Genomic DNA, 144,179 nt, shown 5'->3' on the forward strand with positions numbered 1-144,179 from the left:
TCCCAACTGAGGATTTAGCCTTCCATTGTAAGGAAGCTCCTTTTTCAAGTTTAAAGAAGAGAAGAAGAGAAATTGAAAAAGTACAAAGTGGTGGAGATGTCTCCTCCACCTCTATAAACCTCACAATCTCTCAAAAACTCCTTCAAAGCTCTTCAAGATTCCTCCTTTGGTCTGCTCAGTCGCCTCTGGGTCCACACACACTAAAGCTCCCTTCCAATTATGTGATTTCAGGCTTTATATGGAAATCCTGTCGGTGGCCTCTTGCTGAACGCCAATCTTGTGCTTAGCACGCATTAGTGAACTGTGGCTCAGCGCCAATCTCGTGCTTAGCCTGGAAGATGACGGATGACTCGCTTAGCGAGCGACAACGCACTGAGCGTGTGCTTGCAAGGCAGATTCTCTTCCAGATTCTTGAGTCTTGCTGAGAACGCTGGTGCCTCGCTTAGCGGGACACACTCATTAAGCGCACAAACTAGGCTTAGCGAGACACCAGATTCAGCATTCCTTTACAACTTCTGAACCACCTAGGGATACCTTTCCCTCGTGTTCAAAAAAACTTACAAATCAAGAGACCCACTGCCTCTTGATTACAACAACAGTTTGCTTTTGGAGTACAACAGATTTTTTTCTCTCTTTAAGAGAAGAATAATACAACTTGAAGATTAGGGAAGTTGAACCCTTACTAAGAGAACCTCTCCAAGTCCAAATACTTGGGTATTCTCACATTCTTCATGACATAAATCATCTTGTAGTCATTCTTCTTACTTTCATCAATAAACAATGTATCCAACCTGTTGAGAGCATATTAAGAGCATTCACCATGCTTCCTCTTGGAAGACTTGCCTTTCTTCTGAGCTCTGGAGGGGTTGCTTTCCATTTTCATAAGATAAACATAGGGTTTGGAAGTAGAAAAAAAGGTTGGATTTAGAGAAGGGTTTTGAGAAGAGGTGTTGGTGTGATTTGTGGATGGGTTAGGGTTGCCTTTTATAGAGAGGTTGGGACATTCTGGTTGGCTGAGGTTGGTGGCAGAAGTAAATGTAGAAATAATGGTGGTTGATGAGGTGAAGACAAAGAAATGTACGGATTGCATGCACCAGACATGCAAGTAATCAATTAAAATAACATAGTAACCGATTAAATTGGTCCTCGTTTTCACTCAAAACCAAAAGCTTCTATAAGTAATCGATTAAAACATGGTTGTAATCGATTAAATATCCAGAACCCCCCCCCCTGAGGCCATGGAAATCGATTAAAACATTGAGTAATTGATTAAAATGGAATGAAATCCAAACAAAACTTTTACTTACATGAAAGTAATTGATTAAACACACAGGTAATCATTTAAAACCAACAGTTTTAAACCAAAACACTATAAACACATAAATGGTAATCGATTAAAACGCGGGGTAATCGATTAAAACATAAGATTTTCAAAACTGATAACACATACCAAGCAATGGTAATCAATTAGATCAAGGTGTAATTGATTAAAGCAAAAAGTTTTGAAAATTGATCATACATTTAACACACAGTAATTGATTAAAACAAAGAGTAATCAATTAAAACAATAAAGAAAAATGAAATAATCAGGGTTATCATGTATTTTCAGAGAATAAAACAATTGACTAATCAAGCATATCAACAAACTAAGACACTTCAAGAGAAATCAAGAGATATATATTGCAATATGCAACATATTACATGCAATAAACACAACATCATTCAATGCTAGATCCATCTAAAATGCCTAGTTCATTTTTGATGAAGAAGAACCTATCTCTAGCAAGTGGCTTGGTGAATATGTCTGCTAGTTGATGCTCACTATCAATGAACTCAATGTAGCAATCTCCTTTTAAAACATTGTCTTTAAAAAAATATGTCTTATCCTTATGTGTTTGGTTCTAGAATGCATGATGTTCGCGTCCAGCAAGTGCACCGGATCGCGCAACTAGTATAAAACGGTAAAAACCGAGTATCGAACTCTCGGGGAACTTGTGTTACTTGGTAAAGCTACTTCAGTGAATAGGTGTCTAATATTAAAAGAGATATGTTGATTATGAACAAGTATGTAAACTCACTATTAAAAGGAAAATCACGTGAGTAATGATGTGTAAAGACAAGTAGACAACACATTGGTCTTCCCATTAGGTGCCTGATGTTAGAAGGATATTCTCTACTTAACAATGCTCATGTGTTCTATGTTGTCTCCTGAAAGGCTAAACCCCGATTCCTCATGATAGTTTAGCCTAATCCTGATCAAGCATCGTCCGCAGATTCCTCTTGTTGGACTAAACTCGACCAAGACCGCATTAAGACAAACATACAACAATTAGGTTACCGTATCCTAATTCCTCATGATAATACGATAAACTAGCCCTGTCCTATCAAGTTCTAAGAACCAAACTAGTTTCCACTTTTGAATGACCCTAAAAATACATGCATCTACGTGATCAAAGTAAAAACATGGTAGAATGAAGTTCTGATAGCACAATGAACACACAAAACACCATCAAATAGATATATAGGTATTTACATCAAGTACCTAAAAGGAAGAACCAACAGAGGATTTAGCTCTCCATAACTGGGAAGCTTCCTTTACAACAAAGAGAAGAGAAAGATGAAGGATTGAAGAAATACAAGTAGTGGGGATGTCTCCTCCACCTCTAAGACCTCACAATCACTCACAAACTTATCTCAAGCTCTTAGGACGACTTCCTCTTCAAGCTCCGGTCTCTGTGGATCTTCATACAGCAAAATCTCTCAAACTCTCTGGAACTTGGACCTTTCTCTCTCTAGAACTCTCTAGACATGCACAAGCTTCAAGAAAAAGGCCAAACTCCCTTCCAAAATCTGATTTCAGGCTTAAATAGGTGGCTTTGTTCGTGCTTGCGCGCTTAGCGTAACTCTGAACCGCTTAGCGCGCATTAGTGAATTTCGGCTTAGCGCGTGCTTTTCTCGCTCAGCAGATGGACTGAAGCGGTGTGCTTAGCGGGATGACCCTTCGCTCAACGATCATGCACAGTTCATCCTTTTTCTAGATTCTTCCTCGCGCTCAGTCGAGGAGTGTTGCGCTCAGCGGATGGCTCGCTATGCCAATCTTCTGGCTTAGCGAGAGGGTGAAAATTAGCACTTCACAAACTTGCCTAATTAACCTGAAATTGAGAGAAAATGATTATTAAACACACAAAATGAAAGTACTAAGTATTTATTACCTATCTTTAACAAAAAGTAATTGCAACACTACAAAATAACCATAAATTGGAGGAGTTTGATACAATTTACACAAGTTTTATACACAAAAGTTAGTCGTATTCATCGACTAACACATGACCGGACCATCTTTGTCAAGGTAGCAACTAGTGCTCATAGGAGTAGCCATATGTTTTGAGTTTTCCATTCCGAATCTCTTGATGAGTTCCTTGTAATATTTTTCTTGGTTGACAAAGATCCCATCATTTGTTTGTTTGATTTGTAGTCCAAGAAAGTAATTTAACTCACTCATTTTTCAGAATCAAAAGATACTTTATATCCTCTATCACATAATTGGCTAACACTTAATAGGCTATGCTTTAAACCTTCTACAAGTAACGCATTTTTGATGGAAGTAGAGGAACTCGTATGTAACATGTCCACTTTTCTTGGGGGAAATGATTGTAAATTTGGATACATCTCCCATCATATGCTTGGAACATCCACTGTCGATGTACCACTTCTTCCTTACATATTCTTCCTCGTTGTTCTTAAGAGATTTTGTCATGAGACATAAGTTGGCTTGGTCTTCATCATGATCTTGAAATGATTTCAAATTTGATCTATACACGAAATTATTTTCGGAAAACAGAGAATTTAAAGAGGCCATTTATCTTGAAGTTGTGAAACTTTTCTCAAGATAACCTGCTCTGATACCACTTGTTGGAACAAGTGGCCTCAGAATAATTAAGAATGAGTGGTTGAATTAATTATGAATGTGTTTTGACTAATTAAAATTTTTCCTTCTTAAAGTTACTAGATTCAATTAGGCTTTACTACTAAGTTATGAGAAAATAAAAAACGGAAACAATAACTTAGACAAAAGTAAAGCAAAAATAAAAATAGCACAATGGAAAAGTAAAGAGTGTAGGGAAGAAGAAAGCAAACACAAGTTTTATACTGGTTCGGCAACGACTCGTGCCTACATCCAGTCCGAAAGCAATCCACGGTTCCAATAACCTTGTAAAATCCTTTACAAGCAAAGAGCCACAAAGGATGTACCCTCCCTTGTTCTCTTTGAACAACCAAGTAGATGTACCCTCTACTTGAAGCGAACCACAAAGGATGTACCCTCCCTTGTGCTCACTATTACAACCAAGAAGCTACCCGCTTCTTACACAGAATTCTCAGACGGGAATGAAGGAGAAGAAAATAGAATAACACAAGTTTTTTCACAATGAACTTTTCTTGACAAAGAAAGTATTGAACAAAAACTCTTAGAAAGATGTTTAGAATGAATCAGAAAATCCTCTTTTTAAATTCGTGCCATGGTCACATATTTATAGCCATTTGATGGCTCAAGTTAAAAGTTGTGACCCTTGGCAATTTCTTCAAAACTAGTCACTTTAAAATTTGTGACTCTTTTGAAAATTTGTCACTTTAAAAGTTGTGACTCTTGACAAAATCTTCAGAAACTAGTCACTTTAAGAATTGTGACTTTTGGTAATTTATTTTTCAAGATCAGTTACTGGTAATCGATTACCATTATAGTGTAATAGATTACACATCAACAAATGTGATTCTTCATGTTTAAATTTGAAAACCAACGTCTAGAAACACTGGTAATCGATTACATATGTTGTGTAATCAATTACATAAGTTTGAAAATGTTTTATCACAAGTTGTGACTCTTGAAATTTGAAATCCAACATTTAAAAAACATTGGTAATCAATTACATGCCCATGGTAATTGATTACAACTTTGTAAAATAGTTATAAAACTGTTTGGGCTTCTGGTAATCGATTGCTGCCTTATGGTAATCGATTACCAGAGAGTAAAAAACTCTGGTAAAAGATTTTTCTTTGAAAAATTCTTTTGGACAAATTATGTTATTCAATCTTTTCTTTTGAAAAAATCTTTTTATACTTATCTTGATGCTTTTCTTGAAGTTCTTGCATATCTTGAGTCTTCTCTTAAATCTTCACTTGAATCTTGATTCTTGATTGAATGATTCTTGAAACTTGCTTGATTCTTGATTCTTTACTTGAGACTTTGGCATCATTAAAATAAACTTTGAAAGTTTTGCTTCCACAAAGACGACCAAACTGAGGTTTATGAGAATGTTGAAAGATTTCTTTGACATAATTATATATTTTAGTTCCAAAAGAACTCTCAAGTACCTGAAATGAGTGAAAATAAAGAGATCTTATGATAGGACCGAAATAAAGTTAATGTTGACAATGTATTTGCATATAATGCAACACTAAATATAATAAATGATAATGATAATGATAATGAAGATCAAGAATAAGTTTATAAAGGATTATAGACAAAAAATGATTAACCAAAATAGAAATACTCAATTAAGGCAAAATTAGACTTGCTTCCCAAAGTGAATGATTTTTGGACCTGTAGTCTATACATCTAAAGATGTGAAGCATAATTATTTTTTTGGACATGTAGTCCACATACTTGAAAACGTAAAACTAGTTAGGTTTTTGGACTTGCAACCCATATACTTGAAGATGTAAAATCCAATACATTTTTTGACTCATTGGTTATGCACTTGAAAATGTTAAACCAATTGAATTTTAAAATAGATTTTTGTGCAAAAAAAAATGAGAACGATGAAATTGAGAGAGAAAACATAACTTGACATTAATTTTAAAGACACCTATTCACCAATAGTGGATGTGAGTACTTTTGATACTTAGTCACTCTATTAGAACATGAAGGGTTTATTTTGCATCTAATGGATGTTGTTATAGTTTACTTGTATGACTATCTTGATATTGACATTTGCATAAAACTCCTTGAAGGATATAATTTGCCAATAATCCATATTCGCGAGAGGAATACTCTCGATGGACTAAAGAAATCAAGTCACATTTGGTATAATTGACTTAGTGAGTACTTGCGAAAGACAAAATATAAAAATGATCCTATTTGTCCATGTATTTTCACTAAAATCTAAAAATAGATTTTTCATAATTTGTTTATATAGATGACATAAATATTATTGGAACTCTTGAAGAGCTTCCAAAAGCTATAGATTGATTAAATAAATAATTTGAGATGAAGGACCCAGGAAGCACAAAGTTTTGTTTTGAAAATTGAATATTTAGATGATAGAATTTGTGTGCATCAATAAGCTTATATTGTAGAGGTGCTTATAGGTTTTATATGGAAAATCACACTCATTGTACATTCCAATGATTAAAGGTCTCTAGATGTGAACTAAGATCCTTCTAGATCTTGAGAAAATGATGAAAAAGTACTTGATCCTGAAGTGCCGTGTCTTAATGTTATTGAAACACTAATGTATCTTACTATGCATACACGATCTGAAGTATCATTTCTCACTAATTCACTACCAAAATATAATTCTTCACCAATGCAAATATATTTAAGCATGTACTTCGTTACTTTAGAGGTTATTTGTTAGATACTCATAATGATATATCATGAGTTTACATTAGGTGATGCAACAATTTCATGACAACATATGAAATAAGCCAAAATAGGCACATTGTAACGATCTGCCTCAAGACTACAATATCACTAACTTTAAAATGCATAATTTCAATTTTTAAATGAAATCTCCATTAGTTTGATTATGAAAATGAGAGTAAATTTTTTGCAATATACACTCACCAAACAACGTAAAAACACTTAAATACACACATACACACACATATATGTATATGTATAACTTTTATCATTATACACCATTCACATGATAGAAAATACTTTAGTTTTTACATGTACCTAAATTCGAGATTTACATGCTCAAATCAAAAACAATTATGGAACCACTACGAAGGAGTTGATAACAAAATACAACTCTTTTCCAAAATAATTTCAACGTCATCATGTCGACTTGGCGACTCCCACAAAAAGAATCTCTCTCCATGTCATCAATTGTTGTACATCTGCTCCCACAAACGAAGGTTAGCGATCATCACAGGTACCAAACACACAGAACAAAATTGCAATGGTGAGTTTATTATAAAAGAAATCAACAAACATCAAATGACCATGATTATTAAGAAACAATAACAAATACCATAATTATACACAAATATTCATCAGTCCAACATACACTTAACAACTAGTCATCAACCTTTCCACAATTCCAATCAATCCTGCTCAGTATGATGCATGCACCTGACCTTAACTCTCAAATGCAATATGGTACCATTCATCAGGAAATAGCCTGTTCACGTGACACTCACACTTAGGAAAACTAGGCAGCAAGTGTCTAGGTCACCCTATCGTGCACAAGAAACTCGCCCCATGGTGATTAGCCTGAGTCACAAGGGAGTTCCAAACCGAGTGACATGCCTCCAAGTACAAGTATTTTCCCTCATGAAAAACAGTAAGTACTTACAACGTCTCATCTTCAAAGGAAGTGTAAAAACATCCTACTATGGTTCCCGAATCACAAGATATACTAATAAAGGCTCAAACTAACTAGGAGAAAGACATAGAAGTAAAGGTTATCTCAAAGGAACCACAAAAGAAAAGGTTAGGAGCTTCATTATCTACTGAATCCTTGAGATGGATTCTAAAGATTCCGCTCTGATTAAAATGTTCCTATTCGTGCGGTGGTCCAACGGTAAGCAACAATGGCTTGTGGTGGCCATTGGTGGACGTGGGTGGTGGAAAAAGAGTTTCTTGGGTTTTTGGATGGAGTTTAGAGGGGGGGTAAAAATTGTGTTTTTCATGCTGAAAAAAGTATTTATAATCTACAGATCTTGTTTAGCAAGCTCATCTCACTAAGAATAATTCAACTTTTGGCACTGAGCATGACATTTTGCATTGAGCGCAATTTTTCTAATGGCTGGAATTATACTTGGCATGTTGATCTCGCTCAACGAATTATCTCCTCGAGTTTGAATTGTGCTTAGCATGCTTGTTTTGCTAAGCGAGATGTCCAAAATTATTATTTTGCAAATCCTAACAGTTAAAGTGTGAAGACGTGGGTTAAGAACATATAGTTCAAATTTGAAGGTGATCCAACGGTTAACGAGTCTGGGATCACTGTTTTACCGGAACGGGTATGGGTAAAACTTGAAATCTCACAATTTCAACATAGGTCAATCAAACTCCACATAACCTAACATCCACATCAAGCAATTACACATAACTAATTCACACAACATCTCAACTCAACCAAATCAATCAAATAATCAAATAACACAAGAAATACATTAAACATCAATTTTCAGTTAGCGAAATTTCAGGGTGTTACACACATAAGCTAATCATGCAAAAATTTAAGCTCACCATAAGGAAAAATGACATTGATGTTCACATATGAAGACAATGATACATGTATTTCTTGGTAGAAAAAAGAATACATCAAAGGAGATAAAACAAAAGAATGGTGATATAGATGTTCAACAAGTTCGTTCACGTAAGAATCTAGAAGATTTCTTTACAAAATCATTACCAAGGAAGACTTTTGAGTAACTGACTCACAAGATTGATTTTTTTCATCTTAAGGATGATTGTCTACATGAGGGGGAGATATAAATATGTTCTGCACTTTTTTCCCCTTAGCCATAGTTTTGTCCCATTGGATTTTCTTGACAAGGTTTTTAATGAAGCATGTGATTGCATATGGAAGAATGATGTACTCTTTTTCCTTCACTAGACTTTTATCCCATAGAACTTTTCCTAGTAAGGTTTTAATGAGACACATTTTTATATAATGGACATTCAAGGAGGAGTGTTATGAATAATTTATTTGTGGTTCTCCATATTTTTCATTATCTTTTATAATCTTTCCCTATTTATATGTATATTTTGTAACTTCTCCAATAATCTTTTGTACCTATGAATAGGCTACTCCTATTGGAAAGATTATACACAATTTTTATTCTCTCTAAACTCTTGTATTCTCTTCTTTACTTTTCTGCTTGGAGTTATATTTTATTTAACAAAATACAACTTTTAAGCACAAGGTCATTATGATAAATTACAACTTTCAATTCAATTTATAAATTATGTTTAAAAAACTCATCAATGGGTTAATAGTCATACATCTTTAAACTTCCAAATTATTCATTATATATCCAAAGACTATCATGACAATTAAGACTGTAAATGAGTCTAGCCAAACATTATAAGTTTAGGCTTGACTTGTGAAAAAAATGGTGACTCCTTTATTTAAAAGACCCTAATTAAAAGCTTAAACTTGGTTTTTTTTATAAAAAAAAGCAAAGCTTGAGCTTGGCTTGTTTAGCTCATTTATAACATTATTTTTAATTTGTGAAAAAATTTCTTAAATTGTTTTTTAACTTACCAGTTTAGTATTTAATAAAATATTTCAATAATAAACAATAATCTATAAATATAATTTTATGCTGAACATGCGATGTGATATTGTAGAATCTATATAATTTTTTTTAACTTGTAATTTTAATTTTTCAATGATATATCCACCTTAGTTTGTACCCTATTTTATGTGTATTAGCATTTAACACAAAATTTTAGACTAAAAATTCATTTGTTCTTTTGTTTTCCAAAATTTAATTAAAAATATTATCGTATCTTATCATTTAATTTTAAAAAATGAAATATATTTTCTAGGTTTCTCTACTATAAATATGGATTTTTTTTTTGTTTTTTTAAGTTAAATGAAAAAGTATGATATTGTCCTTAAATTAAAATTTAAAAACAAAAGAATTTAAGATTTTTAAGTCTAAATTTTTTATATTAAATGCTAATACACACCAATTAAAATGAATATTAACATTTCATTCACGAGCTTATAAAACTTGAGTTTAATTTATTTAAATAATTAAACTCAATCTCAATCTCAAACTTAAATATCTTTATTTAATTAAATAAGAGTTTGATTGAATATTTGACATCAATAAATTCACGATGTTGCTAGGTGCACCCAGCATTATTGCTAGTGCACCCAGCACCCTCGTGAAAAGACAAAAAATACCCCCCGTGTATTTTTAAAAAAATATTTTTTGCACCAGGTCATTAAGGTTGATCCGCGCATTGATGTTGGTTGATCTGCAGAAGAAAAATTTGATCCGCAAGTAGCTCGCGGATCAAGTTTATCCGCGGTAAGATCACGGATCAAGTTGATCCGCGAGTAGCAGGCGGATCAAGTTGATCTGCGATTTTGCTGCGGATCAAGGTGATCCGCGAAGATTTTATTTTATTTTAGATGGAGATTTTATTTTATTTTTGAATACGAATAACATAAAATTTGCACGAATTGAAACGTAAAATCATTTCAAACATAAAATAACATTACATTAGCTTCAAACATTACATTAACTTAAAGAGAGTGGAAAAAAAATATAATTTGCATCAAATACGACAATTAAGCCATGCTAATTTTGCAACAAGGACATAGACATATTATTTTTTTCAAATAAGCAACAAATTTATATGTGTCATACCCTAATTTCGTCCGGGGACCTTTGCTCGATGACGTGCGACCATTCTTTGGTCCTCGTGAGGTGCTTGGCACCCATCATTAGGCAATTTGTGAAATTCCAGGACATGCCGAAAAACCAAAAAAATATTGATGCACAATCCGTAAGTTTCCGTGACACACCGGAAATCAAATGGAAGCATCGTTGCAAAATTAAGTGAGGTTCCGTAACATTCCGTAAGTCAAAAAGGGGATGATTATGTAATCCGCAAGGTTCCGTAACATTACGGAAAGAAAACAAGTATCGTTACGAAATTCGTAAGTTTCCGTAACTTTACGAAAAAAGAATCACCAAAAAACAGCAGAGGGGGGTGTACTTAGTAAAAATGGGGGTGCAAATAGCACCCAAGCCCACTTGGGCCCTCCGGAATATTCCTCCAGAAGGCGGTTGCTTCTGGAGGAAGTAACCCTGCTCGCCTGGGCGAGCTGGGCGGCAACCACCTCCCCTATTTTGCTATAAATAGGGGAGGAAGTGAAGAAGGAAGGGGTTCAGCCCCAGAGGCACTTTTCTCTCTTTCGAATTTGTTTGGAAAAATTGTTTCCGTGAAGAAAATCTAAGCCGAGGCGCTTCCGAAACGTTTCCGTAACGTTTTCCGTGAAGAATTTCGCAAAGGTTTCAACCGTTCTTCGACGTTCTTCATTCGTTCTTCATCGTTCTTCGATCTTCAACGGGTAAGAACCTCGAACCAAGCTTTTTCGATTCATTCTATGTACCCGTAGTGGTCCGCATTGTGTTTCGTGCATTTTTATTCTCGTTTTGTTTACTTTTTATACCCCCTGTTGACGTGCTTAAGCCATTTTACTTAAGTCATTTCTCGCTTAACTTAAAAATAAAATAAATTTCCACCGAACGTTTGAATTGTATTATCCATTAACTTCGGTTAAAATAAATTCCGACCGTTCGGTCGTGCCGTAACCACGTTGGAAATCAAAAAGAGGTAAAAAAATAATATAATAATCAAAAAGACGTCTTTTAGTAAAATAAAGCGGAAAATCAATCGGACGTTTTCTCTTTGGGATTTCTCATTCTTAATTGAATTGATTAATAACTAAAGTGAAACTAAAGGCTAAAATCAATTCGCCTAGTCAAGCTCGTCCACAAAAATAGGCTTTTGAAGTTTGTCATCTCAATTTCTCACTAAGTAAAATGGATCATTTTTTAAGGTCCAACGCCTTAAAATGATCACCACTTAAGTAAAAAAGAATCACTTGTTCCAAAAGAACTACGTAGGTCTGATTTCCTCATCGCAATTGAGGATACGTAGGAGCAAAAGCCCCGCTTTTGTCGACCACCCCAAGAGATCGTTAATGGTCCAAATGCCTTAACGTTTCTCTCCTTTCAAAAACAAGAGATCGTTAATGGTCCAACGCCTTAACGTTTCTCCCCTTTCAAAATCAAAAGACCGTTTAATGGTTCAACACCTTAAATGACCTTTTGTTCAATAAAAACATATTTTGCAAAAAAGACAAAAACAACTTAACCAAACACTTTGTTCCGAAAGAACTACGTAGGTCTGATTTTCTCATCTCAAATTGAGGAATACGTAGGAGCAAAGGGAAACACCCTTGTCGACCGCAAAAAAGGAAAAATATATAAAGGATATAGAGACATAAAAAGGGAACATAAAAAATCAAAGTCATGTTTGCACATTCGATTAAAGGCTGCCGTCCCTTGGGGCGGACGTGTGGGGTGCTAATACCTTCTCCGTGCGTAAATACAACTCCCGAACCTTTCACTTAAAAGTTCGTAGATCGCGTCTTTTCCGGTTTTTCCGACGTTTTCCTCAAATAAACGTTGGTGGCGACTCCGCGCGTATTCCTTTCGTGGAACACGCATCCCGCGAGTCTCGCGTCGCCCTCCCGCCGAAGGGTAGGTTGCGACAGTTGGCGACTCCACTGGGGACTGTTTTTAGAGAGTTAGGCCATTTAATTTTGTGCAATATTTTACCGTGACTTACCCCTTTGTTGGTTTCCTTTCATTATGTTCTTGTGTATATAAACTCTTTGTTGCTTTTAGTGCGTTTTAAATGTATGCATAAAGTAAATATTTATTCATTTGATGCACACAAACACCAACACTATTTGCACACACTGTGAGTGAAAAAGGGCCCTATACCCGAGTTCATGGGAGCATAAGGAGTGGAGGTGAATCTGTGATCATGCTAGGTCTCCGACTTGCTTGATTACAGTGAACCCTCATCTAGAGCTTTTCTCTTTGAAAACATATTGTTGCTAGTAGTCCCTACTGCTGCAGTATGTTCTTCGAAGGGGATGATACCTCTAGAAACCATCAAGAGAGATATGACTACCTTGGGGGTTATCACTAAAAGCCTAGTTAGCTCTCTCCCTTATAGGTCCCTTAAATAGGGGCACGGAGCAAACACGCTGCGTGCCATTTTTCACACTGCCATGAATAAGTATCATATACCCTTTTGCTTATATTTGTTTGTGAATATTGTCGTACTATGTACATCCCCGTATTGTGCATTTCGCATATGCATCATGCGTGGGTTTCGTCTTTGATCCCCTCACTTTAGCAAACTGACGGAGGGTCCGTGTCGCCTTCTTAAAAAACATACGTTGGGTGCCATGCTGCCCAAACGTTGTATCCAAGAAGGAAACAATTTCTCGGGCTCCCGTATTCGTAAATTGCATCTGTGTCATATGCATTTCTTCATGCATTCATCCATTCCACCCATGATAGATGTAGGAGTTTTGTTTCGCACTAGATTTTATTTCACTTTAGTAAAACATGGGATCAAGTCAAAAGCCTTCGCTTAAAAAGAGGTTCTATCAAGTCAAAATCAAGAGCTTAGAGGTCACCAGTTTACGAAAGTTGGGGCAATTAATGGGTCAACTTCAACGGCAAGCCTTCCGCAAAGCCTATGGTAAGATTTGGGACCTAGCTAGGATAGAAGTCTCCATGGAACCGATTGCATCCCTTTCCTAGTATTATGACCAGCCCCTAAGGTGCTTCACATTCGAGGACTTCCAGCTAGTGCCGACTGTGAAAGAGTTTGAAGAAATCCTGGGATGCCTACTGGGAGGAAGGAAGCCATATCTTTTCTCTGGGTTCTATCCCTCCTCGACAAGAGTTGCCAAGGTAGTGAAAATCTCAGCACAAGAGTTGGACCGGGTAAAGCAAAACAGGAATGGGGTAGTCGGAGTACCACGGAAGTGTTTGGAGGAAAGGGCAAAGGCCTTGGAAAATCAAGGCGAATGGGCTTTCTTTTATTGACATCTTGGCGCTTTTGATCTTTGGAGTTGTCCTCTTTCCGAATATGGAAGGGTTAGTGGACCTAGTAGTGATTGACGCTTTCCTCGCCTTTCAGCATGGCAAGGAAAGCCCGGTCGTCGCCATTTTGGCCATGTATGACACGTTCGACCGAGGATGTGAAAAGAGCGGCACAAGAATTGTTTGTTGTGCACTGGCTCTCTATGTGTGGCTGGTTTCACACCCTTTTCTCCAAGAAGGTAGGCCCGTCTATCCGCTACAAGGTCACCGCTCGTGCGTCGAAAAAGGAAAGGCGAATTGGGACCAACTCTTGGCTAACATGGAGGGGCGTCTGTTAATTGGTTCCCTCGCTAGAAGGAAGGAAGAATCAGGATTCTATCTTCATGCGAAGGATGTCCAAATGTTCCCTTGATGGGAACAAGGGGTTGTATTAATTATAATCCCGTTCTCGCCATAAGACAGCTTGGCTGTCCCATGAGAGGAGTACCATCAGACGAAAGCATCACGCCTTTCATCGCACGAGGTTTCAGTGACCACAACGCGAGGGTACTCCAAGGAGTTCGCAAGGCATGGGATGCGGCGTGAAGAAAGGACAGAGAGCTTAGGGGAAGCAGTAATGGGATCATCGGCGGCTATCATAAGTGGCTGAGAGTCCGAACACAAGGATTGGATTGGCTCCCAAATCTAAAGACTGTGAGAGACGATGAGGTTAAAGCTTCGGAAGAAAGTGATGAGGTACAAGCCCTAAAGGTAGAGCTTGAAAGAGCCTGGGTAGTCGAAGAGAAGTTCAAGTCCATAGCCATCAAAGTCTGAAAAGAGTATGATGAACTAAGGGATGTCAATATGGCCACCGATGAAGCCTTGGAATGAGAAACCAAGAAGGCCCGAAAGGAAGAACACGACCAAAGCAAAGTTTTGAGGGGCTTTATAGGGCAGCAATAGTGAGCTCAAGCTCCGAAGAGGTGAAAGGAATCATCACGGGTCAAAGGCATGATCTTGAAGGACGAGCTAAAGGTCTGCCTTAGGTCGAAAAGAAATTTGTCCCAACAGTTAAGCGAGACTGAAGGGAATATGTGGGCCATCATCGATAAGTGCAAAGAGAAGCTAAATCTAGCGGCGACTCACGAGCAAAGGCTAGAGGATGAGTACGCCAAGATATCAGCAGAAAGGGAAGCAAGGGAAAGGGTAATTGATTCATTGCACCAAGAGGCAACAATGTGGACGGACCGATTTGCTCTTACTTTGAACAGGAGTCAAGAACTTCCCCCATTGCTAGCCAAGGCCAAAGCAGTGGCGGACACCTACTCCGCCCCCGAGGAGATCCACGGACTTCTCAGCTATTGTCAGCATATGATAGACTTAATGGACCATATGATTAGAAACCGCTAGGAAGTTTGTATTGTCGCTCAGATCTTGATTAGTTATAACTTTTTAAAAAAAATGAGTTTATCCCACGTTTTTACTCCAAAAATCAGTGCGAATCAAGTCACTCCCACATTTTATCTCTAGCATGCATTGTATGTTGGTCTCGTCCTTTGTCACGGGAAGCCGGAAGGTCCATATCACCTTCTTAATTGTACACATGGGGCACTGCGCCCCCAAATACGCAAGTAAGAAGAGATAATTTTCCGGGCTCTCGTGTCCGTAAAACGCATTCATATCATGCATCGCATAAACATCTCTTCATGGCATCATAATGAACATATCGTTCCTGCATTTGTCTGTTATCATATTACAGCCTCACATTTTGCATGAGTCATGGCATCATCATGCATATGCGTTCAACAAACTTTTTGATCTGCAAAATTGGATACCATTTGTTTTCATGTTTGCTCATCCTTGCGTTTTCCTCTACAAAACAAAACAAAAAAGGGGAAGCGTGAAACTTCACACTACATTCTTAGTTGCATGTGTTAGGCACCATGAGCCAACCATGTTGGGATCATAAACCCATTTCTAAAAAAAAAAACACACAACAACAAAACAAAATAATTGAACATGGTACCTAATGCATGGTTAACTAGGAAACGGTGTTTCTTCGGGCATCTCAATTTCATAATTACATTTTCCATGCATAGCTTAAAGTATGCCCGAGTCATTCATCCCTAGGAGATGTTGTTGAAGTATTGGCGATCAGAATTGCCATTCCTTGGATTACGGGGTTGAACCAAGCTCATGCTTTTACAAAAAGGTTCATCAAGTCAAGTTGAAATATGGAAGTAACCGTCTTGCAAAATTGGGGCAAAAGATGAATCGAGTCACATCACTGCTTCGTCTACTGCCAAACATATTTAGGATTGTTTATGTCCTTGTTACTTCCAGTTTCACCTTGACAAAGATGTCATGGACCATGTTGAAAATCTAAATTGATTCAACCCCATATCCTGCGTAAAAATTCGCAATACTTCAACTGTACATCATTCGCATACATCCATGCTTTTCATGGACCATGCATTCTTTCCTTGAAAAATAAAATAAAATAAAATAAAATGAACTTAATCATTGTTATCAAAAAGAAAAGGACACGCTTTACGGTGCCCTTACCGAACTCGTGCTAGAGCTAGAGTAATGGGTGAAGCAGAGGAGGTGCAAGAGAAGATGAAGGCCGACATGGAGGCCATGAAAGAGCAAATGGCCACAATGATGGAGGCCATGATGAGCATGAAGAAGATAATGGAAGCCAATGCGGTTATAGTTGCCGCTACTAGCGCTGTCGCTAAGGTGAACCCGATGCTCCCATCTGGCCTCAAGCAAATGAATCATCCAACCTCAAATATGGTAGGCAAAGATTTGGGAAGTACGGATGACCCCATGATGTGCAAATTCAAAACAAGCACGCCTTCCCGCCATATGGTTTGCCTCCCAAACTATACACCACCCAATGTGGTGTACATTCCCAATGAGGATGTCAATAACTCCACTCCCATACTCATTAAGAGCCAACAACCTCAATCTGATCATGCACATGTCTCTCGACCCATGGAGGAGACACATGAAATTCCCCACCACGATCTAGCCAACTTCAAGCCTTGCCTCGGATATGCTGCTGAAGGGCAAGCAGTTGGTGGTATACCCCTGCAAAACACTTTGGAGGGCCCTCAGTATCACCCACAATTGCACCTCTTGCATTCCACAGCGGTTAAAAACCCTCATGACTATGGCAGGAATGAGAAAGTTGGATCATCTAGAGGAAAGGCTCAGGGCCATTGAAGGAGGTGAAGATTATGCCTTTGCTAACCTAGAAGAGTTGTTCCTAATACCCAAACATGGTCATTCCCAAGTTCAAGGTGCTGGACTTTGACAAGTACAAGGGGACTACTTGTCTCAAGAACCATCTAAAGATGTATTGTCAGAAGATGGGGGAATACGCAAAAGATGAGGAATTGCTGATACATTCCTTCCAAGAAAGTCTTACTGGGGTAGCTGTTACCTGGTACACTAACTTGGAACCTTCCCGAGTCCATTCTTGGAAGGACCTAATGGTTGCCTTTGTTAGGCAGTATCAGTACAATTTTGATATGGTTCCGGATATGATGCAACTACAGAACATGTGCAAAAAGGGGGACGGATCATTCAAAGAACACGCCCAAAAGGTGGAGGGATCTGGCGGCCCAGGTGGTACCCCCAATAATGGAAAGGGAGACGATAATCGTGATGGTAGATACATTATCGGTACTCTACTATGAAAAGATGGTGGGCTGCGCACCCTCAAAGCTTTGCAGATTTGGTCTTCACCAGTGAAAGGATCAATGTGGGTCCGAAAAGAGGCAAATTTGGTCATCCTACTAGGACGACTGAGAAAAACTGGGGCAAATAAAGAGGGTGAGGATGAGGGAGAAACCCATGCTGTGACTGCCATTCCTGTACGGCCAAGTTTCCCACCAACCCAACAATATCTTTACTCAGCCAATAACAAACTTTCTCCTTACCCACCACCCAGTTATCTACAAAGGCCATCCCTAAATCTACCACAAAGTCTGTCTACCGCACTTCCAATGACGAACACCACCTTTAGCACAAACCAAAAACACCAACCAAGAAGTGAATTTTGCAGCGAGAAAGCCTATAGAATTCACCCCAATTCCAGTGTCCTATGCTGACTTGCTTGATAATTCAATGGTAGCCATAACCCTAGCCAAGGTTCATCAACCTCCATTTCTCCGAGAATACGACTTGAACGCAACGTGTGCTTGTCACGGAGAAGCCCCGGGGCGTTCCATTGAGCATTGTAGGGCTCTGAAGCGTAAGGTGCAAGGTCTAATTGATGCGGGCTGGCTGAAATTTGAGGAGAATTGCGTGTAAATCCTGACATTGACAAGAGATGCCACACATGGGGCAATTTTGAAAGCTGTTGTTAGATGTCTCTAATAACTCACCAGGATTTTCAACTTTCATCGGAATTGGGTGCAAGCCATTGGTCTATTTGCTCAAGCGACCTGTGACCATTCAATCAGAGGTTACTCGTCTTGCACGTTGGCGGGGCTGCCGTAAAACAACAAATAAAGCTCAAAACAAATAAGTTTCAAAATAAAAATAAAAAAAGGGAGTTCAAAAAGAAAAAAAATCATCATTTGATTGACTGTGTTTTCAAGACATTCATGTGACCTCATTATATCATTCCGGAAAGTTTGTCTTTTTAAAGTTTGAAGTGAGTTTATCAAGAATAGGATGTTGGATAAATGGCCTTAGTTACCTTAAGAAAAGGGGGGGTTGAATTAAGATACGAAGATTATTCCCCAATTAAACTTTCACTCTCTCTTTTCGGATTAACAATGCACACAGGGATAACCCTTCCCTTGTGTTCAGGAATCCTCTACAACAAGAGACCCACGGTCTCTTAATCCCTTTTCAGAAATAAGAAGAAGAGAAGAAGAGGTCTCTCATAAAAGAGGTAGATTGTAAAATGAAGATCAATCAAAAATTCCTTATTGAATAAGCAAGTGGTTGACCAAGGAATCTTTTTGAGAGGATAAGACATTTCAGTTAAGAAAAACTCTTGATCTTTCGAGAGGGTAAAACTGTTTGGGCAATGAAAACTCTCTTTAAAACATTTGAATGACCATTCATAAAACATTTGAATAGATATGTCTCTTGGAAATTATTTTCTGAAAATCCCCTCTGGTAATCAATTACAAGACTTATGTAATCGATTACAGGTTTTAAAAATTTGAATTAAAACATTTTCAAACTGTTGGTAATCAATTACCAGAGAGCAAATCTCAATTTGAAAGGATAGAATTCCTTGGTCAGACCTTTTGCTTTTTCAATTTGGAAACTTCTTCCTAAAGATTCTAAAGAGATCAAACTTGATCATATATCTTGATTTTCTTGGATAAGACTTAGAAGCACTTGATCCTTTAGCATCATCAAGACATCAAAACATCTTGCTTCTACATAGGAGTCATTTGACTTAATCCATCAACTGAAAGATCCTTCAATTATTTCTCGTCCTTGGAAAATTCTTTTTGCAAGAATCAACTGCTTCTTTCATTCTTCCTCACTACGAGGTCGTGAAAACAAGACAATACTTGGTACCTCTAAGCCCTACACTGGGGTAACGAAAGGCACCATGCAAAAACCTCAAGCGAACCTAGGGGCAGATTAGAAGTTCTCACCCAATAGGTTCCCTCCTACAAGGTCATGACGAAAGGCAACGATTGGTACCTCAAAGCCTTACACTGGGGCAATGAGGGGCACCGTGCATGAGCCTCAAGTTAACATAGGGGCCGATCAAAAGTTCTCACCCATCGATGTTTTCAACAAAAAAAAAAGGGGACAAACCCTAGGATTTCAATGGATTGATCAAACATCAAATGACTCCATTGCCGTCACTCCAAAATGGTCAAGTGACTAAATCAAAAAGAACATACACTCTGAGGGAGTTCCCGGAGAGATTTGCAAAAAAAGATAGGATGAGGTTGCATGAATTATCACCTCTTTCAAAAGGACAGTCAATCTGTGTTTTCCAAAAAAATTAAATCAAAATCAAAATCACAAAATAGGGAAAGAATGTCATGAACATTGTACAACTTTCCATTACATTGCATTGTTTCATATGAAGTCCGCATTTACCAAATTTCACGACAAAGGTTGCATGCATCTGCATCCCTAAAAATCATGTTAACTGCATAGATTTCTTACATCTAATGTCCAAATCTTGTGGATTTGGGATGACCGGTCCTCTCGATGAGTCGATCTCTTGCTTTCTCATAAGGGTGGACCCTTGGGTACTAGTTACCCTCACCGTTGAGAGGACTACACGTCCTCACCATCAGAGGGCTGCACGCCCTTACCTCCAGAGGACTACATGTCCTCGCCTTGAGAGGGCTACACGCCCTCACCTTGGGTACTAGTTACCCTCACCGTCAGAGGACTACACGTCCTCGCCTTGAGAGGACTACACGTCCTCAGCACCAGAGGGCTGCACGCCCTCACCTCCAGAGGACTATAAGTCCTCGCCTTGAGAGGGCTACACGCCCTCACTTTGGGTACTAGTTACCCTCACCGTTGAGAGGACTACACGTCCTCGCCTTGAGAGGACTACACGTCCTCACCTCCAGAGGACTACACGTCCTCACCTCCAGAGGACTACATGTCCTCGCCTTGAGAGGGCTGCACGCCCTCACCTTGGGTACTAGTTACCCTCACCGTCAGAGGACTACACGTCCTCGCCTTGAGAGGACTACACGTCCTCGCCTTGAGAGGACTACACGTCCTCACCATCAGAGGGCTGCACGCCCTTACCTCCAGAGGACTACATGTCCTCGCCTTGAGAGGGCTACACGCCCTCACCTTGGGTACTACTTACCCTCACCGTCAGAGGACTACACGTCCTCGCCTTGAGAGGACTACACGTCCTCACCACCAGAGGGCTGCACGCCCTCACCTCCAGAGGACTATAAGTCCTCGCCTTGAGAGGGCTACACGCCCTCACCTTGGGTACTAGTTACCTTCACCTTCAGAGGACTACACGTCCTCGCCTTCAAAGGGTCATGTACCTTCAACTTCAGAGGACTACACGTCCTCGCCGTCAAAGGGTCATGTGCCTTCACCTTTGTAGGGCTACACGCCCTCACCTTCAGAGGACTACACGTCCTCACCTTTAGAGGACTACACGTCCTCGCCATCAGAGGACTACATGTTCCCCATTTTCAAAGGGGGGCATGCCCTCACCTTTAGAGGACTACACGTCCTCGCCATCAGAGGACTACATGTTCCCCATTTTCAAAGGGGGGCATGCCCTCACCTTTAGAGGACTGCACGTCCTTGCCATCATAGGACTACACTCCCTCGCCTTCGAAAGGCGACACGTCCTGAACTTCAGAGGGCTACACGCCCTCGCCTTTAGAGGACTACGCGTCCTCACTTTCAGTGGGCTCCATATCCACACCTTAAGATAATTTAAGGTCCTCTGTCCTTAAATGCTTAACCGAGACTTGCACTCTCGGTTAAGGGACCAGTAGTTTCCTTTTAACGGTTCCTGGGCCACCCCCTGATATTGGAGGAGGGCCAACTGTGCGAGCACAACTAGAAAGGGAGGCTATCACACTGCTACTATGCATACTGGGGCAAGATTTCACCCGTGCCGCTGCAAAGAGACGAGTGCGGATCATGCGCACCAACATGACCACTCTTACATAGATGACATTGCTACTTAGCAATATTCTGCCCAGCGACCGCAATGTCAATCTCCCCCTGCAAAAGTATCAGTTGGTCTGTGTCGTCCTGACATGGGTAAGTATGCATATGGTTCAACTGATTTCTGATACCTTCTATTGTTTGCAGGGATCGCACCCACAAAGACACCCAGTGGACCTGAAGAAGTCCAACAGGGCCCTGGGGTTTCCAGCTCTGGTTACGGGCCTCTATCGGCCCTATAGGGCGCTCGTCCCCCCAGCAAGCTCATGCCATCATGACATAGGTAAGTATGCACCTCCCCCAACTGATTTCTGATGTCATTTATTGTTTGCAGGGATTGTGCCCGCAAGACACCTAGTGGACCCGAAGAAGGCCAACAGTGTCTTGGAGTTGCCAGCTCTAAATACGGGTCTCTATCAGTTCAAGGGAGTGCCTGTTGCCCCCAGCAGGGTCATCAGGCCCCCTACCAATCGAGTTTTCATCTAGAAGTGTTGCGCCCCCAGGCAGGCGCAGGGCGAGACACCACAGCTGCATTGGGATGGACGGTAGCGGGCAATAGACACACCGCCATCACCACTAAAGTTCACCTCAGCTCATCCATAAAAAGGTTAGAGCGTTGCCTACGACACATGGCCGACCAATAGGCAACCAAGTCCAAAGCCAAAGGTAAGCAAAGTACTAGGTCAGTGACCGACAAGTCATAAGGCGTCCAGCTAAAGACGTTAAAGAAGCGCTACTAGGAGGCAACCTAGTACCTTTTGAATCTGTGCTTGTTATTTGATCACTTTTCATAGTAAGACACACCTAGTTGCTCATGATCCTAGGAATTTAAATAAAACGAGCACAAGCTTGGAAGGTAGTCATACCTCACAAAATATATATATGTATGTTTAGGTAGAAAGATACCTTAGATATGCATGTATGTAAACAAAAACACACTTCACAAAATATATATATGTATGTTTAGGTAGCAAGATACCTTAGATATGCATGTATGTAGCAAAAAGATACCTCACAAAATATATATATGTATGTTTAGGTAGCAAGATACCTTGGATATGCATGTATACAGCAAAAATACCTTACAAAACATATATATGTATGTTTAGGTAGCAAGATACCTTGGATATGCATGTATATAGCAAAAATACCTCGCAAAAATATACACATGTTTAGGTAGCAAAATACCTCATGAAAAAAAAAAAGGGAAAAAAGAAAACAAACAAGAAAAAGAAATAAACAAATGATAATAACAAAAAAAAAAAAGAAGAAGGAGAAAAAAGAAAATAAGTTGTCTAGCTGAAAAACCAACATGCTTTTGAAAAGAGATGACTTCCAACTTTTCTTTGAAAAAAAATTCACTGATCATAACTAGTTTTTGGAAAAAATGTGTACACCTGAAGGGTGAATGCTATGAAATTTCCCCGGACGCCCGAAATGGACTCGGATGAATGCACAAATTGATAAAAGAACATATTTTGGAAACATTGGGTTGATTTAAAATAGAGGAAATGAATCCTGAGCCCTAGCATCACATGACCATAAAAATTTGACATTTGAGTGTCCACATAGGTGCATGCATAACCAGTTTTGCATAAAATTTCCAAATCATCATTTTTGCATTTGTGTCATGGAAATAATGTGGGGCATCCCTTTTTATCCTTGAACCAAACCAAACCCTGACATGTATCATGTCTAGCCATTCTACAAGCCTTGAGCCAAAATCCTGACTCACCATAAACCTTACCCTCGGAAGCAAAAAAAAAAAAGGGAAGAAGGAAAGGAAATTTCCAATCAAAGAGAAAGCAAAAAAAGGAAGGAAAGGAAATTCCCAATCAAAGAGAAAGCAAAAAAGGAAGGAAAGGAAATTCCCAATCAAAGAGTGGGAGAAAGCAAAAAGGAAAGAAAGGAAGTTCCCAATCAAAGAGTGGGAGAAAGCAAAAAGGAAAGAAAGGAAATTCCTAATCAAAGAGTGGGAGAAAGCAAAAAGAAAAGAAAGAAAATTCCCAACCAAAGAATGGGAGAAAGTAAAAAAGGAAGGAAAGAAAGTTCTTGATCAAAGAAACTAGAAGAAATATGCAGAAAGGTATTTTGACCAGACAATATCTGAACAATACAGAATTGTCACCAAATGAACGAAAAAAGAAGGAAAGGGAACCACGACCTAAAATAGTCTTCTCCCTTTGATTACCAACCAAAATCCCGTGCGCTAGCGACTTTTTTTCTCGCCCCGCACTAAACAAAAACAGAAAAAGAAAAAAGCCAGAAAAATCAAAAGCCAAAAACACACAAAAGCCGAAAGAAGAAACCACCAAAAGAACCCATTCCCAAGGGAAGCCCTATTGATCCATGATCACGCATGTAATTTTTGATTTGATAGGAAATAATTTGCAAAGTCAAGTCATGACATATCTATGGTTCGGAATTAGGATGAAACACTTACCTGTGCGAGATTGATACACTTTGAGTGGATTTCTTCTATTTTTGTCGAACCCAGTGTTTCCTCTAAATGGTCATTTAGAAACGAAATGCTAACATCCAAAATCTCATTTATGGTTATGGGAGATTTCATCAGCAGACTCTCCTTCCCCGGTAGACGCATTGTTTTTCACTCAAAAAAGCATATGCTGCTCTAAATCAGTTGGAATATTTGTCTCTTTGCTAAAGCATGTTTGCATTTTAGTGGAGAAAACACCGAGACTTTTTCAAGTCTCACAAGTTATCCAGAACTACGTAGGTCTGAGTTCCTCATTGGAGGATACGTAGGAGCAAAAGCCTCGCTTTTGTCGACCGCGCCGCTTTCTGTTACAATGACCCAAGAGCTGGTAGCCCGCGGAGACACCTTACGGTTATCCGCACCTCGTCATTTAGTGACCCCAAGTGTGATTGATGAGCAGAGGCCAATGTGGTCATCTGCGCCTTTTCCGGAGATGTCAGCATTTTCCGATGGAGACTTTTCAAGTCTCACAAGTTATCCAGAACTACGTAGGTCTGAGTTCCTCATTGGAGGATACGTAGGAGCAAGAGCTTTGCTTTTGTCGGCCGCCCCATAATCTTTGTCATACTGACCCTGAGGTCATGTGACGTGCACCCTTGTATCATCCAGAGGCGGCGGGCCCGATGATACGCGGAGATACCTTACGGTTATCCGCACCCTTTTGTCATCCAGAGGCGGCGGGCCCGATGACAAGCAGAGACCAAGTTTGGTCATTCTGCACCCTTGTATCATCCAGAGGCGGCGGGCCCGATGATACGCAGAGATACCTTACGGTTATCCGCACCCTTTTGTCATCCAGAGGCGGCGGGCCCGATGACAAGCAGAGACCAAGTTTGGTCATTCTGCACCCTTGTATCATCCAGAGGCGGCGGGCCCGATGATACGCGGAGATACCTTACGGTTATCCGCACCTTTTTGTCATCCAGAGGCGGCGGGCCCGATGACAAGCAGAGACCAAGTTTGGTCATTCTGCACCCTTGTATCATCCAGAGGCGGCGGGCCCGATGATACGCGGAGATACCTTACGGTTATCCGCACCCTTTTGTCATCCAGAGGCGGCGGGCCCGATGACAAGCAGAGACCAAGTTTGGTCATTCTGCACCCTTGTATCATCCAGAGGCGGCGGGCCCGATGATACGCGGAGATACCTTACGGTTATCCGCACCTTTTTGTCATCCAGAGGCGGCGGGCCCGATGACAAGCAGAGACCAAGTTTGGTCATTCTGCACCCTTGTATCATCCAGAGGCGGCGGGCCCGATGATACGCGGAGATACCTTACGGTTATTCGCACCCTTTTGTCATCCAGAGGCGGCGGGCCCGATGACAAGCAGAGACCAAGTTTGGTCATTCTGCACCCTTGTATCATCCAGAGGCGGCGGGCCCGATGATACGCGGAGATACCTTACGGTTATTCGCACCCTTTTGTCATCCAGAGGCGACGGGCCCGATGACAAGCAGAGACCAAGTTTGGTCATTCTGCACCCTTGTATCATCCAGAGGCGGCGGGCCCGATGATACGCGGAGATACCTTACGGTTATTCGCACCCTTTTGTCATCCAGAGGCGGCGGGCCCGATGACAAGCAGAGACCAAGTTTGGTCATTCTGCATCCTTGTATCATCCAGAGGCGGCGGGCCCGATGATACGCGGAAATACCCGAGTGGTTATCCGTATAAACATTCTTTTGCTATCTGTAAGACAGAACGCTTGATAGCATGCAGAGACTGACATAGTCTTCTGCACCTTTTGTTCCTCCGGGAACAACAAGTCATTTACATGCGGAAATTTCATGGTCGCCCGCGACTCTCGTCAACCGAGAGGAGCCAAATTAGTGTCATACACTAATTTTCGGGGACCTTTGCTTGATGACATGCGACCATTCTTTGGTCCTTGTGAGATGCTTGGCATCCATCATTAGGCAATTTGTGAAATTTTAGGAACGACAAGTCATGGTCACCCGCGACTCTCGTCAACCGAGAGGAGCCAAATTAGTGTCATACACTAATTTTCGGGGACCTTTGCTTGATGACATGCGACCATTCTTTGGTCCTTGTGAGATGCTTGGCATCCATCATTAGACAATTTGTGAAATTCTAGGAACGACAAGTCATGGTCACCCGCGACTCTCGTCAACCGAGAGGAGCGAAATTAGTGTCATACACTGATTTTCGGGGACCTTTGCTTGATGACATGCGACCATTCTTTGGTCCTTGTGAGGTGCTTGGCACCCATCATTAGGCAATTTGTGAAATTTTGGGAACAACAAGTCATTTGCATGTGGAGATTTTATGGTCACCCGCGACTCTCGCCAAGTCGAGAGGAACGAAATTAGTGTCTTATCTTTACTTTCCTTTTATCTCCAATAAAAGACAAGTAAAGAGGGGCAACTGTCATACCCTAATTTCGTCCGGGGACCTTTGCTCGATGACGTGCGACCATTCTTTGGTCCTCGTGAGGTGCTTGGCACCCATCATTAGGCAATTTGTGAAATTCCAGGACATGCCGAAAAACCAAAAAAATATTGATGCACAATCCGTAAGTTTCCGTGACACACCGGAAATCAAATGGAAGCATCGTTGCATAATTAAGTGAGGTTCCGTAACATTCCGTAAGTCAAAAAGGGGATGATTATGTAATCCGCAAGGTTCCGTAACATTACGGAAAGAAAACAAGTATCGTTACGAAATTCGTAAGTTTCCGTAACTTTATGAAAAAAGAATCACCAAAAAACAGCAGAGGGGGGTGTACTTAGTAAAAATGGGGGTGCAAATAGCACCCAGGCCCACTTGGGCCCTCCGGAATATTCCTCCAGAAGGCGGTTGCTTCTGGAGGAAGTAACCCTGCTCGCCTGGGCGAGCTGGGCGGCAACCACCTCCCCTATTTTGCTATAAATAGGGGAGGAAGTGAAGAAGGAAGGGGTTCAGCCCCTGAGGCACTTTTCGCTCTTTCGAATTTGCTTGGAAAAATTGTTTCCGTGAAGAAAATCTAAGCCGAGGCGCTTCCGAAACGTTTCCGTAACATTTTCCGTGAAGAATTTCGCAAAGGTTTCAACCGTTCTTCGACGTTCTTCATTCGTTCTTCATCGTTCTTCGATCTTCAACGGGTAAGTACCTCGAACCAAGCTTTTTCGATTCATTCTATGTACCCGTAGTGGTCCGCATTGTGTTTCGTGCATTTTTATTCTCGTTTTGTTTACTTTTTATACCCCCTGTTGATGTGCTTAAGCCATTTTACTTAAGTCATTTCTCGCTTAACTTAAAAATAAAATAAATTTCCACCGAACGTTTGAATTGTATTATCCATTAACTTCGGTTAAAATAAATTCCGACCGTTCGGTCGTGCCGTAACCACGTTGGAAATCAAAAAGAGGTAAAAAAATAATATAATAATCAAAAAGACGTCTTTTAGTAAAATAAAGCGGAAAATCAATCAGACGTTTTCTCTTTGGGATTTCTCATTCTTAATCGAATTGATTAATAACTAAAGTGAAACTAAAGGCTAAAATCAATTCGCCTAGTCAAGCTCGTCCACAAAAATAGGCTTTTGAAGTTTGTCATCTCAATTTCTCACTAAGTAAAATGGATCATTTTTTAAGGTCCAACGCCTTAAAATGATCACCACTTAAGTAAAAAAGAATCACTTGTTCCAAAAGAACTACGTAGGTCTGATTTCCTCATCGCAATTGAGGATACGTAGGAGCAAAAGCCCCGCTTTTGTCGACCACCCCAAGAGATCGTTAATGGTCCAAATGCCTTAACGTTTCTCTCCTTTCAAAAACAAGAGATCGTTAATGGTCCAACGCCTTAACGTTTCTCCCCTTTCAAAATCAAAAGACCGTTTAATGGTTCAACACCTTAAATGACCTTTTGTTCAATAAAAACATATTTTGCAAAAAAGACAAAAACAACTTAACCAAACACTTTGTTCCGAAAGAACTACGTAGGTCTGATTTTCTCATCTCAAATTGAGGAATACGTAGGAGCAAAGGGAAACACCCTTGTCGACCGCAAAAAAGGAAAAATATATAAAGGATATAGAGACATAAAAAGGGAACATAAAAAATCAAAGTCATGTTTGCACATTCGATTAAAGGCTGCCGTCCCTTGGGGCGGACGTGTGGGGTGCTAATACCTTCCCCGTGCGTAAATACAACTCCCGAACCTTTCACTTAAAAGTTCGTAGATCGCGTCTTTTCCGGTTTTTCCGACGTTTTCCTCAAATAAACGTTGGTGGCGACTCCGCGCGTATTCCTTTCGTGGAACACGCATCCCGCGAGTCTCGCGTCGCCCTCCCGCCGAAGGGTAGGTTGCGACAATATGTTAACATAAAAAATAAACAAATGTACATTTTCAATCATCATTTAAGTCAACATAGTCTCTTTTGCACAACGTGAAGCTTCTATAATGTTGCATTCTACTAATATATGGAGTTGGCCACTGCTTCGCCTGAGTATGACAATTGGTAGACCATAACAATGCTATCGACGGTAAAGGACAACGATTTTTCAAATAAATCTGTCGTACATGCAAAAATAAATAAGTATTAACTCAATCGTACACAACTGATTGCATAAATATAAAAAAATTTATATCTACAATGTACCTGAACAAAATGATTTCCATAGACGTGACCGATACAAATTATGCGATGCATCGAAGGATCTCCCGGTGGTTGACTTCTAAGAGGAAAGAACGTCATGCTTTGTTAGTGAGACAAGGATATAATGATTACATTATACCATGATGCAATCACATATCCCCATGTCGGTTATATCCATCCACTTATCCATAGTGACCTGAACGAAACAAATATAGACGTCAAAGTTTATTTTAAAGTTAAGTCTTAAAAATCAAAAACACAAATTAAATATTGTGGTTAACCCATCAACATGTAGTGACATCCTTAAATCCTCAAATCTGTCTGTGCCACCAAAGAGCTTGATATAGTCTTCTGCGAATTTGGCAAGTTCTATAAGCAGATGGGTGCAGACCATAACTCCAGGGAGAACATCACGTCTTAAAATTATACCTCGGAAGCATTCTAAAGCCCAAACCACATTATTAAGATGTTCACCCTCCAGATATGCAAAACCGGCAGAGAATGTGATCCCAGTTGGTGTCACCCAACAAAATCGAGCAGTGGGAGTCTGTACCTGTTCGTTTTATAGGTACTGTCTATCAAAAACACCAAATTACATGCGTTGGCTAACTTCACTGCATCAGGGTGACACCAAAAAATATCACGTACCACGTCTTCATCCTTTAATTTATGCCAATGAATATACTGATCCTGTTCAAGAAGCTTCATTAGGTGTTGCATTTTAGTATCACTTCCTCTTATGGAAGAATGATATGCACTTCTTGCATTGTATATTTGTTTAATGGTCGTACAACTATTGACATTGTGCTCCTTCAGAGTCAGCAGAATGTTTCTTGGTTTGACCATTGACTTTGTCATATCACCAATAAGTGTCTTTTCAGCTTTACTCAATCGCCAGACATATGGATGTCCAACTAATGACTTGGCCAATTCATGATTATGAATCCCACAAATCAACTTCACCCAGCCTTGTCCCTCAACCACTGGCTTGCCACGAAGCTTGAAGGGACACCTACATTTCCTAGTCCTAGTGTCTCTTATAACGAATTCTTTGTTCCTACACCTATACTCGCCACTCCTTTCACACCCAATTAACACAAACGAAGTCCTTCCTCTACTACATGTGTTTGTGTCAGACCTTACAATCACCACCACAAATCCATTTTCATAAGCAACAGATCAAGCCCATCGCAAAACATCCTTTTGGCTGTCAAACACCTACAAACCAATCCACATAATTTCAGCTTCCTACGACATATTCATTTTATTAAATCACTCACAGTCATGAACATTATTACCTGAGAAGTATTGAACACATCTGAACAATCAACATGTGGTTCATTTACACCACATTCTTCTTCATTTTCATAATCCATATCCACTTTTTCATGCATTATACCTTCATATATCCACTGATCCTGGTCTATCTTAAAAATAAATAAAAAATTTAAACACAAACATACAAAATGACAATACAAATAAAGTAATAAATTAAAAACAAAATTAAACTTTACAATTTCAAAAAACAGAGTCTGTTGCAGATCAGGTTGATACGTGCGTCTTTTGCGGATCAAGTTGATTCATGAAAGACCCATTGATTAACTTGATTCGCGACTATCAACTTGATCCACAGCAATGAAACACAGATCAACTTGATCCTCGAGTCTTTTGCAGATCAAGTTGATTCGTGGGTCTTTCACGGATGAACTTGATCTGCAAAAGACGCACGAATCAACCTGATCCGCAACTATCAACTTGATCCGCAACAATGAAGTTTAACTGCGGATCAAGTTGATCCGTGAGAAGCTAGATTTGATGTACATCAGAACAGAATGCACCCAACACTACGTACCTCGCATGTCGCCGCCGACCACCGCAACGCCTTCACCTTCACCTTCACGGAACCTAACCGTTCACCGAACCAAACCGATCGCAACGAAACGAAAGAACTACGGCAAAGAAGCACTGTGCATGGAGGAGAGAAAACAATGAAAGAATGCACAAATGAAGCATTGTGCCGTTTAAAAGAGGAATGCACACTGTTCATGGCAGCACTATTTATTGACAAGACGAAATGCAAGAGCAGCAGGGGAAGGGATAGTTTAGTCATTTACAAAATTTGTTGGGTGCACCAGCAATAATGCTGGGTGCACCTTGCAAGTCCCTAAATTCACAAGTAATCTAACTTATTTACACCGGTAAGCACAGCCGCACGCCCACACCTAAACTAGTTGCTCCGAAGATAAAATAACTACTTATTGCTTTTTCCACATGTGAACCATTAACCTAGAATTCACCGTTTCCTTTGTACTAAATGAAAATGATAAGGGAGTTGCTACGTGCACCCAACATTATTGCTGGGGCACCCAGCAAACAGTGAAGTGGCAAAAATGCCCTTCTAGGAAAACCATTTCCGGAAGAACCTTTTTTCGGAATCATTCCGGAAGATTCTTTTTCCAGAAACTTTCCGGAAGAAGCTTCTTCCGGAAGAAGAATTCGTGATTCCGGAAGTACTCAGAAACTCTTTCCGGAAGAAGCTTCTTCCGAAAGATATCCTTTTACTTCCGGAAGAATGGTCTTCCAGAAATTTGTTTTATTTAAATAATTTAATTTTAATGAATAAACTAAATTATAAAATAATTAATATTATTATACATAAATAATTAAATAATTAGTGAACGTAATCATTACTAATATTTATAATTTCTTTTTTATGTGCATGTAATTGTAAATATTAATTTGTGTGACAATTTAGTATAATTTAAACCATAAAAATTAATTAATTCGTATATTTTATTAAAAATATAAAATATTTATTATGATAACATTTAATTTCTATTACAAAAGTTAATTTATAATAAAAAAATGATTATTATTTTATAACAATGTCAAGAAAAAATAATTTTCATTTTATAATAATAAGTAAAAATAAAATAATATTTAATGCATATGTAATGACGATTTTGCCCCTGTGTAATTTTCTTTAAATTTACTGCGCTACACGCTTCCATTTCACGCTTCCATTTCTTACTGCGTCTTCTTCCTTCTTTGCTTTCTTTCGTTTTCTTGCTGTTGCTTTCCATTGGTGGTCCCGTGAAGTATTTGAAGATTTGGTGGTCCCCGTGAAGCAGGTGTTCCGTATTTGAAGTTTTGTTAGTCGCTGTTCTTCCTATTTCGTCGGAGGTACGCATTTATGGGTATTTTTTGCGTTTTCCAGCTAGTTTTTAGAGAAGAAAAACAGTAAAAAGCTGTATCCGGAAGAAATTTTAGGCACAACAGGAAGAAGTTCCGGAATGAAAATGTTAGTAACTTTCGGAAGAACTTCTTCCGGAATGTTACATTATTAACAAAAAATTTTATTTCTGTTTTAAAATTTATATATATATATATATATATTGTGGATTATTTGTTTAATTAGGTATAATGGTATAATATTAAATGATTTAGGTAACTTAATTGTATTTTGTTGTAGTAGAAAAATATTTTGTTAGTTGTTTATTATAGTGATAAGTTTATTTTAAGTAAATAATGTAGTTATAAATTTAGAATATATTTGTATTAGTTGTTAGTATGTTTGTTAGTTAATAAGTAGTCAATTTATGGATGTGGTTATATGATAATTTGAATATACTTGTGTATGATGCATATGTGTTGTTAATATGTTTGTTATTTAATGTGTAGTAAATTTTTGGATGTGGTTATATGATAATTTGAATGTACTTGTGTATGATGCATATGTCCTTAAGATGGACAAAGATCAATGGAGGTATGACTATGCGATGTCACAAGAAGTTCATATGGATTATGATTATGATAATCAAGAAGAGTGTGGGGTGAATGAACCACATGTGGATTGTTCAAATGCTTTTAATACGTCTCAGGCAATCATAGATAATTTGACTCATTTGGTTGAATTGATGTTTTGTATGAAAATTAATATGTTAGGGTTGCGTTGTAGGTATTCGCTACTCGAGATGATGTTTTGCAATGGGCTCGAACAGTTGCCTATGAAAATGGATTTGTTGCAGTGATTATGAGGTCTGACACAGAGACCGGTAGCAGAGGAAGAAGTTCATTTGTCTTAATTGGGTGTGAAAGGAGTGGTACGTACAAGTGTAGGAATAAAGAATTCGTTAGAAAAGACACTAGGAGTAGGAAATGTGATTGTCCCTTCAGGCTTCGTGGGAAGCCAGTGCATGGAGGGGAAAGTTGGATGGTGAAGTTGATTTATGGGATTCACAATCATGAATTGGCCAAGTCCTTAGTTGGACATCTATACGTTGGGCGATTGACTAAGGAAGAAAAGAAAATTATTGCTGATATGACAAAGTCGATGGTGAAACCGAAAAACATCTTGCTAACGTTGAAGGAACACAATGCCAACAGTTGCACCACGATAAAGCAAATTTACAATGCAAGAAGTGCATATCGTTCTTCAATAAGAGGAGCTGATACCGAAATGCAGCATCTGATGAAGTTTCTCGAACGTGATCAATACATTCATTGGCATAGATTGAAGGATGAAGTTGTGGTGCATGATCTGTTTTGGTGTCACCCAGATGCAGTAAAGTTATGCAATGCATGTCATCTGGTGTTTTTTATAGACAATACCTACAAAACAAACAGGTACAGACTCCCACTACTTGACTTTGTTGGAGTGACACCAACGGCGATGACATTCTCTGCTGGGTTTGCATATCTGGAGGCTGAGCGTATTAATAATATTGTATGGGCTTTGGAATGATTTTGAGGCCTATTTTTAAGAAACGATCGCCTCCCTCTTGTTATTGTCACTAACAAAGACCTAGCATTGATGAATGCAGTGAAAACTGTGTTCCCCGAGTCTACTAATTTGTTGTGCAGGTTTCATATCGATAAGAATGTGAAGGCGAAGTGCAAATCTTTAATCAGTGAAAAAATGTGTGGGACTATGTAATGAATAACTGGGGTACTTTGGTTGATTGTCCGTCCGAACACCAGTTCCATGAGTCACATCAGAAGTTTCAAGTTGCTTGTTCGCCTTGGCCGATGTTCATTGACTATGTTAGCGACACATGGATTATCCCCTACAAGGAAAAATTTATTACAGCATGGACGAATAAGGTCATGCACCTAAGCAACACAACAACAAACAGGTATTAAGAACTGATTTTATTTGTTAGTAAGGATTAGTAATAAATGGTATTTAATTGTTGTATATTTTCATGTTTGTTGTGTATTTTAAATGTAGGGTTGAATCAGCTCATTGGGCTCTCAAAAGAGTACTACAAAATAGCATTGGAGACCTATGTAGTGTTTGGGATGCCATGAACAACATGATCACGCTGCAACACGTCGAAATTAAAGCATCCTTTGAAACCAGTACACATGTGGTTGGGCATGTAAATAAAAAAACCTTATACAAGAGGCTTCTTGGGATGGTTTCAAGGGATGCTTTAAATCAGATTGCTTCTGAGGTTGACCGTCTACGTTATCTCGATAACAATCTCTCTTCTTGTGGTTGTGTGATGAGAAGCACGCACTGTCTTCCTTGTGCATGTGAGCTTTCTAGGTATACTGCTGGCAGCATTCCATTGGAGTCAGTCCATCTTTTCTGGAGGAGACTTTGCTTTTCAGACCAAGGGTTATGTGAGACGGAAGTCAGCATCAATGAAGAGATAGAGATCATATCTAAAAGGTTTGATGAACTTGATGTGTCTGGCAAAGTAACTTTGAAGAGTAAACTTCGAGAAATTGCATACCCTGATCATAACTCTATGCGCCCTCCTCCGTCAAAGGTCAACACTAAAGGTACACCGAAGAAACCGATGAAAAGAAGTCAAAGATCCACAAAGCGTGATCCGTCTTACTAGGAGTATGTTGATGCTTTTCATTCTGTTCAAAGCAGCAACTCTCCAGTCAAACGAAGTGCATCATGTTCTGAACCGCCTCAGCCAACAAGGATCATCTCGATGTTGGATCAATTTGCGTCATTCATTCAAGGTTTCATTCGTGACGTTGTGGATGTGAAAGCGGACGGTAATTATGGATATCGGTCCATTGCCACTTTATTAGGTATGGGGGAAGATTCGTGGCCGTTAGTGCGTAATGAATTGATTAAAGAACTTGGCAGGTGGTCGCATGAGTACATGAATCTCTTCGGTGGCACAGAGAGATTTGAACAATTAAAGTTGTCCCTACTTGTTGATGGGTTTTCAAAGGTATGTTTTTAGGTTAATTTTTTTAATAACAATCTTTAAATTACTTACATGTGTATGTTTGGTTCATTCAGGTTAGTGTGGACAAGTGGATGGATATAACGGAGATGGGATATGTGATTGCTTCACGATATAACGTAATCCTTGTATCGTTGTCCCGACAACAAAGCATGACATTTTTTCCTCTTAGAAGTCAACCACCACCTGATTCTTCTGGCCACCGCATGATATGTGTCGGTCACGTGTTTAGAAATCATTTTGTTCAGGTACATTGAATATAGTTAGTATAAAAATTATGCAATGACTTCGTTGGTTCATTTGACACGGTCACCGCATGATATAATTTTTGTTCATGTACAACAGGTTTATTTGAAAGACCATTGTCCCTTACCGCCTCCAGCGTTGTTGTGGTCAAGCAATTGTTATTCTCAGGCAAAGCAGTGGACAATTCCATATATTAGTAGAATGCAGCAATACACAAGCTTGATGTCATTCAAAACACACTATGTCGACCTAAATGAAGACTAAACATGCATTGTTTATGTAATTATATTCATTATGCGATATAATTTGTTGTAACCCGTTACTAACTAATTAATATTATTAAGTACTCGTTTGGTTAAGCAAAAAAATTGTTGGTCCAACAAAAATCATTTACGCGTGCAGCATACATCATTGTCATAATTGGCAACACATAATGACATGCATGCGTATTACAGTTTGAGCGCGACAACACATTGGTTGACTTGACTACACATTCTGAAGGAAACATAATCACAAAACATGTTCACGCGTGTCTATTTTTTTGTAAACAAAGTTAAGCAATCGCTCGGTCACAACCATCTATATATATGGCAGACACGGCTAATAAATCACACATTATCTTGCTTTCAAATAGTCTCCCAATTGATACACAAAGTATGGCATTTTTAGGAGAAACTAGCAGTCAGACGATTGTCAACTCAAGGTTGGCTTTCATTTTTCCAAATGGATCAATTATTTACAATGATACTGACGTTTACTTCCAAACTTCAACTCCGGTGCCCATTCGAGTACCAAATAGCTGTGATTTTGCAAGCCTAAAAACCAGAATACACAATACCTTTCAGCTATCCGACAAACAATTTTTGGATGAAATTCACTATCGGAAGCCATTCACCGATACAGGTAACCAAATTCGCTTTCAGTGTATGAAATTGATAAATGATGACGATGTCAACACAATGTTAATGTGTAATGATCAATTTTCTTGTGTTGGTCCAATTGAGTTATTATGCACCTTTGGAAGAACACCAGATGGAATAATAAACTTACTTGAACGCACTATGCCCCGTACTCATGACATGATCCTGTATTACAACGGGAAATGGAACATGCCACCGCAGAACAAATTTGTTGGATGCATGTTCATAGGAAAAAATCCTAAGAAATTTCAAATTCTTTCAACATGTACCATCGATGAACTGAAGAATTTAATAAAGCAAGTTGCACCTAAAGGGATTCCCCCTCTTGGAATTCACGAATCACAAACGGTAAGACGATTGTTTTTCAGCCAACCAGCTTGCTTTGAGTATTCAGATACGCTTATAAAATATGAAATAAATGAGCTGATGACCAACGAAGAACTGCTGAAGGTGTTAGTACAATCTAACTATTGAAAAAAATATGGACCAATAGAAATTTTAGCTGTCTTTACTAAATATGGTGTGAAAATTGAAGACGAGGTCACTGGGACGTCGCTAAACAACTGAATGTGATGTTTATTTTTTTTTGTTTTTTCGTTGATGTAACCTTTATCTGTTTACGGCGTGTTTAATTCCCATAATAAAGTTGAATGTGTTGTTTCAATGGTCCAAAAAATTAATTGTTAGAAGGGTCGGATTACTATTTTTTTGGATTTCCAGGCTTTGTTTTTAGGTGTTATTTGACGGAACCGGGGAACGGGACTAATTTTTTTGGATTCTTTGACGTTCAAACATGAGAAATGACTGTCCTCCATTGTCTCACGGCACTGGCACACCCACGCAAAAAAATCCCAAACATGGGTACTTGAACATGAAAAAGGGTCGATTTCCTATTTTTTTGGATTTTCAGGCTTTATTTTTAGGTGTTATTTGACAGAACCGGGGAACGGGACTATTTTTTTTGAGTTCTTTGATGTCCAAAAATGAGAAATGGCCGCCCTCCATTGTCTCACAGCACTGGCACACCCACGCAAAAAAATCCCAAACATGGGTACTTGAACATGAAAAAGGGTCGATTTCCTATTTTTTTGGATTTTCAGGCTTTGTTTTTATGTGTTATTTGATGGAACCGGGGAACGGGACTATTTTTTTTGGGTTCTTCGATGTCCAAACATGAGAAATTGCCTCCCTCCATTGTCTCACGGCACTGGTACACCCACGCAAAAAAACCCCAAACATGGGTACTTGAACATGAAAAAGGGTCGATTTCCTATTTTTTTTTATTTTCAGGCTTTGTTTATAGGTGTTATTTGAGGGAACTGGGGAACGAGACTATTTTTTCTGGGTTCTTTGACGTCCAAACATGAGAAATGGCTGCCCTCCATTGTCTCACGGCATTGGCACACCCATGCAAAAAAATCCCAAACATGGGTACTTGAACATGAAAAATGTTCGATTTCCTATTTTTTTGGATTTTCAGGCTTTGTTTTTAGGTGTTATTTGATGGAACTGGGGAATGGGACTATTTTTTTGGGTTATTTGACGTCCAAACATGAGAAATGGCCACCCTCCATTGTCTCACGGCACTGGCACACCCACGTAAAAAAACCCCAAACATGGGTACTTAAACATGAATTTTTTTAAGTCATCCTTGTAGTATCTTATATGGCGATTTCATTGTCATGTAATTTTTTTTTAATATTTTGTTTTTGGTACAACCTTATATATTAATAGTGTAAATTATGATCGAATCATAATTTATTATATATGATAATTACTTTAAAAATCTCACTAACACATAATTATGAATTATGAATGATTTTAAAAACATTATTTTTTATGTAATTCTTACAAACAAAACTCATGACTTTAGGTTAACTTTTTTTAAAAATAAATTTAAAACACTCGTAAACTTCGCTTAAGGACCACAATCGGAATAATAAACTATATTATAAAATAATAAACTATGCAAAACACGCCAACTATATTAAACAAAAAGCTGTAATAATTACAAATATTCATATCAACTACAACACAAAAAATAAATACAATGATCAATGGTCCATGCGGCGTCTTTGACAAGCCCTGACAGTCCCATCAACACTGGGTCCCCCTCTCACGATCGTTAGGCAGTCTTGCATAATGTCATATAACTCTATGCCTGCAGTGACCATCCTAAGGTCGAGCACACGCTCCAACTTCTGTGCAATCGCCTCATATCCGTCGTAATCATCCTGTCAAAGTCATTAAAAACATTTATTATGAAATTTAAAATAAATAACAACTCATAAAGCATTAAACGCGCAAAGAATCTTACCACATGTGGAGGGGGGTCAAATGCTACTGGAACCTGGGGGCTGGGCGGCTGTATGTAGTCCTCAGGGTCTGCAGCTAGTGCATCTCTCGGCTGGTCATCTGCCTGGATCTGTATCATGAATGGGTGAGATATGCGGAAAAACCACTCCATGTAATCCGCAGATACCTGCCCAGGCACTAGACAAAGCTGACCCGCAGGTAGTAAGTGCTCCGCAAACTGCATCCACCTGTCATCTATCTGATCGTGTGACAATCGTGCCCTAATAGGCGGCGGAGGGATGCTCTGGATGTAACCAAACTGGCGTACCACCCTCTCCGATCGAGCTGTGACCACCATAGGACCCCATCTCAGCTGACCCTGGAAAGATGAAATCTCCTGAAAGGCTCTAACCCTCGATGCTCCGTGTACGGCAACCAGGACACATCTGTGACGGTCAAACCATCACAACGTGCCTGTAAGGTGCTCCTGTGATTCCCTTCATGTGCACCTTCGACGTCAACCACCGGGAAGCACGTGGGGGCGTCTCCTGGTATGTATCGTCTGTCACGCACTAGTGCACACTAGGGAAGTGCTCATAGATCCAGCACTACACAATAATTGAGGTTAACATAACATAAAAACATGTTTAAATCATAATCGAACGTAACATATTAAAAAACACAAAATTTACCTGAAGTAGCGTCAAGTACCCCGCAAGCTGTCCGGTGGTGGTCCTACAAGCCTCATCTAACTGGTCATACATATTAACCAACGCGGCAACTCCCCAAGCGTAACCACCACTCTGAGCGAGGTCCCGGAAAGCGTCAAGGTGAACCACATGCACGTATGTTGCACTCTTATTAGCAAAAAGAGTGCAATCGACAAGGTGCAGCAGATAAGCGCGAGCTGCGACAATCCACCGCCAGGCCTGACATCTCGTCTCATAAATGTCTCGAACCCATCCTAGTCGTACATATGCCCCATGTGTGAGTGTTGTCTCGGCCCTGGCCTCCTCGGCAGACACCTCGAGCAACTCTGTCAGCAAAAATCTAGCCTCCTCCGTAGAAAGAGCATGGAAACTATGCAAGGCGCCAGTGATGGGCAAATGAAGGAGTGATGACACATCATCCAATGTGATCGTCAGCTCTCCTACTGGAAGGTGGAAGGTGCTAGTCTCACCGTGCCACCTCTCCACGAATACGGATATCAGTCCAGGATCGCCAGTAATAACTGAACAATTGATTAGTGGACTTAATCCTGTGGCAGCCACCAGGCCTTCAATCTCAGGCACTGGCCTCCCAATCAGTGTCACCTTCCTCCCATGTGACACTAACTTCAAATCAGGACGTTCCTGATTTGAAGTACAAATTATACAATTATTAAAAAAAATTAATGACAAACAAATAAATCGACAATGATAAATAATTAACAAATTAAAATACCTGTCCACTCCAAACAGCATGTGCAACATGCTCGGCAAATGATGTGAGCACTAACGGGTCACGTGGCCCACCAGGGAATCCCTCAGCAGCATCATCAGCATCTGACCCCTCACCACCATCAGCACCATGTACGTCCGCACGCATCTCAGGTGCCTCCGTAGCCAGCTCAGGGACATCGTCAGTCATGTCAGCAACGTCCTCAGCCATATCACGTCCCTCCGCAGTCATCTGATGAACCCGTAGCCTATGGGCTGAGGCAGTAGGCCTACGCCTCTCGGGAACATCAGCAGCATCCTGGTCATCAGGTCTATCTCTACCTACAAGTCTACCTATGGCACGACCTAAACCTCGTGTTCTAGCCATGATCTGCAAATTATGTCGAACACGTATTTTTTTTTGTCAAAATATACACAATTTTCTTTATAAAAAACAACTTTATTTATAAACAAATAAGACTAATTTAAATCAAATTATTTTAAAACATACACAACATAATTTTTTTTTAAAAAATTAAACAACTTCATTTATAAAAAAAAAAACACAACTAATGTAAAAAAAATTAATTAGTAAACATCCACAACTTAATTTAAAAAAAAAAGAAACTTCATTTCTAAAAAAACACAACTAAATTATTTAGTAAACATCCACAACTTAATTTTAAAAAAAAATAAAAACTTCATTTATAAAAAAAACACAACTAATATAAAAATAATTCATTACTAAACATCCACAACTTAATTTAAAAAAAAAAACTTCATTTACACAAAACCACAACTAATGTAAAAACAAATTCATTAGTAAACATCCACAACTTAATTTAAATAAAAATTTAAAAAACTTCATTTGTAAAAAAAAAAACACAACTAATGTAAAAATAATTAATTAGTAAACATCCACAACTTAATTTAAAAAAATAAACATCTTCATTTAAAAAAACACAACTAATGTAAAATTAATTAATTAAAAAATATCCACAACTTAATTTTAAAAAAAAAAAATAAACAACTTCATTTATAAAAAGAATACTTCATTTTAAAAATAATTAATTAGTAAACATCCACAACTTTTTTTTAAAAAAAATACTTCATTTATAATAAAATAAACAACTTAATTTATATCATTTATAAAAAAAATTAGTATTTTTAAAAAATTTCCAAAACACACAACTTTATTTATAAAAATAAAAACTTCATTTATAAAGAAAAAACACTAATTTAAAAAAAATAAACAATAAACAAACACAAACACAATTGCTTTTATAAACAAAAAAATAAATAATTTACAAATTAATATTTAGTAAAAATACACAATTTAAATTATAAAAGAAACATGACATCAAAAACCCAAACCTCATTTTTCATAAAATCTCAAAAACAAAATAACCAAAAAAATATAATAATTCATTTAAAAAAAAAACAATTTTTGTTTAAAAAAAACACACTTTTCGGAAGAAGTGGTTCTTCCGGAACAATTTCGGAAGAACCACTTCTTCCGGAAAGTTCTTCCAGAAATTTGAAAGGTCACCCGGAAGAACCCTTCTTCCGGAATTCTTCCGGAAGAACTACTTCTTCTGGAAAGTATCCGGAAGAGGTGTTCCGGGAGACTTCCGGAAGAAGTGTTCTTCCGGAAGACGTTTGGTTACTTCCGGAAGAACACTTCTTCCAGAAACTTTCCGGAACAGGTTCTTTCGAAACTTCCGAAAGAACCCCTAACGGGTCTTCCGGAAGCCTCCGCCGTGAGCCATTTTCCCCATTTTTTCCGGCGTCTCCTGCTCTCGTCTTCTACCCTAAGGTTCCGCTAACCTAAGGTTCTTCTAACCTACCCTAAATGCTACAACTATAGTGCATAATAAAAGCAAAGGGAAGGTTAGGGATACCTACCTCGAACGGAAATGGCGTCCAACCGAAAGAAGCAGCAGTTGGGCTTGCGTGGAGGAGAAGGCTCGCGAAAGAGGGAAGAAAAGGAAGAAAAGCAGAAGCAAGAAGAAGAGGCTTAGTAATTCCGGGAGAGGAGAGGGAAAGCTTTTTAAATGTTTTAAACTTTTTTAATGAAGGGTAAAATGGTAGTTTCAATAAATTGCTGGGTGCACCTGCAATATTGCTGGGTGCACCTAGCATTTCCCAAATGATAATGATGATAAATGATGATGATTGGTCAGCGTAGAGGCTTCACCTGTACCTCCAAGCAGAGAGCACAGACCGAAACGCCCCAGCAAACCGTTAGTTTCACAGCCGGCAACACACGAAACAAAAGGAACCAACCACCCACAGGCCAAAGCACAAACCCCACACTTCTCCTAAGTCCTAACCCCCGAGAGAGAGAGAGAAATGGATACTGATGCAGTGGGAAGCGAAGGGTACTCTCCGCTGAAGGAATTAAGACTGGAAATTGAAGTAAAGGAGGGAACTTTCTCTCTCTGCTTTTGGCTTTATTTGACGAGTTCCACTACATTCCCTGTTACCATTATCCAACAGGTAAAATGAATAGTGGCTTCCCTTCATTGTGGGTTTTTGTGCTAGTGGGGGATTAAGGTTTTCTTGAACCTTCTTGATCAATCTTGGACACTTAGTTTATTTTTCTTTGTTCTGCAATTGGGATACTCTTGTATAGTCTCGTAGAATTTCCTATGCTATCCTATGTGCGAATTTGGCGTGAGAAACTTGTAAATTCTGAAGTTGGCTCTCTGTTTTCACTGCCACCGTACATTAATTTGTATGGTTTTTGGTAATTATTGGGCTACAGGAATTCGCGTGGTTGTTATGGCTCAAGTTGGTTTTATTTAATCATTGAATAGACTGATAAATAAATTAATTGGCCTTGCAGGTTTTCTCTGATATCTCCGAAAGTGCTCCTTTTCTTGTTATTGATGATAATAAGAGAATCCATATGTTACCAGTTCTTCTCTTACATGAAGAAGCTCCTGAAACTGGCAATATAAATTCCTGGACAGAAGTTCCACATGCAACTGTTGATTTTGAGTTTCTTTTGGAAAAATGGGTTCATGTTGGATGTGAGGTATCTTATATAATTGCTTGAGGATTATCTTTTGTCAATTCTATTAATGTTTCTTTGCTTATGACTTTCACTTAACTGAGATGTCATATGTACTATGCTCCTACAAACAACTTATTTTACAATAAGGCACCAAAAGTGTGTATTCTTTGTATGGCATTGATATTTCTTATTTGCTTGCTGGAATGTATGAATTAGGGTAAATAATAGAGGTGAAACAGAAAAACAAATTCCTTCTAGTATGATTTTACCTTCCCGGAAAGAACTTGGTAGCAAACAATGAAGCACTTCACTTGCTGCTACTAGTAGAGTCTACTTCTGTCCTTTCCTTTATACTTTTTAACTTTATTAATTGGAGTATGAGATGACTATCTTCTTGTGCAGGTTTGTCCAGATCATATCCAGCTTCAGATTAATGGAGAGATTGTAGGAGAAAAGTCTTTGTGTTCCTTATTAAATAAGGAATCGGGTTCAAGTCATTTGAAGAAATTAACTTTGGCAAATGTTGGTGGAGATGGAAAAAGTGTGCAGGGTTATGTGCACAATTTTGAAATATTTCCTATTATTACTTCTATTAAAGATTGTCATTTAAAGGTGATTCTGTGATTGTATTTTTTGTTCTTTAAAGTCCACAGTAGCTTCTCATTTCTTTGTACATCTTCTTTGTTTATAAGAATCATAAAAGACTTCATTAGTTCCTTTGTTGACAACTCTATATTACTTGGTGCCAGTGCCCTCCTCTGAAGTTATCAATTGATGAATCGTCTGTCTCTGAGATTGAAGAAGAAAGTGATGGTGTTTGGGGCATTGTTGGAGGCAAGGTAAGAAATATGTTTTTAATCTTATTTTATGCATTCTTTTTTGTTGTTGTCATAAATCATAAAGAGAAAGTTCCTGATTAAGCAATGCGTTTTCTGTTGGAGTTTAATTTTGGATATAGATATATATATGATGCAGGTTATGGTTGACATTTTAAAGGTGCATTTAAACCAACCATATATGTGCCAGTCTGCGGTGTTAAGAGTTAAGCCAAACTTTTTAGTTACCATGAAATCAAATGTGAACAAACAAAATAGATGAAGTAGAGGGGGAAGCTAACTACTGCAGTTTTAGTATTTGCAGACATATTATTTCCACTTCTGAAAATGCGATTATTGATGTTTACTCTTTTCTTTCCTATGGTGATCCTTTTGAGAATGCACAAATTAATTCCAGTGTTAACTTTTCCTTTTGGTTAAAACTTTAATGTCAACTTTGCCTTTGCATAATTTGGCCCAGGCATCTTGTCGTAGGAACTTCTCTTTGGATGTTGTTCTATCCGATGCTTTTGGACAGCCTGTAGATAAGGAGAATGAGGTTTATAATCCTGGCTTTTATTCTGGGCAAGTTAATGCTCTCTCGGACAGGAGTTAGGATTTGTAATATTCACATTATCATTGTTGGCTGTTGCAGGTTTTTGCTTCACTTTTGTATGCCGACACGGGGGCACCAGTGGAGAATACAGCCGATGATGAAGCACCCCTTTTAGCTAGTTATGATGGAATAGAATTTTCCTCTTGTGAAAGACCAAGTAAGCTTTTGCTGGGACGTGCTTCATTTAAGCTCAAAATATCTCAGGTAATGATACCAAATATGAATATTAGCTTATGCTATCTCCTCGAATTTAATGTTTTCCAGCTGCTTGCCCAGCTGTACTTGATAACTCTCGTTAAATTTTAGTTGGAAGACATGATTGCCTATGTTATGGGCAATGGACAAACCATTCATACTTCTATACCATTACCATAATTTTAAAATTGCCTTTATTTTTCCTTGTGTATGTATAACAGACATAGGCAGCAGATTCATGCAGAAAATAAAAAAAAAAATCCTGAAGAATGTAATAAGGAAGCAATAACATATTTGAAAGTTTTATCAAATGGTGGACATTGCAGAATGGTGTGGCGGATTTTGAACACAAAGCCGTTAGAGGAGCATGGCATGGTGGCATATGGCAGCTGCAATGTGTGTGGAAAAGGAATAAGCCTATAATAGAAAGAGTGTGCTGGGAAAAGGATTAGTTGGCCAGACAATGTGACAGCCAAGCTAGTAGACATTAGACAGTCTATTAGTTCATAAATAGGCATGCTTATTAGAACTTAGAAGGGTCATAGTTAAGAGAATTGGGGTTCTTGGTCAGTTAGAGACTTGTGTAGGACAGAAAGTCAGGATCTCCAAAACACATCTGGCAGCGTTGTATGATAGCAGTCTGCATCTTGGGTACCGGACTTTGTTCCTGTTCATTCTTAGTAATACAATTCAAAGATTGGCTAAGATAGGTTAGTGGCTTCCCTTCATTTGAGCAGAACAGCTCCCTCTCATCACAACCTTTGTTTGATGCATTAGTCTCTACCGCAAACTGTTCAGAAAAATCGGGGACACCCAATATTGCAAAGCTGTCAGCTGCTCTCTAGGTTTCATAAACCTCTTGGGCAGCTTGAGACCATCAGAATTTAGGTTAAATAAAGACTTAAAATGTCACAGCCAAGCCCCTCAGTTGGCTTTTTGCCTGAAGCCTGCTGTGTCTTATTTTTTAAGTGTAATACACTGATTACACTTTTTCATTCTCATGTTCATTCTCAGTCATGAAACTCTACACTCTTCAATCTTCACACTCTCATGCCCTCTTCCAGACATCTCCGGTGAGTCTCCAGCATGTCTCAAGTGATGGCAGTCTTCCTGTGTTTTTTTTCCCTCTCCTTGTTTTTTTACATTTTTTCTCCCATTTCCCTGTCTATTCTTTCTCTTCCTCTCCCTATCCATTTTTTGTTTTTACTAATCATACACTGTTTCTTTTAACAACAAAAAGGTGATTAGATATTGCAAGAATTAAGTGATATCACAGATTTCCATATTTGAGGAATCAGCCATTTGATTTATTTTGTTTTAAAAATAAGATATCCATTATTATCTGTTTTTATTTGTTTTGTTTAATTATGCTATCATTCTTTGATTCAAGGAGTAGACTTTAATGTAATCTTTCAATTTAAGCAGTACTTTACTGCTGAATAAATACAAAAGTTTTCCTATTAATTTCTACTGGTACTATTCTCTTAACAAAAAGATTTCTAGACATACTCTATGGACTGTAGAGTCTAGTGTCTTCTTCTATGTTTTATACAAATCCTACTGTCTCCTTTTTTATTTTCATTATTCTTTGTTTTATTTACAAACAATTTTTTTTCTTTCTAATCATACTGTTTTTTTCTCAAAAATTGGTGAATTATATGTTTCCTGTTCTTCATACTGTTTTTTATTCGCAGTTTTTTAGTATACTTTATGTGTGTGTGTTACGTAATGATTTTTATCTCCATCATATTTAAACTATTATATAGAGATACAACTATTCACAGAAATAAGGTTACAACAAAAACCCCATTCTCTGATATTAACAATTGTAAAATTTCTACTATAGAGAGTTGTTATTTGTTTTTGAGATGTCTAATGTGTGAGTCAATTTTTTTGTTTCGATGTTTGGTGCAACACAATGAGGCACGGTTCTCAAGGTGAATCAGTGCAACTATGATCTCATATATGTGCTTTGCCAAGGTCCTTTCTGTCAATAATTTATGGTTGGCTTGAATATTTTTTGGGTCCCTGATAAATTAGCAAATTTTGTTTTAGGTTCCTCAAATTTTTGTGTTGAATTTTATTTTTGGTCCTTGATATTTTGTTTTAGTATTAGCAAATTTTGTTGAGTCTTGAGGTGACATTTTTTTTTGTAGGGACTAATAACAAATGATCTACATACTATATGGGCAAAAACAAAAAAAATAGATATATTTGAAGGACTAAAACAAAATAATAAGGACCAACATCAAAATTTTTGTTTTATTAGGGACCCAAAACAAAATTTGTTAATTTGTCAGGGACCTAAAACATATTTTAGCCTTTATGGTTTTCTCTATAATGAATAAGTTTTCATTGGAAATTTAGAAAAACAGTAGAGATCTTGAGGTGATTATAATATGATATAGTAAAATATTATAATTATTCATATCACTCTGTCTCACCTTGATTGACATGGTAGTACTTGTCATTTAATGCCAATTTCGGTGTCATAATAACATTTAAGCATGTTCTCAAATTCATGTTGGAGTAGTATGCTCGAATTACTCTGCTCTCTGTCTGATATTTTTGTACTTATAATTACAATCCAATATTCATTGGCTCTGTGTAACTATTTTTCCGTTGCCAGCTTTCATCCAAGTGTGACAACAGGTTGTTCCTCATCAGCTTTTGTGTTCCAAAACTAGGAAATTATCCTTTTCTTGAGGCATATTCCCGTCCAATTCGATGCATCTCCAGAAGCCGTAACACAAGAGTGTCCACTCTGGTGTGGAAAAGGTCAACTGCTCTTCATTGCCATAGTTTATCTCAATCTTCAGCTATGGACGATAGATCCTTGGACCTTCAGCATTCCAGTCATGAAGCACAAGCCAATCCACTGATGAAGCGGTTTAGACTTGGTCAAGATAAGACATCTGTATCAGTGAAGGCTGACCCCACCATAGAGCAACCTGATGAAGAATGTAATTCTCATGTTCGGACTGCTAACCAGGTGACTACCTGTTTTATTTTTCAATCTTATTTTATTATGTATATGTAAGTAAAAGAGAAAACAGAAAATGATACTTGCTATGTACATGGATGGCCTACCTAGTAGGTTATAGCTTTTATGGCTATTATACAAAACATGATACCACAGACGCCACAGGTTGATGCAATCACCATTGATAAAATTTAAATATCAATTTTTCCAGAAGCTTTTTAAGACATTGGGTTCATATATTATTTTATAGTTTTAGTGTACATGTCTAGAGTTTTTAGATGATTTTTTTTCTCTCTAATACCCCACCTCATGTGAATACCAAAGTATTGACAAAGCACAGACCAATTTAAACCTGCTAAGATTTAATTAACGTAAGTAAGAGGCAGTAAAGATCAAAGCCCTGTGCACTTGCTCAAGCATTCTTTGATATTGTATCAAGTAGCTGACTATCTTTGATGTTTAAATCTTAAACATTAAGGAAAATGCCTTGAAATGGTTTTGATTTATATCCAACACTGAATATGTTCTCTCGAAGGCCAATTTGGTATTGTCAGGTGGATGATGTTCTAACCTATTTCTTAAGATTTTAATGATACTGGTGTAACCTGGACTTATTCTTTTGTCTATGTGTGGTTCATCTATGTGAGCCTTTGTTAATTTTTCCTCAAATTATTTTTTTAAGATTTGTCTTAAGTAGGCCCTCTTTGCTGTCGTTCTCTTTTAACTGGCACTGCAAACTTAATTGTCATTAGGTTGAGAATGGGTTTCCAACAAGCTTGGATGGAAGGTCAGCAAACTTTATTGAAGCAGAAGATTCTCCATCTGATTCAGAGAGTATAGGGGAGGGGAAGTCACCTCTAAATAGTATGGCAAGTAGAAGAAATCCAATATCTGATATGACCATTTTCAAATACTGCCTTGCAAGCTTGGCTGAGAGATCTCTCATGCTTAAGGAAATTGCTACCTTTGCTTCTGGCAAAGAAATTTCCGAGTTGGCTAATCACGTGTCACTCTATTCAGGATGTTCACACCATGGGTGAGTGATTTTTCTTGCAGCGATTATATAATTGCGTTAGTTCTCTTTTAAGGGATGGTAGCTGGATATAGTTGTTTGTAACTAGAAAGATTGTAACAAGAATCAAAGATATTTATGGATAATTATTTTTCAAATTAGATATAATTATAAATTCCAAGCTTAAACTGTGTTGTCCTTACTGGTACTGTATATGATAACAGTCAACGACTGTTACTGGTTTAGCGAAGATTTAGAGAATGATTGTGAAAGCAGAAAAATTATTTCATTCCCACTGAATCAGTACAACAGTTTTGGCATTTATACAGGTAGGTTAGTTAAAACTGCCCTAACTAACTCAAGGCTCATGAAAGCTGTCAGATGACAGTTGTCAAACTGGCTCACTTAGACTAGCTAAAGCCCAAGAGATGTAGTAATAGACTGATCTCAATACAATATTCAAACTCCTCCCCACAAACTCAAGGTGGGTGAGAAGAGACAGGCTAAGAAACAGAAAAGGTGTGGGAGAAAGAGGTTTAGTGAGGACATCAGCCCACTAATCCTGCTAGGATAAAGAGATAAAGCACAATGGTGCAGTTGTTGGATTGTGTGTCAGCCAAACAGAGGCAAGACGGAGCCAAACAACAACGAAATAGGGGTTGTTAGAGAAAGGAGGATGATGGGCATGGTCTCTAGATGGTGTTTCACACCGAAAATGGTATTTGGTTAATTGGTGTGTAGATACAATAGCCAAAACAACCAAATAGTGCAAAACGAAGCCAAAACAGGTTTGCCGGTGAAGAAGCAGCTTGACAGGGAGGTTGTCGGAGGATGAGTCGCGTGGAAAACAGTGTCATGCACTGATCTGGCGTCGGCACGCAAGTGACATGTGCCTGAGTGTGGCGGCGGGTGTAAAGGCACACGGCGGTGAGGTTGCTGGTGTTGGGTTTGCCAGAGGGAGACACTTCTGGTCATCTAGGCACATCGACGAAAAGGCAGCGCGGTGGTGGTGTAATAGTGCTCGCAGCGGTCACAGTGCTATTCGCTAGGGATAGTAGGTTCAATGTGGAGCACAATATTCGTTATTCCTAAGTCAAGGATAACCTAAGCTCTGATACCATATAACAATATTTTACTATAATCTTGTGTATCAAGTAGATCACACCTCATGAAATTTATAATATGGAAAAAAGAATCAGTATAGATTACAAGATTAATCAATACTGATTAATAGGAAATAGAATATTCTAATAATAAATACAATATCAAGAATAATGTCAAAACATATATTTCATAGTTCCTAACCATTAGTCCGACCTACTAGATAGTAAGAAAAGATTGGTTCCTAACAATTTACAGGGCGTTGTCTGGCTGGCTGGAAAAGAGGTGTGCAAGGGCATGTGTCAACTCTGATGGAGGTGCGGTAGGTGACATTGTATAGATCGCGACGGGCGATCCAAACCGTGGGTTCACCTGTTGGAATGGTGGTCAAACGTCGGCGGTGGCTGGAGCTTCGGCGATAGTGGTCGAAGGTAAGCACTGATGAAAAGGCGTTGGTAAGTCTGCCAAACAAGGGCAAAGAAACCACACAGTGCTGTTTACCGTGAAGAGGGGCTGCATGAAAAAATAAAACAAAGGAAAAACCAATAAAATGCAAAAAATAAGGCTCGACAAATGAAATTGTCTCGATACAACTTGAAGGAATTGGCCTTTGTGCACCTCGGTGCTGGGAGCTTGTCATCGGAATCAGAGGCTGAAAATGTGGTTGGACGCGCCGATTTGAGGCATGGACTGGTGGTGTTTGGTGTAACAAAAATCATGAACATGGGTGCATGTCAAACACCAGTTAAGAAGGCGATGGCTAGAAACGAACAGATTGTCCTCTTACGAGTTGAACGATGGGGACTCTGGCTAGAAAGTTCGGTGAAGGTCCGACAATGGACGATAGTCGTCGTGGTGGTCACTGGAAAAGGTCAAAAACGTTGCCGAACTGCAAAACAGATGAAAAGGATTGCTGAAAAGGAGAAAAGGTCATCAATGAGCAAAAAGGCTCACTGACAGGTCGCCACAAAGCAAAAAGGGTCACCTATGATCTTCGAATCTTTCGATCAAAATCATGGAAAACGACTCCCAATCTAAATCTGGGTTCTTTTGGCTCCAAATGTTGAACCAATGCATTGTAGCACCCTCCATGCTCACGAATGATTTTCAATTTTTGTTTCTCTTGCTAATTTTGCTTCATCATTATTGGTTTCTTCTCCACCACAAAATGTGTGGTTCTTTATTACTGAACCTTCTTTACTTTTGTTTTCTAATTTCAAGAATTTCAATGTGTCAATGCCACATTCAAAACTGCTACCCTTTAAATTAGTTCCCCCTTCTATGCTTCTATCAAAGGTGGGTAGTTCCACCTTTCTTGTCCAAGAACTAGCCTCTGCTTCATTGCATCTGACCCACTTCCCACCATGCTATTTTTGTTTTGCTGAGTGGCATGGGAATCAACTTCTTCATTCAATATCTTGGCATGACATGTGTTTCAGATTTGAAATGTTGGTCCTTTCTTTCAAGAACTCTGGGGAAATGTCCTTTTTTTCAATGTGGGTTTCCATCTCAATTTGCTCCTCTTTCTTCAAGATACTCAATCTTTAAAAGACATGGTTACCATAGTGATTTTCAATTCTTTTGATTAAACCTGTGGAAAATGACTCCTAATCTAAATCTGGGTTCTTTTGGCTCCAAATGTAGAACCAATGCATTGCAACACCTTCCATGCTCATGAATGCATATTGTAGCTTATGGAATGAACGGATTTCTTGTACCTCTGAATTTTCAGCCCTAGCAATCCAACCAATTGGGTCTTCCCCCACGAATGCTGGCAGCTCCCCCTTGGCCCAAATTTGTGCTTTCGAATCTCCAACCCTGGCTCTCCCTCAAATATCTGGCAGGTCGGACCAATTGTTGGAAACTAAGAATTAAAATGATGAAGAAAAGAATGAATTTTACTGAATAGCAAGAGAGGAACAAAAAATAGGAGCGAAAACTCCTCCAAGGATTTTCCCTTCACAAAGGATTTCTCCTTTCACAAAGAGCTAATGCTTAATTTACAATGACAACAATTCTCCTCCTCTCCTATCCTTCTTCCCCTATTTATATCTAATAAACCCCTCTAACTAACTAATTATCTCATTAATAGTCTAACTATCTTAACTAACTTTCCCTTCTCCTTATATCCTAATAGATCCTAAGTTGGAACATGCACAACTTGAGTTTGCTTTTGAACAACATTTATGCGAACAAATAGGTCAGTTTCCTTATGCGTGGAGTCAAAAAACAAATGCCAAGCTTAGTGAGAAGTGTCAAAGTCCTAAGAATTTCACTTGTTCTTTACAGGACCACAACGAGACTAGATTAGGACCCAAGTAAATGGCATCACCTAAAGTGGACCTGCAATCATCTGGATTAGTGGCCCAATTAGCTTCATAGTAAGCATGAAGAGAGAAGTAGAGGGCACCACTAGAAATAACTGAAGACCAAAGTGAATAGTCCTTTGAGATAGCAAAGAATTCAACTGGTTTTGCCATTAACTGGGAAAATTTATTTACTACATAGCTGATCTCAGGTTGTGTAATGGTTTCATTTTTTTTTTTGCACAGCAAAAATACTTAATATTATAAATATGGTTCAGTACTAGATGTACTGAAAAGTACAACAAAAATCATAGGCATAGGGAGACACTGCCCAAAAAAGGATAATACAATGACAGAGTATGTCAGCCCCCCCTAGAAAATCCCTCCCTCAAATTAGATGACCAGTGGTTGAAGTGGACATTAAAGTCCTTCTCCAAACACCTTAACCACGACCAGGTATGGAATAGAGCCTCGTCCATAACATTTTCAGGAGAAAAGAGCTGGTTGTTGAAGACCATACTGTTTCTATGCTGCCAAATGGTCATAGACAGAGCTATCCAAAGAACTTCCCATCTTTTATCTGTGCCTCTTTGCAAATTCCAATGTGAGAACTGCAAGAAATGATTCTTTGGATCTATATGGAAAGGACCCACCCTATTGACCCAACTCATGGCCTCCCACCAAAGGATCCTAGTTTTTGAACAGTTGAACATAACATGACTGGTAGTTTCCTCTTCAGAATCACATAAAGGGCAGGTATATGATGGCAGATCCACCTGTCTTCTTCTCAAATTAGCCCTGGTAGGTATCCTATTTTTAAAAAGTCTCCATGAGAATGCCTTTGCTCGAGGAGGGATATGTAAAGACCAAACTATCTTTGCTGCACTGTCATCAGGAACCTCCCTGTATGTGTAATGGTTTCATACTGCAATGCACCCACCACAGATGTATAAAAGGTGGGAACAGGTAAAAGGTCAGACCCTTCCTTGGTTAATTTGCAACCAGACACCATAGGAGAGGAGATAGACTTGGCTTCATGCATATTAGTCTTGTCTAAAAAATCCCAACTTTTTTTTTTTTGGGTGAAAACCAAACCCTTAGGTTGGGGGGTCTATTGGATGCATGTTTGAGCCTAACTCATTCCTACAAAACTGCCTTGTAAGGTAAGGATTGGTCCCCACTGATATACTTTATCCAAACACCATCTCTAGCCAATGTGGGACTTCAACACACCCCTTTTTGTCCATAGCTACCTAGGGGTGACCACAATCAAGGTAGCTTTCTAACACTCCCCCTCCTCCTCACACCCAAGACTATCCGCCTAGAGTGTGTTTAGCCTACAGCGTGGTAAAGACAGGGGTTCACCAAATGGATCTAGGATAGGCTCTGATAATTACAACATGGATTATGAGCCTAACTCAACCCTACAACACTAGCCTGTAAGGTGAGGTTTACTCCTTGTCAGAAGATAATTTTCTAATTTTATTGATAGAAGAGTATGTGCTCTTAAATAGAATACAAGGTAATCTAAAAAAGGAAACTCCTAAACTAATGGTCATCATTGTACCCACTGTCATTTCCAATAATTAAGGGTCAATGATTCATGGTCATAAATACAAAATATGCAGCTATCGGAGTATGTAAATACATAACTGTGTAAACAGTTTTGTTTCATAATTGTAAGGGCAGTTAGCTCTTGCTAACTGCACCCATCTAGTATTAGACAGTAGTGTATATGTTGTAAGAGCTGAGTTTTCACTAAACTGCTCCCAAGTAGTTACATTTTATTAGAGGTAGTTAGAGTTAGTTTACATTCTGTTAAAAGTTAGTTAGAGTTAGTTGTGGTTAGTTTCTCAAGTCAGAACTCTTTAAGAATATGAGACTCTTTTTTAGATAATATCTCACATAGACATTTTGTAATGCAGTGATGATACAAGTTATCTAGGTTTATGATGGATGGTAGAGAGAGAGAGAGAGAAACACTGGGGGGGAGAGAGATAGGCATAGGATTAGCTATCCAATAACAGAGAGACAGAGAGTGAGCCTCAGGGAGAATCTCCGACGGGTACACCCAAGGAACAGAGACAGAAACCAACAATCCGCCATTTCAAACTGGAGGGACCATAAGGATATATCATCCTTTTACTTCACCCGATTTTCAGATGAAATTACAGAGAAGGAGCTGTGGTACCATTTCAAGAAGTGGGGTGATGTGAAGGAAATTTTCATACCCACTCGAAGAAATTCCAATGGAAGGAGGTATGGATTCGTCAGATTCAAATGGGTAGATGATACTCACCTTTTGGCAAAACAGTTGGATAGGATCATCATCAGAGGGATGAAGCTCTACGTTAACATACCAAGGTATGGTCGAGAGAAGACAAGAAAAGGGGTTGTAGAAAAGAAAGCACAAAATTAGGCAGACAAGAACCAAAACATTGTGGATAGAGCTCCAAAACAATACCACACTAACCCGGGATCATATGTTGCGGCATTGAAAAGAAATATCAGACCTTTGGGACAAAGCATGCATCAAAATATCCAAAGATATGAAACCTCCAAATCCTTAGTTATTCTTGACATAGGCCCCGAAGACCACAACTGGGTGAAGGATGCGTGGGTAGGGAGGTTGAAAAACCCAGCCATGTTCGGCAGATTGGAGGACGAAATACTATGGGAGACATGAATGGATATATCACCCAAGTACATTGGGGATGACCTAGTCCTACTACTTGGACTCAATGACGCGGGAGCAGAGCAACTCATCAATGGCAATCAACAAGGAGGTGCATCCCTGTTTTACTCAATGGAGAAATGGAGCCCAACCTTACGCACTGGATCCAGGTTAACATGGGTCTAGGTTTGGGGTATTCCGCTTTAGGCTTGGGCAATGAAATATATCTAGTAGATCGTAGCAGCTATGGGGGAAATGGTGGATATGGACGATGACGCGGAAGATAAAAGGAGGTTAGACAGGGTTAGGGTGCTTGTAAAGACCCCGTGGACTCCAACGATCAAGCACACCGTTGAGGTTTACATCGGAGACGAACGCTTTAATGTGTTTATCGTGGAGGAATGCGGCAGCGACAGTCATGACTGCCGGAGAAGTCGATGTAGCTTTTGTGAATCGTCGGAGGAGATTGACTCCAATGAAAGCTACAATGGGAGCATTTCCCCGAGGTCGATAAACACTCTCGGGATTCGACGATCAAGCACACCGTTGAGGTTTACATCGGAGACGAACGCTTTAATGTGTTTATCGTGGAGGAATGCGGCGGCGACAGTCATGACTGCCGGAGAAGTCGATGTAGCTTTTGTGAATCGTCGGAGGAGATTGACTCCGATGAAAGCTACAATGGGAGCATTACCCCGAGGTCGATAAACACTCTTGGGATGGAGGACGAAGGGCACGTCGCAGTGGTGCTGGTGACCGCACAACCCTGCTCGTTGGCAGACTCACCCAACGACGGTGCTGAGGACCGAGGAACAAAACTATTACCCAGCAGTATTCGTGACCACCATTCCACACCGGGTAAAGCAAGCATCCCGCGAGTGCAAGGTAGCAGATGCCAGGTCACATCATGCAAACAAACGATGCCTGCAGTGCCACAACCAATGGTCACCTGCCACCGTGATATGCTAACCAAATGCGGAAAACAGCAGGGTATTGGAAGCGCCACCCTTGAAGAAATGCTGGAGCCGAATCATGAAAAAGGAAAAAAGTGTTTTGGGAGAAAGCTGTGAGGAGAAAAAGGCTCGAGGGACACCAGGAAGGGAGACACGTGATATGGCAGCAATGGGTGACGTGGCAGAAACCCACACCACAAATGATGCACGTGACCAAACTGGGGATGATTTTTTAAAATATCGAAATACACATGTGTCATCATCTGAAACAACAACGTGGGAGAAGGGAGAAAGTAGCCTTGCGGGCAGGACAGGGCCCAATAAAAGAATGGGGCCTTCTAATTACACCCCCACACAGGACATACAACCTTTGGGCCTATCCTCGAAAAACAGCAAAGGTGGATTGGAAAGCGCATGCAAGGTCTTTTCCAGACAGAGGTGGTTCAAAAAGAAAAAATACATGGGCCAGAATTCTCCTAAAACAATGACAGAAACAGGAACGAGTAGTTTGCAAGGCCAGCACCTTCAGGATGAAATACAGCAGGGGAATGCTTCCAATATTAACTGTGACTCTACGACAAGGTCAGCAATACAAGTTGAAGACCCAGAAGAAATTATGGAAACACAATGCATTCAACAGGCAACTAACATTTGGAGTATGGCTAAGCACCTTGGGGCTACATGAGGAGATGATCAACACTTAATCATTCAGAAAATAAAAGAAATGGAGAAAAGAGATAAGACGGAAGCAGAGAGGTTGGGAGTCAGTAGCAGTTGCCCATGAATATCATATCATACAATGTCACGGGATTAGGGAGGGGGGTAAAGTGGGCAGCCATTCGAAGATTGATCAAGATGGAGAATGTTGACATGATATGTTTACAGGAGTCAAAGAAGGAGGTGATTGACAAAGCCATGTGCCAATCATTGTGGGGAGATGATGAGGTTTATTGGGAAATGCAACCAGCTATTAACATAGTAGGAGGCATCCTATGCTTATGGAGTGAAAATTCATTTAAGTTACATAGGAGAGTCATCGGCAATGGTTTTATTCTTCTGGTAGGGGAGTGGATCAAGGAAGCACAGCCAATCAATATAGTTACAATATATTCCCCTTGTGATCTTCAAAATAAAAGGTCACTGTGGGAGCAAGTCAAGCAACTGAAAAACACAATATCTGGGGAATTGTAGTGCATCCTAGGCAATTTCAACAGCATAAGGGATCCAGCAGAAAGATTTGGCACCTGTCAAAGGGACCCAGGGACCAACAGCATCAAAGAATTCAATGAATGGATAGATGATTTAGATGTTGTTGAGCCACCATGGATGGGAAGAAAATTCACCTGGTTCAGACCAAATGGGACATCTAGGAGTAAGCTTGATATATTTTTTATGTCTCCGGAATGGCTTGATAGATGGCCTACAAGCACTCAGATTACTTTACCTAGGACTTTCTCAGACCATTGCCCAATCATGCTTAGGTCAACAACTGTTGACTGTGGTCCTAAACCATTTAGGATTTTAGACCGCTGGTTGTCAGACACTTCTTTCAAGGAAACAGTTCACAACTACTGGTCATCTAGTTAGCAACCTGGTTGGGGGGGCTACGTTCTCAAAGAAAAAATAAAGAGACTCACATTTTTATTTTATTTTTTGCTCAGCAAAAGTAATATTTGTATTAAATGAGTACCAGTGGTACTAAGCATTACAATAAATGATGACAAGCATTAGGTTCCAAATCAGACTTGATGTAGTCTAGATAGGAATCGAAGCCTGAAATCAGAATTACATAAGGAATACACAATATTGTAACGTGAAATCCTCCACTAGCACATAAAACCTAATCGAAGATTGCTTGACCAGTGGTTATAGCTTGTCCCAAAGTCCTTCTCAAAGTTACGAAGCCAAGTCCAAAGTAGAAAGACTGCATCATCCATGATCTTGTTAACATTTAATGTGACGTTGGAAAAGAAAATCTTATTCCGATGCTGCCATATAGACCATGTTAGAGCTATCCACCAACACTTCCACCTGCTGACCTTGACAACCTCAACCACTCCGAATATGTGTTGCAGGAAATGATGTTTTGGGCTTTGCGGGAGAGGACCCACGCTATTCACCCAAGACATGGATTCCCACCGTATGTAGAGAATATCACCAGCCTCAACCTGTTCCTGAGATTTTGTTTTCTACTCTGAACGAATTCACATTCCATATGCAGAGAATACCACCAGCTGAATTAGATGAGGGGTATGATTCCCACCCAATCTCAGATCCCCCCCATAATGCTGCACACATGGACTTCTCCACCATCTCCTTTTTTGTTTCTTGAAGACACAACATGTCTATATGTTGTTCAATGACCATCCTTCGAATTGCTGGCCATATAACCCCCCTCCCTAACCCTCTTACATTATATGATATAATGTTCATTGGGTCAGCCTCTTGATCCCCACTCTAGCTGCCTCACTGACATCTCTTTTTTCCATTTCCACAATCTGCTGCACATAATTCTTTTGTGAAATTCCATAGTGACCCCCAAATCTGTAACCATGTTCCAGATGTTTTATGCTTCTTGACTGATAATTTCTGCTTGAGTTTCTCTGTCGGGACTTGATTTGGGGGGGACTTGTTGATGCTGCAATATGTTATTTAATTGGCTCTCTGATTGATTTTTATTTAAGTGGTCCTTTGCTTGAGTTTCTTTACGATTTTCTGCTTTTTGTGTGGCAGACCGCGGCCCATATGCATCACACCCATGGCCTAATTTCTTTTTGCCTACCCCTTTTCGATAATACACTAGGCAGGGGCTAAATTGGGCTGATATAAGGCTGTTTGGGCTTGCCTTGTAGGGGTAAGCTATTTTAGTGGGGGTGTGGTTAGCATTACCCTTTTCCACTCCTCTCTCCACCTGTCCATCACGTGGCTCCTCCCTAACAGGTTTAAATCTGCCTATGTCTTCAACGTTCACATCTGCCCCCATCTTTCCATTTCCATGAAATTTCTCTCTGCTGTCCTCATTGGCACCCTTCCCGTTGTGCTCTTTCTCCCCCTTTTTGTGCAAGTCTGTTTGTACTAGCACTACCTCATCCCTACGGTACAACTGTGCAACATCCTCAGCGGACTGGTCACTATCAGTTTGTGTGCGTGCCCAACGGGTAATAGCCATGTCCTCCAGTTCCGGTCCGTCACCCGACCCAATGGTCCTCTTCCCTGAAACCGCTTCCTCCGAGGCCAGGTTTAAGCTGTCAGCAAGCTTTTCCGGTGATCGTTGTGCCGGAGTGGTCTCCTGTTGCTGCTGATGGGCACCAATATTCACTGTCACGCCGTCCTCTGAAGGTCTCTCTGACAGTGGTTGCTCTGCGTCGTGCAGGCTGGTTTGTGCCTCCATTCCCTCGCCGCAAGCTAGCTTGTTTTTTACCTCCGTCGTCCGTGCTTCCCTCGCTACGGCCGGGTGTTCTCCATCGTTCTCTTCCCCCGACACAGTGACACCTCCGCTCGGTTCCCCTGAGGCCACCATTCTATTTTGCGGGCGCATGCAGTTCCACCATGTCGGCAAGCTGTCTCCCCGTGAAATTTCAGCTTCGCTTTCCTCTGAGCAAATATCCTCCAAAGAGCTATAATCGTTCCATCGCTGGCGTCGGCAATTGACACATGATTTCTCGCTATCCTCCACTATGTGTACCGCATATACTTCTCCTTGAATCTGTACATTCACAGTGTGTTGTATGAGCGGCTTCCATGGTGTTTTGATTAAGACCCTCGCCATATCCAGCTTCCTTAGTTCCTCTACATCATCATCAGCGTCCATCATATCGCCGATAGAAGACACTATCTGCTTGATGTGATGTATGTCCCATGCTATCAGCGGTATTCCCCAACAATGCATCCATGTCAATCTATAAGCAGGCCTTAGCTGTGGATCCCATTTCTGTAATGAATAAAACATTTCTCCCCATCCTCCATCTTCGTCCTCCATCACTCGCTTAGCCAATTCTTCTGTGAGACCAGGGAGCAACACCATATCGTCCCCGATATACTTCGGACATATGTTTTCTCCGATATCCCATGACATTTCATCCTCTAGCCTATCGAAGAGGGCCAAGTTTTTTAATCTCCCCACCCAAGCCCCTTTGAGCCATTGTTGTCCTGCCACCGATATGTCAAGGATCAGTGATGACCTTGAGCTATGACAAATGAGTTCCTCCTTATGTGGTATTCTTCTCTATTCTGTTTTCTGCATCTGCCTCCTCACTACCTCCGCGTACGACCCTTGATAAATGCTCGCCTTTGTTCCTGGTTTTGTGCTCAGGTTCACATTTCTGCTCCCCTCTAGATATTGTTTTCCTTCAGCTCTTCCCCTGGCAGCTATATCTGAACTTCCTCTATTTGGTCTCCCAAATTTAGGAGTGTTGACATACATCTTTAGCCCTCCAAATACCATACTGTCTAGCTTCTTTTCAACATGGTGAGCATCTTGCACCCCTTTGAATCTTACAACCCCATATCTTTTTTCATATCTGTTTCTTTTCGGTGATATGAAAATCTCCCTCACATCTCCCACCTGCTTGAAGTGGCTCCACTGATCTTTTTCCATTGTGTCTTCAGGGAACCTAGTGAAGTAGAACGAAGTTACATCCTTGTGTTCTCTCCAATTAGCTCATAGGTAGCTGTGATGATAACCATTCCTTTTCCGATCGATGTTCAGACGAGGACCCTCTGTCGTTCTCTCTTTGCCTCTCTCTCTCCTTTCTCTCCTACTCCTAACTCTCACCCACCCACAGTCTCTCTCTCTATTGTTTCTCTCTCCTCTCATGTCTCTCTGTTTTGATAATAGCGTAAACAGCTCTAAGATGATTTTCTTTGGGATTATACATGAACTGACTTATCACTCCTACTGCATGAGCTGTGTCTGGCTTGGTATGAGACAAATAGATTAGCTTTCCAACCAGTTTTTGGTAGGATTCTCTGTCCACGGTTGCATCTTCAACATATTCACTCAGTCTGTGATTCTGCTCAATAGGAGTTTCTACTGGTTTGCATCCCAATTTACCAGTTTCAGATAATAAATCCAGCACATATTTCTGTTGGGAGATGAAAATACCATGACGAGAATGTGCCACTTCAAAGTCAAGAAAGCATTTTAATCTGCCTAGCTCTTTAATCTCAAACTCTCTTATCAAACACCCTTTTAGGACGTCTGTTCCTGCTTGGTCATTCCCTGTTTCAACATATCATCCACGCAGACAATTATTGCAGTAACTCCCCTTGAAGCTGAATGCTTAATGAACAAAGTGTGATCTCCTTAACTTTGTTTATACCTCATTGCCTTCGTCACTGTAGCAAACCTGCCAAACCAGCCCTAGGGGACTGTTTCAATCCATAGAGAGCATTCCTTAGCTTACAAACCTTTCCTTTCTCAAAGCTAAACCCAGGTGGGACCTCCATGTAAGTTTCTTCTTCATGTTTGCCATGTAGGAAAGCATTCTTGACATCAAATTGCTGCAAACTCCATCCATAGTTAGATGCTAAGGATAACAATATTCTAATAGTATTCATTTTTGCAATAGGATAAAAAGTCTCAAGGTAGTCAATCCCATATGTTTGAGTATACCCCTTATACCTTTCTAGTGTCCCATTTGCCTTATATTTAACAGTGAATACCCAGTTACAGCCAACAAGTTTCTTTTCTTTAGGAAGTTCTACCAACTCCCAAGTTTCATTTTTCTCTAGTGCATCCATTTCAACTTTCATAGCTTCTCCCCACTCTTTGCTATCTAGTGTTTCATTAACAGTTTTTGGGGTAGTGATAGTGTTTAAATGAGTAAGAAAACTTCTATGATTGCTAGACAGTTTATCATAGGACATGAAGTGAGACAATGGATACCTTGGCCACTGTGTACATGTTCAAACTCCCTTCCTTATTGCAATCGGAAAATCCTCAGCATTAGTGGCATATTCTGCTCCTCCAAAACAATCCCATCAGTTTCAGTTTCAGGGGGAGTATATTCTGCTCTTTCAAGACAGTCTTATTAGTTTTAGTTTCAGGTATTAGTTCTAAATTTGGAACTTGTTCAGGTTGGATAATAGGTTTTGCCCTTTGTGTGTAAACTTGTAGTGGACAGGCAGCTCTTGGAGTCTGTGTTCCGATTGTCTTTGGACTCACAGCAGGGGTGTGTGTATAGAACTGGAAGAAATGTGAATAAGACTTGACTCAAGTATATTGGATTCGCTTAGGGAGATGAATGAAAGATTGTTGAACAAATCATCCTTATCTTCCATGCATGAGTTCTCCCCCCAAAGATAAGGTTGGGAAAAAAACCTTCAATTTCAGCAAAAGTGTCATCAATAGACACAAAGACCAAAATTGTGGCAGGATGATAACACTTGTATCCCTTTTGGGTAGGGGAGTAACCAACAAATATGCATTTGATAGCTCGGGGATCAAGTTTTCCTTGATGAGGAGAATGAACGTGGACAAAGGACACACCCAAAGATTATAGGAACAAGGTTATTTGAAGTTTTAAAGTGTGGATAAAACTTGGAGAACAGTTGAATGGGGCTGCTGTTTTGAAGAGGCTGAGAGGGTAAATGATTAACCAAGTAGGCAACAGTAAGGACAGCCTCCCCCCAATACTGTTTTGGAACATTTGTGTGGAATAAAGATACTCAGGTAACAGCTAAAAGATGCCCAATTTTCCATTCAACCACCCCATTTTGTTGTAGGGTGTGGACACATGATGATTCATGAATAATTCAATGTTCATTGAAGAAGGAAGACAATGTTTGGTTAAAATAATCTTTGGCATTATCAGAACGGAATCGTTTGATGACTGTCCCAAACTGATTTCTTATTATCTAAAAAAAAATTGGAATATCTGATTGACTTCGCTTTTCTGTTTCAAGAGATACACCCAAGATATCCAAGTAAAATCATCAATAAAAATGACAAACCAGCGAGCCTTGGATATATTTGGAATGTTGGATGGACTCCAAACATTACTATGTACCAAGGAAAGCTAACATGTTTTTGTTTTGCAAATTCACAATCATCACAATGAAACACTCCTATGTCTAGTCCTTGAAACAAGCTAGGAAACATACTTTTTAGAGTACTAAATGAAGGGTGGCCTAAATGATAGTGACAACCAGATGTCTTTATTGTGGGAAGGAAGTGACTTTGACAGCAAAGACAATGGAAGTTGACCCTTAGTACTACATGTCCCATGAGCTTCCTCAAGAAGGTAGAGCCCATTTTCCTCCATAGCAAGTCCAATCATCTTCCCCATTCCCTAATCCTGAAATTTGCAAAGTGTGCGAGAGAATGTCACTAAACATTGTAAATCCATTTTAAGTTTATGAATAGAAACTAGTTTGGCAGATAATTTGGGCACATGTAAAACACCTCTCAAAATTAAATCCTAACTTAGGAGAATGTCTCCCTTTCCAGCAATTGTAATAAATGTGTCATCTGCATTTGCAAGTTTTTTATTGTTGGGACAAGGTTTATATGAGATAAATTCAGTAGAGGAATGGGTCATGTGATCTATAGCTCCAGAATCAACAACCCGTCCCTTGTGTAGTAGATTGTAGAACGCTAAGAGCATAGGCTTGGGAAGTACCTAAGAATGCCAAGGAAGAACTACTTGTGTTTGTGGGTTTGACTAAAGTCTCTAGGAATTCCCTCAAATTTTTAATTTCTTATGTATTGTAATCTGTAAGGGGTCTAGAAGGATTGCCCACTGCAACACCTAACTGAGCCAGGTGGACTTGTGCTGGTTCTCCTCGTTGAGTACCTTTGGTGGTCCAATTTCGGTTCTGATTTGGAGGCTTACCATGAAGTTTCCAGCATCTGTCTTGGGTGTGTCTTGGCTTCTTACAAAAGGTACACCATAGATCAATCTTGGGGGCTACACCTTCAGGTTGACTGGTTTGCCATTGATCAATCTTCTTTCCCTTTTTTGCAATTAAGGTAGAACTTTCAGTGGATTGAGGCTCCATCATCACCCCCCTACATGTTTCTTTTGCCCAGAAGGAAGCCATGGTTTCATTGAGTGAGGATAACTCCTTTCCTAGCACTTGAATTCTTACAGGATCAAACTCACTATTTAGCCCTATCAAGAACTTATAGATTTTGTCCCTTTCCTTGTAACGTTTGAGTAAATCAACATCTTCTATGCATTTTGCTTCTAATTGTTCATAATGGTATAACTCCAACCCAAGATTCTACAAAATCTAGGCTTACTCACTAACGGATCGGTCTCCTTGTTTGGTAGTCGCGATCTTCATCTTAATTTTATAAATTTGAGCAGCATCACCAACCTTGGAATAGTTTTCTTTACAGCTCTCCCACACATCCTTGGCGGTCTTCATGAACATGCAAGCATCACTCACCTTTGGCACCATGGAATTCCACAGCCACGACATCACTACTTCATCTGCTTCATCCCATGCACCAAGGTATTGTCTGTGGATTTTGGGGCATCTTTCCCAATAAGATGATTCAATTTGCCCTTCCCTTTTAGAAAGGTTTGGACAAAGTGAGACAATTTGAGGTAGTTTTTTGCCATTGAGACAAAGGCTGGGTTGAATATTTTGCAGCTTAACTGTGTCGGTATTTTCGGCTTGGGCGTGGTTATTGGCTGCTGCAGACATTCTTGGTTTTGTTGGGTGAGATTCATAGGCGTGGAGTGTGTTTTAGGGCAGAAAAAAAACTCAATATAGGTCGTCAAAGGGAGGGGGGAAAACAGTAATGTAGGCCACACAGCGAAAGAAAAAACGTGCGGCAATGCAGAGCACGAGTTTACACAGGCTCCCACAGATTTTGGAGTGTTGATATCGTGTCAAAGGATAATTTTCTAATTTTATTGATGGAAGAGCTTGTGCTCTTGAATAGAATACAAGGTAATCTACAAAAGGAAACTCCTAAACTAATGCTCATCATTGTACCCACAGTCAATTCCTACAATTAAGGGTCAATGATTCTTGATCATAAATACAAAATATGCAGCTAATCAAATCTCCTAGTTATGGGATTTAAATCCTATCTATAAAAGGAAATAAAATATACAATGGGATTCTGACACTCCTCGCTTATATACTTTATCTCTATACTATCTTTGACCAATGTGGGACTTCAACACTCCCTTTTTGCCCACGGCTACTTGCCAACACACCCCTTGATACGAATCAACTTATATGATCATCTTGAAATCAAGCAAAGGAACTAGGAGGAACTTGACCCTAACTGCGACCTACCGGTTGAATCAAAGTTATCAAGAGGAACTTGACCCTGATCGCGACTTGTAGGTAGAACCAAAGTTATCAAGAAGCGTGATCCTAATCGTGACCTACCAGTAAAACCAACACTATAAAATTCTTAACCCAAGAACAAAAGTGAAGCTCTCACAATGGAGAAAACACTCATTTCATTAATATTCAACTTCAACTTCTTCTCCATTAGATGATTTCTTAATTATAGGAAAATAGAAAAAACAAGTAATAGAAAACAAATCCTAATCTCATATGACTAAAGATAAGATAAAATCCTAATAGAGGAAACAAAGCTTAATAAGATATGATCCACATCCTAATAAAGGAAATAAATCCAAAGATAAGACAAAACATATCCTAATCATATTAACTCTAAATCCTAAAATAAATGCTAAATCTAATGATATCTTGAATATCTTCAAGAATAATGAATGTCATATGCATTGTTTTAGTCAATGGGTCTTCCTTCCATTGCAAAGGATAATTGGGACTTGATAGGTTCATATCACCCTCTTTGTCAACAAGTACCTAGGGGTGACCACAGTCAAGGTGACTTTCCAACAGGTTCAAGCTTCAATACCCAAAAAATAGTCTAAATCACCATGTTGCTTGAGGGAACCAATGTAGAGGAGTTGCTTGGGACAATAATGTCATTCACATATACTAGGATATAGACAGCAAGATTATGAAGACGATAAACAAAGAGGGATGGGTCAGACTTGTTGGCTAAAAAGCCAAACTGAACAAGAGTGTCTTGAAGTCTTTCAAACCATTGTCTAGGGGGGCCTGCTTGAGGTCATACAAAGCTTTATTAAGCTTGCAAACTAGTGAGCGATCTGAGGATTCAAAGCCCAGAGGTTGTTGCATAGACATTGTCTCAGTTTATAGTCCATTTAAAAAGGCATTATTAATATCCAAATGGCACAGAGGCCACCTATTTGTGGGAGCCAAGGTGAGGATAACCTGGATGGTTTCTGGTTTGACCACAGTAGAAAACATCTTAGTAAAATCAAAGTCCAAAAATTTGATGAAAAACTTTGGCTTCGAGGCATGCCTTGCAGTGATAAACAAAACCATTAGCATTTTCTTTTATTCAATAAACCCACTTGCAACCTATAGCTTGTATATGAGGAAATGGTACAGGCGCCCAAGTTTTCTTGTGCAGCAAAGAATTATACTCATGTGTTACATGGCAGCATGCCATTGAGGATCCCGCAAGGCAAGTTTGGCACTCTTGGGACATGAATAAAGAATAAAGGAGAGATGCGACAGGGAATGATACCCTATTTAGAATGAGTTTGCATAGGGTGAGTGTGGGTAGGTACAGGTGGGTTAGCTTGAGAATAAAAGGATGTAGATGGGGGAGTGGAATGTTGAGAAGGTGAGGAGGAAGATGAGTTAGAAACAGTTTGAAAAGGAGGATTTGGTGACACAAGGAATTCTAGAGCTAGGCACAGTGATTGTGGGACTTGAGACAAGAGGTAAAGAGGCATTTGTTGTCATGCGAGAGGTGGAGTTTGATGGAAAAATGTAAGGTAGGGAAAATGATGTTCATTAATATAACAGTGTTTTACTATAACGTTGTGTGTTGTATCACACATGTTATTCTGATTTATAATGAATCAAGAGTACAATACTAGGAAACATATTAATGACTAATAATGAGTATAATCCTTAATTATCAATTGAGATATTTCCCTATTTATTGCGATCAAATCATATCTTTAACACCCCCCTCAAGCTGGAGCATATATGTCATTTGAGCCAAGCTTGTTATGGATGTTGTCAACATGAGAGCCCTTGCAGGATTTAGACTAGTGAGCATGTCAGCAAGTTGATCACTAGACTGACAAAGTCAGTGATGATTTCTCTTGAGGGCACTTTCTCTCACAAAGTGACAGCCAATCTCTACATGTTTAGTCCGTTCATGAAAGACCAGATTTGATGCAATAATAAACGATATCCCAAGTGTCTCCAAAATTTAGCTGTTGGAGAAGTTGCCCAAGTCATGTAATCTCGCACGCAGCTGCTGCCATAGCATGATACTCAGCTGCTGCTCTGGATCTAGCAATTGTTTTCTGCTTCTTGCTCCTCTAGGAGATCAAGTTCCCTCCAATGAGAGCATAATATCCAAAAGTGGACCTCCTATCTGATGTAATCCTTCCCAATCAGCATCAGAATAGCAGACAATTTTGGCATTGCCTTCATATATTAATGCGCGACCTGGTGCCTTCTTGAGGTATCGAAGGATACATATCACAGTATCCTGATGACTATCACATGGGGTATTTAGGAATTGACTAACCACATCGACTAACAGCCATATATATAAAAATGGGGGCAACTCTCATCCTAAGAGTTAGCTTTTGGGGTTTAGTTAGACTTAAACAAAAAATATAAGATTTTCAGGCGTAAAAACCCTAGGTAGAGGAGCCCTTTGGGCTTTAACTGTAGACAATGCAAAGACCCACTTTTGCAATGTGCTGAAATACAACTTCTATTTATAAAACTTGGGGAGGGGGAGAGACAACAAGGATCCCTTAATTATAGAGTTTGTTATAACCATGTGAATGATTAACTATCCTAAAAGCTTAAACTATTAGGCGAAGACTAATGAATGGCTTTGTTACATTCTCAAACAATAGTTATAACATCTATAGCAACTTCACACCTGGACCTATTGCTTGGTTTCAGTTGATTAAAAGCTTAATGCAATAGTCTAATGCAAGTTGAATGTCCTGACAAATACATTCTTTTTTTGCTCCCTTCTATCCTAATTATTTGATTCTCAAAACAATATGTTTGTTTATTTTCTTAAAGATTTATTTAGTATAATTAATTATGTTTACTGCAATTACATAGCATGTGTCCTCCCTATTAACTACTATCTCTGTTTCTATATCAGAAACCAAATATTATTGGCCAAGAGATTGATAAAAGATGGAACTAATCTTTGGAAGGTGATGTCTCCAAACAATCACCACATTCCTTGGGAGAATGCAGTGTATGAGATTGAAGAGCAATTCATGAAGATTGCTTCTTGTTGTTCAAGATCTCTCTCACCTCAGGTTATATCTTTTATTTCTCAAATGAAAGTTACCGTTGTGTTTTATAAAAGCTACTAAATCTCTAAATATTTATTAATTTGTTTCGTGAAAGATACTTTGTTCGTAAATCATTTGGACAACTGGGAGAGTTGGGTAATACCATTACATTACAGAGGCAATAATACATTTGGTTTCTGGTTACTAATACAATAAAATGCCTTCAATACAATATTTTGTAAGTCTTACGTATTTAAGCCTATTCTTGCCATCATTAGAAATCTAAACAAATTATAGTAAACAGAAAGCAAAGAATACTATTATTAGTGGTCTTTGAGTTTTTGAAAGTATCAGAAGACTAGAAAAATAGCTTGTAGAATATCATAGTTTTTGCATTTATTGTAGGACCTAAATCTCCTGAGAAGGATTGCTGGATGTCAAGAGTACCTAACACAAGAGAACTTTGAGAAGTTGTGGTGTTGGTTGTACCCTGTGGCATTTATAATATCAAGGGACTGGATAAATCCTATCTGGAATTCCACATCACCTAAGTGGATAGAAGGATTCATAACTAAGGAGGAAGCAGAATCTTCACTTCAAGGTCCCACAGGATTTCAAGAACCTGGTACCTTTATACTCCGATTTCCTACCTCAAGAAGCTGGCCACACCCCGATGCTGGTAATCTAGTTGTATCCTATGTCGGCAATGACTACAAACTTCACCACAGGCTACTTTCTATGCATCATGTTTATGGGTAAGCTTTATTTCTTCTTCATAGAATCGATTGCATAATGTGTACTTTGTAGGTCATTTCTAAGACTTGATCAAATTGATAATACTGAATAGGGAAGACAAGGGAGAGTTGAGGTCATCACGAAGGCCATTTAGGAGGGAGAGTTGAAGATTTGACCTTAAGAATTATATATATCTTTCACAAGTCTCTAATATGTCATAGACTGAGAAAATATAAATGGACCTTAACTTAAAAAATTATGCTTTGTCACCCTTTTGGCCATTTACAACTTCATATCAAATGATTAAATAACTTGATGACATTCAACTTAATCACAAAAAATGGGATGGCAAGGATAAAATTTTAACCGCCTGGTAACACCATGTGAAGTATAAATTCTCTCAAATGTTTAAGCTATTAGGTGAAGGCTGATTAATTGTTTTATATCTCCTACAACATTAATTGATCTGTAAATGACTGCTCATGCGATGAATCTGCTAATTTAATCCATCGCTTAGCATCTGCTTGTCCAATTGAGAACATCTTATAGGAATACATCTCATCATACAATTTTTTTTCTTGGCCCAACAGTTGCTAATTAAAATTAGAACACGCTCACGTACACACAGGATGTATCTAGTGAGAAATCTAATCAATACTAGAGAATTGCTAGCTACACACTATTGGAATTTTCATGAACGCTATAGAAAATTATGCATGTCACTTGATCATTAATTTAGAAAATGTAAATAATTTATATGTTACTGTTTATTTTTAAAAGATCAAATGACCATGATGAACTCGTGTCTTTCTCGAAGTTAGCTTTGTCATAAGATACGTATCCTATGTAAATTGTCACAAAGAAAGACAAACACTTTTAATATATACTATACTTTAACTAAAACAGCGATCACATTTCTTGTAGCTCTGGTGATAATAGAGTTGACGTGAAACCACTGCAAGATATGTTATTGGCAGAACCTGAGCTTTCTCGATTGGGAAGGTAATATATAAAGCAGTTTTCTTATTGTTTCATCTGTATTGAATGCTTAACATATCTCAAATTAGTGTATTTGATTCATGGGCGACTGTTCAGGATAATAAGAAGCCATTAGGCACACTAGAATTGTTGCAGAAGGTACCTCAACATCCAGTTAAAGTTGCTTTCAAGGTTGGCTTCGGTGGCAGTTGAATTATAATAGTATATTTTCCATTTTACTTGTATATTGTGTAAGGTAAGATTTTAGGCGTACAATTTTTAACATTAGTACCTAATGATCGTTATATAAAACATGCATTCTTATGTAACCACCACCAATCAACGCATCATCGCCCTTTTGTTGTTGAGTTGGTTTCAATAGGTAATCCCTCCTCTGCCCATTGGGTTGCCAAAACAATGTGTCCCGGAGAGGGTACCACCATTTTAGAACAATGTTTGATATATTGGAGGGATTAAAATCGAAATAGAATATAACTATAGTAACCAACATTATTATAAAATAAACCAAAATTTTGAAGGGTAGGGAGTAAAATCAAAACTGAGGTAATTATACGGATTAAAAATGTATCTTAACATTATTTTTAATTGCATAACGTCAGTCAGTCAGAATCTAGTTTAAGTAATCAAATAAAGATTGTGATTTCATTTTAATTTCTATTTCATCATTTACCGAACCTTAAAAAAGTGGTAATTTCCCGGATCTAGTCTATTATGGTTTAAATGATGTTTGTTCCACGAAATCCGGAGTAGGTTGTGCATAGATTTCCATGTTGACGTCAGTTTATACAAAGTTTGCTGAAGGGATGATTGACGAGTAAAATAAATCCTGTAGCGAAAGAGTGATATGAGCTGACTAACGGCTATTAGACATTATGGTAATAAAAAAAAAAAGCTTAATAAGTTGGATGATTTTGGACAAGCAGGCATAACAAAGAGTCAATAATTTATTGGTTGAAATTTATATTTAAGGATTATCTATCCTGATATTATAGTTTTTAATCAATTAAAGAGATTGTGATAAAAAGTGTATTTCTAGATGTGTACTCTATGCACAAGGCATCAACAGTGGTGACTCTACAAAATATAATCCGAGGAGCCAATATAGTTGACGTCATACATTAATTATTTAAAAAAAACATGTAAACTCAAATGATTATAGAATAAATTTGTCTTTTTCTTAAAGCGTCAATCGTATTGATTTTTTGTTGTGTCTACGAGTAATAAATCACCTACTTTAGGTAAATAGTTTTTTTTTTTTGGTATTTTAGTTTGGTAATTAGTTTTTTTAATTACCATAATGGTCAAAATGTCCTAGTTTTCTTTTTTTCTTTCCATAGCAAGATCATGTGGAAAGAAAAAAGAAAAGTTGAATATAAAACTGTTAAAAGTTTCACAAATTGTCCTCACACTTTTTTTTGCAATCTACGGTTACAATAGAACATGGAGACATGTTGAGGTACATTTAGAAGATATTTTTTTAATAATAGAACTAGTATGTTGACCCATGTCATACATCTCATGCACATGCATTGAAAATGACTTGTAAATATATGTTTTAATTATAAGTTGATTGTTGTAAGGAAGTAGCATGAAATGCTAAGAAATAAGAGAAAATCATTCCTGGAAAAATTTACAAGATTTTGAGTTATCCAGTTTGAAAAATGAAGATAGCTCAAAGTTCACTTTCATCCTACAATTCCAAGTCTAATATGAACATAATAAGCTGGATTATTGCAAGTAAAATTTCAAAGTAAGAAACATCAGGAGAAAATCACTCCTTAAATATTTTCTAAGATTTTGAGTTATCTAGTTTGGAGATGAGCGAAGCCCAAACTTCGCACTCTCGTCCTCCAATTCCCAATTGCACTTCAAAGAACGAAACATGTTGGATTATTGGAAGGAAGCACCATTCCATGCTAGGAAACACTAGGAGAAAATCACTCTTTAAAAAGTTTAAAAGATTTTAAGTTATCTAGTTTGGTAGATGAAGGAAACCTAAAGTTCTTGCTTTCATCATGCATTTCTAAGTTGGGCTACAATGAACAAAGAATAGCTGGATTATTGCAAGGAAGTAACATTTCATGCTAAGAAACACTAGAGAAAAACAACTTCTTAAAAAGTTTACAAGATTTTGAGTTATCTAGTTTGGTAAATGAAGGAAGTCTAAACTTCTCGCTTTCGTCCTGGAGTTCCAAGTTGGACTACAATGAAAGAAACAAGCTAGATTATTGCAAAGAAGTAGCATTCAATGCTAGGAAACACTAAGAGAAAACAATTCCTTAAACGGTCTCGAGATTTTGAGTTATCTAGTTTGGTAAATGAAGGAAGTCCAAACTTCTCACTTTCGTCTTGTAGTTCTAACTTGGACTACAATGAACGAAAGAAGCTAGATTATTGCAAGGAAGTAAAATTTCATACTAGAAAACAACTCCTTAAAAAGCTTATAAGATTTTGACTTATCTAGTTTTGTAGATAAAGGAAGCCCAAAGTCTCCACTTTCATGTTGCAACTCCAAGATGAGTTATATTGAACTAAACAAGTTGGATTATTGTAAGGAAGTAACATTCCATGCTAGGAAACACTAGGAGAAAATAAATCCTTAAATTTACAAGATTTTGACTTATCTAGTTTAGTAAATAAAGGAAGCCCAAATTTTCCACTTTCGTCCTATAGTTCCAAGTTGGGTTACAATGAAAGAAACAAGCTAGATTATTGCAAGGAAGTAGAATTCCATGCTAGGAAACACTAGGAGAAAACAACTTTAAAAGTTTCCAAAATATTGATGTTGAACAAGTGGCCTCAATAACTTAAGAGGGGGGTGAATTAATTTTTCACTAACAAACTTTTAACCCCCTTCTAAATGATAGGCTCAGAATGTAGAAGAAGAAGCAACAATCAATTTAAAAATATTCTTTAAACATGTAAGAAAAAATTGATTGCAATAAAATAAATGAGATAAGGGAAGAGAGAAATGCAAACTTGATTTATACTAGTTCGGCCACTTCCCGTGCCTACATCTAGTCCTCAAGCAACCCACTTGAGATTTTCTACTATCTTTGTAAAAAAAATCATTTTTACAACTTCTGAACAGTCAAGGAATCCCTTTCCCTTGGGTTTAGGAAACTCACAATTCAAGAGACAATCAGTTTCTTGATTACAATTGACTTTCTAAGAAGAACAGAAAGATTTCTCTCCTTTAGAGTGGATAATACAATTTGAAGTTCCTGGATGAACTCTCAATAGATTTACAAGTGTTTGCCCAAGAGTTGTTGAGAGAGTATTTGACAATGAAGTTCTCTTGGAATATCTCTCTCCTGCTTTTTGAAATCAGACACACACATATATAGGCCCTTCGTGCCTTTTCAAAATGATTTGAAGAGATGTGTTTTTTCAAAAAGTTTTTTTTGAATTTTTTCACTGGTAATCGATTACAGGTTTCTGGTAATCGATTACACAATTATGTTTTGAATGGTCATGAATTTTGAATTTGAATTTCAAGAGTTTTGTTGCTGGTAATCGACTATAAACATCTGGTAATCGATTATAGGTTCAAAATTCAAATTCAAAACCCTTTTTAACAACTATTTTTCAAAATTCAAATTCAAAACCCTTTTTAACAACTATTTTTCAAAATTGTCTTCTGGTAATCGATTACACTGCCTAGTAATTGATTACCAGAGCCTTGGATGTCTTGGAAACACTTTGTTTTGAGGTAAGGCTTGATCTTTAGTTAATCTTGAAGCAAGGCTTTGTTTGTTGAAGCAACCTTGTATTAATCTTGAAGCAATGTTTATCCTTTGAAGCAACCTTGTTTGATTTTTCTTTGGCATCATCAAAATCATGTATTCATACATTCACTATTGAGTTATCTTGTTTGGTAGAAAAAAATTTCAATGTTCACACTGTCATCCTGTAGTATCAAATTGGGTTACAATAAACCAAACAAGTTGAATTATTTCAAGGAAGTAGCATTCCAGCCTGCAAACACTAGGGGAAAACCAATCCTTAAAAAGTTTTCAATATTTAGATTTATCTAGTTTAGTAGATGAAGAAAGCTTAAATATCCTGATCTTGTCTTGCAATTCCAAGTTAAGCTACACTAATGAAACAAATTTGATTATTGCAAGAAAGTAATATTTCATGCTACGAAACACTATGATAAAATCACTCCTTAAAAACTTTACAAGATTTTGAGTAATCTAGTTTGGTAGATGAAGGAAGCCTAAAGTTTTAACTTTTGTCCGACAGCTCCAAGTTGGGATACAATGAACAAAGCAAGTTGGATTATTGTACAGGAGTAACATTTCATGCTAGGAAACATTAGGAGAAAATAAGTCCTTAAAAATCTTCCAAGATTTTTTAGTTATCTAGTTTGGTAGATGAGGAGTGCCCTAAGTTCCAACTTTCATCCAACATTTCCAAGTTAGGCTACAATGAAAGGAAGAAGCTGGATTATTGTAAGGAAGTAACATTCCATGCTAGGATACACTAGGAGAAAGTCGACCTTAAAAAGTTTCCTAAATTTTGAGTTATCTAGATTGGTAGAAGGAGAAAGTCCAAAGTTCTCGCTTTTGTCCTACAATCCAAGTTGGGTTATAATGAACAAAACAAGTTGGATTATTGCAAGCAAGTAACGTACCATGCTAGGAAAAACTATGAGAAAACAAATCCTTAAAAATTTTACAAGATTTTGAGTTATCTAGTTTGGTAGATGAATGAAGCCCAAAGTTCTTACTTTCGTACGACAATTCCAGATTGGGCTACAATAAGCGAAACAAGTTGGATTACTGTAGGGAAGTAACATTCCATGCTAGGAGAAAACCAATCCTTAAAATGTTTATAAGATTTTGACTTATCTAGTTAGGTAGATAAAGGAAGCCCAAAGCTTCCCACTTTCGTCCTACAATTCCAAGTTGACAAAGACCGCAACAAGTTGGATAATTGTAAGGAGGTAACATTCCATGCTAGGAAAAACTAGAAGAAAACCAATCCTTAAAAATTTTACAAGATTTTTTGGACTTATCTAGTTAGGTAGATGTTAACTCGTTGGCAAGTGTACCAAATTTGTCACAAGTAGTAAAGTACTCAGAAGTTCGAGTTTCGGCTCCACATGGACTTTGTTTGTACTTAGATTAATGCAAACCCAAGTTAAAAGCAATAGATAAAGAATTAAAATAAAGATAAACAAATATATTAGATAAGATAAAGATTTAAAAGAAATGATAAAATATTTAAAGATAAAAATAGAAGATAGAGAAGATAAAATATTTAAATTAAGATATGATAAAGATAAAAGAAAATAAAGGATAAAAGATAAGATAAGAAAAGTAAAAGATAAAAATAGAAGATAAAAATATAATAAAATCAGATTTGATAAGGTTGGGACCTGACTTGCCTTGTTTGCCTAGAATGTATGAGTTTATGATTTTTCTTTATCAATTTAGGTGATTCTATTCTACCCACATCTGTTCAATTACTTGTCCCCTGATTCCTCAGGATGACAAGCCTATTTTATTTATCTATCATCCAAATTCCTTTGCAAAGACTCAACAAATAAAATGCATGAAGTATGAATTCTAGATGTTTTCAAGAATGCATGGACATAAAATTATCATTCTATTCTTAGCAATGATTTTTTTATGAAATTCTTTCTTTTTGTTCTATTAGAAGTTACCCTCTTTCGAGCGTCTAACCCCTAAAACCAATGCACACATACCTTCTTTAAATCTTATTTAGAAATTACCCTCTCCCGAGCGTCTAACCCCTAACAGAATATAAAAGATAAAAGATGAATAATGCAAGATAAAAACAGAAAAGATAATAGAATAGAAAACACATTTGCATTGATAAATAGTGATTACATCATATATCGCTTGGCTTTTAGGCTTGCCAGGCCCTAACTAGGGGTTTAGCCACTCATGGCCATTGAGGGCTTTATAATGGATGGGGTATAAGAACTGATGCGATAAGAGGAGTGAAAGAAATGGAGTAAATGAAACCCCTACTAGAGGGGGTTTTGTGGTGTGTCTCCTTGGTTTGACTCTCTTTTTATAGTTGTTGGAGTGGACTTGGACCTAATGCTAAAAATCTTCCTCAGTGATATTTTTTTGATATTTTTTGGATTTGTTTTGCTTTCAATCATATCTTCCTCAAACTTCCTGATATTTTGGATATTTTTTCGATCTTTTCCTCTTTTAATCTCTCATTTTCATATCTGCAAGTCATAAATAAGAAAAATATCAAATCTTAATATTTAAGCCAAAGATAACTGCTAAATAAATATTTTTAAAGATATTTTCAATATATTTTTATTATCAAAATAACTCATATTTAACAGTTATCAAAATCCCCCAAATTAAAACTTTGCTTGTCTTCAAGCAAAAACAAAAATGATAACAGGCTCCGAATGCTCCAACACTTTCAATAGCTGCTATTTTTTCAAATTCTTTCAACTGTTCCTTTCTGCATTTGCCATAATCTCACAATGGAAGCACAAACAACATCGAGATGAAAATAGTTAGTATCAGAAATCAATTAAGTTGGCTTGTGATCGAGGCCATACTTGAATCAAATAAACATTAAAAATGCAGTATCTAGGAAGTGATCTTAGGTCGTATCCCAACGAACAATGGTCAACCAAACATTCATAACGAATAGTAATAAAATAGTAACGAATGAGGGGGTGTTTGTTTTTGTAAATTAAACAGCAAGTAAAATTGAATTAGAAAATATCATAATCAAAACACGTTGTTTCCCTTTGATTCACAAGCAAGTCTCTTATCCTAGGTTACGAGGATTTATCCTTTATCAGTTCAACCACTTAATCCAACCCTAAATTAAATTACTAAGCGAAATTTAACATAAGACATTCATTATGTGATTAAGAAACACATACACCATTTAATCATGAATGAAACAGATCGTTAAGCATGAACGTAAATTAAGCGCAAAGACAATTGATCAAGCACTAAGCATGCATAGATTAATAGCAACAAATACAGAGTAATTGGTGAAGAGGAAAAATTGAGCAAAATGCAATAGTAATAATAAGAGAGCTGTGCTTGATCCTCAAGAGAAAACAACGCTGGAGACTTAACCTTCCATTAATCAATAGCAAACGAAATTGTAGTAGAAAAGGAAGAAAACTAGAATTATTCTCCAAAACAAAAAAAGCTAAAACGAAAGAGAGAGAGACTAAAACTAGAACCTTGGTGCTGTTATATAGTTCTCAGCCCCAAAGCTTACAAATCTGTTTTAAGTCCAAGCCAATAAATAAAATAAAATCTAGATATGATAAGATAAGATAAAATCTAGATGGAATAAAATCTAGATAACATAAGATAAGACAAGATCTAGATAAAATAATATCTAGATGAGATAAAATCTAGATATGATAAGATAAAATCTAGATGAAATAATATCTAGATGAGATAAAATCTAGATAAGATAAGATTTGGTAGAATAAAATTGTCTGCTCTCTTCAAGTCCAAGCCCAATTCGGGATTCAAACCCAATTACTTATAATTCTCCTGAAATTAAATTAAAAACACAAAATTAATCCAGTAGGCCCAAATGATAAAACTGCATAATTAATTTGATAATTAAGGCTAATCAGTAATTAAAATGGTGACAAAAAGGGTTAATATGATAAAATGATGACACATAAGCTTGCCTCACTTTCCTCACAAAGGTAGTGTTTTTCTTTGCGCACAAGTGTCTAGGGTGAGTGTTTGAAATTTTACGACCTGCAATTAAGATTCCCAAATTTACACTTCATCTCAGTTAAAGCTATCCTTACTTACACTTGGTGGATTACTAAGGACTTTTATTGGCTTGTAATGGGGCTTGGCTAAACAAGAAATCATGGTTTTTCTAGGATTTCAAAAATTTAGGATTATAAAAGAGCATGCATCCTTAGAAAAACTTTCACTTATTTCCTGCCTAGGCTTATTTATTTTTTAGCCTTTATTCCTCTAATAACACTTTTCTTCTTGGCACTTATGACACCTCTCTTTTTCTGCCCTTATTTCAATTTTTTTTTACCTTAGCACTTATGGCACCCCTTTTTTTATGCCCTTATTTTCAATCTTTTTTTTTATAAGAATACTTTGGGCTTACAAGCTTCTGAGGGTGTCTTATTGTGTGCTGCTTTTTTTTATAGGCAAATTCCCTTAGCAATCCCCCAAATTAAGAACTTATCATAACTTGAAACCCTTATACTCTCTTAGAACCCTAAAACAAGATCAAGGTTATCAAAATTAGGCTCAGGGGTTTATTCAAACAAATCATTATTACTTTTGGCTCAATAGGGGTGCAAGGGATAAATTCATCACAGGTTGGCTTTTTGGCTGAGTGGCTAAAATAAAAAGAAACATGGCCTTGATCATATCCACCTTATGCAAATAATCAAATAGTATAAGAATGATGCAAAATTAGGAATTTAAAAACAAATGTTCTCTCATAATTAAGTTCACACAGCTCACCGGGATAAGATAAAGTTATCGGCTTACCGGACCATGATCTTTTTCCATCACGCTAACCTTTTCTCGCTTTGTGATTCATGTTCCACTGTTTGACTGACTCTTGCTTCCAGGAAACCAGTATTTTCATAATTATCATGCAGCATTTCAAGTGTTGAATCCTTCAGAAAAAGCCTAAATAGTGACTTCACAAATATCATGTAATTTTTATTCAATGACTAAATTTAAACTACTGGAATTAAATTTCTGAAATCAAAATGCAAAAAATCAAAATAAAGAAAAGAAATAACACAACTATCCTAAAAAAACAAAATGCGATTAACTAAAAGAGAGATAAAGTAAGAAATCCTGGGTTGCCTCCCAGTAAACGCTTCTTTAACATCATTAGCTTGACGAGTCAAATGCCTTCAAGGTGGCATGAAGGTCACGTAGAACACATCTTCCTTGCATTTTCGCCTCTTAGCTAGAGACGCCATGAAACTCATGTATTCTAGAAGCACCTTCCACATTATTGGAAGAGAAGTAGTGGTGATCAAGGAAAGAATGACACTTAAGGCTTTCTCATGTTCTCCATGTCTTTCTTCCTTGACAATAAGTTGATGAGGAGGGGTATTGATTTGGAGAATGCTTTCTTGTTGAATTTCTACTTGTGATTACTTCTCTAATTGTTGTGCTTTCTCCTCATTTCTTTCTCTTTCTTCCTTCTTTTCTCCTTCCTCATCACGCACATCTTCCTCAGTTTTCTTTTCCTTCTCTTCTCTCTCAGTGAAAATTACCTTGCAATCCTCTTTGGGCTTCATCTCAGTATTTACCACAAAGGTTTCAGTGGGCCTTTCAGCAACTGGCTCAGCTAGTTGGCCTATCTGTACCTCCAAATTTTTTATTACTGCATTAGTCCTCTTCATATGTGACCCGGTCTTTTGCATGAACTGTATAAGCAATTCTTCTAGCTTAGCGATTTCCTCCTGTAGGGTGGGCTCTTGGTTAGGAGGCTGATAAGGTGAACCTCCTTGGTTGAAGTTATTACCTGGATAAGATATCCAATAATGGTCTTGCAAAAAATTATCTCTCTGATAGAATCCTGATGGTCCTTCTTGGTTGTAGCCTTGGAATCCATGGCGATTTGGTATGCCCATGTAGTTTACTTCCCTCGAAGGATCTTGTTGGACTACGCATTGCCCAGGCTTGTGTGTTCCTCCACATATGTGGCATCCCCCTACCTGCATAACAAAAGAATGAGAAGGATTTACCGCTTGTAATTGTTGTGGAAGCTGGTTGAGGGTCTCTATTAGGGCTTCTATTTTTCGGGACAACAGCTTGTTCTGAGCTGATGTTGCATCTTGAGTGGTGAGTTCTAGAAGGCTTCTCTTTGTTGGTGCATATGTGTGATCACGAAGAATGGCGTGATCACTAGTTGCCATGTTTTCTATGAGTTCCATTGCCTTCTCCGGTGTCTTTAGCTTGATCTTCCCTCCTGCGGATGCATCCTGTAATTGCTTTGATTGTGGTCGCAGGCCATCTATGAAGATGTTTAGTTGCACCGGTTCATTGTACCCATGTGTAGGTGTCTTTCTAAGTAGTATGTGGAAATGGTCGAGCGCCTCGCTGAGGGATTCGTCAGGAAATTGATGGAATGAAGAGATTTCCATCTTCCCTTCAGCGGTCTTTGACTCTGGGAAATATTTCTTCAAGAACTTCACCACCTCATCCCATGTCCGCAGGCTATTCTCCTTAAACGAGCGAAGCCATATTTTTGCATTATCGGCCAAGGAAAAAGAGAATAGATTGAGGCGGATGACGTCTTCTAGCACTCATGCTATCTTCACCGTGTTACAAATGTCGATGTATGTGGCCAGATATTTGTATGGATCTTCACTTGGTAGGTCGTGAAATAGATTCCCTTGAATCAGTTGGATCAAGGAATATGGATATGAGAAGTTGGCTGCCTGCACCTCTGGTCTGGCTATGCTGGTGAAGTATTGAGGTATAATAGGACTAGAGTAATCCCCTAGCATCATCCTCTGTGGACGATCTCCTGCCATTATGCGTTCTTTAAAGAAGGAATGTGCACTGTTCACAAAAGAAACAACTATCGTGCACATTATCACAGAATAAAAAATTAAACTTAAATATTTTTTTAATTTTTAAATTTTTTATAAAAAAAGAAAAGAATAAAATAAGAATGAATAAAGAGAAAATATTGAAAAATAAAATGAAGCAACTAAAAAAAATAATAGATAAAAAAGTAAAATAAAAAATAAAAAGTGAAAACTAATTGCTTTAAAATTGGAATATGAAAATAATCAAGTACGAAAAAAAAGTCCCTGGCAACGGCACCAAAAACTTGTTAACTCGTTGGCAAGTGTACCAAATTTGTCACAAGTAGTAAAGTACTCAGAAGTCCGAGTGTCGAATCCACAGAGACTTTGTTTGTACTTAGATTAATGCAAATCCAAGTTAAAAGCAATAGATAAAGAATTAAAATAAAGATAAAGAAATATATTAGATAAGATAAAAATTTAAAAGAAAGGATAAAAGATTTAAAGATAAAAATAGAAGATAGAAAAGATAAAATATTTAAATTAAGATATGATAAAGATAAAAGAAAATAGAAGGTAAAAGATAAGATAAGAAAAGTAAAAGATAAAAATAGAAGATAAAAATAAAATAAAATCAGAATTTGATAAGGTTGGGACCTGACCTGCCTTGTTTGCCTAGGATGTATGAGTTTATGATTTTTCTTTATCAATTTAGGTGATTTTATTCTACCCACATCTGTTCAATTACTTGCCCCCTGATTCCTCAAGATGACAAGCCTATTTTATTTATCTATCTTCCAAATTCCTTTGCAAAGACTCAACAAATAAAATGCATGAAGTATGAATTCTAGATGTTTGCAAGAATGCATGGGCATAAAATTATCATTCTATTCCTAACAATGATTTTCTTATGAAGTCCTTTCTTTTTGTTCTATTAGAAGTTACCCTCTTCCGAGCATCAAACCCCTAAAACCAATGCACGCATACATTCTTTAAATCTTATTTAGAAATTACCATCTCCCGAGGCCCTAACTAGGGGTTTAGCCACTCATGGCCATTGAGGGCTTTACAATGGATGAGATATAAGAGAACTGATGCGATAAGAGGGGTGAAAGAAAGAGAGTAAATGAAACCCCTACTAGATGGGATTATGTGGTGTGTCTCCTCCTTGGCTTGACTCTCTTTTTATAGTTGTTGGAGTGGACTTGGGCCTAATGCTAAAAATCTTTCTCAGTTATATTTTTTTGATAATTTTTGGATTTGTTTTGCTTTTAATCATATCTTCCTCATACCTCCTGATATTTTGAATATTTTTGGATCTTTTTCTCTTTTAATCTCTCCTTTTCATATGTACAAGCCATAAATAAGAAAAATATCAAATCTTAATATTTAAGTCAAAGATAACTGCTAAATAAATATTTTTAAAGATATTTTCAATATATTTTTATTATCAAAATAACTCATATTTAGCAATTATCAGTCGATAAAGGCAGCCCAAAGTTCCCACTTTCGTCCTGCAGTTCCAAGTTGGGCTACAAAGAGCGAAACAAGCTGGATTATTGTAAGGAGGTAACATTCCATGCCAGGAAAAACTAGAAGAAAACCAATCCTTACAAAGTTTACAAGATTTTGAATTATCTAGTTAGGTAATAAAGGAAGCCCAAAGTTGGCACTTTTGTCTTGCAATTAAAAGTTGGGCTACAATAAGTGACACAAGCTAGATTATTGTAAGGAAGCAACATTTCACGCTAGGAAAAACTAGGATAAAACCAATCCTTAAAATGTTTACAAGATTTCGACTTATCTAGTTTGATAGATAAAGGAAGCCTAAAGTTTTCCTTTTTGTCTTGTAGTTCCAAGTTGTGCTACAATGAACGGAACAAGTTAGAATGTTGCAAGGAAGTAGCATTCCATGCTAGGAGAAAACCAATGTTTATAAGATTTTGAATTATCTAGTTAGGTAAATAAACAAAGCCCAAAGTTTCCACTTTCGTCCTGCAATTCCAAGTTGGGCTACAATGAGCAAAACAAGTTGGATTATTGTAAGGAAGTAACATTCCATGCTAGGAAAAAATATGAGAAAACCAATCCTTAAATTTTTTTCAAGATTTTGACTTATCTAGTTAGGTAGATAAAGGAAGCCCAAAGTTTTTACATTTGTCCTTCAATTCCAAGTTGGGCTAGACTAAACAAAACAAGTTGAATTATTTTGGGGAAGTAGCATTCCTTGCCTACAAACCCTAGGAGAAAATAAATCCTTAAAAATTTTCCAATATTTTGAGTTATTTAGTTTGGTAGATGAAGAAAGCTTAAAGATCCCAATTTCGTCCTGCAATTCCAAGTTTAGCTACACTAAACAAAACTAATTGGATTATTGCAAGGAAGTAACATTCCATGCAACAGAACACTATTAGAAAACCACTCCTTAAAAACATTACAAGATTTTGAGTAATCCAATTTGGTAGACGAAGGAAGCCAAGAATTATTTGCCACTATAATAATATTTTGTCATTATTTATAATTTGTTTTAGAATGTGTGAAGCAACAATCATATGCTGACTGTAATCTTGTTGGCACAATTCTCTCATATTTTTTTTATCCCTTTAAGGATACTGGTCCTCTGATAAAACTATTGTGGCATGCTATATTGCTAATAAAATTTGTCTTGTCATGCAACCATCATTCCTTCAGAGATGTTTGCACCACTAGATAAAGGCAAAGTGCAAGAACAGGTAAAATTTTTTCCACATATGGCCTTCCTTCTCTAACTTGTTGTCTTTAATAGATTTACATCAGTTATATGCCATATGTCCATGGGTTCATATATGCTAAGTTCAGTGTAAAGTTATATTGAAAGACTTTTAGTCGTATCTCCGTGTGTTGGTTGTTGAAATGAACATTTTGTAATTCAGATAGGTACATGTATTTAATACCATATGCAAAATATGGGAATGGAGAAACAAAATAAATGTGTATTTGCTTACTACTATCATAAAATTTGTGGCAACTTAGGTCTGTGATATGAAGAAGTGGTGTGGACTTAGTTGAATGAACTAGTTTCTAAATTCACACTTTGATGTTTGTTTGTTTTTTTTTGTAGGTCTAGAATGAATTTGAATTAAGATTATAAAATCAAATAGTTCTTGCAGTCTTATAAAATCAGTCCTCAACAATGTATTTATTAATCTAGTTCCTTTTGTCTTAACAAATTTCTAAATTTAGACTTTGGTGTTTGGCTTTTGTTGCGGTTCTAAAATGAATTAGAATTAAGATTATCAAATCAAATAGTTCTTGCAGACTTATGATTATAAAATCAGTCCTCAACAATGTATTTAGTAAGAAAAAAGGATAAATCTTGTTCTGTTTGAGATGATGAAGATTAAGGCATGTTTTCCAGATGTGTAGCAAAAAATTATCTATCATTATTCCTCGGAAAAAATTGGGTAGCAAAAAAGATCATATGGCATTACATATAGGTGGTTTCTTTGTTTTCTACTGTGTATCAAGTATTTCGTACTAATATTTTGTATAGTATTTTGTACAATTTAGACACTATCAATGTGCAAACTCAAAGATGATGAAGGATGTCATGAGGTATACTAGAAAGGAGCTTGAAGTGGCTTGTGAAGATTTTAGCAACTTGAATTGGGTCCTCACCATATAATGTGGCTTTCAAGGGCACTTTCTCCTTCTAAATCAATACTTTTTCGATTTATCATTGAAACGTGTTTCTAATGCTCTTTTGACATGCTCTTATTAGATTTTATCTTAAAACCAATTGGCACTAAGTGAAGTTGTCCAACAGATATATAAGTTGCACCCCAAAGACTGAGGCAGACAATGTGGGACTTCCTAACATCCCCCCTCAACAGATGTCGCCGATATAGGCGAGCCGCCGATATGGCGGAGAGAGCCGCCGACATGGCGGAGAGAACTAAGACGAGCTATAGGCTCTGATACCATGTTAGATTTCATCTTAAAACCAATTGGCACTAAGTGAAGTTGTCCAACAGATATATAAGCTGCACCCCAAAGACTGAGGCAGGCGATGTGAGACTTCCTAACAACTCTTCTTGAGGTGTCATATGAATGTCACGCTGTAAATGTGTTTGTGAAAAATGATATCTCAAGATCGTAGATCAGGATAGTTTGTACTCAATTTTTTTTTGTAAATATATTATTTTCTTTTGCATATATATATATATATATATATATATATATATATATATTATACGTAATAACTATTATACTTTGTCTATTTACAACTCTAGATGTTGGAGAAGATTTGTCTTTCATTTAAGATCTCTAATTTGTTCTTGGACTTTATTGATTATATGATTTTTGGCCCTATTTAAATTTCTCCTTCACCTTTTTTTTTAATTCATTTTCATATTTTTGACCCACCAACAATGCTGCCTTGTTCCACTTTGAAGTCAGACCATATGAAATTCTAAGTGGGCCAAAAGCATACTAATTAATCGGTGATTATGAAATTCTATTAGAAGTTACAAGCTCCTACTAATTGAATTTAAATTTGAAGGTTAAAAATAGGAATGGGTAGAATAGAAACTTGCCACGCAAACCCAATGGTCAAAAGCCTCACTAGCCAACTCTTGTCTTCTCATTCCTCACTAACAACCTCAAGACGCTCCCTAATCCTCATGGCGATGGCGATGGCGATGCTATGTTCTTCTCACTCACCTCCAATCCTCTCCCAAACCCTAACCTTCCACCGAAATCGATAAACCCTAACCCAACCCTACTTTGTATTCCCCGATTTCTTAGACCATCACGGCCAATGACAAACAATGCTATGTTCTTCTCCAATCCTCTCCCAAACCCTAACCTCACACCTATCCCCTCATGCTATGTTCTTTCATTAAGAACACTATATTTATCAGCATTGATGGATAACTGAAACATTGTCGCCCTCCCCAAGCCTCTGAACTGAATAAGAAGAACTCTCCGAAGGAAAGTGTGGTTGTCGATTGCGGAAGGCGTCGAACCTCTTGCATGGTCTCTTTCTATTTCTCCCTCTTCAATTCAATTGTTTTCTGAATTTTCACTTTTCTTTTTTCTCAACCGAGTTTTCGACTCTTGATTTTATTCGGTGTGTTTCTCATTTTCCTCGTCAATTGAAGAAACAAAGAAACTTTTGTGCAAAACGATGATGTTTAGTATTTTAATTTAGAAGCAAATGCATCCATCAAGTTCGCTTTGCGTAGTTAGTTAATCACTTACTCATGCCATGACTATGTGAGTTTAGACTATGAATGGTTTTCATTTATTGTTCAGAAAGGTCCTTTGATTTTGGTGGACTAACGGCCGCATGCTTTTGCTCTTTCGGGGTCGCTAAACTTGAGGCCTCCGATCCTGAAAAGGTTTGTTTCTTCGTTTCATATCTATTATTACGGGCAAGTTTCAGTTTCTGATAGTGTTTTCTGTAATGTTGCCATTTCTAATTTTGCCTTTTTCTGTCAACTTAAAAGGCTCTTAATAAGAGTCTTTTAATCGATTGTTTGTTGAAGTAATGAATTCTTCAAGTGCTTGATTTTCCAGTTTGCCTTATTGAGGATTTTATTTAGAAAAGGACTCACAATTATTAAAAGAGTATGATGATTTTTTGTCTGAAAAAAATGTGGAGGAGCCGAGAGCTTGAATTTGTAGGAACACAAAATCAATTGATTGATAATTTTACTAAAGCCTTGCCTGTGGAAAACTTTTTTTTTTTCATGTTAGCAGTGAATTGGACATACTAAGTGAAACCTTGCTTGCAATAAAATTAAAATCAAGGCTAGTCTATGAATAAATTGATAATTAGTGTAAAGTCCTTGATTTAAATTTCATTATTGATTTTTGCTCCTAAATGTGAGAGTTGGACCTATTTGATGGGTATTGTTTTACATCATATTACATGAGTAGCGTATTAATTTCATTTGAATATTTGATGCCTATGTCTTCTAGAACTTTCAAGGTGAATTGATATTTTGTGTGCTCGCTTGAAAATGATCAAGGCAAATTGGGCTTTCTTTCTTACCCCACTAGACTTTGTTATATTATGCCCCCTAATTGCCCACTTTGAGCCTCTTATTTTATGAATATATGAATTTGATTTTCTTTGGTACCCCTAATTCTTACTTTGAATTATCTTTGGTTCCTTTTTTAAAATATAATTGTCAATATAAAGTGGTTTGATTCTTTTTTTTTTTTTAATATCAATGTTTATCATGCTTTTTAAATGAAAACGAAGCTATGGGGAAAAGGGAAAAACAAAAAAAAAAAGAAAAGTGACAAAGTTTGAAGAACAGAATGCAAAAGCAAAAGGAAAAAAAGAGTATTTGAAGAAATAAAAGGAGAAAGTAGAAATTGAAAATAAAAAGAATGAAAAAAGAGCAAAAGAAAAAGGAAGAAAAATAAAGAATGAAAGAAGAGAAAAAAAGAAAAAGAAAGTTGAAAAGTGAAAGATGTTCCTATATTTATGTATACTTTTTGTTGAATTCCACTTTTCAGTTATATTTAAAAAAGGGCTCTTTAAATTTGTGAAATTAAATTTTAGCCCTTTGTGTATCTTTTTCTTTCTCTATCTAATCTTGATATCGTTTTCTCCCTAGCCTCATTACAACCAACAGAAAAGACCTTCTGATTCTTGCATGCATTCAAGATAAATAGTGGAGATTGGATAACCTTTGAAGCCTATGGTAAGGCAAGTGATACGAACACGGAAACGAGAAGGATCACCTTGAAGAATTCAGATTTAGAAATTGGTTTAGTTTTGTTTAAAGGGAAGGATATTGACGCCACACTCAAAACATAGGTGAGAAGGTGAGTGATAAGTCATAAATTTGATCGCCATAAGTTGTCTTGATAAGATCTGATTTAGTTCTTTGCCCAAGAACCAAGGGAAGCTCTCACAAAAGGGAGAAAACTCAAACTTTCATTCAGACTCAATTTGCCTCAAAGCTACAAAGTTTATACTGTTCATAGGCTAGGCTTCCTTCTAAACATCCCATGAGGAATTAATTTCCACTTAGAATTAAATTCACACTAACTTTAAATTTCCACTAGAAACAAAGCCCCACTAACCACTATAATAACTTGGGAAACCTAAAAACATAAAAACTAACTTAAAATATTTCAAGAGTCATCTGAACTTATTACATGAAAATAAAATACAAAAATTAAAGGAAAATAAGAAAATGGGCTTTAATTAGTTCTTTAGCCCAAAAACTATGTAATTCATCCAAATAAATTCCAGTCCACAGTTGCATCTTGAGTATAAACTCTTGAGCTCTTTGTGCTCTTCAAATTATTGTCTTTAAGTTTGCTGAATTAAACTTCAAGTAGTAGAAATGAGACAATTCTTGGTTTGGGCACTTGCATGACTAAGCTTTGGAAAGACTTCCTAGTTCTTTTTAGTCTTGGTTTGGTCATTGGGTCTTTGATCCATTGCAAAAGATATTTGAAGTGATTAAACCTTTGTTGGATCATATCAGCAAGACTAGAGAAAGTGATTGTGCCTAAATGTTTAACCCTTAAACACTTGTGATAGGAGATATAAGTACCCTAATTAGTAATGGAAATTATTTTAAAGGACCTAAGCCTCTAATTAGATTTGCTCGTAGACAAACTCTTGTCATTATTTTATAAATTGCTAGTTTCACCTAGTTTCCAATTCTACTGCTAATTTCTCTATACTTAGGCATTGCAAATATTCTACTGCTAACTTCTTATGTGTTGCTATTGATTATTGGTTGTCCCCCATAATCCATTTTCACTGCTGAGTGTTGATACTTTACATCAATGCTCAGGATGTTATATCCACTGTTGTTTGTATTTGTTTTGAAATGTTGTAAAGATGATGAAATTGTTCAGCTGTAATTATATCTTGTATATTTGTTTTCTTTTTATTTATCTTGTATATATGTTTTCTTTTTTACTTTTCGTGTTTCTAATTTTTTTTAATATACTAACTTGAAAATATTTTTAAAAATATTACTTAGACAACTATTATAATATGTTGATATCTTCTATCTCTATTTTAAATTAAATTAAATATAAGTTGTGGGCTAAATGGAAAGGTTTTAAAATTAAATTTTAGGTTGTTTGTATTCTGTTGCACTGCATATTAGGTTATTATTATTATTATTATTATTATTATTATTATTATTATTATTATAATAAATTTCTATTCTCTTTGTTTTAATTTTTGTTTGTTTCCAGGTCAATTTTAGCTCTTTATTTAAACTTTTAAATTTTGACTAAAAATTCAGCTGCTGCATGCTATAGCACTAGTTTTGCGCATGTGATTTTTGAAATGTTGGGTCTCACCTCTTGATTTCATATTTTTTCTACTGTTATGAGTTTGAACCATGAAACAATTACCCATCGTCAACTTAACTGTTTGAATTTTGCTTATTTTACTTTGAGTCCAACATGACTTATGTTGGAGTTATAAAGTTGGCTTAGTGGTGAAAGGAGAAGGGAAGGGGGGAGAAGTTGTGGGATCATGTTTTTCCTCCAACAAAAAACTAATAACTAACATTGGCTGATAAAAAATAAATGTTGAAGTCGGAATGGTTTGTTCCCATAAGATGTCAAACAAGCAAGGAACACTTGTGACATGACTTATAGAACTTTAGGCTCCATACTTCCTACAAGTATTCTTTGCTTGTTTGACATTTAAATGAACTATTATTTAATAGTTTGTGCTTCACTTGCCCAAGCGAGGATATTTGAAGTGAACTTTAATCTAAGATTCCAAGTTAAGATATTTTGGTGGTTTTTTATTTAACGTTTTATCAAGGCATGTTTTCTAGATGTGTAACAAAAAACTATCATTATTCCTTGGAAAAAAATCAGCAAGCAAAAAAGATCATATGATATTACATGCAGGTGGTTTCTTTGCTTTCTACTGTGTATTAAGTATTTAATACTGATATTTTGTATAGTATTTTGAACAATTTAGACACTATCAATGTGCACACTCAAAGATGATGAAGGCTAGGATGTCATGATGTATACTAGAAAGGAGCTTGAAGTGGCTTGTGAAGACTTTAACAACTTGAATTGGGTCCTCACCAAATAGTGTGGTTTTCAAGGATACAATGAATGGTGGTCCTGGGATTTCTATAATTCCCTCTACATCAAGAAGAGAATTAAATAGTTTTTCTTTTTTAATTTTCTAACTTGAAAATATTTTTGAAAACATTATATCTTTTATAATATGTTGATATCTTATATCATTGTTTTAAATTAAATTAATGATAACTTGTGGGCTAAATGGAAAGGAGGTTTTAAAATTATATTTTTTTGTTATTTATATTTTGTTGCACTGCATAATAGTTTTTTTTATTATTATAATTTCTATTCTGTTTGCTTTAATTTTTTTTTATTTCCAAATCAATTTTAGGTTTTTATTTAAACTTTTAAATTTTGACTAAAATTCAGCTGTTCCATGATATAGCACTAGTTTTGCACATGTGATTTTTAAAATTTTGGGTCTCACTTGTTGGGTTCAGATTCCACTCATCATTCAACTTCTCTTACACATCTTTTGGTTGTCAAAAAAAGAATTGCCAATTGATGCTTATGTTTGTTGTTGTAATTATTAGAGTATTCTTACTCCCACTAAGTAAAGTGTAATGATTTTTACTTGGTCATAGTTAGCAACAACAAGCTACCAGTTAATTGTCAGGGAGCTGTCAGGTAGTTAGAGTTACTAACTTTAGTTAATTAGTAACTGGCACAGTTAGTTTTTGTTAGTCACTCTATATATAGAGTTGACATAGTTCATTGTAATTTGGCCTTTTCTTTTTCAATCAATGATAAAATTAGTTTTTCAGTTTCTCACAAATACTATCATGGTATCATAGAGCGAGCAAGGTTGTGATCTGCAACAAGTTTTTCATTTCCAAGCTTTGATCTCGATTGATCTTTGTTTTTTGATCTTTGATCCCTATTTTTCCCTCCTCCGCCACCTTTCTCCATCGTGCGTTGACAACTTTGGTGGTTTCTGATGCGCTAGTCCAACTCCTATTACTGTTGGTGATGGCGGTGGTTTTTTCCTCCGCCAAACAATGATCTTGCATAGTTGATTCAACCTTCATTGGCAAACATGAACTTCAATCACTCCATTATAGGGAAGCTTGATGCCATGAATTATCTTTTTTGAAAATCGCAGGTCGAACCTATGATTCGCAGACATTGCCTTCATCATTTTATTCAGAACCTAGAGATTTTGGTGCAATTTGCGACTATTGTTGATCATGATGTTGGTTGCGATACTGAAGCTTATCATACCTGGGAGCAACAAGATCAGTTGTTGCTCTCGTGGCTTCAATCCACCATTTCTACTCCAATGCCTCGCAAATTAATCGGTTGCACGAGTTTGTGGTTGCTGTGGGATAAAATCCACAATTATTTTCATGCTCATATGAATGTGAAGGCGAGACAGCTTCGTATTGATCTTTGTTAGATCTCTCTTGAAGGTTAATCTGTTTCCAAATTTGTTTCTACAATACAAAATATCCTAGATTCTCTAGTTGCTATAAGGAGATCCAATTTATGTGAAAAAACATGTTGACATTATTGTTGAAGGTTTACTAGAACATTATGACTCTTCCATTGCATTCATAAGTAACAAACTTGAACTTCATTCTATTGATGAAATTGAAAAGTTTCTCAAGAAAAATGTTGCTTCTCTATTAATGTTGCGTCAACTTCCTCTGCTCCTTCGATCCCTAATTCAGACATTGTTCAAGCTAATCTTGTGCAACAATCCTCTAATCAAAATCAAATTCCTAATCAGAGTCAGTATTCGAATTATTCCTAAACTGATTAGAATTAGTATCTGTAGTCCAACTTCAGTGGTGGTTGTTGAGGGGAAGGGGGTTGTGGTGGTCGCAGCTCCATTCAATGTTCTATCTGCTTCAATTTGGACATGATGCTGCTAATTGTTGGCATAAGCCTTCCTCCTCATTCTATAGTGGTGTCACTTTTCCTATCTTCACACAATGACTCTACCTGTGCAACCTGTTTGAAACTGTTAGACCCTAATTTTATCCGAGTATAATGCTTTTATCATTGTAGTGGTATGTGGTATATATATATATATGTATGTATTGGGAGGAGCTCCCTTGTATCTCTCGTTTCCTTCTTAGAAAATAAATCACAATGGTAGAAGATTTTGCATAAGCCTCCCTCCTCATTCTATGGGTGGTGTCACTTTTCCTATGTTCACACAATGACTCTACCTGGGCAACCTATGTTTGAAATTGTCAAACCTTAATTTCATTTGGATATAATGTTTTTATCATTATCAGTGATATATATATATATATATATATATATATATATATATATAGGGAGGAGCTCCCCTTTACCTCTTGTTTCCTTCTTAGAAAACAAATCACAATGGTAGGCCTACTTGTCCATTAGAAGATTTTCGCATGACGCCTAATAAGAGCAAGATAATAGAGGAGGTGCCTAATGTGTTATGTCAATGTGGAGCTTTCCCTAATGTCCTTCTGATGGGAACAAAGGGTTGTGTCAACTATAACCCTATGTTGGGGATCAGGGAGTTAGGATACCCGATCCGTGGACTACCCTCAAATGGAGCTATCCAACCGTTCATTGCTAGAGGATTGGACGAAGAACATCTCAGTCTGCACCAACAAATTAGGAAGGCATAAGACTCCCCAAATAGAAGGGACAAGGGGTTAAGGAAGAGAGATGAGGGTGTTGTAGGCAGCTATCCATAGTGGTTGGAGAATAGGGTGTGAGAAGTCAAGCTGGCTAAGAAGACAAAATGATGCAATCCTAACCCGCAAGGGCATTGGATAGAAGAGTCCAAGTAGATTGGGCCAAAGATCCAAGGAAATGTCCTAGGGTTCTCATGAGCCTTAGGGTAGATTTTGAGCCCATGGACTAAGTATGAGCCCGCTTATCTTTGTAAATATTAGAATAGGTTTTTCCTTTGTTTGAACCTTGTATTTTGGTCATTCTAGTAGTGTAGGTTTTTAATCTTGTATTTCGAGACATTTTGAGTAGTCTTTGTAGTAAAGACTTTTTTGTATTTTCATGTATTTTGTCATGAGGGTGAGCTTAACTATTATAGGGGGTGTGTAGCTAAGCTCTAACTTCTCATCTCAAGGAGGTGAGCTTAGCTATTAGAGAGGTGTGTGTAGCTAAGCTCTAGCTTCTTTAGGAATCTTTTTAAGGAAACTTTTCAAGTAGATGAGCTTAGTTATGAGAGGGGTGTGTGTAGCTAAACTCTAACTTCTTATGGAAGTTTTTTCAAAGAAGCTTCTTAAGGAAATTTTCTCAAGAAAACTTCTCAAGGAAGTTACCTAGTCTATAAATAGAAGCATGTGTAACACTTGTTGTAACTTTGATGAATGAGAGTCTTGTGAGACACAACTCAAAGTTCAACTTCTCTCCCTTTTTTCTTCCTTCAATTTCGTGCTCCCTCCTCTCTTTTTCTCCCCCTCTTTCTTTTCCTCCATTGAAACATCCTCTCCAAGCTCTTATCCAAGGCTCATCTTGGTGGTGAAGCTTTTTCTTCCATGGCCTATTCCCTAGTGAATGACGCCTCCTCTCACCTCTTCTCCTTTGTCTTCCGCTGCATCTCCATGGTGGAAAATCATCATTGAAGGACTTCATTGAAGCTCAAAGATCCAGCCTCCATAGAAGCCCCACAAGCAAGCTTCCATCATAAATGGTGAAAGGGTCGAGATAGATGTACCTATTGAGACGGAGGAGGTTAGAGAATTAAAAGCAGAATTGCAGAAATCCATGGGGACGAAAGAAAAGTTGAAGGGAGTAGTTATCAGGGTAAGGAAAGAATGCAATAGACTAAGGGATATCAGCATGTCAACAATTGATGCATTGGAGCGAGAAATGAGAAGGGCTAAAGGGGAAGAGACGAATAGAAAAAGGTACCAAGGAGCTTCGTCAGACAATAGTAATGAACTCAAGCTGAGAAGGACAAAGAGAGACCAAGCCAAAACGTGACACTGAGAGATAAGTTGAAGGATTGTTGGGTGTCAAAGGAAAGCTTGAAGGAGCAGTTATGCATGATGGAAAAGAATATACTAATAATTGTCGATCAATATGAGGGAAAGGTGAGATCTGGCTACTATACATGGGCATGCTTTGAGAAATGAGCAGGCAGAAGTGCTAGCCTTACAGGGTGAAAGAGAAACAAGGGAGGAAGTGATGACTGATATATACTTTGCTCACAACGAAGTTCATAGTCTCTTCGATTACTACCAGCACATGGTTGAACTGATCACTCACATAATTAAGAATCGTTGATGCACATGTTATTTATTTTCGGTTGTACCCTAACGCAATGTAATGAACCCAGTTGTTTTAATGAAAAGTCGATTTGGTTTGACCCTGTGTTCTTTTGAGCGACTTGTGTAAAATTTGCAATATTGTAGCAACTTATCATTTTCATGCATTCATGCTTATTGGTTGTTGCATCCTTATGCATTGCTCATTGCATTCTTTCCTTGAAATCAGAAAAGTAACCATTCTAATCAACAAGAAAGAACGTTTTACAACACCCTTACCAAACGTGTGCCAAGACCAAGATAATGAGTGAAATAGAGTAGGTGCATGAACAAATGAAGACCAATATGGAGACCATAAAGGAGAAAATGACGATAATGATGGAGGTGATGATGGATATGAGGAAAATAATGGAGGTAAACACTGTTGTTGCTACTACTACCAGTACTGCTACTGTGAGGGACCCAACTCACCTGCCCGTTTTTAATCAAGAAAGTCACCTAGTGTCAAATGTGGAAGGTCAAGGAGGTGCAACAGGAGTAACTGCGTATGGGCCTCAGTACACCCAAAGCCATAATAGATATACTTTTTCACCATATTGTTTGCGTCCTAACTATACACTACCCATGGTTGTATAGGTGTCTGTTGAGAACGTTACTAATCCTATCCCTGTTTGTACTGAGAATCATCAAACTCAACCCAATCAGACTCAAGCCTATAACTCTAATGCCATGGAGGAGGCACGAGAAGCTCCCATAAACTATACTGTAACTGGTTTTGAGCCCCATCCAGGATATACTGCTGAAGGGCGTGCATTTTCTAGCGTCCTTGTGTTAAATGCTCTTGGAGCCTTTCAATATCGCTCGTTATCACAACCCTTGCATTTCGTGAGGGGAGAAGGGTCTCCCGCAGTATTTAAGAAGGAAAAGATTAAGCATATAGAAGAGGAGTTATGCGCCATCGAAGGAGGGGGAAGTTATGGTTTTGTCGACATGTCAGAGCTACGTTGGGTACCCAATGTGACTATTCCCCCAAAGTTCAAGGAGCCAGATTTTGATAAATACAAAGGGACTGTTTGCCTTAAGAACCACCTAAGGATGTATTGTAGAAGGATCAGGGCTTATGCGAAAAATGAGAAGTTGATGCATTTTTTTCATAAAAGCCTGGCTAAGGCGGCTATTATTTGGTATACTAACCTGAAACCTTCTTAGATTCGCTCTTGGAGGGATCTGATAGATGCTTTCATTAGGCAATCCCGATACAACTTTGACATGGTGCCAAACAGAATCAGCTGCAAAACCTATTGAAGAGACAATGAGTCATTCAAAGAGTATGTTCAGAGGTGGCGAGACCTGGCAACTTAGGTAGTTCCCCCTATGACAGAAAGAGATATGATAACGATGATAATGGACACGTTACCAGTTGTCTATTATGAAAAGATAGTGGGATATATGCTTGTGAGCTTTGTGGATTTGGTGTTTGCAGGGGAAAGGATTGAAGTTGGTTTGAAACAGGGGAAGTTTGATTATGTTGCTTCAACAAATTCTGATAATAGGAGGCATGTGATGAATGGAGTGAAGAAGAGAGAGGTAGAAGCCCATGTCATGGCTACGGTTCCTACATGGTCAAACCTCGCAAGCCCCTTATAATCCCATGTATGAGTATCCCCTACACCAATACCACTGCTCAACCAGTATCAGCCCTCCCCCCTGCCCAATACCCCTCCGATCGAGAGCACCCAATCAACCACATAGACCACCCCTATATCACCCACAAAATCCACCCCCTATACAACCTAGACCAAACACTACTCCCAATCTCAACCTAAACACTAGCCCGAGAAGAGATTTCCCAGAAAAGAAATCAGTCCAGTTCGTCCCAATTCCAATGTCATACATTAATTTGCTACCATACTTGCTCGATAACCAAATGGCAGTAGTAAGCCCAGGAAAGATCTGTTAACCTCGATTTCCCTGATGGTATAAATCCCAACATTAAATGCACCACTAATCTGCTACTATACTTGCTCGATAACCAAATGGAAGTAGTAAGCCCAGGAAAGATTTGTCAACCTCCATTCTCCTGATGGTATAATTCCAATGTTACATGCGCCTATCATGAGGATACTCCATTGAATAGTGTTTGGCCTTTAAGCATAAAGCACAATGCTTGATTGGTGCGGGGTAGCTTACGTTTCAAGATGATAGTCCCAACATGAGAACTAATCCCCTCGCGAATCATGGAAGCTCATATGTGAATGCTATTAAAGAAGGGGAGGTTCAAAAGTTAAAGAAAATAAAGGATGTATTAACCCTAAAGAGATTTATTTTGGGGGCATTACGCAAGGTTGGTATGGTTGAATATGATGGTAATGAGGAGAATCAGTGGCCGCTACATCCAAGGGAGTTTCATGATGTAGATATATGGTTAGTGTCCAAGAAGTTGTTGCAGAGGTTGATAAATGAGGGTCGAATTGAAATTGGCCACGTGAGAAAGGAGGAAGGTGAGATGTTTATGCAATTGAGTGACACCAACCTAAATAAATCTAGGCCTTTGGTAATTCATTTTACTAGAGATGTTACCACTCACATGCCTCAAGGTTTCCAGCCAGCTATGGTGAGGACGCCATCACCATTCCCTTACGAGAGTAACAAGACAGTGTCATGGAGGTACGGTGTACATGTGTCTGATGGAGGGCAGGACGTATCTGTCATGTGTGTTGGGTCTAGCATGCCAACTGTTAAAGTCACAAATATTTTGGGCATGAGTGGCATGACTTGTAGTGGACATGTTTGTACTCCTCTCGAGCTACTAGCGGGGTCGAAAAACAAAGGAAAAACAAACGAGAATGTGATTGAAAGGGAAAAAATGGACCCTATAATGAACAACGAGACTCCTATCGAAAAGCCTACAGAGAAAGAGGAGAATTCTAGCAAGAAGAAAATGATGCAATCCTACCCCGTAAGGGCATTGGATAGAAGATTCCAAGTAGATTGGGTCAGAGATGCAAGAGAAGGTCCTAGGATTCTCATGAGTTTTAGGGTAGATTTTGAGCTCATGGATTAAGTATGAACTCACTTATCTTTGTACATAATTAGATTAGGATTTCATTATTTTTATGTCCTTGTATTTAGGGCTCTATAATGTAGGTAGGGTGCCTAAGAAATATAGAATTTTTTAGCCCTTGTATTTTAGGGCACCTAGACTAGTTTTTGGATTAGGGGTAGCTTTGTAATTTTACATGCATTAAGTGAATATTTAATGTGTATGTGAGCATTTGCTTGCTACACCCCATTGCCAGATCATATAGTCACACTTTGTGCATATCTTTCATACTTTATATGTTTCATGACACCTAAACACACTTAGTGGAAAATTTTGGACTTGATCTTGGATTAGTGGGTTGTACCATATCAGAATTTCACTAAGTTAGCCTCTACATTGTTCTTCCCAAGGAAGTATGAGAAGTTAATGTTAGCCTCTTAATGTTTTCTTTCTTTTTCTCTCCTATGGGAGTGAGACCTAAGATGTGACCTATGTCTTCCTTCATAATACTCACAAAGTTCTTCACTTAAGTTCTTGCAAGAGTTATTACTACTATAGGAGATATGTTTTTCTTTTCTTAACTGTTTTAATATTTTCCTTCTTTCTTCCTCTCTTATTTTCTCTCTTTCATCTTGACTTATTTCTTTCATTCTTTTTTTTCCTTTTTCTTTTTTCTCTTGTTTTTCTTTCCACACAACTTAAGGGATCTCAACTCATCTAATATCTTATACAAGGGATCCTTAGGAGTAGAAGTCTCACCATTAACACTAGATGAAGAATGGAGACTCATGTTGGTTCCTAAGTTGTGGTTCTTTCTTGTTGGGGGTTTGAAAACAAAGAGGTAAAAGAAACTATGGTTGAAACTAGCCAAAATAAACACTAAAAGAGGTGTGAAAGATAAGGTAAAAACTAATTGGTAAAAGACAAGCTATCTAGGCGGTTTGACAATGGAAGGACTTGAAATGAAGGTGAGGAGGAGTCAAAACCTCACTTTCTCTCACAGCTTTATTAGATTCAAAATGTTACATATATATAGGATACAAAAAAAAAGAGAGAGGAGAGATGACAGTGACATCTCACTGCTGCCTTCTGAATAAGGCTTACAGATTAAGCTACCAAACAAAGCTAAAATACAAAAGAAATATTCAACATTCAACACTCCCCCTCAAGCTGGAGCATATAAATCATATGCACCAAGCTTGGAACATATAGTCTGAATTCTAGGTCCTCTTAGGGACTTAGTCAAAATATCTGCTGGCTGGTCATTAGAACCAATGAACTCAGTGACAATCTCCTTGGACAGAAGCTTCTCTCGAATGAAATGACAATCAATCTCTATATGCTTAGTCCTTTCATGAAAGACTGGGTTTGAGGCAATATGAAGAGCAGCCTGATTATCACAATACAACTTCATTTGCAACTCTTCACAAAACCTCAATTCTTGCAGAAATTGTTTAATCCACATGAGTTCACAAGTAACCATAGCCATCGATCGATATTCAGCTTCTGCACTAGACCGAGCTACAACCGTCTGTTTCTTGCTTTTCCAAGAAACAAGATTTCCTCCAATGAAGACACAATAGCCTGATGTAGACCTCCTATCCATGGGACAGCCAGCCCAATCAGCATCACAATATCCTGATAATTGTGTATTACCTTTGTCTTCATACAACAACCCTTGTCCAGGAGCTCTCTTAATATACCTCAAAATACGCATGACAGCATTCCAATGGTCCAAATGAGGATTTTGCATAAATTGGCTAACCACTCCCACAGCAAAGGAGATATCAGGTCTAGTGATGGTAAGGTAAATGAGTTTTCCCACAAGCCTCCTATATCTCTCGGGGTCAGGATAAACTTCACTTTGATCTGCCATGAGCTTCAAATTAGGATCCATAGGACTTTCAACAGGTCTACAATTTTGCATACCTGTTTCTTCTAAAATATCAAGGGCATATTTCCTCTGAGAGATCACAACACCATCTCCTGATTGAGCCACTTCAATACCAAGGAAATACTTCAAAGATCCCAAATCTTTGGTCTGAAAATGACTGAATAGATGCTCTTTTAGCTGGCTGATCTTAGTAGCATCATTCCCTGTAATCACTATATCATCAACATAGACCATTAGATAAACACATTTTCCAGGAGATGTATGACAATAAAATACAGAGTGATCAGCTTCACTTCGTTTCAGTCCAAACATGTGAACAACATGACTAAATTTACCAAACCAAGCACGAGGAGATTGCTTCAACCCATAGAGAGATCGATGAAGCTTACACACAAGGCCATACTCCCCCTGAGCAACAAACCCAGGTGGTTGCTCCATATAAATATCCTCCTCAAGATCACCGTGGAGAAAGGCATTCTTAATATCAAGCTGATGGAGGGGCCAGTGACGAATAGCAGCCATAGCAAGAAACAGACGAACAGTGGTGAGTTTGGCGACAGGAGAGAAAGTATCACAGTAATCAATGCCATATACCTGTGTGTAGCCTTTAGCTACCAAACGAGCCTTAAGCCGATCAACCTCACCAGTGGGCCCAACTTTAACAGTGTAGACCCACCTACAACCCACAGGGGTCTTACCAGGGGGAAGAGGAACAAGCTCCCAAGTACCATTATTTTCAAGGGCCTGCATTTCATCAATCATAGCCTGTCTCCAGCCAGGATGATCAAGTGCCTCACGGACAGTGGAAGGAATGGCAAGGGAAGACAATGAACAAACAAAGGAACTGTATGAAGGAGACAAACGGTGATAGCTTAAGAAATTATAAATAGGATGAGGATTACGAGTAGAACGAGTACCTTTTCTGATGGCAATGGGCCAATGTGAATCAGAATGAGGAGAAGAAGTGGAAGGAGAGGGCGGATCCATGAGTGGAGGACTGGTTGAAGAAGGACGAGAATCACTAGGAGAGGCTTCAGGTATTGGAGATCCAATCTGCCTTGTCCTGTGTTGATCTGTAGTCAGAGGTGGTAAGATGACTTCAGGTGAATTTGGTGAGGAAGATGGAACAATACTGACATTTTGGCCTGAGTTATCTAGGGGATAAGGAGAAGGAATAGGAAGAACTTCCTGAAGAGATGAAGAATGGTCCACTGAGGGTGAAAAGAAAGGTGTGTCTTCAAAGAAGGTTACATCTGCAGACATGTAGTATCGTCTCATGGTTGGAGAGTAGCATTTGTAACCCTTTTGAAGACGAGAATAACCCAGGAAGACACATTTGACTGACCTAGCAGAGAGTTTATCTAAACCAGGAGACAAATCATGAACAAAACAGGTACAACCAAACACTTTAGGAGAGACATGAAATAAAGGATCATGAGGAAAGACAAGTGAGTGAGGAATTTGGTTTTCAAGAGAAGAAGAAGGCATCCGATTTATTAGGAAACAAGCAGTAAGCACCGCATCTCCCCAATGATGTATCGGAACATTCGAATTTAGCATTAGGGAGCGTGCAGTTTCAAGAAGATGACGATTCTTCCTTTCTGCAATACCATTTTGTTGTGGTGTGTGAGGACATGTGGATTGATGTAGAATACCTTTGGAAGACAGAAAAGAAGAAAGATCATGAGAGAAATACTCTTTAGCATTATCACTTCTGAAAATTTTAATTGTTTTTCCAAATTGATTCTCAATTTCATTGTAGAATGACACAAATATAGGCAAAAGTTCAGATCTGTCTTTCATTAAATAAACCCAAGTACATCTGGAGAATTCATCAATGAAGGTTACAAAATATCGAAAACCAAAAGATGTAACACGACTTGGTCCCCAAATATCAGAATGAATGGTAGAGAAAGCCGAGTTACATCTTTGTACAGTTTGAGGAAATGACGACCTGACATGTTTTCCTAGTTGACAAGACTCACAATCTAAGACTCGAAGATTCTTAAGACTAGGGACCATCATCTTCAATTTTGATAAACTTGGGTGTCCTAGACGATCATGCAAAAGTTTGGGTTTTGAGATTGCAAAACAAGACCCAGGTGGACTGGATTCCAAATAGTAAAGTCCTCGTGATTCATGTCCTTCTCCAATCAGTCGCCCCGTCCCATGTTCCTGAATAACAAAAGAATTAGCAGTAAAGGTTACTGAACAATTTAACGAACGAGTTAATTGACTTAGTGAGATTAAATTATAGGGACACTGCGGAAGGAATAAAACAGAGTTTAATTTCAAGGAAGGAGACAATGAAACTTGACCACTTCCTTGAGACGCAACCTTGGAGCCATTAGCTACAGTGACGAGGTGAGGAATTTTTGGTAAGGAAAAGGATGAAAAGGAAGACTTATTACCAGAAATATGGTCAGAGGCACCTGAGTCGAGTATCCAAGGACTAGGACCTTCAATTGATTGAGAGATACAAGCTGTTGAAAAACATGGTACAGATGAGGATTGAGCTTGGTTGCTGGGTCTCTCAGATTTGAGCTTCAAATACTCCTGATACTCCTCATCAGAGAACTTAGACTCTGCTTTCTCTGATCTAGAAACCTGTGCAACCTTGTCAGGAAACCCATGCAACGAATAACAATTCTCTTGGGTGTGACCCATCCTCTTGCAGTAGGTGCAATGAGGACGTCCACCCCTTCCATTGCGGCCTCCTCTGCTGTTGCGACCGCCTCCTCTACCACGTGATGCAACCATTGCTGACGTCTCCACACTATCAGTAGGATTTTCATCCTTCGATAAGTGAGGCACACGGAGAAGCCTAGTGATGAGAGAATCCATGGATGGAACCTGATCCCCAACGAGTACTTGATCACGAACATGATCAAAGTCTGAGTGTAAGCTTCTCAGGATAAGGACCATGTAAAACTTGTCCAGTTTCCTGTTCACTTCTTCTAATGAATCAGCCACAAGAAACTTTCTCAGCTCTTCCACGGCAGCCCGAGCCTTACCCACATGAGCAATCATGTCATGGCTGGTTTGCTTAAGGGCTGTAACCTTCATGGTTGCATCAAATAAGCTCTGAATATCATTGGCAAAAATTTCTTGAGCCTTCTTCCAAAAGGAACGACACGTTTTAAATGATCTAAGGATATCCAAAATATCCGGCTCAACTGATTGCCATAACACAGCACACAGTTGATAATCAAGCTTCTCCCATTCGGCTCTTTTGTCACTTGAAACAGAATCGGAAGCTTTCTCCAAGTGGTCATGGTGTCCTTGACCAAGAAACCAAAGTTCTACGGAAGCAGACCATGAGGGGTAATTTTTCCAATTGAGTTTAGCAGCTGTGATGGTTGGAGTCCCGAAGAAGGAGAAAACAGGTCCAGGGGAAGCCATTTTGACCCACAAGGTGAAACCCTAAGGGAGCAAAAAGGTGGAGAGAATAGGACTGTAGCGTTCCAGGTGACGAAACTGGAAACTGAGGGCTGGAACGGACTCAGGAGAAGCCGACCAAGAGAACGGCGGAGGCGCGGCGCGATTCCGGCGCCGGGACGGCGGCGCGTGGACTGCACGCGCCGGAGGACGCGCGGGACGGTGGCGGCGCGTGGCTGCTCCGTTGCTGACGCAAGTTGGTCGACTGGCTCGCGCTTCCCAAGGCGAGCCTAACCCTGGCTTCGCCGGAGAAATGGTCGCCGGAAAGTGACGGCGGCGGCGGCAGACGGCGGCGGTTGCGGCGGACGGCGGCGACGACGGCGGCGGGCGACGGCGGATGACACCTGCTCTGATGCCAACTTGAAATGAAGGTGAGGAGGAGTCAAAACCTCACTTTCTCTCACAGCTTTATTAGATTCAAAATGTTACATATATATAGGATACAAAAAAAAAAGAGAGAGGAGAGATGACAGTGACATCTCACTGCTGCCTTCTGAATAGGGCTTACAGATTAAGCTACCAAACAAAGCTAAAATACAAAAGAAATATTCAACATTCAACAGAAGGTAAATGAAATAAGCTATGAAAGTAAGCAAGAAATGTAAACTAGGCGAATCCTAAGAGTATTTGGATGATCACATTTAAGGTTCTCAACAAAATACTCACACAATCTTAAGGGAAAATTGCCTAAAATTATTACACACAAATGAAAGTAGGGTGACCTATTGGAGGCTTCTAACTTACTTCCAATGAAAGACTTTTTTGTTACAAAATTTGAAAGCAATGAAACTAAGTACATTGTCAATTACAAAATTACAAAAAGGTCCTCAATTTTGGTGATTGTTCTCTCTTTGGTGATTCACTCAATTTAGAGTGTTTCTTAGTCCAATAGCTCTTAAGGTGGTTTTCCCCTTGTTTATTGACTCAAATTCTTCAAGGGATAGCATTAATTCTCCTTTCCAATTCCCTATATGGCAACTCACAAACAAGGAAACAAAGAGACAAGCAATAACCAAAGACAAAAAAATGAAATAAAAGTTAAACCAATAGAGTTTTAACAAGACTAATTTTCAAGGATTATTCAACAATTAAAGCAATGAAAAATACATAAAAGTACGTTAGTACTCAAAGAGAAACTTAGAATGACTCTAAAGTAGAGTAAAAAAACTATAAAAAAAAAGACTCAAGAAACCTCTAGTTTTGAAACTTGTTTTCACACTAATTTTCAATTGAAGTTTCAGAATTAAGATTGGTATAAAATAACTACCAATTATAAAACAAATATTGAGCCAAAATAACAAGCACACTTTCCTTTCACTTTTTTTCCTGCACACTGATTTTTTTTGTCAACTTGTGTGATTTTTTTTATTTTTCCTTTTATCCAAATCGCTTGGTTCTTTTTTCATAATTTTGGTCCAGATGTCTAGAAAATTTAGTAAAAATTTCAGCTCAAAACACGTAGTGACCAATTCCCAGTAATTTATACAAGTTCATATGTTCAAGCTGTCAGCACTAGCGATTTCAACCTAGAAATCAAGAGTTGTGTTTATGTTATTTAAGGCTTGGATAGTTATAATTTGTGTTTGCTTATGCTCAATTATCTTGAATAACACAATTCAAGAGAGCTTAAGACTTATTTTGATTCACAAATTCAGTCACAACTTGGCACCACAACTCAACTTCATCATAGGCATCACGTAAGAAACTTAAAAAAAAAAAGTTTAACAAGACTACTTCTAGGAATTGATTTAGAACATGTTATGAACTAAATAACATGTTTGAATTAGACTCAAAATTCAAAAGATAGGCTAAGAATGACAAGAATGCATGAACAAATGTGTCTAGAATTCAATCAACAAAATAAAAATTCAACACAAACTTAGAACATAATGTGACAATTACTATGACTAAACATGACTTTAAGACAACATGGATTAAGTGATTTACACTTAGATTTTTGGGTTTTTTTTTGTCTAAACAATATTTTGGAAGAAAATTTAGATCTAATGTTCAACACAAGAATATTATGAAAAAAATGATAGAACCTAAAATCAACACAAAAACATGATTCAATAGTATATCTACAAAATTTGAAATATAGAATTGCAAGAACAAGTGTAGATCTAAGATTTAATTGATTTTTTTTATCTACTCTAAACAGCACCAAACCACAAGACAATGGAAGATATACATGGAGAATAAGATAAAAAACAAGGAATTAAAGTGAATTGACCAAACAAAAAGATAGAGGAAGCAAAAGAACATTACCTAGATAAAGATGCTCTGATATCACATGATGTAGCTCCATGTGGAGCTTGTAGGCCTTGAATCTTCTTCATCAATAGATTCCTTTGCTTATTGAGGTCTGATTGCAGCAAAATGAAGAATGAGAAAGATGAATGGAGATGTCACTTCAAATAAAAGATGAGTCTAGAAGAAGCTCACCACCATAGGAAGTCATTGATAAGAGCTTGGAGGTAGGAGAAGAAGAATGGAGGGAGAAGGAAAGAGGGAGCACGAAATTTGTTCCTCAAAAGAGGTTTGAACTTTGAAGTGTCATTCTCAAATGATCAAAGTTGAAAAAATACACACACATGACCTCTATTTATAGTCTAAGTGTCACAAAATTGGAGGAAATTTCACTTGAATTTGAAATTGAATTTGTGGAGCCAAATTTTTGAGTCAAAATTTCACTAATTATGATTAGTGAATTTTAGATATGATTCAACCCACTAATCCAAGATCAAGTCTAAGATTTTCCACTAAGTGTGCTTAGATGTCATGAAGCATATAAGGACATACACAAAGTGTAACTATATGATGTGACAATGGGGTGTAGCAAGCAAATGTTCACCTCCCCCTCTAAAATTTAATTGGATTGAGTTTCTTCCAATTTAATTAAATTTATTTCCCAATACACACATCAAATATTCACTTAATGCATGAGATATTATAAAACTACCTCTAATACAAAAAGTAGTCTAGGTGCCCTAAAATACAAGGGTTGAAAAATCTTATATTTCTAGGGTATCCTACCTACATTATGGAGCCCTAAAAAATAATGAAATCTTAATCTAATATGTACAAAGATAAGTAGACTCATACTTAGTCCATGAGCTCGAAATCTACCCTAAGGCTCATGAGAATCCTAAGACTTTCTCTTGCATCTTTGGCCCAATCTACTTGAAGTCTTCTATCCAATGTCATTGCGGGGTAGGATTTCATCAGGAAATATCTGCTGAGGAAGCAACAAAATTCCTAAAAGTCATTCCCTATTGTCGCAACCTATCCTTTGGTGGGACGGCGAGGCGAGATTCATGGGTGCGTCTTCCAAAATTGAAAACGTGTGGGAGTCGTCACCAACGTTTATTCGAGAAAAACGTTAAAAAAACCAAAAAGAGGTTCGTGCATTAGCATCCCACGCATCCGTCACAAGGGACGACAACCTTTAATCGAGCGTGCAAAATCATGACTTCTATATTTGTTTATTTTCCCTTTTTTTTATGTTTTTACTTTTTGGGGTCAACAAGAGCGTTGTCCTTGCTCCTACGTATCCTCAAGTGCGATGAGGAACTCAGACCTACATAGTTCTTTAAAAGCAAGCAAGTTATGAGTAGAGTTGATTTTAAATTTTTGAAAGATTCATTTTAACCAACAAGAATAGAAGAGACCGTTAAGGCGTTGGACCTTGAACGGTTTAGGTAAACTAACTCTTAATCCAACCTATATTCTGATACATGTTATACCTTTGCGCCACTAACTTGAATTTCAAAGTGTCTTCACAGGTTCACACCACCAACATTCGTGGGGGATCTCATGAAGGATCATCATCATGAGGAAGTTCTGCCAAATTCGGTAAGAATAATGTGTGTGTGTGTGTGTGTGTGTGTGTGTGTGTGTGTGTGTGTATGAATGATATCTATTATATTATTATTAATTAATGTTTGTGATATTATAATGTTGCTATAATATGATTCCTTAATTTTTTAGTGTTGAAGTTTGGAAATGTCTTGGTGATTTGATAATATATACTGTGTTTATGTTTACATGGAATGAATCAAGTAATGTCCTGGTGATAATTTGAAAAGATTTATATGTGGCCCGAGTTCATGTGGGACAAGGACCACCATATTATGATGAATAAGAAAATACCATGGATGTCTTGTTTTGAAGCATGACTCTATCCTTGGGAGTGTTATCCAGTTTGAAATCTTCTTATGACTCATTTTGATCCCATGACTTGGAGTATCCTTGCAAGACTAAGTAACCCTAACGAGCAACTAATAATCTCATCTCAATGAAAGTGTGTTGTCGAGTTTCCCATGGTGTGGAAATATGGCAATTAGATGTCCTCTTGAGCTTCTTTCACGAGTGATTTATAGTACCACATGCATGTAGAGTATATTAAGTCGAGTCTACATAATGCATGTGTGCATATGAGAATGTACATGATTGTGTGACTGTGGTACAAATGTGTCACTTGTCATGACACATTATTTTGAATTGCTTTTAATCCTTACACTATTATATGTGGTAAGATGTATCTCATTCCCATATTTGCTTGTCTTTTTTGTGTTTGGGATCTTGCCATTTGCAAGTAAGGTTCAATATCATGCTAAGGATGATTCTTAAGGAGGCTTAAACCTCAATTAGTAGTTATTACTTTATGTTTTCTTTATGGGTTGTAATGCTCTAATAGGTTGTAACATTAGGACTAGACTTATGTTTATTTCTTCTTTGGACTTCTTTTTATTGTAATAGTTTAGTTATGGATTTTAAATGACCTTTGGAGAGCCAATGCGATTTAAACTAGTATTATTTGTCTATGCGATGACTTTTAAAACATTTGAAGTTATATGATATCATCTTATTTTATAAGAAAATTAAAAAAAAAACAAAAACATTATATTCTACTTGTCCTAATTTTATAAATAAATCTAGGTGGTAGTAGAGGGTGTTACATGGGCACATCAAACACCAATACTTATAAGACGTGTTAAACTAAAATAATATCCTTTTTACGGTTCCTTTAGTGTCAAACTAAAATAATATCTTTTTTTTTGCTCCAATACCTAAAGACAAACATCTTTCGCATTTATAGTTTGTATTTTTAAAATTTTAAAAATCAAATTTCTATTTTTGAGAAACTATAAATGCAAATTGCTTAAAAATTTATTAAGTATAGATTTCTCTATTTCTCATAATTCCCTTTGTTTCTGGTGTGTGACTTTTTGTTGTCGACTTCTCTCTGGTCTTTGTATTAGTTGAGATTTGACTCCAAAGTTCCACCAACTTCATAATTACTCATTCTCGACATCCAAACTTCCATTGCTTTTGAAAAGGATTGGTTTGTTGTGTTTCCATTTCACATCCTTGTTTGGCTCTCAACTTCTTTAGTAAGTTCCTAATTGTCTTGTTTCTTTTATTCCTTTTCCATTTGTTAGGGTGATGCAAGATGTACCCAACATTTTAAGTGAATGGGCGAAAATATCCTTCACTCAAGTTGATTCGTATGAGTTATACGGATCAACATCATCCGTATGAGTCATATGGATCAACTTGATCCGTATGAGTCATACGGGTCATGTTGATCCATATGAGTATGACTCATACGAATCAACCACGAACTCACATACCTTCGATGCAGGATAATTTTGGAATTAACAACAAATGTTGGGTGCACAAGCAATAAAGCTGGTGCACCTAGCAACACCCCATTTGTTAATATAGAGTAAAGACAACATAATCAATACTTCCTCTAGACTCATTTAAATAAAAAAAAGTTTTGTTTCTTGAACTTAAATATAGGTAAATCTAACTAATTTTATTCTTATTTAATTATATCATTCCTAAAACACATTTCATTTAATTACAACTTTATTTTTAAGGACTCTATTTCATTTAATTGTATTTTTGCAATATAAAAAACCAACTATATACTACATATATTTATCTTGCTAATTGTATTCGTGTGATATTAAATAGAGACAACACACATGAATTAGGGGTCATTGTGTATATTGTATAGATAATTTATACCCTTGCAGATAAAGCATTTACCTTTAACAATGTTAAGTTATTACATAAAGGGGAAATGAATTACCAATTGTGTTATTTACCTGTTTTGTAATTCTTTGAACGAATCATGGAAGCCTATACATAATGCATGTGTGGTTAGTCCAATCATCATAAGACCCTTTTACATTATTCCTTTTCCCTTGATAAAATTTACTCATCAACAATAATCCAATATCATTATAGGTAACTAATTTTTTGTATAGAGCACATTTTTTGCATTAACTACATTGGTCATATAACATTCAAACTATTATTTTTACTTGCAGATCAGATTGAGTGTTGCCACATTCATCTTAAAAAAATTCCCATGACACTCGTTGAATAAACCAAAACCTTGCAAAATTCATTCACCATTTTAACTAGAAGTGCATGCCATTAAGAAAATATTGCAAAAAATTGTTTGAACCTCATACAAATTGACAATCCGTAAGGCCAATACGGATTGATCAATCCGTATTCCGCTTACATATGAGGCTTACGAATTCGTCAATCCGTATTAGCTCTACAAAAGGGCAAAGATGGAATTTTATTGTTTTGCTGGATGTACCAGCAATTGTGCTAGGTGAGCATAACAACAACCCCAAATTCAGTGGCTCATAATAGTGCTTCTTTTGATTTTGATTCAATGGATCGAAGAAGAAAGTCAATATTGGTCCAAGAAACCCAAGTTGGCTCAGTAACCTGAAAGAGTCAGTTAAATAATTAATCATTGCGATTGAATTATCTTAAAAAAATAGAGTATATATTATACAACATTGAGGTTTTTATGTCAAGAGCTTAGTATTGATCATTAATTGAGGCAGAAAATTAATGTCAACAAAATGAATCATGAAAAATTATGACAATGAATGTATACTTTTCCTTGTTTAATTTAATTCTATTACATAGCTCAATGCATCTCTTTATTAACAACCTTGGAAGAATTTATTTTTTTGGTAAAATGTTTTTTTTTTCAATCAAAGGAAATCTAAACATCACAATAGGAAAATGAGATTCCAACTAGGTTGGCACTTAGCTACCTATGAGATTCCAACTAGGTTGGCACTTAGCTACCTATTGATCGTTTGCAACAATCCCAAATATTATTAATGAAGGAAAAGAAGAACAAAGATGGGAGGCATAAACCTAACCCAAAACAAAATTAACAAAGGCGACAATTAGGCAATCCTACACAATTCCTATAGTTCAGAAACGGATTTGATAATAAAGCTTATGACTGGGTCAATTCACCTATTGGATCAATGAACCATTGATCTAGTTTGGGTCAATTTTTATTTAAAAAAAACAAAATGATCTTGATTAATATACAAAAAAATGACCAAACACGAAGGAGATCGTCTCTGTCTGTCAAATTCACATGAAACTTTTGTTTAATGAACCTTTGTCCCTAATATAATCATAATTGGCCTCCAAGGACCAAACTTCACTAGCATTGTCGACCTCAAACCACCATCACTCCACCAATGTCATCCACCTCAAACCACCATCATTCCACTAGTGTAGTCGACTATCTCTGTCTCTTTGTTGGACTCACTCAGTTGAATGCAGAACCAACATCAATCAACTTTGCATCGCAACCTCCCATGGCCTCCACTGAGAGCAAACCCTTCAAGTCCTCCTGACGACTATAGCAATGTTAAGACTTAAGAGTTTAGGATTTCTCTTCTCTATATATTATTTATCTTTTGAGAGGCTTGGCCCATTTGGTATCTTTTTTACCATGAAGAAATCCAATTAGGTAATTTTTCTCTTTAATTGTAAAAATAAATGAGAAAAATAATCAATTAGATACATAAATGAGGAAGGTATATCTTTTTAATATTATCATAATTTACAAAATTAATTAAATATATTTGAATTTTCTTATTTTACAAATTTTAAATTTTTTCAATTACATAACAAAGAATGAGAAATATATGAAGTAATATATTTCGAGAATAGTCTTATATTAGAAAATTTAGAAAAAAAAATTAAAACTATTTTATTTATCCATATTTTGTGGAAACATACGTCAACTTTACAAATACCAAGACAAAATAAAAGAAGAAAATTCAAATAATTTGATTTGTTCATAGTTTGTTATTTGTTTAGAACTTGTTTTTTTAGTTTAGAACCTCAAAGTTGAATGTCAATAGATTGAACTTGTGAAATTTTATTAAATATTTGTGAAGAGATTTTTTTGGAATGTTTAAGACATGTATAAAATTTTAAATTTTTTTAATACAGACCAGATCATGCAGATCAATTAGTAAACCACTAGTTCGATCATATATATTAAGCTAACACTCCCCCTCAAGGTAGAGCATATAAATTGAATGCCCCAAGCTTGGAACATATAAATTGAATTGATGCCCCCCAAGGATTTAGTCAAAATATCTGCAAGTTGATCATTTAAGCTGACAAACCCTATACTAATCTCCTTGGACAATAACTTATCTCTCACAAAATTATAGTCAATCTCTATATGTTTAGTCCTCATGAAACACTAGATTAGAGGCAATACGAAGAGCTACTTGATTATCACAATACAACTTCATTGGCTAAACTTCACAAAACTTTAATTGTTAAAGAAATTGTTTGATCGATATTAGTTCACAAGTGGTTGTGGTCATAACTCTATATTCTGCTTTTGCACTAGATCGAGCAACAATGTTTTGTTTCTTGCTCTTCCAAGAAATAATGTTGCCTCCAATGGATAAACAATATCCAATAATGGACCTTCTGTCAATGAGACATCCAGCCGTTTCAACATAACAATACCCAAATATTTGGATATTTCCTTTATCCTCCTATAACAATCCTAGTTTTAGAGCCTTTTTAATATACCTAAGAATGCGAATCACAACCTTCCAGTGATTAACATGAGGAGCCTGCATGAATTGACTAACCACACTAACTGCAAAAGAGATGTCAGCCCTTGTAATTATGAGATAAGCAAACTTTTCAACCATTCTTTATCTTTTTGGATCTGAGTTTGGTTCACCTTGGCATGCCATTAACTTTTGATTTGGGTCCATAGGACTATCAATGGGTCTACAATTAGTCATGCTTATTTCTAAAATATCAACAACATACTTCCTTTGTGAGACCACAATGCCTTCCTTTGATTAAGCTACCCCAATACCAAGAAAGTATTTAAGAGACCCAAGGTCTAGTTTGAAAATGATTGTACAAGTACTCTTTCAACTGGAAGATTTTAGCAACAGCATTCCATGTGATAACTATGTCATCCACATAGACCACAAGGTAGTGACACTTCCCAAGAGATGTATGACAATAAAAAACTGAATGATCTGCTTCATTACGTTTCAACCCAAAAGTCTCCACAATGAGACTAAATTTTCCAAATTAAATCAGACTCCCCTTGAGCAACAAACCCAAGAGAGGTTGCTCCATGTAAATCTTCTCATTCAAATCACCATGAAGAAAAGCATTTTTAATATCCAACTAATGTAGAGGCCAATGGCAAATGGCAGGCATGGCAAAAAAGAGACGCACAACGGTAATTTTGGCCATAGGAGAAAATGTGTCACTGTAATCAAGATCATATATCTGAATGTATCCTTTGGCCACTAATCTTGTTTTAAGACGATCAACCTCACCATTAGGGAAGAGGAACTAGCTCCCATGTGCCACTATTTTCAAGAGCCTACATTTCAACAATCATGACTTGTCACCATCCAAGGTGATTAAGTGTTTCATGGACATTTTTGGGAATAGCAATAGAAGACATAGAAGATACAAAGGAGACATATGATGAAGACAAAAGACAATAACTCAAATAAATGGGATAAGGATTTGAGTAGACTGAATACCTTTTCCAAGAGTTTCATCATGAGTATTCGTTGTAGGGGTGACTAATGGAGAAGAACATGAATCAAGTAATGTATCATTTCCTTATGTTCTTTGTTGAGATGTGATGAGAAGAGATTGAATTTCAGTTAAAGAATGATTGAGTAGATGGACTGAAGGAGAATGGTTTTGATTTTCTTCTTGGTTGGGAGTCTCATAAGTAGGAGACACTATTGGACTGAAGGATGGGATAGGTAATACCTATTGTATAGAATTGGAATCTTGCATGGAAGATGAGAAGTAAAGGGTTTCTTCAAAGGTAACATCAGCACATGCATAACCTCTTAGTGATTGGAGAATAACATCGATACCATTTCTGAAGATGAGAGCACCCAAGGAAAACACATTTATTGCCCTTGCAGAAAGCTTGTCCAACCACGAAAAGACATCATAGACAAAACAAGTACAACCAAACACGAGAAGACACATGATATAAGGGTTCATTTAGAGAGATAATGGAAAGACAAATCTTATTATCAAGTGTCAAAGATGGCATTCTATTTATGAGAAAGCTAACAATGAGAACTGCATAACCCCAATAATGAATAGGAAGATTTGCATTGAGCAATAAGGTGCGTGCAATCTCAACCAAATGTTTATTTTTCCTTTCTACCATTCTATTTTGTTGTGGTGCATAGGGACAAGGAGATTGATGCAAAATGTCCTGTGAGGATAAAAAAAAAGGGCAAAAAAAGAGATATTCTTTGGCATTACACTCCAAAAAACTTTAGTAACCTTTCTAAATTGATTTTTGATTACATAGAAGAAGGATGTAAAAATAGATAAAAGTTTAGATCTATCCTTCATTAAATACACCCAAGTACATCTAGAATGCTCATCAATAAGGTGACAATATTTGAACCCAAAAGAGGTAACATGACTTGGACCCCAAATATCTAAAAGAATGGTGGAAAAAGGAAAATTTGGAAAAGAAGACCTAACATGTTTGCTTAATTGACATGACTCACATTCTAATCTTTGTAGTTTACTAAGACCAGGAATCATTTTCTTCAATTTTGACAAATTTGGATGACCTAAACAATCATGAATGAGTTTGGGAGATGGGGCTGCTAAATAGGACATAGAAGAATTGGTTTCTAGGTGGTAGTAAAGTCCTCTTGATTCATGTCCCACTCCAATTGTTTGACCCATACCACGTTCTTGTATAATAAATGAATCAACATAGAATGTTACAGAACAATTTAAAGACTTTGTTAACTGACTTAAAGAGATCAAATTAAAGGGACAATTAGGAACAAAGAATAAATTCCAAGTTTATAGGAGACACTGAAATTTGACCAACACCTTTAGAAGCTACCTTAACAACATTGGCTAAGGTTATAAGATGAGGAAACTTTGGGAAAGACATTGAACTAAACAAAGAAGCATTACCAAATATATGATCTGAAGCACCTGAATCAATTACCCATGGACCTTGACTGTCCAATAATTGGGAAATACAAGTTGTTGAAATACTTGGTACTAAACATAATTGAGCTTGGATGCTGGATTTCAACCTCAAATATTCTTGATATTCCTCGGTAGAAAATCTTAGCTTAGATGTTCATGTGATAGTTATATTTGAAGAAAACTTAAACAACTGAGCTCTTGAAACCCAACTTCACAGCCAAACAGCTATTGTACAAGCACAAAAAACCAAACCCACTTTCTAAACAACGAAATGACAATCTAAAAACTAAAATTGAACCAAAACAGGTTGATGACTCAAACCGTGGTGTTGTGCCTGAGTTCCGAAGACTGACGCATTAGCAGCACGCGCCTGGCAGAGTCACAGAACGACACATGTGGGCACGTTATAGGGTTTTGGACTTCGAAAACTTCTAGGTTAGGCCGCACTTGGTGAGGCACACCAGATCCAATGATCATTAGAAAAAAATGGCAATGGTCAACGGTGGCTAGAGACAACTGGCAACAACAGACAATGGGTAAAGTAAGATTGACGCACTCTGATACCATGTTTAGAAACAGATTTGATAATAAAGCTTAAGTGTCTCATCACTCAGTTGAAACTTCCCATACATATATAATAAGACCAAAGGTCAACAAGTACATGAGACAAAAGGGTGTAGATTGCAACCCCCTAATCAAACAGTTACAACAAGTGAAAAGAGAAAAAAGTAGTACAGACATAAAATAATAACACAAAGGTACATGTAAAAGACAAAACATATATTAATCTAACACCTATAAAAGCTATCACGAACAAAATTCAGAATTGTATCTTTGCTTTGGTTGATGGCGGCTTTGCTAAGGTTTCTTCCATCTATTGCACTTAGTGCCATTGTCATGGAAGCTATCTATCCATAGGGTTTCTAGGCCTTCTCGGAGGTCTCACCCTCGAAGACTCCTACTGTTCAAGATCAATCCTTCAATCATGTGTTGAATAACCCTATTGATGTCCATGTGAGTCCGTTGCCACGACCATGCAAAAAAGGACATGCCTTTTTCCATTACTATCTCGAAAGAAGAGTACAAATTAGGGTCGAAAAACTGGAAGAATAATCTGCATGGCCACTTCATCCTGGCCAAAGGAGATCAGCCTTTTCATTATCAAGACTTGCATGCAAAGTTAACGAAACTTTGGAAGCCTCTGGGTGATTGGTGCATGACACCTCAGGACAAGGATTCTATGAATTCAGTTTCGCCTCAACAGATGATTTGCATAGCATTTGGACTGTTGGAGCTTGGAACGTTTAGCCCAGGCTCCTCCACTTATATAAATGGACTCTTGATTTTAATCCCAACAAGCAGAAACTCACCCATTCTCAATGTTGGGCTCACTTATGTGACCTACCCCAAGAATATTGGTGGCCCAAGACCCTCCTAGAGATTGTGGGTGCCCTTGGTACTCCTATAGGGTTCACTTGTGGTGAGCTAACCCAAGAATATTGGCGGCCCAAGACCCTCTTAGAGATTGCAGGCTATACTGAAAAAAGTGATGTAGACAAGACTCACAAGAGGAAGTTAGTTACTGCTCCATGGGAGACCTATTGATCCCCAGTTTCAAAGGGTGGTCTTGGCATCGGGCCTCTACACATCATTAATCAAGCAACAATGGTTAAGCTAGCCTAGGATTTTGTTTCAAAAGCTTCAATGGACTGCTCTTACTAGAGCATGTTTTTTATTCATTCTGATATTCATCTCTCATCCTTTGTTCAATCTTCTATATGGCCAGGGATTAATTCATGTATTAAAACAATGCTTGTCTAATGTCATCTCTCATGTTCTCCAAGGGATTGAAATTTGCAACATAGTAATGGGAGGGAGTCATGAAAGTTTAGCAAATATACGCGATGCTAAATGCTAAATGAAAATCAAAGTCCAAAAAAAATATTATTTCCACAAATTTGAAGGCAGGTTTCTTGGTTGCTTAAAATGGATTTAACCACTACACAAAAGAGCATATGATGAATATAATTTAGGTTTAATTACTCATTTAATCCTTATAGTTGTTCAAACTTAATCTTTTTTATACTTAAAGTCATCCATTTTAGTCCTTATACATACTATTATTAATCACTTTCAGTTCCAATGACCATAGGGACTAAAATGAATTAAAACTGTTATGTATAGGGACTAAAAAATAAACGAGTAATTAAACCTATAATTTATATCATTCATATTTTTAATGTAAACCAGTTCATGCAGTGATCCCCTAGTTGAACTAGTGGCCCATTAATTCAATACCTCAATTGAGTTAATGACTGGTCTGGTTCTCAAAACACTGGGTGCAACTTCATCCACATTTCAAAAAAAAAAATGCACAAACACAGTGACAGAAAAACAAGGACAGAAATGATAACCGGCATTTTACATACCAACTCATACAATACTCAGCAATGCTGCTTTCAGTACTAGCGTGCATTACGGTTAAGCAATCCTTGAAAAGATAAGTACAGATCTTTGTTATCTGACCCAAATATCTCATCTGCTTTTCTTAAAGTTTCCTAAAAGAACACAGAAAAAGTGGAGCAATTATTAGCTACTTGGAAATAGCTTCAGTTCCAAATCCAACACTATAAATATTCAATATTGATTTACCTCCCGTGTTTGCTTCTGAGCATTTAATTCCTTTATGTTGGCAAGAAATGCACTGAACTGCTCATATGAAAGGCGACTCCTGAAAAAGTGACGCATTTGATCAACTCACTCAGTTTCTTAAATAAATTTAAGTAGTATGTCACACTTTACTATGGCACGGAGAAACAAAGTCACCTGGCCTGACGAAAAAACTCCTTTCCATCAATCTTTGGAGTTCGACCTAAACAATTTTTTACATGAGGGGTAAACAACTGAGAATATTGTAATAATGAAACACATTAAAGAGGCACTAGCCCTTTCTTACGCTTCATAAGGAACAATGCCCTAACCAGCAGCATTAGATAGATAACATTCCAATCAAGAACTGAAGTGAAAAGGCTAAGGAGCAAACGAACATGACAAACTTCAAGGACCAATATTAGTAAGATGGGAAAAAAGATTAGATTAAAAATAAATCATTAAAACCTGGAAGCGATCGTCCCCGTGGTGGGGAGTTTGCTGCTGATGACTGCTGACTAGATGAATACCATGAAGAGAGAGATGTGCGCCCATCATATGGAAGTTTTGTAGGAGAGGTAAAACCAGAAGTTTTCTTGGGTGATACAGCTGCAGAATATCCTCTAGGAGACCCAGCCGTTGAAATCACCTTTGGAGTTCCCGTCGGTGTAAGACGTGGTGTGATATATGGGGTCAAAGAAAACCTTTGCCCTGAATACCTGGAAGCTATAGGAGCAAAAAGACAAAGAACAAAAGGGTATTATCACACACGTCATATTTAATTTATAACACCTGCAAGCCCATTTTTCCTTATTATTGATAGTTCCCACTATACTTTTATTGAACCCATTTTTTAAACATTTTTCCAGTTAAATCCAATTGTTTTAGATAGAAAAGTCCAAACTATTTATTTTCCAGTACAATAGCTTGTTTCCCCATTTTTGGTTTCATTAAATAATATAATTTCAATTTTCTCTATAACCTTTCCAAATCCTAAATATTGAGTATTGAAGTTTACTTCTTTTACATAATTTCTTAGACATGATACTACTTATATAAAAAAAAATTTGTTCAATTCTGATAATTAAACAATAGTAGCATGATTTGCAATCAATGATATGTCTGGAAAATCCATCTACCTTCGTCATTTGTTTTACCCACATCTGCAGGGCCATTGTATGAATGATGTGCCATATTGCCACTTCGATCATCATCTGCAAGCAATACATAAAAGAAACGCATATAAAAACTTCCAACAAACACTTATGAAATTTCACATCACTAGGAAGGGATACGTGCAAAATTGATAATAAAATAGTCAATGAGGTATGGACAGGGGAGTACCCTTATCAGGATATGCCTTTGGAACTGATTGGTCACAGGTTCCAATATCTGTAGTTTCAGCATGCTGTAACAAGAGCAAAGAAAAAGAATAAAGGAGAACCAACTCTTGTTTAGGAGAATAATAATACAGGTCATTTTCTGAAACAAAATAAAGTGCAAGTATAGCTAAGTTAATATATTGATGTCTTACCAATGCATTGTCATCAGTTAGCGACTGCATCAATTGTTTTTTAAATGTCTCCAACTAGAAAATAGAAAAAAGGAAAGATGTCAGGTCTACATAAAAACCGTGTGGGAAAAAATAAAAAACAAATAGCATTTTAATCATCAAGTCAGTATTATATGTACTCTTACATTGAAAAATATGCATGCAGTAAAAAGGAATTTAAGAAAAAAGGCAAATTTAATACATAGAAACACACTTGCACACACCAATTGTTGTGGGAGTTTGAAATCATGAAGTAAAGAAAAAGATATATTAAACCTATTAGTGAATAAAAATAAAGATAAATTAAAATCTCCACTACTAAACGCTACTTATATTACACTTTTCTTCCTTTTGTTATGAAAATCACACTCCTTACCTTAGAGATTGATATATGCTACACATTTATCCAATTTCATGTTAACGAGTCTCATTTAAACACAATGTTTTCTCTTTCTTTGAATCTCAATAACGTCAATTGGTATGTTTTGAACCCCTATTATCAACTTTGGGACTTTATGATGCAAAACCCAGGGCCCAAAATCACTAATGTTTATGTGAGATGGCCCAAGAAAGGAACCGCAGTTGATGAGAGTTTTAATGGGAATGATGCACCAGATCCTAAGAGTGAGAGTCAAAAGTAACTTAATAGGAGCAGTAGTGGGAGTAGTAGGCATGGGATTGTGGGTAGGGAGAGAGAATATATGCAAGGGGTCAAGAGTGGAAGAAGGCGGTAGGGGGAAATTGGTTGGAACTTTAGGTCTCTCAAATTGCACAAGAGTTTTATTGTTCTTTGTGGTGACTAACTAGATGGTCGGACTTGCAAGAGAGAGATGAGCACAATGGTTGCAGTGGGTGCTACTTAATCACACTGGAGAGACATAGATCTGAAAAAAAAAAAAAAAGAGGTGACCGAAAAAAGAGCCGGTGTCGTGCAGCTTGATGGTGCCAAAGAAAGGTGGACAATCGGCAATGACAAGACGAGTCCAGTGGTGCTGGAAATGACAGCTGCTGCATAGCAGAATATGGCTCACCAGAGAAGAACAGTTTGCTCGCCAGAAAAAGGTGGCCAGCGGCAAACAGCTGTGAACGGTAGCCTGCAACAGACATTTGGCAGACTTGACTAGAGACAACAGAGCGGGAGCAGGATCAAACCCACTATGATACCATGTTGGAATATATATTACATTGTTTAAGTGTCTAAGTTCTATACTCAGTTGCATATTGTCTAGGTTCTAACTAGGATTTATATATATATATATACTTAGGCTTTTCAGAATACAAAAAAATGCCCGCTATAGCGCCCGCTATCACGCCGGAGCGGAGCAGCCCCTACGGCGAAGACCCCTGTCACTGGGTGGAATGAAGGAGAGGTCATCGTGCTTACAATTGCGGCAAAGCGGGACAGCGCAATCATGGGTTTTGTTGTGATTGTCCCACCACAATCCTAGTTTTGAACGAAAATTCAAAAATGCCCTCATTATTACATCATTAGTGAGAGTTATTTTGGGTAAAATCGTTTTGTTTTGTTTGGGTCCCTTCTAAAATCGAAACCAGACTCAAGAGAACAACTCAGAGAAGTGAGAACCCTAGGAGAAACGGCACACTCTATTCCTTCTACAGCGTCAAGCACACCTCTCTGTTCCTTCTCTGGCAACCGGCGACCGTCATCCTCCCTCCTTTGTTCGTTTCTTTCATTCAATCTCAGACGCACCTTTATGTTCTTTGCTTGTAGATTCTCCGTTCTCTTTGATCCTATGTTTCTTTCTTTTCTTTTTTTATTTTTTTTCTTCTCTCATTCTTTCCTTTTATTGCTTGCCTCCTTGCTCTCATTATTCTCTTATTCTTTTTTTTCTTCTCATTTGGGTGTTTTACTGTGCATAGTGCCACTGCCATGGCTTCTAATGATCAACAAAAAAAAAGATACCTACACAATGGGGTCTTCAACTGGAATGTTCAAGCCTACGGGTGATAAGGTTGATATTTTTTGGAAGTGGAACAGCTTGAAGGATAAAAATAATAGGAAGTGTTACCTATGATTTTGGTCATAAAACATCTACCGGAGGAATTACTAGAGCCAAAAAACATCAACTCAACATTATAAGAGATGCTAATTCTTGTAGAAAAGTACCAGAGGATGTTAAATTAGAAATGCAGACAGCTTTTGACAAGAAAAAAGCTGATATTGAGGCCATGGAGTCCACACAAGAAGAAAATGAAGAAGAGGAAGTTAGCATCCACGAGATTGCAAGACTTAGAAAAAGTGGAAAAAAGCCTCCAATATCATAAAGTGAAGGCTCTTCAGTTGCTGCCAAGAAGAGGACCACAAATAACAGAGGAGCTCTTGATTATTTTTCTCCAAAAAACCTGAAGAAAATGTCAAATTAGGAAAAGCCATGAGACAAACAAGTTTGAAAGATCCTTATGACAAGTTTGAAAGATCCTTATGACAAGATGTCAAGAGATACGGCAATTCAATACATTTCCTGTTTCTTTTTTAGGAATGATCATTCAATGTTGCTAGATCAAAAAGTTTCAAGTTGATGATTGATGCTACTGGATCCTATGGTGCTCATTTAAAGCCTCCAAACTATCATGAGTTGAGAGTTACACTCCTTAAAAAGGAGTTGGATTACAGGAAGGGCTTATTGCAAGTTCATGCGGAGGAGCGAATAAAATATGGATGCTCAATTATGTCAGATGGTTGGACTGATAGGAAGAATAGGACTTTGATTAACTTTTTGATAAATTGTTCCTTGGGAACAAAATTTGTGAAGAGTGTGCTTCTGAATTTATGAAGACCAATGACAAGATCTTTTGATCTTTTGAATGGCTTTGGTAAGAAGATTGGAGAAAAGAATGCGATTCAAGCGGTGACCGACAATGGAGGTAACTATAAATTGGTAGGTAAGAATTCAATCATTGTCAATGAAGCTTTTAATTTTATAGTTATAACTTTTGATTGTTACTTTGCTCATAAAGTTTCTTGATTCTGGTCTATATAGGTAAAATTTTAGAAGTGACAAGACCAAAATTATTTTAGACTCCATGTGTTGCACATTGTCTTGACTTGATGTTAGAGAATATTGGAAAGATCCCAAAGGTTAAAAGAGTTATACAAAGAGGCATCAAGCTGTAAGCTACATTTACAACCATACATTGGCTTTGAACACCATGAGGAAACTCACTAACAAGATCGAATTGGTGAGGACTCGAGTTACAAGATTTACTACCACCTTCTTAACTTTGCAAAGATCATAAGCAAAGGGTCAATCTAAGAAGGATGTTTACTTCAGAAGAATGGATGAAGTCAAAGGCAGCTAAGGAACCTAAGGGAAAGAAAGCAACAAATGTTGTTCTCATGGCATCGTTCCAGTTTGATGTTGCCTTCACTTTGAAGACTATGGGGCCTCTTGTAAGTGTATTGAGGTTGGTGGATAACGAAAAAAAAAAAACTTACAATGAGTTTCATTTATGAGGCAATGGATAGGGCCAAGGAGACAATTCAAAGAGCTTTCAATGATAATAAAGAGAAGTATAAGAATATCTTTGCCATCATTCATCACAGATGGGATTGCCAACTTTACCACCCTTTGCATATGACGGGTTATTATCTAAATCCTAGGTTCTATTACACCAATTCAAACATTGACAAAGATGTTGAAATGGAAGATGGCCTCAACAAATGTATTGTCAAGCTTAGTGAAGATGATGAGTTTGAAGTTGCAGTTCACAAAGAGTTGTTAATCTATAAGAGGGGTGGATACAGGTTTGGTATGACTACAGCAATAAAAGCAAGGACTTTGTCTCCTGGTAAGTGGGAAAGTTCACTTATAAATTTGAATCATTATTTAATTTCTGATTCATGTAAATACTAATGCATAATTTACAGTTGAGGGGAGGAAACCATGGAGGAAAAACACCACACATGCAAATCATTGCCATTAAAATCCTAAGTTTGACTTGTAGCTCATCGAGATGTGAGCATAATTGGAGTACCTTTGAGCATGTAAGTTAATGATTGATTTATTTGATTATGAAACATTGGGAGCTAAAATTGAAACTAACATTCATTTTTTCAAATTATTATAGATTCACTCAAAGAAGAGAAGTAGGCTTGAGCACCAAAAGCTAAGACTTGGTTTTAATTCTCATGATGCGATTGATCTCATTGCTTTAAATGACATTGATGAAAGCAATGAGTGGTTATTGGGAGAGTTGGAAGAAGAAGAAAATGACTTTGTTTTTGAAGAGGAAGTTTGAGTTGGTTAGATGTTGATATTGCAAATGGGGTTGGTGAACCTTTGAAATACACCAGGAGACAAACACAAATGAAGAAGGTAAATGATGCAAATGAAAAAGGAAAAAAGGTGGCACAAGTGGAAGAAGAGAATGAAGATGAAGGGGAGGAAGAGTACATTTCTAATGCTAGTGAGAATGAAGGAGAATTACAAAAAAATGATGAAGATCTTGAAGAGGATGAAGATCTTGAAGAGGATGAAGATTGAAGATTCTGAATTTCCGAATTCTTATTATTATTTAGAAACTTGCATCTGTCTACTTTATGTTTAAGTACTATGTTTGGTTTTAATTTTTAAGGTTTTTTTTTTGTTTTTTTTTCAGCAAAAATATTTAATTTTTAATTTTTAAGTACAATGAGTTTTTATTATTAATGATGATTAGTACATGAATTATGAGTTATGTTTCTGTTTTTGAATGCTTATATATAATATTGAACATCTATAAAAAAAAATTAGAATAATGGCCATCCCACTATCCGCTATCCCACTTTAGGGGTTGGCCGCTCCATGCCGCGATGGCAGCATTGACTACTATGTTCTGTCAAAGATAAAAGTAACTTAATATCTAACAAAAAACTTTACAATTTTATAACAACTAAAGTCGTAAAACAAAATTTTATAGGGACCAAAACCGTAAGAAAACTTTCTATTGATTAGGACAATTGACTGAAGAAATAAGGCATGTTTGCCTATAAATAAGAGGGGAAGGGAGGTGGAGAGAGAGATTTCTTGTCCAAATTTGACAGAATTGGGGGCTTTGGGCATTGAGAAGTGCAGACCCTCAGATCTGCAATTAGGGACTTTTATGATTGAGAAAGCAGTGCAAGGAGTGGATCCCAGACCTCTCGAAATATCTGGATATAGAAGCAATATCTGCAATTAGGGGCTTCTCCCTAGTTTCATTCAATAAAAAAACCATTCGTTCTCACTATTATGATTATGATACTTCTATCATCCCTAGTTTGGTTTTGTTGAATACAACATGATTTATTGATATTAATATCAAATATTTTTTTAACTACATGAATAGCTTTCACCAAATCCTAAAGGAAATCTAGGGATCTCCCATTCACTTGCAGATATCTTTCCTTAAAAATATAACAAACAAAGCCATTTCTAGGAAAACTAGTTGTTTTACAAGCCATAACTAGTGCAGTTGCCAACATAAGGAGGCTGCTGGTTATGGCCACATTCAGAACTTCTCGACAAATGTAATTATTTGCTTGGCTTTGCACCTTTTTCATGGTTATATGTTATAGTGTTAGTTTGTAAATTACAATTTCCTGCTAGAAACAGACAATTGCATAGCCATGTCTTCTGACATTGGTAATTTGGTATAATTTACTTTGGCTATATCAGTATAATCTGAAGCAGTCAGGAACTTAGGGATATGAATTCTTCGCCTGAAATCATGGCTTAGCAGGGGTCATGAGATTTTCCAATGTAAAGAAACATTTTTACACAAAACAAAGCAAACTTTAATACAACCCAAGAGTAGTAACGAATTATTTTCAAGCATACACCGCACAATGATAGAATTGGAAACAAATGTTTGGGCAGAAAAAATCACCCCCAAGAAGTTAATATTGCTTGACTATCTTCATAATTGATAACTTGAAACAAATGATCAATAACATTTCACTGTCTTGCAAAAATGTAAAACATAGGAAGGGATAGGAAACTGAGCATAGTTCTAGCACAAACAATGGCAGCAGCCGAAAATTTCTGAAGAGCATGGAGTCATAAACAGACCGGATATACACTCAACAAATAAATAAAAAGCAAGTCATAATACAGAAATGAAATAAATAGTCACCTTGGCGAAGTCTCGACTTAGCTTCTTCACTGTTGCTGCCAATTGATCCCTCTCCTTCGTAAGCTTTATCTACAAAAAAAAAAAAAAAATCACCCACCATCAAGTATAATAACATTATCTTATTGACTTGTGTAAAACATTCAAAATCTCAAATTTTCCGCAAGCAATTATGCAAATGCCAAGCTTCTCAGTCATCCTCTCTTCCAACCATCTTATATTTGCTGTACAATGAATATTACTGACACTCCTCTCCTCTCTTTTCGTCTCTGAAGCTTTCACTAATCTCTACAAACTTAACTTGAAAGAAGAATAAAAATGAGAAGTGATAAGAAGCGAACGTTTTCGTTGAGGGCGGTGTTGAGGGTGGAGTCGGATTGGTGGGAAGCGCGGGTGAGGGAGGAGAGGCGGTCTTCGAGGTCGAGGATGATTCGGTCCTTTTCGAGAAGCTTCTGGCGGAGGCGAGATGCATCGGATTCGAGAGAAGAGACACGGGAGGCAATGGCCATGGAGGTTATCTTGCGAGCCAGATCCAGCTGCTGGTATGGGTCCGTTGGTATCACCGACAGAATCTCGTCGGGGAGGTCGAAATCCACCACTGAACCTGTGCCCTGCTGCGACATCCCTATCCACCCTGTTTGGTTGTGGTTGTTGGCTGGGTTTTCTTGATGCCCAGCTGGTTGTGGAATCAACGAGGGAAACTAAAATAAATGTCAATCCTTGGCCCAAACCTCGTCATAAGCAATCATTTTAATATAAAACAAATTGATACAATAAATAGAGTTATTACATGTAGAGGCTACTAGAGACAACTAAAACATTATATTATATTATTATTTTATTTATTATTGTTATAGGTTATAGATATAAATTTTTAAAAATATATACTTTATTTTGTTTGACAGTTTCAAATTTGAAAAGGCGGGACAATTTCAATAAATAAGACACGAGGTGTCTTTTTCTTCTGGTGAATTTTGTGTGAAGTGTTTGTCCTCCAGTTTTGTTATTTTTTGTGCGTCCTTGTTTTGATTTTAGTTTTGAATTGTTTCCCTCCAAAATGGCTTTATGCTCATTTTTTAAAATTTTCAGCCATTTTTTTGTTTTTTATTAGGTTCATTTTACCATTTTTATGAATTTGTTTAAACATTAAAACTTGACTGTGATCATTTTTTTCTTTAAATAATAAAAAATAGAATTATTAAAATGATGGACCATTCTAATCCAACTTACTTTTTGGTAAACTTATAAAAGATAACTCGAAGGTTGGTCCACTTAAAATTAAAAAAAATAAAAAATATTTTTTATTAAAAAACATATATAACATAGGAAATAATATAACAAAACATGGAAATATGAAAAACAAACTATTGCATTAAAATAATGTCACAAAAATAAAAACAATTCAAGTTCTTATTGATAATTAAATCATGACACAAACAAAATATTAGGATAAAGCAAAGTGGGTTAACTGGGCTCAACACATGGTCAACATGGGGTGGCTTAGGTTCTAAGTGGGTTGATCAATTTTTTATTATTACCAAAGTGGGTTCATTTTTATCAACCTCACTTGGATCGGCCCAAACATGTGATGGGTCAGGTTGACTCCTAGGTTTTGAGTGCTGCTAGGTGCACGCAGCAGTTTTGCTGGTGCACCCAGCAATTGTTGTGAAAAGGCCATAATGCCTGTCACTAATTTAAAAAAAAAAAAAACGAAACCTCTCTCTCTCCTCGTGTTTGCACTTCTGCTTCTTCTTCTTTCGGATCAACTCTTCTTCTTCCTGCTTCTTCTTCATTCTTTGTGCGTCTTCTTCTTCATTCTTTGCGCGTCTTCTTTGTGCCTCTTCTTCCTCTTCGTTGAGGAGGTTGTCGTCATTGTTGCGGTGGTGCTGCGAGGAAGCTCCCACGAAGAGCAACGGTCGTCGAGGAGGTTAGCGCGTCCACCGTCGAGGTAAGCACCGTGAACCTTACCTTCTTTGGTCCAGTGTTGCCGGCGATGGCGAAAACCGCTATCAGAAATCGCTAGGAGCTTTACGGATCAAGTGATCCGTAAACTACTCAACATACTTTATGAATCACCTGACCCGTAAAACTCACAGTTTGATTTTAATTGAAAAATTGCCAAATATTATTTAATACCTCTGAATGTATGCTAAATATTTGATAAATAGTGTCATGAATATCTACTGTTTCATACAAACTGCCATGAATGTATGCTAATTATTTGCTAAATACTTTATTTGATTTAATGCGAATATGTAATTGCCTTTTATGTGATTGCATACAAATTCATTCCTTTAACTAAGTTTGACTAATATGATTGATATCCCTATAAGCCAACTTCCATGTGCTTCCATATAAGCCAACTTCCATGTACTTCCTTTAACTAAGTTATGACCAATATGATTGATATCCCTATAAGCCAACTTCCATCTACTTCATATAAGCCAACTTCCATGTACTTCCTTTAACTAAGTTATGACCAATATGATTGATATCCCTACAAGCCAACTTCCATGTGCTTCATATAAGCCAACTTCCATGTACTTCCTTTAACTAAGTTATGACCAATGTGATTGATATCCCAATAAGCCAACTTCCATGTGCTTCATATAAGCCAACTTTCATGTACTTCCTTTAACTAAGTTATGACCAATATGATTGATATCCCTATAAGCCAACTTCCATGTGCTTCATCTCAACATATCGAGGCACACAGTCAACACCCAAGCAATCTGCAGCTTATTGTACCTAAATTCATATCTAACAATTTAATTAGAGGAGAACAACAATGAATAGAAATAGAAAATCCAAATTCTCCAGTTCAGGCATACAACTCAACAGGTATATATAGATAGATAGATAGATGCAAATACTTGCAATTAATGGATTAAACTAGGAAATAGGAATTTGACATGATAGAACTAGGAATTTGGCATGATGGTAGTTTGCTTAGAACCTCTGAGCCTGTATGTGAAGAAATGCATTTGGAATCATGAACCAACTATCCCAAAACCTTAAGTTATTTAGAACTCTAAGCCACATGGTCAGCTATAATATAATATCACAAATGATGAACCAACTATTCCATACAAATGGTTTTATATCAAACACTTTCCATTTCAATGCAAATTTTAGAGCAATAAGCATTTTGATCAAATCTGAAGAAGAAGAAAAATAGAAATATGGCAAAGCAGGTAAAGCAACTGAACCACGTCAAAAACATATTGGAGTAAACATTAATTTTGGTCATACAACAATCACTTCAATAAATTTACCGTTTAAGTTTAAAAAAAATCACAACTTGCATGGGATATTAGAATGAATCATAAAAACACTTGGTAAACTACTTAGTAGTTAATATTTCAATTAATATTGCTTGGGGCTCATAGTAATGCACTTCACTGCCAGTATTAGAAAAGAAATAGCTCATAAAGGATAGAGTATCCTTTAACTAAGTTATGACCATGTACTTCCTTTATAGGTTGAACCAAACGAATAAGCATAAAGCTTGACCAGTCCACATAAGTGAGACTTCTATTTGCCAAAAGATGAGGAGTTGCTTCCATTTCAAGAAGATTGATTTCTTCTTTCTTTGGCTTTGTTCATCTAATATCAATAATATTAGGATCCATAATCAATTTCCATTCAATCATATAGTGTACTGAATAAAAAATAATCTGATAAAAGCCTAACATGTGTAGCCTTTCTTGACATGCCTTTCTTGAAAGCCTGACAGCTTGCGTGACTTTCAGTCAATGAAATTTGCGTTAGACCAATGAAATTTGAGTGAATGAAATGGGTGATTGAATTTGCGTTACTCATTTGCAGATCATGGTTAGGACTAGAGGATTAGGTCGTGCCTTAGGTCAGGTTACTAGCAGAGGTGTGGGCAGAGGAGATCGTGATGATTCCGATGATGCTCCGCAGCGTCGACGGCCTACTGCATCCGCACAGAGGCAGCGAGTCGCTGTGACTGCAACACACGCTGAGCCAGTCATCCCTGCGCCAGATGTTCAGGATGACCGGATGGAGGCACCAGCCGCTGTGGAGGACATTGTGGCAGACATTCCTGTGGACACAGGCGCAAAGGCTGCTGAGGACGCGCATGAGGGATTTCCGGGTGGTCCGAGCGACCCATCCGTGTTGACCCTGTATGCGGATCACGTTGCTTGCAGCGTATGGACGGGAGAGGTATTTATACTATTTATTTTTAGTTACTTGTAATTAGTTTTCCTTTAAATGATGATTTTAACGAATTTTGCGTTCCTTTATACTTCAATTCAGGACGCTCCTGAATTGAAGCTATCCTCTCATGGGAGGAAGGTCCACAGTTTAGGCACGCCTATCCCTGCCATTGAGGGACTTGTTGCTGGTACATGACTAAGTCCTCTTATTGCGTGTTCGGTAGACACCAACGATCGGGGACTTTTGTCCGCGTTTGTGGAGCGGTGGCACCGAGAGACGTCTAATTTCCATCTCCAGGTGGGAGAGCTCACCATCACATTGGACGATGTCTCCTCGCTTCTCCATCTTCCCGTGATTGGCGACTTACACACTTTTGAGCCCTTGCACGTGGACGATGCGGTTCAAATGCTGGTGGACTTGTTGATGGTCTCTCCAGAGTTTGTTAGGGCTGAGACAGCCCAGTGTCACGGACCGTATGTACGCTTGCAATGGGTACGTGATATATATGAGCGCCGATGCTAGGCAGGTCATTGGACAACTGCGGCTCGCGCATATCTTCTTCACCTTCTGGGTTGTGTGACATCCTGGAATTTCTACCCGGAATTTTGTAAGCATTCCATTTAAATAATTATATAAATATATATTATTCAGTGTGTGTGTGTGTATATATATATATATATATATATATATATATATATATATATATATATATATATATATATATATATATATATTCTTGGTAGAAGTATGTACATTGGGGGAGAAATACGCGGGTTAGACTAATTAACGAAGGGTAACCCATAACTGGACGAATATAGATTAATTCGTAATTAATTAGTCTAAAAATTATTGTTTTGCGTGCAACTTATAATTAAACAAAACCAACCTCTGAACCACGCTTAGGGTCTCATTCTAAGTGTTTTGATATATATTGCCTACTTTCGAAAACGGGCCCCGACGGGTGCAAAAAAACGCGAAGGACTGGAATCAGAGAGGTGGCACACAAACCGAGGCAGGATTTCAGCATCCAAAAAGGTCCAGTTTTTTTTTCTTCTTTTATAGCTGAGTATGTGGTCAAATCAAAGGAAAAGGTGAGCCCTTTTTGCTCCAATCAAAAAGGGACATGTGGATTTGCTTTTTGGAAAGAAAATGAAAAAGAAGAAAAATCATTTTTTTATAAAAAGCCAAATCTTCTCTCTCCTTCTCCAGAAACTTCCAGCAGCCCTTCTTTCTCCCTCCATGTTGCTTTTCTTCCTCTTCTTATCCACCATTGTTGTCTCTTTTGAAGCTCCAAATTCCTCTTCATTTCCACACCAAATTGCAAGGAAAAGCTATTTTCGGAGTCTAGGAGCCTACCTCTACCTCGTGGGACCTTCAATTTCAGGTAAGGGTGAACTTCTTCTCTCTTGAAATCTGGGGGTGTTGGGTTTTGGGAGCTATAATGGGTAGTTCTACTAGGTTATTGCTTTAGGGTAGTTGTTTGTGAAGGAAATTGTTGTAATTATGCTAAACTTGACATGTTTGATGTAAGAAAAACTACGCATGTTGATTAAGGGTTTAATAATGATGCTTTGAGATATATGTATGCTTAAAAGGTAGATAGAAAATTGGTAGAGAGGATGGGGAGAGTTAACTTAGAGTTGAATGTGAGAATGGTAGTGTTGTAGGTGGAAAAGTGTGAGATTTTGAGGGTTAAAAAGCCAAATTTGGGGTTAGTGGAAATTGGATTCTAAAGTGAGTTGATTCTAGTTTAGAATTTCAATTAGGACTTGTAGGAAAGCTTGGTCAGAGCAAATGAGGAAAATGAGTGACAAATGTGAAAGAAAAGAGCCATTTATAGTGTAAATTGAGTGTTGAGAGGTCAAATTTTGAATAGGTGGAGATTTTACCTTAAAATCAGTTTGAGCAAGTCTAATTCAATGTTATAGACTTGATTGAGATGAGAGTTTACCCCAAAATTACCCAATTCTCATTTTCACTTTTCAAACCTTGAAAATTCACTAAATTTGGTGGGTTTTGGATACCTATGTTTTGCTTTACCTTGGTTTGAAGTTTGTTTTTGGTTTGAACATGATTCATACATGGTTTAGGACTTGTAGGATCCAATTTGAGTGGAATTGGATGCATGTAAGCTAGATTTCGAAAATCTGCAAAATTATGCAGAAAAGGCTGTCCAATTGTGCATCAAATCTGCCAATTATGCCGAAAAAAATGATTGTGTAGTGTTGGTTTCTGCTGTCACGGGAAAGGTAGTATATCTTGCATTCTAGACATTCTTTAGCAGATCCCAACGGTCAAAACTTAGATTTCTGTATTAGGAACCCTCAGTTAAAATTTCAAGGCGATCCAATGGTTAACGAATCGGAACGAAGAGGATTTTACTGAGGTATGTGGGTAGGAAAAACTCTGTGGAATTTGAATGAATCTTGTGTAAAGATTTTTTGCCTTCACTCTGTTTTTAAGGTAGTTTCATGAAAAATGGAATTGAATTGTTTGGATATTGTGAAAGCTTGGAGAGGTTGATGGGGACCCGGTGATGAGAGGAACGAGGAGAAGGCTACGTACGTGTACGTGAGCTAAATTTAAAGGTGGGCAACTGGGGATGGTATGCTTATGCCTGGGCCTGTGGAAGGGGGATATTTGTTTTGCGCCATCACTCGATCGCCACCTAGTACCACATGTGACGGGTGCCCCATAATCCAATAAGCTTGGTGTGAGAAAGCGTGGAAGAGTCAGTCTTCCTACTTTTATTTGTTGACCACAGAGTGGTACCTGAAGATATGTCGCGAGGGTCAGGAGACCTTGGGGACGTCAGGTGGGGTGCTATTGCCCAAAACCAAGCTTGGCCAATCCCGACCCAACCCGGGCATAGTCAGCCAGTGAGAACCTGTGACGTACCTAAACAGGCGAGCTCCTGACAGTCGACCAATAAAAGAACAAAAGTCCACGAAGCAAGGAGGCTTGTGTGGCGGCTGACCAGCTATTTATCTTGGGTGTTATATGAAAAATACCCTCTGGTAATCGATTACCAATTGTGTGTAATCGATTACAGGGTCTAAAAATTGAAACAGGACGTTCAGTAGCCTCTGGTAATCGATTACCAATTGTGTGTAATCGATTACACAGTGTTATATGCTACTGGTAATCGATTACCAATTGTGTGTAATCGATTACACAATGTTATATGCTACTGGTAATCGATTACCATTTATGTGTAATCGATTACACAATGTAACTTTCAGGTTCCAATGTGCAAAGGCTGTTGTAATTCGTTTTTGGGCACTGGTAATCGATTACATACTTTGACAATCGATTACCAGAGAGGAAATCTTTTGACAAAGACATTTTGACTGTGCGTAGCCGTTATGGGACGCATTGTATTGTTACCTGTGTAGTAGATTTCTTGTGAAAGAGTCTACCCTCCTTCTTTTATCTCTTGTAGATCACGATGGCAACGCAGTTAATCCATGATCGTGTCGTGATGGAGTGCCTAGAGGGTGTTTGGGAGACCCTCGAAGGTAATGAGAGGTGCCGATTCCGTGGCACAATTCGACTTACTGCTACTTCGCTAGTACATCCGGAGCAACCCGCACGCACACTTCAGCAGCCTGTGGAGTGGATACTACCTACACCTACTCCATATCGACCAGTTGAGCCGGTTCCAGTGATAGAGGTGTCATCCTCTGAAGAGGATCTTGACGAGAACCTAGAGGAGTTACCTCCTGAACCTGCTATGGATGCCCCTGACTTACCAGAGGATGATGAGGACCCGCTCTCTGATGTTGATTCTCCAGAGGATTTTATGTCAGCATTTGAGGCAGACTCTACAGAGGAGAGTGGCCCTAGAGGGACAGTGAATAGTGACGACTCTTCATCATAGCAGACAACTCCTTAGATTAGGCGTACATACTTTTTGTGGGTGGGTGTATCTAGTTCAGACTGCTAGGTTTACTCTTTTGATTTTTGGATGGGTAGACCTCTTGTATAGAAAATTTTGATGATTGTATATATTGTGGTTGAAGCCACCACAATTGTTACCTTTGCTCTGGATGTCACTGTGCTATTTTGCAAACTCCCATATTTTGGACAGTTTTTGATGATGGAAACAATTATGTTTCATCTTGTTATTTGAAAAATAAATGTTAACGAACTTTATTTGAAAAGAGTTTACCGACCGCACCTTATTATTTCTCACGTGACCACCTAAAATGATGGCTGATATATTTTTGAAAGAGAAAAATAGTTTGGAGGTTATGAGTGATCAGAAAGAAATGAATCCGAATAGAGTTGTGAACTGACCATTCAGGACTCTATAGTGATAATTTTCCTTCTGAAATTAATTACTGTGAAATGAATAACAGTGCAAAAATTATTTTTTTTCCCATGGTGCATCTATGAGCCACAACTGACAGCTTGGCGGTTACATCACACTGTTGTAGGTAACAAATATGTTTTTTATTCGTTCAGCCTCAACAATGTTCAACTTTAAATTTTGTTACACTTTCATTATTAATGTTTATAATTTTGATGTTACATCTGTAGTGCTGGATTTATGAGCACTTTCTGTCGGTCGCGGACTCCACTGCTGATCAGGAGTACGACGAGGATTCTCCGCGTGCGTGTAGGTGGATTGCGACCAAGAAGATTGTGAAGAGAATTCGTATGCCGGCGTACAGGGAGCGCCTGGATCGACTCCAGATTCCGAATGTCTGTTGGATCCCTTATGGGGAGCACCGAGAGGTCCGGGACTTCCATGTCAGATCATGCTATTCCGGTCTCTTGCGCTGGGGGCCTGTTGCTATTTATTACCGACCGGAGAGGGTCGTGCGGCAGTTTGGCTACACGCAGACCATTCCTGCTCCTCCTGTCGATTCATGAGTCTCGTATGATGATATACATGACAGGTGGATGCACTACAAGGATCATATCATTCCAGCAGGTGATGTGTGCGTTGTGCCAGGCCAGTGTTCCAGTGACTACATGGACTGGTTCTTCCGCATCTCCCATCCTTTCATGACACCAGGCCACACATTAGATCCTCTGCCTCATGGTCACGCCCCGCAGCCCCAAGTCGTCCCTCAGGCCCCGCAGACGGATATCCCTCGCGTGCCGGAGCCAGGAGCATCGTCGACATCTGCGGAGGAGCCTAGACATGCAGTGGTAAGTAATACTAATAATTTACGTCATTTACCTCAATATTTGCATAATAATTTGTGTAATTAGTTTGTTTTGTATGTAACAGGAAGTTTGTGATGACATTGCTGAGAGGTTGGAGCGCCATCTGATTCTAGGGGTGGTCACGCCTGGCTCATCGACAATGAGGTGATCGAAAAATGCCTCAGGTTGGCCAGGAGTGTGACATAGGACCATCTTGTATATGTTAGGTCTAGACGCAGGCGGCGCACGGATCAGGCATAGTTTATGTACATATTTTATATTGATATTCCATGTATATACAGATATTGTACATGCACTCATTTCATGAGTATTGTTGGTTTTATTTATTTTCATTAGTAATGTTAGTTTTATTTATTTTCATTGATTGTGTATTCCATTTGTGTCTATATACACGCGTGTTATTAAAATGGTCTAGTTAACTTAGTTATAGTATATGCAAATTATTATAAATGGTCTAGTTAACTTAGTTTACCAACTAATAAAAAATAATTTGAAATATAACTTTAAATATAATTGAAATAAAGAAGTTGAAAAGGGTGTAAAAAAAAATTAAACAAAAAATGGACATCATCCGTTATCTAAGATCCTTATTTTATATAACGTACTAATATTTTTAAATTCTCTTATAATTACTATTTTCCCACTTATACTAATGATCATGTAAAAAAATGTATTATAAAGTAGTTAGTATTTTAATTTTTAATATAATACTAATTTTTTTATATTCTTTATAATATTAATGATATGATTAATTCTTTATAATATTATCTTTTATGCATTTATTGATTTTTATTAATATGTATAAAATAACCTTAAACAATAATTATAATGGGATTGAGTAAGTATTTTAATATCATCTTCTAAACAAATTTATTTTAAAAAAATATATTAAAAAATTAATTATTTATAATAAATCAATATTTATAAATATATTATAATTAATAAAATAAATAAATATATTTAATTATATTATAAATAAATATGTTGTATCTTTAAAGTATATTATAATTATTTTTCCTCTTACAGATTAAGTTGATCTGGAAGTCTCTTACGGATCAAGTTACGGATCAACTTGATCCGTAGGAGGAAAATCAAGCAAGGGCAATTTTGCCATTTTATTAGAATACTAGGTGCACCAGCAATAATGCTGGGCGCACCTAGCAACACTCCTAGGTTTTTCACTTTGATGGTTCTAAAAAAATTTCTTTATTGCTCATATTCTTCCTTCCAAATGCCAACAATCAATTTTTGTTACTGTGTTTAAAAAGATAAAGGTTTAATTGTAAATTTAGTCTCCATATTTATCTTAGCTCACGAATTTGGTCCCCATGTAATTTAATTTACCAATTGAGTCCCTCATATTTTTGCAATCATGTTATTTTAGTCCTCAACCTCGAAATTAAATGTTGATTGTTAATTGCTTACATTGACTACCACAAGTCACGTTTTTATTTGACGTTATTTTGGTGCACAAAATTAACCCTCATCGGTAATTTTTATTTTACCTCCTTGTGGCGATTATGGGTTTGGATTTTCAATGTTCCACTCATTTCCATTTCTTCATATATGCTAAAGCTTAAATGATTTAGTTTTTGTTTTATTTTATTTTTACAAGTTCTTGAAGAGATTTTACTCTCTGAAGTTTGGTGTAAATTTTTTTGTTTGCTTGTTGTTGTCACTGAACTTACACCAATGAGTTCTTTGTGTGGGAAAAGTACAAATAGTTGGTGCTTTGAAGATCCCACAAGGATTTCAAATCCCACTTGACCAAGTGGTTGCAATTACATGAACCGTTGGGTGCTGGTTTGGTGTGAAAATTAGAACCCTGTTTGAATTGCATTTTGGAGAACTTCAATTCTTAAATGATTTAACATTTGGAAATTGGAATGGACCTTTGGGAGTTTTGGGTGAAACTTGGGTATGATGTGCACATGATACGAAGCATTTCTTATCTTGTTGATTGATTTCAAAGCTTTTGGAGTGAGTAAAGTTGAAGAGTGTTGTGGCACCAAAATAATGTCTAATAAAAATGTGACATGTGATGGTCAATGTAAGTAATTAATAGTCAACATCTAATTTTGGGATTGGGGACTAAAATAACGAGATTGTAAAAAAATGGGAGACTCAATTGGTGACTTAAATTACACGGGAACCAAATTTATGAGCTGATATAAATATGGAGACTAAATTTGCAATTAAAACTAGATTCCACAGCAAAATATTTTTTGTAGTTTTAAATTTTTTTTATAATGTTATTTTATTATGTAGTATTATTACCCAAGTAATAATTTAGTATGATGTAGAATTTGTATGTTTGTAGAATTTGTTTTGTCATTTTGGCTACTATTAAATCTTTTCTTGATGAAGACAATTGGTATTACACTACGTGTTGTTGCCACGAAAAGGTATCTCCAAACTCTAAAAAGTACTATTGTGATAGATGTGTCAAACACGTCACAAATGTCACCCGAAGATCATTAATTATACCTACATTTTTTATTTCAAAAATATATCTTATCATTTATACACATACTACAATAATTATATTTTTAATTAATCATACAAAAATGTCAATTTAATAAGAGCTAAACAAATTTTGAGGTATATTTAATTATATTACTGGTTTTTCCTCAAACTATGTGTCAATTATGAGACTACTTCTACCACATTCGTGATGTTTGATCGTGATATATCTGATTTGCTAAAACAGACTAGCGCAAGTTGCTCGAATCTAAGAACCTAATGGGTAGCTTTTATTTGTGTGCTATAAATCTGTTAAATTAATTATATCAATCCAGTAATCACTCTTATGTTCAATTTTTAATTGTAACACATTTTCATATGGTATGCCAAAGGAGTTGGTTGACCTACAAGATCAAACCTTTCTACTCAAGGTTGGCTCTGATCGGGGGATGGGATCGAAATTTGAATTGTCCTATACAGTCAAGAAGGTTCTAGTTGATTTTGATTTAATCCAAAAATTCAAAGATCTAGAGATCGTCAAGGTCATTTTTTAAACTATAATGCCTGAATTAATTGAAAATAATTTTACCACATTAATTTTGAATTTATTACTCTAAAATTGATTTTATTATTAAATTTGGATTAATTTGACCTCAAATTATAATATAATTTTTTTTGAACATATATTAAGGATTTACACCAAGGTGTCTCAAAATTGGACCCATAACAGGTGGCTAAGGAGGTTGTTAAGGTAATTATATTATACAACACTTATAAATAGTTGCCGAGTCATAAAATAAATTAGGACCCTCAAATATTTTGGATTGATGCAAATAATTACAATGTTTAAAAGTTGTATCTTATATGCCATTAGACAGATGCAATGTTAGATCTGAACAATCCTATATGATATATTTGGACAATCCATGATACCCATTATTTTGATGATAACAAAGATATAAACTATTAATGGACTAATGGTTTATGTGAAGTGAAACATAACATACTTGCTATAAGCTTCTATGGCAAAAAAAATTATCCTTATACTTTTACAAGTAATCATCCAAAGGGAGCTAGAACTTGTTTTTTTATTAATAACTTAATTTGGTGCCCAATGCACTTTTATAAAACATGCGTCCAACCTTTATGAAAACCAATATCAATACACTAAGTCTTGCTTTGCACATTTAAAGGAAATAAACACTTGCACTAAGTGTTTTATACTAAGCAAAATGATGATCATTTAGTATTGAGTTCATGTTAGCTGGCACGAAATGAATATTCTTATTCGTATCTTAATGATTTTTGTTATCTCTTATAATTTGAATTGATAATATTTTCATTTAAAGTATACAATGGCAGAGAAAACAAATGGAAGAATATCACAGCGACAAGAATCAAATCGTACAAGTAGTGGAGTAGAGAGTCGCAAACGCAGTGTATTGTTGTCCCTTCTCTCTCTCCTCAATGAGTTGTCATGTAGCAGAAAAAAAAACTAAATATTTTTCTAAAGCCTATATAAAGACCCTCAAGCCTAAGAGTTAAGTATGAAGAATTATTACAAGCTATGTGCTCATCAAATATTCATTGGACAATAAAGTGTACATAAGCTTAATTGATGTCCTTTATTGTGCAAAGTTATTCTGTGTAAAATGATTGTGTATTATTATATCCTTTTTGTGAGAGTTGAATCGTTGTATTCATTCAAACATTTGTTGTTTGTGAAAATCAGGTGTGGCTTAGTGTTAAAGATTACTTAGGTGTTCTTAAACTCAGGGGAAGTTTAAGGGCATGCTAGAAGTGGCTTAGAGAATACTAGTTGTAGCCAAGAATGGTAGGTCACAATACTTGTTTGTAATAAGTTAGATTAGTGGAACCCTTTATAGGTTGTAAAGGGGAACTAGATATAGCTTAGGTTTAGTGAACCAGTATAAATTAAGTATTTCTACTTTTCTCTTTGTTATTTAACTTATATTCTCTTAAGCATATCTTCACTCACTTGGATGCATATGTCTGCTTTTGAAGTTTTTGATTCTATTGGACAATATTTATTAAACCTATTTTCAACATCTTATTCAAACTCATTTGTGAAAATTGATAATTATTTTTCACATCTTGTTTTTGTGAGCAATTATCTTAGTTTTGATAGGATTGTTGTGAATAAATAGTTGCTTTTGTGAATAAACTTATACAAAATGAATTCAAGAAATAAAAATAAAGTTTTGATGTTTTTCTTGTGATATTCATATGAATAGGGGAAATTCAAAGTAAAATAAAAAAGAGTTGAAGATCAATTCTAGTAAGCTTGAAGTTTGCCACAACGAAACTAGGACCAAAGACTGAGGATGATGCATTGCAGAAATTCGCCATAGTGAGCAACAAGTCCAGGAATCAAGTGGAGATTCAAATATATGTGATTTTCACTTTAGCTAGAATTGTTCTTGCCGTGGCTAAAAAATTTGTTGCGACTAAAATTTGACATGGCACAAAACTTAATAGAATCTTTGTTATAAGTAGGGAAGACAAAGGCTGAGGAACTCAACATTTGTAGCCAAAAAAGCTTGTTAAGGGGCAACTTCAGGGTGAAGGACTCTCCAATGAGCTCCAATGGTGGAAGCCTCCATCTCCATCAATTCTTCATTGATTTGTCACTCTTCCATGGCTTGTAATAGCTAAACTCCCTTTGTTGTTGGATTAGGATGTAGTAGAAGTTCAAAACATGTGATCTCTTGGTAATTTGGAATCTATTCTAATCTTTAATGCAATCCTTTTTACTTCTTCTCTTAATTTCTATGCTTAGGAGTGATCAACCTAGCTTTTAGATATTTAAATTGTGTGGAAACAAGTTCATATCCTAGATTTGGAGTAGAATGCGCATGAATCTATTGCTAGGAATAGATTAGGTTTATGCATTGATGAGATTTCTGATTTTGTTCCAATTTCTAGGTTAGGTTACTTAAGCAATTGGGAATCTATTCTAGGAATTGAGAATCCCTTACCTAAGGAATTAGAATTTTATTAACTTTTATGAATCTTGTTTGTCTTAAGATTGAGAATATGATATGAGATTGTGATAATATGTGATGAATTTTGTATGATATTTGAATCCAACAAAGCTTTTACCTTCCATTTGATTTCATAATTTACTGCATAAATTTGTTTGTGAAAACCAATAAACATTGCTCTTTTGCTACATCGAATTGACACCCATTGCAGCTATGTGATTTTCGTTGTGGCTAGAGTTGTTCTCGTTGTGACTAAAATCACCTTTTTTATTTTGCAACTTTTTTGTTGTAGTGAATTCTACCTTCACCACAACAAATTTTCCTCTGTAGTTCCTTATTGTTAATTAATAATTCCTTGGATATTACACAAGTCTCTATGGACACGATACATAAATACTTATCATTTCTTTACTACATAGACTAGGTACATTTGCCTAGATTATGAGTCAATAAGAAATTTGCATTGTTGTCGGGGACTTGTGTCTCAATATCTAGGTAATTAACAAGCTTTATTATCTTAGTTTAGTTTTTAGTTTCTTTGCAGTTTTTTATTCTTAGTTAAAATTCGTCATTTGTTAACTCTTGTGCACTAACTTGGTTTATATTGTTGTACGTTTTTCCTTATTTTAGTTTCAACTCTCCTCTCTTGATTTTATGGAAGAAGATTATGTACACCTCCAAGGAGAACTTTAGAAGATTATGCCGCATTCAAGGGTCCTCTTAACTTTAACACTATTGTTAGACTCGGGGTGAATGTGGCCAACCTAGAGTTGAATCCAAAACTCATTCAATTGATTCAAATGATCAATTTCATGGGTTTTCACATGAAAATCCTTTTACACATCTCTCTACTTTCATTGAAGACTTCAAGTGAATCTTATGAGCTTTTTGAGGACATGGCTTCAAATGACCATGAATTTCAACATGAGTGGATTCCTAAGGAAATAAAGGAAATTCTAGAGCTTACCTCTTAAAAGGCTATCATAGCTCAACAACTTGAGGTCCTCACTAAGTAAGTGTCCCAATTCTATAAAGAATTTGAACATTGGCAAAGCAACCTACTCCCAACTTACCAAGTCTATTATTGTGAATTGTGTGGTGATAGTCATGTTAATAGTGAGTGTGTTGTGCAAGAGAAGGGACAATAACATCCACAAATCATCTTTAATGAGTGGATGAGCACATTGGAAAATACACTCACTCAATTCATTCGAGTATCCACGTTCAACCAAAAGAGCACTAAAGCTTCCATTAATAATTAGGTAGTCCAAGTCAAGCAATTAGCAATGCAATTGGAAGACAAGTCTACCAACACCTTTTCATCCAACTTGGAGGAAAATCCTAAAATAGAGCATTGCAATTTGCCATCATTGGTGGTGGTAGGAGCTTTGGTGAGAAAAAGTGAAAGTTGGAGTGAGTGAAAATGCCGTTGAAAAGAGAAAAATGGTAGAAAAAGAGACTGAAGAAAAAAAGTGAGGAGGATTGATCGAGACCGTACCCGAATCAAATAAACATTAAAATGCAGTAACTATGAAGTGATCCTAGGTCGTCTCCCAACGAGCAATGATACACCAAATGTTCATAACAGATAGTAGGAAAATAGTAACGAATGGGGGGGGGGGTTGTTTGCTTTTGTAAATTAAACAGCGAAAAGATGAATTAGAAAATATCAAAATTAAAACATGTTGCTTCCCCTTGATTCACAAGCAAGTCTCTTATCCTAGGTTACGAGAATTTATCCTTTATCAGTTTAACCACTTAATCCAACCCTAAATTAAATTACTAAGCGAAATTTAACATAAGGCATTCATTATGTGATTAAGCAACACATACACCAATAACTCATAAACGATCATTAAGCATGAACGTAAATTAAGCACTGAGACAATTAATCAAGCACTAAGCATGCATGAATTAAAAACAACAAATTCTGAGTAATTAGTGAAGAGGAAAAACTGAACAGAATTTAATAGTAATAATAGAACCTCAAAAAGAACTGTGCTTGATCCTCAAGAGAAAACAACGCTGGGGACTTAGCCTTCCATTAATCAGTAGAAAACAAAGAAAACTAGAATTATTCTTCCAAAACGAAAAAGTGTCTAAAAGAAGAAGAGAAGCCTAAAACTAAAAATGAAAAAGGAGAGAGAGAAGAGAGAGGAGAGAGAGAAGAGAGGGCCTAAACTAGAACCTTGGTGCTGTTATATAGTCTTCCAGCCCCAAAGCTTACAAATCTGTTTTAAATCCAAGCCCATAAATAAAATAAAATAAAATCAAATCTAGATAAGATAAAATAAGATAAGATCTAGATGAAATAATATCTAGATGAGATCAAATCTAAATAATATCTAGATAAGATAAGATAAGATCTAATTTTGTAGAATAAAATAGTCTGCCCTCTTCAAGTCCAAGCCCAATTCTAGATTCAAGCCCAAGCCCAATTCTGGATTCAAGCCCAATGCTTCATTAATTCCTGAAATTAGATTAAAAACATCAAATTAGCTGAATGGGCCCAAATAATAAAATTGCCTAATTAATTTGACAATTAAGACTAATCAGTACTTAAAGTGGTGCAAAAAGGGTTAAGAAATAGGAGAAAATAATGACACATCAAAACCCCCCATACTTAGCCTTTTGCACTCCTGGGCAAAATGAAATAAAGAACAAAATCCAAGGATATCAAAGAGAGAAAAACAAAACATTTACATATTTCTCAATGAACATCAAGGAATGAAAGGAATGGGTAACATCTAACATGAAGAGATCCAAAGAGTCAAGACATTCGTGAAAATCATCCAAGCAACCCAATCATGGCAAAATAGTAAATCTGCTCAATAATGAAAAGTGATAAAGCCTCACAAGATATACACTCTATCTCTCAAGTGTCTAGGCTACTGTTTACTCTCGAAGCACCCATGAAAACAAACACCACATAGACTTGGAAAAATTCTAAAATTGACAAACAACTTGACAAACACATGCACATGAGGATCAAAAGGTCTTTAAAGGTTGTAATGGGGCCAAGGACAAGGTAGGGAAAAATATGGAATAAGTAGCTAAATCCCAAAGGAATAGAGGAGCAATGGGGAATAAGTGGAAATTAAGCACAAGTAGTAAACCCAAACCCTCTAATATCAACAAAATCAACCAAGGTTCCCAAATCAAGTCCTCATATCAAGACCTTATTTATTCAACTTCACTTTTTTTTTAATAGTACAAATTTGCAGAATTTGCAGCAACTGAATTTGTTTTTTCATTTTTTTATTGAACAATACAAAATTGAAGATTAAAGCGAGAACTAGGCAATATATATATATACATCAAGCATGGCCAAAATAAAACATTAAGCATGGCAAAAAATCATATATTCCAATGAAACATACCCCCCCCGCCCCCCACTTATTCCCAAAACAATTCCAAAGCTCCAAAATTCCTTAAGGTAAGGTGATATCATGGTTTTTCGCTTAAGGCTTGTAATGAGCTTCAAAACAAAGAAAGGGGACATAGGCTCAAAGGGGCTATCAAAGGAATCAATTCAAGGTAAGTCCATTTGGCTAGAAGCTTATAAGAACAAAATTGCCTAAATCATTTCCAAATATACATGTGAATTAGGAAGCATCAACAAGAATAAAGCCAAGGCTATTGTGCAAGAAATCAATGGGGCAAAACACATCAAAAGATTATGATGATGGATGGCTCAAATTCTCACAAAGGTAAACTTATCACTTTCAAATTAAGCTTTCAAAACTATCATGACATGTAGAGGAAAAACAAGGATTTCAAATCACAAAATGTCAAGAGACTTTTATTTTCAGAATAATTACCCATTACTTGAACATATCCTATAATTCAAAGACAAACATGCAAATTTAACACAACAAAACTAACAAAATTAAACTAGAACCCAACAAAACTAACAAAATTAAACTAATTTAGCACAACTAACAAAACTAGCAAAACCAAAGAACACTCCCCCCATACTTAAACAACATATTGTCCTCAATGTAGCACAAGTAAAAGATTAAAAGCAATTAAACCATCAAATAGAATAGGACAAATGTAATAAAAGTAAAGAAGGAGATAGGAAAGAAAAACTCCCTAAGTTATGGTGGAGGAAGAGTATGGTGGAGTAAGGAAGTCTCTTCCACCACTACGTCCACTAAAGAAGGGTTTGTGAGGAATGGCTTAAGTCGGTGTCCATTGACCTTGAAGCTCTTGTTCGTGGAGTCGCTTTTGATCTCAACTGTACCATAAGGAAAAACATTAGTAACAAAAAAAGGACCAATCCACTTAGACCTCAACTTACCACTCATGAGTCCAAGATTAGAATTATACAATAACACTTTTTGCCCAACCATGGAGTCCTTCTTAATTATCATGCTATCATGGAACTTCTTGGTCTTTTCTTTGTAGAACTTGGCATTCTCATACGTTTCTAGGTGGATCTCATCTAACTCACTCAGTTGCAACTTTCTTTCCTCACCAGCTTGATCCATAGAGAAGTTGCAGGTCTTCACTGCCTAGTATGCTTTGTGCTCAATCTCCATTGGAAGATGACATGTCTTTCCAAAGACAACCTGATAAGGAGACATTCCTATGGGTGCTTTGTAGGCAGTCCTATGTGCCGAAAGAGCATCATCTAGTCTGGTACTCCAATCTTTCCTGCTTGGCTGCACAATCTTCTCTAAAATTCTCTTGATCTCCTTGTTAGAAATTTTTGCCTATCCATTAGTTTGGGGGTGGTATGGTGTGGATACCCTGTGGACAACCCCATACTTTTTAAGCAAGGCATGCATTGATTTGTTGCAAAAATGGGTTCCTTGATCACTAACGATTGCTTTAGGTACTCCAAACCTGCAAAACAAATTAGATCTGACAAAATCTACAACAACCTTAGCATTATTAGTTCTAGTGGGCTTGGCTTCCACCCATTTTGAAACATAATCAACTACAAGGAGAATGTAAACATAACCAAAAGATACAGGAAAAGGGCCCATGAAATCTATACCCCAGACATCAAACACCTCACAAAATAGTGTAGGTTGCTGAGGCATTTGTTGTCGCCATGTAAGTGCACTTCCTGCTCTCTAACACTGCTCACAAGTGCTATAAATCTTCCACACATCTTTAAAGATGGTGGGCCAGTAAAAGCCACATTCAAGCACTTTGCAAGATGTCCTTTGAACACCCAGATGACCTCCCGGTGCGGAAGAATGACAGAACTGCAAGACTGAGTCAATCTCATGATCTGGAATGCATCGTCTAATGACCTGATCACTGCACAATTTCCACAAGTAGGGGTCATCCCAAATAAAATGCTTAGCATCACTTTTAATTTTATCTTTTTGAGCCTTAGATGCTAAGGGAGGAAAAATAGAAGCAACTAAATAATTGACAATGCTGGCAAACCAGGGAGTAGAAAGAGAATCAGAAATACTATACAATATATATAAATAATCATCCGGGAAATCATCCCGAATGGGTGAGTCCTCATCAGACACATGTTCGATCCGACTCAAATGATCAACAACTAAATTTTGTGCTCCGCTCCTATCACGGATCTCCAAGTCAAACTCTTGGAGCCAGAGCATCCATCAGATCAACCTAGGCTTTGAATTAGCCTTCTACAACAAGTACTTTAAAGCTGCATGGTCAGTATAAACAATAATGCGAGTACCAAGCAAATAAGAATGAAATTTTTCAAGAGCAAAAACTATGGGTAGTAGCTCTTTCTCAGTAGTAGTATAATTCGCTTGGGCAACATCTAAAGTCCTAGAAGCATAATATATCACCCTAGGCAATTTATCAATTTTCTGAGCAAGGACAGCCCCCAATGCATAATTTGATGCATCACACATAAGCTCAAAATGGGCTGTCCAGTCGGGTTCTTGGATGATGAGGGTGGTAGTCAGTGCTCTTTTTAGGCAATCAAAAGCCTCTTTGCATTTATCATTAAAGTCAAACTCCACCTCATTTTGCAACGAGTTGGATAGTGGAAGGGCTACTTTGCTAAAATCTCTTATAAAGCGCCCGTAGAATCCTGCATGACCAAGAAAAGATCGCACCT

General features: G+C 37.3%; 5 protein-coding genes and 2 long non-coding RNA genes across 10 annotated transcripts; 5 read left to right on the top strand and 2 right to left on the bottom strand.

The window, feature by feature from the left end:
- Window positions 1–38,059: 38,059 nt before the first annotated feature.
- Window positions 38,060–41,496, bottom strand: LOC114386079. Its single transcript, XM_028346086.1, has 5 exons — window positions 41,457–41,496; window positions 39,799–40,072; window positions 39,063–39,380; window positions 38,323–38,746; window positions 38,060–38,239 (listed from the first exon to the last, which is right to left on the bottom strand). Exons 1-5 carry the CDS (start codon window positions 41,494–41,496, stop codon window positions 38,060–38,062), a joined length of 1,236 nt encoding a protein of 411 aa, XP_028201887.1.
- A 412-nt stretch (window positions 41,497–41,908) lies between these two features.
- On the top strand, window positions 41,909–69,837 carry LOC114388013 (SH2 domain-containing protein A-like). Of its 2 annotated transcripts, XM_028348346.1 has the most exons (12): window positions 41,910–42,217; window positions 42,567–42,758; window positions 43,140–43,349; window positions 43,487–43,576; window positions 44,034–44,111; window positions 44,208–44,372; window positions 46,993–47,355; window positions 48,099–48,382; window positions 67,571–67,733; window positions 68,115–68,464; window positions 69,369–69,446; window positions 69,540–69,837. In XM_028348346.1, exons 1-12 carry the CDS (start codon window positions 42,071–42,073, stop codon window positions 69,556–69,558), a joined length of 2,139 nt encoding a protein of 712 aa, XP_028204147.1. In that variant the 5' UTR covers window positions 41,910–42,070; the 3' UTR covers window positions 69,559–69,837. The 2 variants fall into 2 exon arrangements, with proteins under 2 accessions (XP_028204149.1, XP_028204147.1); XM_028348348.1 differs by lacking the exons at window positions 69,369–69,446; window positions 69,540–69,837 and adding an exon at window positions 68,557–68,698 and having other exon boundaries at window positions 41,909–42,217.
- Window positions 69,838–84,525: 14,688 nt separating this feature from the next.
- Window positions 84,526–88,103, top strand: LOC114387904. Its single transcript, XR_003661425.1, has 3 exons — window positions 84,526–84,978; window positions 85,258–85,343; window positions 86,574–88,103. It is a non-coding gene; the product is annotated as an uncharacterized LOC114387904 (long non-coding RNA).
- A 19,843-nt stretch (window positions 88,104–107,946) lies between these two features.
- LOC114387902 (uncharacterized protein At4g15545-like) lies at window positions 107,947–124,028 on the bottom strand. Of its 3 annotated transcripts, XR_003661424.1 has the most exons (11): window positions 123,626–124,026; window positions 123,288–123,356; window positions 117,156–117,209; window positions 116,966–117,029; window positions 116,761–116,835; window positions 116,090–116,347; window positions 115,799–115,844; window positions 115,625–115,703; window positions 115,402–115,530; window positions 113,294–113,488; window positions 107,947–108,391 (listed from the first exon to the last, which is right to left on the bottom strand). XR_003661424.1 is itself a non-coding variant. In XM_028348150.1 (10 exons), exons 1-9 carry the CDS (start codon window positions 123,905–123,907, stop codon window positions 115,438–115,440), a joined length of 1,020 nt encoding a protein of 339 aa, XP_028203951.1. In that variant the 5' UTR covers window positions 123,908–124,026; the 3' UTR covers window positions 107,947–108,391; window positions 115,402–115,437. The 3 variants fall into 3 exon arrangements, 2 of the variants coding, with proteins under 2 accessions (XP_028203951.1, XP_028203952.1); XM_028348150.1 differs by lacking the exon at window positions 113,294–113,488; XM_028348151.1 differs by lacking the exons at window positions 107,947–108,391; window positions 113,294–113,488; window positions 115,402–115,530; window positions 115,625–115,703; window positions 115,799–115,844 and adding an exon at window positions 115,871–116,002 and having other exon boundaries at window positions 123,626–124,028.
- On the top strand, window positions 116,343–123,376 carry LOC114387905. The gene is made up of 4 exons (XR_003661426.1): window positions 116,343–120,077; window positions 120,176–120,983; window positions 121,063–121,179; window positions 121,263–123,376. It is a non-coding gene; the product is annotated as an uncharacterized LOC114387905 (long non-coding RNA).
- Window positions 124,029–126,466: 2,438 nt separating the features above from the next.
- On the top strand, window positions 126,467–132,347 carry LOC114386080. The gene is made up of 5 exons (XM_028346087.1): window positions 126,467–126,478; window positions 127,113–127,475; window positions 127,569–127,656; window positions 131,120–131,322; window positions 132,012–132,347. Exons 1-5 carry the CDS (start codon window positions 126,467–126,469, stop codon window positions 132,345–132,347), a joined length of 1,002 nt encoding a protein of 333 aa, XP_028201888.1.
- LOC114386815 lies at window positions 132,019–132,936 on the top strand. Its single transcript, XM_028346868.1, has 2 exons — window positions 132,019–132,629; window positions 132,712–132,936. Exons 1-2 carry the CDS (start codon window positions 132,378–132,380, stop codon window positions 132,793–132,795), a joined length of 336 nt encoding a protein of 111 aa, XP_028202669.1. The 5' UTR covers window positions 132,019–132,377; the 3' UTR covers window positions 132,796–132,936.
- Window positions 132,937–144,179: the final 11,243 nt, after the last annotated feature.

Source organism: Glycine soja, chromosome 15, assembly GCF_004193775.1.
Source record: "Glycine soja cultivar W05 chromosome 15, ASM419377v2, whole genome shotgun sequence".
In the NCBI taxonomy this organism is placed as follows: Eukaryota; Viridiplantae; Streptophyta; class Magnoliopsida; order Fabales; family Fabaceae; genus Glycine; species Glycine soja.

Coding starts and splice junctions, on each gene's coding strand:
- LOC114386080 (XM_028346087.1), top strand. Junction 127,476..127,568: donor GCAGCGTATGGACGGGAGAG/GTATTTATACTA, acceptor ACTTCAATTCAG/GACGCTCCTGAATTGAAGCT. Junction 131,323..132,011: donor AGAGTGGCCCTAGAGGGACA/GTGAATAGTGAC, acceptor TTACATCTGTAG/TGCTGGATTTATGAGCACTT.
- LOC114388013 (XM_028348346.1), top strand. CDS start 42,071: ATGGATACTGATGCAGTGGGAAGCGAAGGGTACTCTCCGCTGAAGGAA. Junction 44,112..44,207: donor CTGTAGATAAGGAGAATGAG/GTTTATAATCCT, acceptor TGGCTGTTGCAG/GTTTTTGCTTCACTTTTGTA. Junction 67,734..68,114: donor CAAGATCTCTCTCACCTCAG/GTTATATCTTTT, acceptor CATTTATTGTAG/GACCTAAATCTCCTGAGAAG.
- LOC114386079 (XM_028346086.1), bottom strand. CDS start 41,496: ATGGGGAAAATGGCTCACGGCGGAGGCTTCCGGAAGACCC. Junction 38,747..39,062: donor GTTGCCGCGTTGGTTAATAT/GTATGACCAGTT, acceptor TGACCGTCACAG/ATGTGTCCTGGTTGCCGTAC. Junction 38,240..38,322: donor TTGACCCCCCTCCACATGTG/GTAAGATTCTTT, acceptor TGACTTTGACAG/GATGATTACGACGGATATGA.
- LOC114386815 (XM_028346868.1), top strand. CDS start 132,378: ATGCACTACAAGGATCATATCATTCCAGCAGGTGATGTGTGCGTTGTG. Junction 132,630..132,711: donor AGGAGCCTAGACATGCAGTG/GTAAGTAATACT, acceptor TGTATGTAACAG/GAAGTTTGTGATGACATTGC.
- LOC114387902 (XM_028348150.1), bottom strand. CDS start 123,907: ATGTCGCAGCAGGGCACAGGTTCAGTGGTGGATTTCGACCTCCCCGAC. Junction 117,210..123,287: donor TAAGTCGAGACTTCGCCAAG/GTGACTATTTAT, acceptor TCTATTTTCTAG/TTGGAGACATTTAAAAAACA. Junction 116,836..116,965: donor AAAGGCATATCCTGATAAGG/GTACTCCCCTGT, acceptor TATTGCTTGCAG/ATGATGATCGAAGTGGCAAT.